The sequence below is a fragment of the Sinohyriopsis cumingii genome, chromosome 5 (assembly GCF_028554795.1).
Source record: "Sinohyriopsis cumingii isolate HCF-2022 chromosome 5, ASM2855479v2, whole genome shotgun sequence".
Lineage (NCBI taxonomy): Eukaryota > Metazoa > Mollusca > Bivalvia > Unionida > Unionidae > Sinohyriopsis > Sinohyriopsis cumingii.
The window spans coordinates 21,635,081-21,753,030 of record NC_142965.1 but is presented as its reverse complement, the minus strand read 5'-3'; the positions used below and the strand labels follow the sequence as shown (position 1 = coordinate 21,753,030).

General features: G+C 37.3%; 1 protein-coding gene across 2 annotated transcripts; it reads right to left on the bottom strand.

Annotated features, from left to right (window-relative positions):
* Window positions 1-12,344: 12,344 nt before the first annotated feature.
* LOC149798762 (uncharacterized) lies at window positions 12,345-76,828 on the bottom strand. 2 transcript variants are annotated; one of them, XM_089957636.1, is made up of 7 exons: window positions 75,699-76,828; window positions 42,093-42,221; window positions 37,369-37,534; window positions 35,607-35,918; window positions 34,415-34,610; window positions 33,220-33,341; window positions 12,345-15,795 (listed from the first exon to the last, which is right to left on the bottom strand). In XM_089957636.1, the coding sequence occupies exons 1-7, from the start codon at window positions 75,764-75,766 to the stop codon at window positions 15,535-15,537; spliced, it is 1,254 nt and encodes a 417-aa protein (XP_089813762.1). In that variant the 5' UTR covers window positions 75,767-76,828; the 3' UTR covers window positions 12,345-15,534. The 2 variants fall into 2 exon arrangements, with proteins under 2 accessions (XP_089813762.1, XP_089813763.1); XM_089957637.1 differs by lacking the exon at window positions 75,699-76,828 and adding an exon at window positions 55,691-55,813.
* Window positions 76,829-117,950: the final 41,122 nt, after the last annotated feature.

Below are 117,950 nucleotides of genomic sequence, written 5' to 3'. Positions count from 1 at the left end.
TCTAGATAATAGTCATTACATTAAAGAATATGAGGAAAATTACCCAATCCATAATTTTCCATAAAATAATAAATGAATGAATATTTAAGAATCATCAAATTTTAAATAGGTTGGAGCCCAAAGAATTCTATTTTCAAATTCACTCTGGAAATTTATGTTGGTGATGAGATCTTTTCATTATGCAGGTTATAGAGTTCACCAATTTACCACTACAGAAAACAAGTGCAGCCTATTTTGTTTATAGCAGGTCGTACGTCACTCAAGAGTTCTCAATGTCTCGTATACCTTTTGTTTACTTTATTGCATGCTTTCACAGAATCGTTAATCACTTATTACAATTTATAAGTATTATTCTGTCTGATTATTTAAGTACAGAGACACAAGTTGAAACCATGTGGTTTGTTGAGCACACTTTGGTGGGAAGCGATTTATAATGGGTTTAAGTTATGCTTTTTCATTCATATTATATTTATCGCTCCGGTGGCCTAGTCGTTCAAGCGTCCGCCTTGGATGCGGGAGGTCGCGTGTTTGAAGCCCGGCCGAGTCATACCAGAGACTTGTAAAAATGGTACTAGCAGCTGCTTCGCTTGGCGCCCAGTAATAAGAGGTTAGTGTTTTGACTGGTCGGCTTGGTGTCAGGATAATGTGACTGGATTATGCTACATGTCTGCGGCATAATGCCCCAGTGCTAGTTAGCGATATTACTGAAAAATTGATAAAGCCACGTTAAAAAATCCAAAACACATACACACACCATATTTACTTAATCCCATAATAGATTCCCATCATAATTGATATGAACCAATGTGAAACTAAGACAACACAGTTCTAGAATATTCTTCATCCAGAGTTGTTTAATAAAATTTGGCCATAATGTTTAATAAATGTATGCAACATTTCAAAGTGTCAGCTTGAGGGGCAGATTCTTTCTCAAAAAATATGTTGCATGTTAGAGTTCTATACATTTATTAGACCCGTCAGCTGTAACAATAAAGTGCTTAAGTATGCTTTGTCGTACTCAGCTAGACGCCCTCTGCGCCCTAACCGCTAAATAAGCGACTCCTTCTGGCGATTTACTAGCCAGTTTTGGATATTATCCCTACGCCGACCAACTCTGAGGTCACGTATGTCTAAAGAGCATCAAATTAGTTCCAGACAGGTGGCCTCATTACACTTTGTTAATTTTTATTACTTACTGAGGTCAATCGAACACATGAAAGTAATTTGAAACTAAGCACAATTCTTTTTTTTTTTTTTTAAGTATATTCATATCTGTTGGGATTTTTTTTGAAAAGCGTAAAATTACCGATGCTTATTGGAACACTTCCTTTGTCAAATCTTTATTTTTGGAAGTGCGTAGTTTTGCGCGTTGTAAAGGTCTTCATTTTCGTAGGTAAGTAAATCTTGCTTGTTGTGCGTAATCCCTAAATGCATGCATAGAAACGATCGTATAAAAAAAGGAACTTGTGAAGTTTGCAACCAGAAGCTAACCTTACTCCAAGAGATCTATGCACTCTGCACCATGTCCACCAAGTAAGCGCCATTTCTGTCTGGCGATATACTATCATATTGTAGTTACTTGTACAACCAAAACCTTCCTTGATCCAATCTTTGTAAGTAGTGGTACAAATATTATTCACACAGACATCTTAAAAATTGACAGAATTTAGCGATCATGATGCTCCTAATATATCAACCAGCGTTAACGTGCACCTCCAAGCGGCCTACATCCGTCGTGTTTGGATTTACAACCAAGCTGGTTTTAACAAATTGAACGCTCTGATAACAGGAACTAACTGGACAGATATGTTGCTAACACCAAGCGATATTGATGTGGTAACTGATATAGTCACAACCAAACTATTAGAATTCTCAACTTTGTGTATTTCTTGTAAAACTAACAATTCGCCCAACCAATACATGGTTTGACTGCCAATTAAGAAAAGTGATAAGGAAAAGGGATAGAACACGCAAATCTGCTTTCAATCGTGATAGGACAATCCACTGGACAAATTCAAATAAATCTGGAATAAAGTAAACAAACATGAAATGGTATGCTAAAAAGCAATATATGGATAATATTGAGACGTTTCTTTCTTACTTTGAAAGAAATTCTCCTAAAACATTTTGGAAGATTACAAAATCCTTTCCTAATGAGATCTATCCTTCATATTCTATTCCCCCACTTATTGATACAAGAAATAATGACTCGGTTTGCGTCTATGATAAAAAAGAAAAGGCTTACTTATTAAATGATTATTTTACCTCAGTATCAACTATAGACGATGGTACTGTTCCTCTCCGTACTTTTCAGAAAAGATGCTCCGATACTCTACACGAAATCGCTATTACTGAAAAAAAATTAAAGATACTATTAATTCCATTTCTGTTAATAAAGCCACTGGGCCTGATGGTGTTAAGTCGTAGAATGCTTAAACGCTTTAGTGAAACAATAGCGGAACAACTAGCAATGCATTTTAATAGATCAATGAAAAAAAAAATTAAGATAAATGGAAACTTGCGCACATTCTTCCTATTCCTAAAAAGGTGATCCACACAAGGCTGCCAATTATAAACCAACCTATCTACTTAGCTGTAGATGCATTTTTAAACATGTATATACTTACTTTCATACAAACCGTCTTTTTTATAAGTATCAATCAGGATTCCTTCCTGGTCACTCCACTGTTTTTCAAGTTATTAAAATATGCCATAGTATTTGCAGTTCATTAGAACAGTCATAACTTTCTTGTATTTTTGTGATCTATCAAAAGCTTTCGATACGGTCTGGCACGGGGGGTTATTATTTAAATTGAAGGAATACAGAATTTCAAGTAATCTGATAAAATGGTTTGAAAGTTATTTAAGTAATAATAAAATAAGCGGTGGTTTAGCATGATACATATTTACGGGAAATGATTATAAATGATTTTGTGTCGCAAGGATCCGTGCTTGGGCCACGCCTATTTTTAATCTATGTAAACGATGGTGCAATCTCTCTCACTCGTCCTTTTGCAGATCACTCATCTCTGCATTATTCATCCCGTTATTGTGCTGAGATAGAGCTTGTCATGAATAATGACTAACAAAACTGCATAACTGGTCTAAGAAATGACTCTTAAAGTTTAATCCTGAAAAAAAAAACACAAAAATAAAGAAAACAAGTGGCTATGTTTTTCACAAACAGAAACATTACAATTTTATAATATCGAACTTTAGTATGTGGATTCTCATCGTCATCTAGGATTAATATCTTTATCAAATACCAAATGAACTTGACACATTGATAGTATTTTAAAAACTGCATCATGTCAAATTTTATCAAAACTGTATGTATCTTATATCAGGCCTGTTTTGGAATATGCCAGTATAGTCTGGGACTAATTGATCGATTCAGAAAAATTGGAAAAACTACAGGTCATGAAAGTGGCCTAGAAGTATTCCAAAATTTTCTCCACTGTACATGTAGCCATTGCCAACTTCTCATTATACCAGTCTCTTTCTTAAAAGTACATAATAGCGAAAGCGGAACCTAAATGGCAGTCATCAGTTTTGAAAAACAGCGGAACTTGTGACGTCTGGACATTTATAAGGATCTATCAGTCACACGAGAGGTCTGATTGAATGAGACAAGAGAATGCTGTCTTTCGTTTCAGAACTGGTTTGATTATGAGGCCAGTATATAATACATGTGAAAATCAAGAGTTTGATGTTGTCAAATAGGGCATTGAGATTTACTATCGCGCTGAATAACAGACAAGATGTTCATAAAAGAGACCAAGGTCTGCACAAGGGATTATATTCGTGTGTCAGCTGTGTGTGTGTGTGTGTGTGTGTGTGTGATTTGGATATTTAACGTAGCTTTAACAATTTTTCAGTCATATCGCGATGATGTCTGCAATGTGGCAGTTTATATAGTTTATGCTAGGTTTACACTCAGTTATTTCGTCACAGTACATATATCAGCTTATTTAGTTCGCGTTTACCGCTTGGGTGGCCTAGCGGTTAGAGCGTTCGAACCCTGGCCGAGCCATACCAAATTCTTTAAAAAAATGGTACTAACAGCTGCCTAGCTAGGCGCTCAGCATTAAGAAGTTAGTGTTAGGACTGGTCGGCTTGGTGTCAGGATAATGTGACTGGGTGGGACATGATGCTACTTGTCTGCGGCATGATACCCCAGTGCTAGACATCTATAAATTGCCACAGTGCTGACATCGTAGCGATATGACTGATTTTTTTTAAAGCTACGTTAAAAATCCAAATCACACACACACACACACACACACAGAGTTCGCGTTTATATGAACCGCATTCTTCGAATACTTACCTGTCGGCTATTTCTTTCATCTATCGATCCTTCATTTCACTCATTTCAAATTCTGTTTCACCTTACAGTCACTGTAAAGATGGTCTCGGCTTATCTCACGCAGACATAATAATGCAAATATACTTTATCGAAAGCAAGTTTTGACAAATAGGAAATATATGTTAATATTTTAACTTGTCAGTTTGAATTGAATTAAAATAGTTGTATGTAATTAGCTAAGTCAGTTACTTGATTATTACATGAGACAGATACATACATGACTGTTCGGCAAATAATGAAATGATTGAAAATAAGTTCTCCAATAATTATCAGAAGATTCCTTTGATGCGTTTTGCCAATTTTAACGTGGAAAATGTTTACGTTGAGGCAGAAGCAGCCATGAGAGTGAACACAATACTCGGGGTGAGGTGGGATGGAACAAAACTAAAGTCAAATCATTGATATTGAAATATTTCAGTGAAGTACTCATCTTTACCTGGACTGGATGTACTACTTAATTTACTTATGTGTATTTAAACAAATTCTTTGTCTGTTAGTTTTAAAATAATTTATTCCATTACATGTTAATGTACATGTAATGTAATAGTGTTTACTGGACTTAATTTTTTTTTATATAGAATTAAGTTCATTTGTCTTTGACCTGGTTGATATTTTTTTAAATTTATTTTATTGATGTAAATACCTAATAGAAACATTGTATCTAGTTGCTGACCTTAAAATCATTGACAGTTTTGGTAAACAACTTTTTTAAAAATTCTTTCTCAGAGTAGGAATCATGAAGTTGTATCAAGGTCATACATAGACTACGTGATGTGAGGCACGTGTTAATTCGTAAGCATACTTTTTCTTCCAGAAGGACGAACTCTTGACCCTTATCCGGGAATCTGTTTTGCGTTTTAGTTAGTCTCATAATTGATGTTATGATAAGAATTCTATCAGTCGTACCTTAACACTTGAGACATCAAGTTGTTTTATGTTATGTCCCGTTTGGGGCTGAATTTTTATTTTCTTCAAATTGTTGAATTCAAGTGATTATCGTCCCTGGAAATACAAAAGTGATCTAAATTAATTCTTGGACAAAGACATTTACCGGAATTTATAAGGAATTCAAAATCTGGAATAATATCTTTTGTGATTTAACAAGAAACTGTTGACAAATCAGTACAACGCTGACTGTTGCATACGTCATATCCTTCCTTCTTGGATTTTCATCGGGGTTTTAACTATCTGTGATTCACTTAGAACTTTTCAATGATAGGACTTGTGTTTTAATTCTTGGATTACAATTTGGATTTAATTCGCAATACTGTAAGTTCTTTTTTCTTATTCTTTCTACATTGTAGTCTAGGAAAATAAATTATTTGTTAAATTTTACTTTACGCGGGGAAAAAATGCTGTATTACAACATGATTACGGTGGTCGAATTAGTGGCTGACCGGTCGACCCTTGTCCTATGTGCTTTGAGAAGAGCCGGTTACTCCTTACTACACAAAGTCCATGGGGTCAGTTAAATTTTAGAAATCATTAGTCCTTTTTAATTAGGAGGGCCAGTTTATTTTCTGTACGGCCAGTTGATTTCCACGTGAGCTGACTCAACTCGCCAATGGAAAAAGATCCGGATTAAATAAAGATAAGACGGTTCTGTTCTTGGCTGCGTATTTTCTTTCAGTTGAAAGTATCTCTGTCTCTCTCTCTCTCTCAAATATAACCCTTATCTACCTATCCATTTATCTCTCGGCTTTTATGTACTGATATGTCCCTTTGGTCTATATTTGCATCCAAATCCCTCCTTTCCTTGTTTACATATGTGTAGCTTTTTATGAACGGCATATTGCTGTGAGGATCAAGCAAATACGAACATCGAAAACTAAACTTCTGTATTTGTAAAATAGATATAACATAATTTCCTTGAGCCATCCTATATTTGTGTACCGTATTATTGTATACTTTAGTTGTGATATTTTGTCACATTTTCGGGCAAGCTCAATTACCCCTCCCCCCCCCCCCCACCCCGCGGGGCAAATTCAAATTCCCAGGTAGTTTGCACTAGGAAAGGTGGTTTTCATTATTAAAAAAATTGTAAAGCCCTGATAAAACTAATTCAGTTTCATTTATTGATATTTCCTAGAACACATGACCGCTTTTCTTTATACTTGGAATGTTTCATTATAAGGGTACGACAATTTATTCCGCAGAATGCCCTCGTTCTTTTTTTATCTTGAGGTCCAATTCATGGTCGTATAAATTTGTTATAAAGTTTTAGGTAAAACATTTTCATGTGCTTCTAATTCCTTTACCCATTGGTAGATTTTCTTCATGCTTGTAACGTATGCTTATGAAGCTAGTGCTAATCAATCTGCAGCATGCTTACTAAAGATGTTGACCGAAAATGGCGTTAGGTTAATAAATCGCTGAAGTGATCATAGAACATTCTTCCTCGCTGATACGAGTTTTGCCGTTTTTTACTTTGAAGGTGTGAATTGGCGTGCTTTCTTTTTATTATCAAACTGAATTAGCATTAGAAACGCGTGCGTGCCGTGTAGTCTCATTTTCTTTCATTTCGTTTTGTAATATCCACTTGTTCGTATGCTACCTCTTTCATTTTCTGCAAAGAAAACTCGTGTTCTTTGCCATTTACATCTGCCATGTATTCTAAGTAGCAATTGGGTCAAATAAGTAGGCCTAACCTATTGATTTCGACACAAAAGGTCAAAGGTCAAGATATCCGTGACTGAAAGAAGCAAAACTGTCTCCACATTATAACTTGACACACATACATGTTACCTTGACGAGCCGTCATAAGTGACCAAGACAGGGTCTGAATAAATGGACGGACATAATCATGAAATGATAACGCTCCGCCTTAAGGAGAGAGTGAATAAAAGAACAAAAATTGTAATTGACGCACGTGGAGAATATTTGTTTTGTTTCCAGCAAGTTTGCAGATATAAAAAAGTACAGTCGATTTATTGTGGGATGAAAGGCTTCTATTTCCAGCGCCATGTCATTTTAATGGAAATATGTTCTTCGTAAATCGAACCTGATATTTGTCCGCCAGAAACTTAACAGTTTGGGAAATATCGACAAGTACTTCTGAATCTCATTTAGAAAACGGACTCGCTTCGGTAAGAGATGAGGATGTTCAGATCGAGTAACGAGAGACAATACAGCTCATTTAAGTAAACATTGCATGCACAAACCGTAGGACAGTTGTTGTTGTTGTAGGGTTTAACGCCATTTTTCAGCACAAGATAGGCTATACATGGCGGCCAGTATAAGTGGTGGAAGATGAACCTAGGAAAACCCCGGAAAGAACCACCGACCCACGAGAAGCTACCGGCAAGCTTTCTTACATACCCACATTGGCCGAACCCGAGACTCGAACCCACGCAGACAGAGGTGAGATGGCAATGATCGGTGACAGTGAGCGCTTTAGTCCAGTCGGCCACTCGGGGCCCCAAACCATAGGACAGACAACGAGAACAGTCTCGTTTTGAGTTATCTCAGACATTTCTCCATTTTAATTTTGGCTAAGAGAAAGACGATAATTTCATAACTTGGTTGAGTTGCCGGCTCAAGGCTATTTTTGTTATTTGTTGCGAATCTATTGAGAAACGAGTAAAAACAATAGCATGTGTTTTTGCAAGAAAATGGCAGAAATCAAAATTGTGCGTTTCGACAGAAGTGAAAGTGACCCCATCCCCATGTCTGGGGAGCAATTTGAATACGTGGTGTCGTATTGATCGCGTTATCACGTAATAGTCACGTTTTTCGAGTTGCATAGTGAAGCTTTGATTCTACAAAAGTCGAACATCCCCAGTGCGACAGTTTCTCATAAATTTCACCATTTTCCTAGTCTAATTCAAGTTTGGAAGGAATGAAATGATTTTGTAATTAAAAAAATCGGACATTACCCGTTTTTTGACATAATCAAGATGTAAGGTTTAAACGACGTTCAAATATTCAGTTTAAACCGAAGTCGATAGTAATTCCTTTCTCTTTCGGGAATCCCCCAAACATAGTGATGTCATGCATTCAAGAAATTCCGCTAGTGACTAATCTAATAACAACAACATTGGCACATGGCGGACAAATTCATTGGAGAAGGAAGAAAGAGAGGTAGGGACGTTTTTAAAAGCGGTTCTGAGAAGTTTGAAAATAAATAATAGTGTAGACATGTCGTAAACAATATGCTCCACTTTTTTCCCTTCATTTCATATACAATTTCAGACATGTCTACTGTACCTCATTTTGCGCATAAATTCTGCAAAATGCTCAAATTTGCCTTAGCGTCCCGCAAATAAACTTTTAGCATTGAAAATCCGCAAAAGTGGAGATAAAAAATGCGCATGTCATAAATTATGCTATCATCAACAGGAAAGTATCAACCCTGCGAATGCGCGATGGTTTAAAAAGCCGCTGCAAACACGTCTCTGTTCCGAGGTGGTTCCACTCTATATGACTAGATTCACTGATTCTTCTTTTAAATTCTATTTTTCAATGTATTGTTTTCATTCTGGACCCAAAAAATCATGGCTTCTAAAAAACTGGATATCGATGAAAGTGATTCAAACCCTATATAAAAAGGTCACGATGTTTTTGTAAAGAATACACTTATGAGATGAATTCATAAAGCCATGAAAAAACTGCAAACGCTTTCTGCAACATCTGTGATTGTGAATTTTCCATAAAGTCTGGAGCAATGTATGATATACGCAGACACGTTTCAGGAAAGGCATTCCGACCTTGATAAAGGAGCTAAACGCTCTAAGAAGATTGTTGGATTTTTTCCCCTCATATGCTGGATTTAGCGCAACTGCCTAAATCATATGTAATTAGTGCCGAAGTCATGTTAGTAGATATTATTACTGAACTTAGTCTGCCTATGACGCACTTGATTCATTTTCAAAGGCTTTTAAATTTATTTTGGAGTGACTCTATCATTGCTAAACATTTTCAGTGTGGTAGATTAAGAGGAACTGCTATCGTTAACAAAATAGCGGCCAATACTGCATTAAAATTAGCTGAAAGAATGGGGAATTGCACATTCACTGTTTCTACAGATGGAAGCAATGATCAAGGAAACGTAAAGATCTTTCCTCTTGTTATCAGAACTGTTGATCCAGTATCATCATCAATAACATAAGACATTTTCTCAATTCATGGTTGTGAAGCCTCTGCAACAGGTGAAGAAATATTCTGTCTGATACAAAAAGATAGTTACTGAGCAACAGGACCTGAACAGTAATTACTACAGGTCCCTTAGAACGAATTGATTAGTCATGGACTTGATTTTTGTATATTTTTATATATTGTAAATAAGTGTATACTGGGTTTTATATCTAAATATCTATTGTAAGCATGTATTACCTGTATTTATTGACGTTTTTAAAGAATTTGTTTTGTTTATTCGCGTTAATGCACTTGTGTTCCTGATTTTCATGTTCTGTCCCGTATGTTTGGTGGTGGCGTCCCTCAAAAATATTTCTGGGGTAGGCATGTCTGCACTTTATTTATATTTGAAACAAAGTAATCTAAAATAATATCACATAAGGATCACCTACCGTATCCGACATAGTGTGGTGTTGACTTCTTTCGTTTACAACGGTGACGCAATAAAAAATCTTGTGTTCCAGCTTTCGATGGAAACAGTTTTCTCAGGAATGTCGCCGATGAACATCGGATTAATTCGTATGTGAAAAATGACTGCGTATTTCATTTTGAGGGAGAACTTGCATGGCCCCTAATATAATGAATCGCCGATATTATTTAGTTTTAAAGTCACTCAGTGATGTTTAGGGCCAAAAATATTATTTAGTTTTAAAGTCACTCAGTGATGTTTAGGGCCAAAATTATTATTTAGTTTTAAAGTCACTCAGTGATGTTTAGGGCCAAACATGTTATTTAGTTTTACAGTCACTCAGTGATGTTTAGGGCCAAACATGTTATTTAGTTTTACAGTCACTCAGTGATGTTTAGGGCCAAAAATATTATTTAAAGTCACTCAGTGATGTTTAGGGCCAAAAATATTATTTAGTTTTAAATCACTCAGTGATGTTTAGGGCCAAACATGTTATTTAGTTTTACAGTCACTCAGTGATGTTTAGGGCCAAAATTATTATTTAGTTTTAAAGTCACTCAGTGATGTTTAGGGCCAAACATGTTATTTAGTTTTACAGTCACTCAGTGATGTTTAGGGCCAAAAATATTATTTAGATTTAAAGTCACTCAGTGATGTTTAGGGCCAAAAATATTATTTAGATTTAAAATCACTCAGTGATGTTTAGGGCCAAAAATATTATTTAGTTTTAAAGTCACTCAGTGATGTTTAGGGACAAAAATGTTACTTAGTTTTAAAGTTACTCAGTGATGTTTAGGGACAAAAATATTATTTAGTTTTAAAGTCACTCAGTGATGTTTAGGGACAAAAAATGTTATTTAGTTTTAAAGTCACCCAGTGATCTTTATGGTCAAAAATATTATTTAGTTTTAAAGTCACTCAGTGATGTTTAGGGCCAAAAATATTATTTAGTTTTAAAGCAACTCAGCGATCTTTGGGGCCAAAATTATTAGTTTGTTTTAAAGTCACTCAGTGATGTTTAAGGCCAAAATTATTATTTAGTTTTAAAGTCACTCAGTGATGTTTAGGGCCAAAAATGTTATTTAGTTTTAAAGTCACCCAGTGATGTTTAGGGCCAAAAATGTTATTTAGTTTTAAAGTCACTCAGTGATCTTTAGGGCCAAAAATATTATTTAGTTTTAAAGTCACTCAGTGATGTTTAGGGCCAAAAATATTATTTAGTTTTAAAGCAACTCAGCAATCTTTACGGCCAATATTATTATTTAGTTTTAAAGTCACTCAGTGATGTTTAGGGCCAAAAATATTATTTAGCTGTAAAGCAACTCAGCGATCTTTAGGGCCAAAAATATTATTTAGTTTTAAAGTCACTCAGTGATCTTTAGGGCCAAAAATATTATTTAGGGCCAAAAATATTATTTAGTTTTAAAGTCACTCATTGATAATTAGGGCCAAAAATATTGTTTAGTTTTAAAGTCACTCAGTGATGTTTAGGGCCAAAAATATTATTTAGTTTGAAAGTCACCCAACGATGTTTAGGGCCAAAAATATTATTTAGTTTTAAAGTCACCCAACGATCTTTAGGGCCAAAATATTATTTAGTTTTAAAGTCACCCAACGATGTTTTAGGGCCAAAAATATTATCTAGTTTTTAAGTCACCGAATGATGTTAGTGCAAAAAATATTTGTTAGTTGTAAAAGTCACCCAACGATGTTTAGGGCCAATAACATTATTTAGTTCTAATATCAAGAGTTATAGTGAAAACGGCCGTAGATCTTATGGCAACAAGTCACTAAAATTGTCGCCCATTATGAAACACCAATTGGCTAGTTAACCTTATGCAAAAGAGCTCACAGTAAGTATGATACTGTGTGGAAAACATCAGGTTGACAGACGGACAGACATATAAAGAAAGACAAACTGCCAAGAGAAATGTCGCTGACATGTTTTGTACCTTGGCCTTGAAAACTATATTTTGAAACATATCACTCTTTATTTGGTTCTGTCAGTGTTGCATCTGTTAGGTTTCCAGTTGCATCTGTTAGGTTTCCAATTATTTGAAACATATCACTCTTTATTTGGTTCCGTCAGCGTTGCAGCTGTTATGTTTCCAGTTGCATCTATTTTGTTTCCAGTTGCATCTGTTAGGTTCCCAGTTGACATTTTATAGTTTGGTTTCATTAAATATCTTCAATTTTCTTCCTCAGATTAATATTTACACATATTTGTTTCTTGGTATGAATTTATGTTTTTTCTGAACATTAAGCACGGGTTGAGTATTGAAATACAGTCATAGTATCATACGTTTTCGTGAAATTATTTGTGTCCTATCTCTGAAGCAAAAGTGGAAATTCATGAATTTGAGAATTCCTCAACTCATTTGTACTTAAATAATAAAAGGTCTCCCATATGAACGGCTAAATAAGACAAAACATTGCTCTATTTCAAATAAGGTTTTAATACTGTTACAAGAGAAAACATTAGTTAATTGGTGAATTTGACAAGTAAATATGATCTAGCATATGAAATATCTCAATCCCTCGATCAGTAGCTCAAGTACTGCGAAAATATGAAATCTATATATGTACTTTCATTCTACACATGCATGTCAATGTCAATATAGCTTAATAATTATAACATTTTTATTATATATACACGAAGACACCAATTGGTCTCACCTGTAGATTATTTTACCACGAAGTCTTCAATTATTATTACCTATAAATTTTGTTACCATGAAGCCTTCGGTAGTTCTTACCTGTAAATTTTGTTACCAATCAGCATTCGAATCTGTTCTTCTTTGGATAGCATCTTCAGCATTTTTGTTTCAATGTGGATGGCAGAGCATGGTGTAAACCTGTCTTTATGCAAAGAGATATAAGTTTGGCTGATTTTAGCTCAGGTATATCATAAATGCATCGATGATTTGCTTAAACTTATTATGGGATGTAAACTCAGATCGCTCTTACATTTATTAATTTCCTTCACCATCGTATGGGATGTAAGCGTCTTTGATTCGAGCTGAGAATGATCTCATTTGCATCAGTTTGTGTTGTGTGAATTTGAATCGAACTCAGACCAGACTTAAATGCATCAATATGCTTCACCATCTTACGCTTAAGCATCATCCTACATATCTAAGGGGTTCAACAATGGTAGGCTTACTTGCGAATAGGTGAGCACAACCTTAGTCATACAGTTACGCTCTTGCATATGAAAACTGTGTCCTCATACACAATAGCCGGGTTACAAGTTTTCTAAATGCGTTTAGTACTTTGTATGTGCTCGTCAACTTAGGAGCGATGCTGAACTAAAGAACTGAAAGGGTACAAGGGTAGTTTCGCGCATCCGGGAATTTTAAGATTTGGTTAGTCCATTTGAATTTTGGGGCAAGCGGTCAACTAACAAAAAAAAAATGTGTAATAAACACGTTAACTCTGTGTGTGTTATTGTAGGTAAAGTGTTGAGGGGAAATACTACTTAATTCCAGTGTTTCTCATTAGACCGAATGCTAAATTATTACTTGACCAACTAGATAGTCATGTTAACTAACCTGGACTCCCTACCCTTGTTGACATGAATTACTGTACTTTTTAACGTCGGTCATAATACCGCCGTGAACTTGTACGATAGAAAATGGCCAAGCTAATTCACAAGCGTATCGATAGTGACAACATGTGTCAGCCAGTCACAGCTGAGGTGTTTGAAGCAATCATAGTCACATAAGACATAAAAACACAGCTGAAATAGATAGGTGCAAATTTTGCGTGTCTTTGGTGCGCGCCATCATTTTCACCAAGCATAAAGGCATGAGCAAAATCCTGCTTCTAATCGGACGTCGCCGCCATGAAAAAGATATTCATTCGAGGTAAAACGTTTGCCTTTAATACTGCTATGTGCGAAAACGATGTAGCGCACCATAAAGTACCAGCTGTTAATCGCAACTGGGTTTCTTATCTAACCAGCTCTGATTGTTTTCAAAGACATCTCTTGTGTTTTAAACAGCTGAGATTTAGATATAATGCAGAAAATAACGAGTGGCCTAAATTCCATGTGATGTAGGATTGTGCGATTGGACAATAATAATGCTGGGTATCATTTGATTATTTTGTATCACAAATAACCGTATTTACTCGCATTATAAGTCGATTCAAACTGCAAGCAAGAAAGATTTTGATCTGCCGTAAAATAATGCGCCTGCAAATCAGGGTCTATATTATTGGTTCTCCTGATTACTCCAAACAAACTGTACTGACTTCTCAGTTTGCAGTTGGATTTGTCTTATAATCGTGTACATATGGTGAAAATCATTCTTGAACACGTATTTTGAATCACGAATAAATTGACTTATTTTAGAAAACTGAAGTCGAAAACTGCGCAAAAGGAATTTGTATTTCTGTATATATAAATAGTTTATGTGCATTATATACATGGTCCGACATATCTCAAGGCATATCATCTATAATGCCTTCATGTACAAAAAAAATATAACGGGTCCGTTTTATAAGTTGAGAGGCAATTTCCATTCTACATTTTTAATATATCGGCTTTCAAATGTCAATGGAAAGGATTATAAAATGATTATATTAAATTATCTTAATCCTCTTAATTTATAGTTGCATATTTAATAATTTATTAACACGTTTACAGAGATTCTGCTAAGTATTCATATTAGATGAAAGGGTTCTTTTTTGTGATAGTTTTGACAAATAAAACATCATAATGCAATGAGATTAATCAGTTTAAAATGAAAATGATACACTGGATATAAGAATATTGTCTCAAAAAATAAAATATGCTCGTTTTGTTACATAAGCTGCTGGTTAAGAAAAGAGCCCTAAGGAATTTAAGGTTTTTGAGAATCATTTGGATTCCACAATTGTTACGCATTTACTATTGGTTCACCTAACAGTAAAAAGCGTGATTTGATACGGATTGATAAAAAGTCATCGTTGACCTAAAGTTACAATTTTTCACATGTAGTAGTGGAAACAAAAGTAAGTGTGGCTCGGGCCGGCCCAAGAGTTTTTGGAGCCCCAAGCGAACTTTGAATTTTCCCCCTCCCCCTTCCAGGAAAAAAGTCACTTCCGTCTAATTAAAGCCTGGTTCCCCAGACGACCATTTAGTTTGTCCATATGGTCGGGTCGACCCTGAGTACAGCGACCTTTTTAAGAAAAATATTCAGTTGCGTTTAAGCAACAAATTACAGTTTTAAGAACAATTTTATATATTATCCATACACGAAACTTTATAGGCTGTTTAGTTGTGAAGAGATTTACTATTCAAAGGCAATATACAATTGATTTTTATAATGGTCGTTTTGTAGCTTGGCTCCCCTACACCATCAGTAGCCAAAACGCAGCCAAAGAAATGTCGAAGGTCCCCTTCCAACGTCGGCGGCAAGATGCACTTACAGTTGACTAATTGCCAAACAGAGTTCGAAAGAACCTTGTGGCTTCCTTTCAAGCTCTCTTCTCCATATGTATGTAATTTTACCTCATTAAGTCTATTAACCAGCAAAACTGTATATTTGCAGCATTAATTGCTAGATTTGTATAGGTCAACTGACTTCTGCTGATAACACATGCTAAATGTTGTGTTTTCTGAATGTCAATAAGTCTTGCTTTTTTAGCCATTAGCGATCCTTCTTATTCTCTCTTTTATTGCTGTAGCTTTCTGAATTTTCTTGAAATATTTCTGAAGTTCTTTCTGTACATATGCTATCCTATCTTCCAGACTGTAGGCCGTGGTGAACTGCATGTTGGAATCAAGCTTGTGCCAGCGCCCTCTCCGCGCGTGCAACATCGTGGCGTAGTGCTTGATGTCCTTGAGATGACGAATCACTTCGTTGCAATTCACAGTCCGGTTTTCCACATTCGTTACCCTGCACTGAAATAAAAGTATACACGTATATATATATATATATATATATATATATATATATATATATATATATATATATATATATATATATATATATATATATATATATATATTTAATGATACTTTTTCAAAGGCAAATACAAAACGTAGACAAGACAAACAAATACAACAGAAAAACGGTTATGTTTGCGAAACTTTACATAGCTGTTTCTACAGGAATTCAACCTTATCACTTTATTATGTTTCAACTAGTTTATTTCAGCTTGCTGCTGATACTGGAAATTATATTTGTGTTGACCTAGAAATTGATGAACCATAACGACATCTGTTATTTTATGTAAATTTATGTAAGCGCAAATTATATCCCGGATATTTCATTGTTATAGTAGTGTGTGTGTGTGTGTGTGTGTGTGTGTGTGTGTGTGTGTGTGTGTGTGTGTGATTAGATGTTTTAACGTAGCTTTAACAATTTTTCAGTCATATCGCTACGATGTCTGCAGTGTGGCAGTTTATAGTGATGTCTAGCACTGGGGCATCATGCCGCAGACAATCCTAACACTAACCTCTTAGTGCTGAGCGCCAAGCGAGGCAGCTGTTAGTACCATTTTTTGTAAGTCTTTGGTATGACTCGGCCGGGGATCGAACCCACAACCTCCCGCTTCCGAGGCGGACGCTCTAACCACTAGGCCAGCGGAACGGTTTGTTATAATAGTTATATAGGCTATTAATCAAATTTAGAGAATTCTTTTAAAAAAATGTGTCGGCTGCAAAAGATAATTTTTTGTGTGCATGGTTGTCTTTTTCTAGTCTTTTTGGTTTAAACCGCTTGGTTGCAATGTTCTAAGGCGGCGTATCCTGGTTTGCGGACTCCAGTCGGGGTTGTGAGCAATTGCAATAAGTGTTATATCCCTGAAAGTGTGGCCAGGGAAGGAGAAGTGTTCTGCGACCGGGCTTCTGTACAGCTTCTTTGTCATCCAATCAGATCTATGACGGTTGATCCTTTTGTGTCGCTGTTCAGTTTCTCCGACATACTGAAGGCTACATATCTTACATGTGATGAGATAAATGACAGGCTCTGTTTTGCACGTTTTGTTTGGATCATGTATGTTTAATTTTTCTCTAGTCACTGTGTTAGAAAATGTCCTGGTCTCATTCATATGCTGACAGGTTTTGCACCTTTTATCGCTACAGGGGTCAGATTGACTAAGGTGGTCTTGATTAGTGATTGGCGCTAGCTTCGTCCTCACTAGGATGTCCTTGAGGTTTTTTGGTCTACAGGTTTGTTAGGGAGGATTAACTTTAGTGCGTCCAACGATTCCACGATGGCCCAGTGTTTTCCGATGATTTTATCTACTTTGGGGTTGTCTGGATGGTAGGTCAGGATAAATGGTATCCTTTCAGCCTTTTCCCTCTTTCCATATTTAAGTAGGTCGTCGCGGTTTGTTTGTTTAGCCCTTTGGGTTGCCTCCTCAACCTTCATAGAACTGATTGGATGTCAAAGAAGCTATACAGAAGCCCGGTCGCAGAACACTTCTCCTCCCCTGGCCAAACTTTCAGTGATATAACACTTATTGCAATTGCTTACAAACCCAACTTGCGTCCCTAAACCAGGAACGAAAAGGAATCTTACTGGATAGTTAAAAAGTTAAAAGGTTGAATTCCTGTAGAAATAACCATGCAAAGTTTCGCAAACATAACCGGTTTTTTTTTTTGTTTTATTTGTTTGTCCTGTCTATGTTTTGTATTTGCCGTTGAAAAAGACTCATTAAGGAGTCTAAAGGGCTCAGGCTAGCTAGATACTAATTTCGCACTGTTCGTTGTCAGTTTATTTTATTTATCTTAATCAATCCCTGACACACGTGATCCCTTGCTGGATCCAATGCACTTGAAATGATTGTTATTCGCCATACGATTTTTATTCTTTATATATATATATATATATATATATATATATATATATATATATATATATATATATATATATAACCATTTTTAGAACTCGTCTTATTGAAGACACTCATTCACGCGCTACGTAACATATTCACTTGACTTATCATTTAATCTGACCCAGGATGGCATAGTGTCATAGACTCATTGTGTACAATATACATTATTGCTTAAACGAATCAAATACAACGGACGTTTACAGTTTTCTTTTCGACTGAAATAATGCTTACATTTTTTATTTGACAACATGACAGCTAAAATATATTCTGGGTTTAGTTATTGGGCTTAAATGATCAATGTTCTTTACATTTCCCATGCTGTATAGTTAAAGCTACGATTACGAGATTTCGGGATTATTTTCATGAGTTATGACAGGACAATACACGTTGCATTCTCATATATTAGAACCAAACAGGCAATGTGATTACAGCACTAGACACGTTGGGACCAATTAGCCTATAACTATAGGACTAAATACATTAATTCTTAGACGCTAGGACCAAACAAACTACTGTATTGTAGAAATGCACAAACTGCATTCTCAGACACTAGGACAAAACAGACTATCGTATTATAGGACTAAACACATTACATTCACAGATACTAGGACCAAACATACTATGGTATTATAGGACTACACACAATGGGATTAAATAGCCAATAGTATTGTACAATATTGGGACCAAACAACCAGTAGAATTATATGACTTTACAAAATTAATATTCAGAAACTAAGACCAAACAGTCAATATTATGACAGGACAAGACACCTTAGGACCAAGTAGCCTATAGTACAATAGGACAACACACATTACGTTCTCCAACACTAGGACCAAACAGTCTCTTTACTAGCTGAATTCTTTCAATAAATTTGTTCAGGTAACAAATGTCGATATACAAGTGCTCGATGCTTCTGAGTCACTATATATGCACTCTATCTAAGTCAATGTACATGTGAACAATTTCGTATTCGAAAGGTTTAACCAAATTTTAGTTTGATTAGTAAGTACCTTTAAGTTATAGAGCACAGCTTAGTAGCTCTCAACTTTATTTTAAGAATGAAAGTGTTTATTATAAGATTATTCGGAGCATAACTTACGGTGGTATTCCCATGTGCAATGTAGTCGAAACAGTTTTAAAGCTGAAAAATTCTCCGAAATCAATAAAAAAAGAAAAGGGATAAAAACATCTTAACGTTAAGTTTAGATCATGCCCGCAATCACATATCTTTTAACTTTACTTCAGCATTCGGAAATAATTTTTACAAAATATCAAAAATATTTTTATTGTGTTGAAATGAAATATTTGGGATTCACATGTGGCATCTTTTTTGACAGATTTTCACTGAAATGTGCTTTTGTCTACAAAGCTACAATAATTGATGTTTGAACAAGAAACTCATTCAGCGGGTATTGAGAAGTAATTTTATGTTCTTGGCGTTGTTATTGTTTTATACATTGCTTTTTGTGTTTGTTTTTTTTTAATTAAGAGGAAATGAAGCCGTATTCACAAGTAGATTAGCTTATCCGCACAGGCTTGAAAGCCCGAAGTTCCAAAATGAAAGATTTTTTAAAAAAATTACAAACTGAAAGAAATCAATGCCTGAATGTTGTCTTTAGATGGTGTTTGCCCTTTTGTTTTTAAGGTATAGTCATTCATGTATGAAAGCAAAACGGCTTATATTGGATAAATTATAAACATAAATCATTTATTTAAAAACTGATCAAGCAGCTTTTGACAAGTTAAAAGAAACTACTTGAAAAGTAACAGTGACCAAACATGTTGCCTGACTGGCATAATTTGGACAATATTAGGGTCGGGGTATCAAATGTTGTATGTACTTATGATATTAGTTTATAACTTTCACTAATTAAGTTATCTTATAAATTAGAATAATAATTTGACTAATATCACAAAAATAAGTTTACTAATTAATTTAAAAAGAACAGGCATTAAGAAATTTTTTTCAATACATTATGATTTCTTATTTATAGAATATTTATTTATATTATTGTAACTATTGTGCAGATCATAATTTATATTATATAATTTGAGTCCTGATGGAATATTGAACAATCCTTAATAGTATATCAAGGTATAATGTATTAAAAATAATACATTATACATCATAAAACAAATAATACAACTTTTTTATTCATAAAGTTCTGATATAATAATCAGTAGAGATATATGCATATTTAAGATCCAGTTTTATGTATTCTTATGTATTAAAATGTCATTTAGCCATACTATATAAGCATTTTTCCATGTCAATTATTTGTTAAAGATAAAAACAAATACGTATGGTAACAATTTAAGCCTTGATGTCAACTTGTTTATGTCATGATGTTTTTACCATTTATTACTTAGAAACTGAATGTATTTAATGACGTAAACAATGATATTGAGTTCAGTTTAAATTCAGTTTGATAAAGCAAAAAGGTGAAACCGGTCACACATTCTACGCGTTGGTGTTGTTTATTTTTGTTTATATATATATATATATATATATATATATATATATATATATATATATATATATATATATATATATCGAATGTAGGGTTACAAACCCAGGGTCATTATTTTTGTTTTATGCAAACTGCACCGCCAGTATCAGACGTGTATGAGAATAAAAGGGGGTAAATACACTTTAATGGCATGTATGAAAATACTTGGCGTATAACTTAAACAGCTATTCGACCGCTCCAAGGAAGCGGTTTACATATTCTGTGTCTGAAATGCACAATGTAATTGGTTGTTCAACACGTTCAGAATCTGTATTACTGAACAACCAAATTTATTTACATGCAACTGTGTATGTATTTATCTATAAAAACCAACATTTCAGCATCAAAATTAAACTGCTGACGGCGCTAAAGATGTACAGTTATTTGATTATGAGATAGTGCGTATCTCAGTTGTATGCCGGTCTTGTTAAAACACATTTACTAGGCTAGAAACTTCAAAGATGAGTGTAAGATATGATTTTCGACGAAAATAATTCACAATTTCAGCAGGTTACATAGACATTAATGTTCAGCCTTAACAGAGAGCCTTTTTCTGCTTGTTTGTCCCTTTACAGTAAAGCCCTACGTGTTCCAAGTGAGTTAATTTGGAGACCATGTACTCCATATGGAGGTTTCGGGGCATCGTTATGGATCTTATTTCGTAAACACTCACTTGACATCTGCCCCATTTTGAAAAATGATACAGTTGTGGAAGTAAAGGCTGTCTTGAGATAGTCATGTTTATTCAAAAGTGCCTCTTAATGAACCATTCGCAGTGACATACAATACATCTTATTTGCTGGCATACGTTCTAACACTAGGCAGGTGCGTGATCTTTATCAACATATAACGTAATTCGACATGGGATCTGTTCAGTCTGATTTCTTAATTTGAATCTTGTGCTTTTTAGTAAATAATGACATTTCTTAGTTAAAACTATGTAAATAATACCTCCCAGTGCTACTGAAATATCTTCAAGCAATGGTAGAGAAGATAAAGTCATTATATATTTAGAATCACGATGAAACATTCCATACGCGTGAAATATTCAGGATAAGTCGTGTTAGTGAAAACAAGGTAATATGAAATGGGATGGTTTCCTTTGGATTAGACAGATAGGTCTTTCTTTCTGGCTTGAAATTTATAGGACATGTAAACATTCATCCTTGTTATAAAATATTTCTTTCTTCTTAAAATTCGATAACAGTTTAACCTTGCAAAAATATGCCCCAAACATACATACCTAAGGTAAACATAAGATGTATTTTAGGAATTCCGCAAAAACAAAAACGTGTAGAAATATTATATTTAAGAAAATCTCCACCAGGTCTTTGATTTTCCAGATTTCTTTGCAGGAACAGAAACCATGGTAATCCTTTACATGTACAAGCCTATAGTATGTACCGTGTATCTGGATTACTATGCTACGACTGAAGCTGTTCTCTGATGACGAATTTACTGACGGCGAATGAACACACACACACACACACACACACACACACATAAGTAAGACATCAGGGCCTAATATTTCGCGCTAATCAAACTATTCATCTAGAAAATGAACAACCTACGTCCACTAAACAACAACACTGCCGAATTATTTTCTTATGTGAATGGCATGGGGATATGCAAACAACAGTTAAAATTATGGGAAAAGGAAAGAAGAGAATGAAAAAGTTCTTAACTCATGTAAACTACCTGTCGAGATTTTGTTGTTGTCAGGCTTGCAAAGTACTGTTTATATATATATATATATATATATATATATATATATATATATATATATATATATATATATATATATATATATATATATATAAGAATCAGAAAAGGGGCGATCTTTGTAATTACATGTTGTTCGCACAGAGAAGCGAATCGTTTTGGCCTGGCTACATCATATATGTAAGTGGTGCATGAAATTGTACTGCACTCTATCGTATCGTTTTTTAAAACACTTCCTGTTTTTGAGTGTGTGAGAATGTATTTCAACGTGTATTCTAGTACAGTGCATGTTATTGGTTTTTCATGCATAGTTATATAAGCTCTGTGAAAGCTAGTTTATTTTTGTTTTTGTTTTTTAATAATACATCGTAAAATAAACTCTGTGAAAGATTTTATAATACAAAGTTATATAAGATCTGTGAAAGTTTTAGTCCAAATTGAATTTGACATTAGATACCCAGATTAAAATTATGTCAGTGAAGGTTAGAGGTATACACATGTCAAATTTCAAAATATATTTTTCATTGGGTCAAACAAAATAATACTTCAATAATATATTTAAAAGATACACATTGCAGAGTTGAGGTTGCATGGTATTGTGAGGATGAAGATCAGATAATGAATGCGTTTAGCAATAAATCTAACAATATTGTCGGTGCTGTTATCCTGTTTAAAACAATGTTTACATCTTTAGTCATAGATACCGAAATAACTGCCAGGGCAGTTGCATTCTCTTGGAGGTATCAGTTAATGGAGAGAGACTTACGTTTGTGAATTTTTACGGTCATAATGATGTTGACATTTTGTTTAGACATTTGAAAGATAATAGAATAAAATTGATTAATGCCTCTGTTATCAGTTGTTATGTCCGTAATGTTGTTCAGGACACAGAACTTGACTCATGTGATATTGTACAGGATGAACACTCCATGGCTCTAACATGCGTCCTGGACATAACAAATTAGCTTGATTTACTAGGTCCGTGGAGAACAGTCAATCCTGTCAGTAGTTTATTTAGCTAAGGACGCGTTTTTAAATTCAATAGACTCATTATATGTAACACGTGTCATTCAGGTATAGACTCATTGACTATAACATGTGCCATTCAGTAATGGACTCACTGGGCTATAATACATGCCATTCAGGTATGGACTCATTGGGCTATAACACGTGCCATTCGTAATGGATTCATTGGGCACGTGGTATTTAGTAATAAGATTCAAATGGTCGATATATGCATGATTTAGGTTTTGGTAACGGAAGTTCAATTCCAGATTATTAAAAATAAAACGAATATATTCATTTCGTAAAGGAAAATGGATGACCAACACTGTTGAAGAATACTCTTATAAAGGTGATAAAAGCAACCCACTTCCGTTGAAGCCAACTCAGTTAATTATTGATTATTTGTTTGAAATTCTTAAAATAGTTATAAGATCAGGACCAGTAGGTATTCGCAAACTAATACAAAACAGGAGAAACAAAAGTTCAGGACACTTCAAGGAAAAATACAAAACTTACCAAACAACAGTGAATCAAAGAATGACTCTACTATTATGGGAGTACTGAACAAAACTCGACCAGATTTAGAAGAATTGTGGTAGCCACGGCATGGAAGTTGTGTTGTTCAAATCATAGGCAAGGTAGTATCAATTTGGAGAAATATTCAAAATAAGTTCTTAATCTTTAAAAGAGAAATTACATTAAACAATAATATATTTTATTTGTTGAAGACGGAACAAGAGTAAGAAACCAAAAACTGTATTGGATCATAAGAAATATTTTCACGAAAATTATACAAAAGCATAAACAAAATTAATTTGCAAAGTCATAATCGTTTTTTTAACTATGATCAAAAACTTAGAGATTGAAAGGAACTCGCATGAGCGTAAGTTAACACAGGAGGAATGCATTTCAGCGCTGAAAAACACGAAATGATGAAACTAGTCCCGGACGTTTTGAATTTACAACTGAATTTTACAAAGTCACCCGGAACGATGTAGGGATTTTTGCCTCTGTGTCTTTAGACTCTGGATACAATATGAAGTATCTGTGAGAATGTCACTCCCATGGAATCATAACTTGAATTCCAGAAGAAAAGAAAAACACAAAATTTGAAATACATTTTTGAAAATGTAGATCCTATCTCAGTCGTAATGTAGATTACAAGACTGCTGACGCATCTAGTGTTAATAATTATCAGCTGCAGTCAAAGTGGTTTCATGAATTGGAGATGTGTTTGGTCAAAATACAAGAATTTTGTATGACCTGATATACTATTTTGTCCCATATTGAGAGAGTTTGAAAATGCATGGGACTCTATTGAACTGGACTTTGCGAGAATGTTCTGATATCTTGTAACTATTGAAAATCCATTTGTCGGTGATTCAGGGTATTTTGAAATAAATAAAGTAGTTATATTAATAATAATAGACATTTATATCCACCTTTTTAATTTAGAGAGAGGCTGTCGTCATGGAGATTCTTTTGTACTCAACTTATTAATAATAACAATTGAATTTCTTGCAATGGGTCTTAAAAAGTATGTAAATATTCATGCACATTCTATGATGAAAAGGAGTTCAAATTAGAGCGGTTTTGTGATGATACCTTTATACTTTTAGATGGTTCTTCGTTGCCCTTTCAGACAACCGTGCAGATTTTTAATGACTCTATATTGGCGTCAGGTCTGCGGTGTCATATTTTTAAAACAAAAAGCTATCTGAATAGAAGATAATTGAATTGAAAACAAAGCATGTATAGAAATTGATAATATCTTGTTATTGTGCGTTGTAAGATTACTAGGAGTGGAGTTTTCTTTAAACTTGGATGATACAGCAAAAATTAATAATTCAAAGAGTCGAAGGAAGAACAGGATTTGCTTGCCTGAGCTGGAGGATCAGAAGAAATTGGAAAACTTATTTTGATAAAATTATTGATTTTGTATAAATCCGTTAATCGTTTTTTCATTTTAACAAAATTTTCCACCCTTTATAGAAAACGAACCGAATAAATCACAGTTTCAGTTTATTTTTGGTAGTAAAATTGAGATGGTTAAAAAGGATACCTTTATAACTTCTTTAAGGAAGAGAGATTAAATATGATTCACTTACCCCCATTTACTTGTTATACAAACACTTCGTGGATCAGGCGTGTTTTGGTAAACGAATATGGTGACACAAATTGGTCTCTGAACAGTATTTGAAACATTTGGATGTACATAGTTATTTAAACTAGGAAAAGGAATTTGAAAAAGATTTTTAAATCCATTAAAATACGTTTACATTGTACGATATTGTTTATGTTTTAACACTGTGGAAAGATGAACCATCTACTTTTCATGAATACGTGTTTGTGTTTTAACACTGTGGAAAGATGAACCATCCACTTTTCATGTTATACTTGTTTGAGTTTGTGTTCATGAATACTAATTTTTGTTTTAACCCTGTGGAAAGATGAACCATCTACTTTTAATGAATACTTGTTTGTGTTTTAACACTGTGAAAAGATGAACCATCTACTTTTCATGTTATACTTGTTTGTGTTTGTATTCATGAATACTTGTTTATGTTTCAACACTGTGGAAAGATGAACCATCTACTTTTGATGAATACTGGTTTGTGTTTTAACACTGTAGAAAGATGAACCATATACTTTTGATGAATACTTGTTTGTGTTTTAACACTGTGAATATATGAATCATTTACTTCTCATGTTATACGTGTTTGTGTTTGTGTTCATGAATACTTGTTTATGTTTTAACACTGTGGAAAGATGAACCATCTACTTTTGATGAATACTTGTCTGTGTTTTAACACTGTGGAAAGATGAACCATCTACTTTTGATGAATACTTGTTTGTGTTTTAACACTGTGGAAAGATGAACCATCTACTTTTGATGAAATACTTGTTTATGTTTTAACACGGTGAAAATATGAACCATTTACTTTTGATGAAATACTTGTTTGTGTTTGTGTTCATGAATACTTGTTTATGTTTTAATACTGCGGAAAGATGAACCATCTCCTTTTGATGAAATAGTTGTTTGTGTTTGTGTTCATGAATACTTGTTTATGTTTTAACACTGGAAAGATGAACTATCTACTTTTGATGAATACTTGTTTGTGTTTTAACACTGTGAAAATATGAACCATCTACTTTTCATGTCATACTTGTTTGTGTTTGTGTTCATGAATACTTGTTTATGTTTTATCACTGTGGAAAGATGAATCATCTACTTTTGATGAATATTTGTTTATGTTTTAACACTGAAAAGATGAACCATCTAGTTTTGGTGAATATGTGTTTGTGTTTTAACACTGGAAAGATGAACCATCTACTTTTGGTGAATACTTGTTTGTATTTTAACACTGTGGAAAGATGAACTATCTACTTTTGGTGAATACTTGTTTGTTTTTTAACACTGTGAAAAGATGAACCATCTACTTTTGGTGAATACTTGTTTGTGTTTTAACACTGTGGAAAGATGAACCATCTACTTTTGATGAATACTTGTTTGTGTTTTCACACTGTGGAAAGATGAACTATCTACTTTTGGTGAATACTTGTTTGTGTTTTAACACTGTGAAAAGATGAACCGTCTACTTTTGATGAATACTTGTTTGTGTTTTAACACTGTGGAAAGATGAACCATCCACTTTTGATGAATACTTGTTTGTGTTTTCACACTGTGGAAAGATGAACTATCTACTTTTGGTGAATACTTGTTTGTGTTTTAACACTGTGGAAAGATGAACCATCTACTTTTGATGAATACTTGTTTCAAGGTATTTTAAACTTAGATAATAGTTTATTTCAAATCATACTCAAGATGGAGAACAACGTGTTTTGTGCTTATTCAAAATCTTTATGGAACGCAATGATTTTTATTTAACTTTAATGACGGGCATCCACGCTCCCCCCCCCCCCCCCGAAAAAAAGAAACTTTCCTCAAATCAATAATTTTGTACATTAATTTGCTCTTCTCCCAAAGATATCAGCAAAGTTGGAAAGAAAATTAGACATGTTTTTGAAAGTCGAAATATTTTTCAGGCAGATGTCGACAAAACTTCACTCATTAGTGTTAGAGAAGAGTATATTTATTTATTCATTCCCGTTGATTGGACCAGAGACATAAAAAGCATTTTGAGTATTATCCCATGTTGATATGACATTCCATTCAGGACGAGTAGCGATAAGATGACTGCCGTGTCGGCCATATTGGACCATTTTCACATAGGACATAGTACACATCATGAGAAGTCTTTTAGTAAAATGTTGATATGACCATCCGTTTAGAAGGCGTAGCGATAACAATAAACTTAAGATGACCCTCTTGTTGGCCGTATTGGACATTAGATCGACACCATGTTCATTTAGGACCAGTTATGCGTCATAACAAGTCTTTTAATCAATGTCCCATGTTGATATAAACATTGATGTCACCAATAGGCTGTGGACGGAAACCATGTTTGGCGATATCAGCGCCACCTTTGACCGGATATTACAATATGTACTAGATGTAATATCTCCCTGGAAACTTATTCGTGGAGGAGATTTTAAAGGAAATACGTCATGAGAATGTTCTATCGGGATAATGAAGAGAAATAATAATGACAGTAATAATAATTCATATAAAGAGTATTTTAATATTTACTTCGGATACATATTGTCGGTACAATTGCGAACGGGCAGTAGATGCAAAAGGCATTTGCACCATGTGACTTAGCGGGTTAGTCCCAGGCACCACCCCCACCCCAGGGTTGAGGCCATCTGTAACATTTAAAGTACTGTCTTGCTCCAGCCAGCCTACCATATTAAGCCACTCGCTTTTATCATACAGGTGTATAATGCACTAGCCTTATACTGATAGTATTAACGTAAATCCATTTAACTTTACAAGCAGAACTGCCGGTTTGTAATGATATAGGTTATCTAAATGCAAGTCTTCTGTACATGCTGTGAGTTTCATCCGGTAATTGCTGCTTTCTCTGTCTGTCAGAAGTTTAACCGCAACTCCATTTTATTAGTGCTTGTTGATAGATCGCTTACCGAACTAAGTTTGTGGCGTTGTAACAATTTTAACAGTTTTTGGCCTGCTAACTTTGGAGTGAAATTGTGTTTTTAAAGAAGAATGGGATAAAGGTAAAATACTTCAAGTAGACATGGCGATGCAAGACAAACAGAGGTGGGCTTGACCGAAACTAGGTAGTAAAGCACTCTGTGGGAAAAGCTGTTGGTGAGTATTGTGGCATGCATAAGACAGAGTTTACCAGATGAATTAGAATATACTCATGTTTAAAATGTGTCACTGGAACATGGACCAATTATAGGATATGTGTGAGTTGCGTTGGTAATCATGAGACAGGAAGAGAGCAGAATGCAGAGCAAGGAAACAGTTTGCTAATGCTATCCGTGAGCTACAGTCAACGTTAAAAAAAAGCAACCCTGTCTCCCAAATTAGAAAATCAGGATTCTAGGTGTACAGCTTAAAGTAAGCACCACCAAAAACGCCTTTTAGTTAATAGGGTTACACTTTGGAGCTAACTGAGAGGAGAGAAAACATAAGATACATAAGACGAATTGTTTGCGATATCTGCAAGCGGTACTCTATAACCAGTTCCGACCCCCAGACGGCGAGCGCGACAAGCGCTTGATACGTGTTTCACACCATCGAATGGGCAATGGGTGCCTCAACCTGAACCACCGATTGACTCGAGACCAGAACAACAGCAGATCGAGCTTCGCGATGACGTTCTAAGAATAATTCTCGAAACGTATTCATTTTCCCAGCTGTCGACACTCATTCCAGCACCCCGCGTAAGTTGCAAGCGACGTGTGCAAGCTAGGCAACGGAAACTGCCATACTGTGTAGAGCGACAGGGTAGAGTCAACGCGTTTGTAAAAGACTATCGCGCCACTGTGCCTGAAAAATACGAGCTAGAAGACACCTTGACATTATTTAATATTATATTGCTTTGGGTACACATTATCTTCTCGAGCGGCTCAGGAACCTTGATGACCATACGTTTAGCTCCATTCTAATTGCACAGCCAAAGAAAGCCATGCCTTGCGTAGCAAACGTTTACGATAGAGAAACTAAGATGACAACCACAAAGGTGATGACTTGGTTTAGTAGCGACGCTGTAATCGTACTTGGTAGCGATGAGATCGAACAGATGGTTGCCCACATTAATTACCTCACACTTAGAAACATCAAAAGTACATGTCTGAGGGGTCTGCATGGGTATTTGCCTGTTGCAAAGTGCTTGACCTTAGAGTGTTAAGGCATCGTCCGTTTTGTGGTTGAAGCTACATTCCAACGACAAACTATATACCGTGACGGTCACTTTGTAATGTAAAAACAATACAATAAGTTTTTGGTGTGGGCTATTCTGTCGGCTCTATACCCAGAAAACGATAGACATGTTGGCCAACCAGGTAAGTACCGACATCAACTGCATGACTTGATAGGCATTTACGTTCCTGTCTAGGTTATGATATTACAAAGTTTGAGACCTGCGACGAAACTAACGCGGTTAATGTATTTGGTTGGGAAAATGGGCTCTACCACTCTCTGTGGTCCGGCTGCTGTTTGCCAAAACGGCAGGCACCGAAGGAGAATCCGCAGTGGAAAGCTATTCTCTCATGATGAAAAACCTAAGCCGTATTGTACGCAACCACAGCCAAACGGAGTACAGAATGCACGTTTGCCGCTTGTACCGACACATTTTCAGCCTGTTTGACTTACGGGAAACCTACACTAAAGATTGGGGCAGTATATGTGAAAAACCATATAGCGTGACTTTACCAGAGCTAGTGAGAAACATTTGAGTCTCTCAGAAAAACCAGCGAAAGTTGCGTGTCCCATACACCGTCTATGGGGATTTTGAGGCAATGAACGTGTCAAAAAAAGGCCCTACCGGCAATCGACACAAAAACGACACGCACAAAATCGCTGACCAGGTTCAATATAGCTTCTGTAAAGCGATTGTCCGCTGCAACGAAATATGTAAAGACCCATTATTATACCTGGGTGAAGTCGGTGTGGCGAATTGTATTAGGTACCTGGAGGCGGAATTTGAAGCGAAAAGAGAGGCTGTTTGAAATTGGGCTGGGATGATGCATAACGAAGACGACTGGAAGAATTGTCAGGAAGCCGAAGACTGTCATACATGTGACGGATAGCTGTGGGTGCACAGGTTGAAAGGCCACTGCCAGATTACCGGAAAATATCGCGGATCTGCAAATTATGCATGTATTCTCAAGCTGCTCACCTGCCCAGAAACAAATTGCCTATTGTGATCCATAGTCAGCTCGGCTACGATGGACATCTGACCTCGGAGGTCATATAATAGCATTGACGGAAAGATTAGCGCAAATACGTTATTTGAATGGGCCTCAACCCTTACGAATAAATCGGCAGCTGGTAGAGGCTTGATGAAACACAGCGTCCACCGATGGAGGTCTTTTAAATCCAGCACCCTCAAGATTGGCTCCAAGCGGAAGAATGCGAGCACACGCAAAGCGCGTGGAAGGTATTCAGCTGCCAAAACACTTGATATTAGAACGATCTATACCGAAGACCGATTTGCTTGTTTGAGGCATTTCGGAACACTTCATTGAAAATTACGGTTTCGACCCAGTCCATTACTACATATTTCCGTTCATGGCCGAGGTTACTCTAATGAAAAGACTGGTGCCAAGCTCGAACAGTTTACAGACTTCGACATTCACCTGTTTATTGAGAATGGCACCCGTAATGTCAATTTTAATGGTGAGCAGAAGCACAGCGGAAGCGAATAACCCGATATATAGCGACAACGATAGTGAAAATTACCCAACAAACTATGGCTGGGCCATGATGAAGAGTCTGCCAACTGGTGTTTTAAATTCGTCGACTCATCAGGCGTTAGCGAGAGCATGGATGATTCAATAAAGGGTTACATTCGTCTGGTTGAGCTCGAATACCCAAAGGAGTTTCTTGCCGCGCATTACTACCCGACTCACTGCGCGTTCAAGAAAGCTGGCACAGTAACTAGTGGAGTGGCTCGATGAATAAACTTGGGAAGGGGTGGTAAGTTTAGTGAGTGTATGAAACTATTCCTTAGTCTGCAAAACCAAAGATGAGTTATGTATTCCATTAATTGTACCAAAGCTTGTGCAGGGCGCCTTGCATCCATCTCAACACTGATATCAGGACCAAAGCAAAGACTGAATTAAAAAAGTACTTTTCATACTCATAAACAATCCGCGAAAGTAGATCCGGTGGACCTCCACATACGCAAGTCATGTTAGGCTAGGAATTTAAGCACGTATTCCACAACCTCCTTGGCAGGACCAACCGGTAGCAGTTTGGGTCAGGTGAGGTGTCCGGTTATGGATACGTTGGCGTCGTTGGCAAAGGGTTCTGTCTTCTTGAAACGACTGGTTGATATACAACCGAGGCTGGCGCATACTTGTGCGTGTTCGCCTAACCTTCTCACGCAAACAAGTCGGCCTGGTACACCTAGTTAGTGTCTGCAACATCAAACCTCAGCTGTGAAAAGTTGCGCGCTACGGGTAGATAAATCTACCGCATGGCCTGTTTTTGGAGCCATTCCTCATTAACATCTTTTGAGACTTTGGCGGTTTCTTCCGTCTGTTTGGTAGGTGCTACACCATTCCAGTAACATAGTGGGCTGCAATATATTGTAATAAACTAAGGTATGAGTTATTTGAATTCATGTCTGTTTATAGTTTTGTTATATGTTAACAATTATTTGTTGATTACAGGGAGTCGCTGCTACAAAGATATTTCTCAACCCGAGTAGTTAGCCAATTTCTAGAGCAGGCGTCATGATGTATAACATTCACGAGACTTTATGACAGCGTGGATTATTTTCATAAGATGGACCATCCCTACTTTCTTAACATAAGGAATAGTCTAGATAGATCTAGGTGTACGTGTTTGGTATTTTGAGATGTGAATAACTGCTTGCGTTTGGTGTTTGAGTCGTGTTTTGTATTGCTTAACGTGAAGTACTAATATTCAGCTTAGAAAGTCTTACTGGTGAATCATACAAACGTGACGCAAGACAAAACAAGGCAAGTGAGAAACTATTAGAAAACCATGCAAGTGGCAACTATTAGAAAACCATGCAAGTGAGAAACTATTAGAAAACCATGCAAGTGAGAAATTATTAGAAAACCATGCAAGTGAGAAACTATTAGAGTTTCATGATGAATGGTCATTTGGTTATGTGAGGAAAACTAGTAGTAGTAGTTGCGCTTTTAAGAACCTTTCAGTTCACTAGGAGGCTTGAGATCCTTGGAAGCAGGGGAAACAATCGGACTCAAGTCAGACTCATGCAGGTGCTGATTCGCTTGGTAGGGAGACAGATGTGTGACACAACTTTAGCGTGCTCAAGCGTTAGGTAAAGACTACGTTTCTTACGAAACCGGTCGTCTGAAAATGGTCTGTTTGCCTTAGTAATATAGTCACGAGTATTCACGATAACAACACAGGACTCATTGTCTAATGGCTATATGGTAATTTCCTCCCTTCTCGCAGTTTATTTCAGTGACTGTCTTTCCTTTCAGGCAAACTATCCTTTATGCTTAGGTACTGTTTCGATTTTAAATGCAATTTTCCTCTGAGGACAGAAATGCCTCTGGAATTGGAACTCTATTGGAGGCTAAAACTTATACGCTTTTTGGATAAAATCTAAGGGACTGATCGTTAATGGAATTGTATATATGTTTATGGTGTGCATCAGGGTAGGTTATCGTTTGACCCTTTCGTGACGTAAAAAAGGAAAACCTAAAAGAAACAAACTCGCGAGAAAATTTAATAATTCGCTATAGTCAAATGAAACCAGCTTTCAATCCTGCTTAGAAATTTTTCTGCACTTACTATGAGTAATGATTTTATCAAAAATGTTGTGATGCTAAGGTTTCTTCGTGTAGGCTCTGGAATGGCCTATTTATTTTGCAACCCTTTAGTAATCGGGTTGGCCAACGTAAATAGAAGCACATAAGTTAATTTACTGTAATAACGATTCCACTACTTTAATCATGTTTATTTTGGTTATTCGGGAAACTTGAATTATATGGTTTACGCTAGACAAAAGATAAATTAAAAATATAGCAAGAAAAAAATGCGGGAAAAAGTTAATAAATCAGACCGACATAGAGACAAATCAGAAAGAAAGTAAAAAAAAGATAGACAAATAAACAATGAAAATAAACATGGTTTCTAGTCATTACTTACATATGACAGAAGTCTGCGGTGTTTCATATATATTCGTGTAGAATCAATTTCCAGAAGGGCTGATTTTTCCCAGTTGCTCATAACATCTGATGCTTCATCTATCTGACGTCCTTTTAATTCGGCTGAAAGTTATGAGAAATTATACGGGATGAGGAAGAGGAGGGTGGCAACAATGACGATGATGATGTTAGTGGTGGGTGTCATCATGATGATGAATGCGCTACTGATAATAAGGATGATTATGAGGGCGGTTTTGATGACGACAATAATGATGGAAATGATAACGATTAAGATATCAATAGCGGTGGTGATAACAATAATATAATTAGAATGAGGAGGGGAAGAATAATAAAGACAATGTGATGATAATGATAATGTGAATAAAAAGTATCATTTGCCAATATTTTCTCTTTCTTATGAGAAAATATAAAAAATTTTATATTTTTTTATAATCGATATGGATATCAAATAGAAAATAATTTGAATCCATTTCTTGTTTCTAAACATTTTTTGCTCTAAATCATACTTCATGCTGGTAAATATTATATGAATACTTTCAGGCTCAACATTGCAACGTTCAAAATTATTTATTTATTTATTTATCTATTTATTTACTTATTTATTTATTTTTTTATCATTATTTATATTATTATTATTATTATTATTATTATTATTATTATTATTATTGATAGTAGTAGTAATAGATTTACTTATTTTTATTTATTGATTAATTTTTTTATACATAGACAGGGTATCTACTTAAGCAACCTAGTAACAAAGTGATTAGAGTGAAGTAATCCTTGGTATCCAACCCAGAGAAAACCACAACCATCGGGTGTGCTGGGGCAGAGGATTGGGGTCCAGAACGTCAGAGGCGCAAAGCAAATATATCCTATTTTGCTATGATAACCAATAAATGTAAATAATTCAAGAATGAGCTGTTTTTCTGCAACCAGAGAAACGTGCCAAACACAGACAATGTTTCAATGGCGCCAAATATAGTCTAGTCATCTTGCCTATGCCCGTAAACATGTTTATCAAATTTCGCATGGAAAAAAGATATGTCCTAATATAGATGGATAAGGGGCAGAAATTACCAAATCAATAACATACCACCTGGGTTCACAGCATGGGCATTGCAGTGAACAATTGCTAGAACACGGAGAATTGTACATGAAAAAAGTGGCGATTGTACCTGCAGATGGTGCGTTTAAGAACGGTACTAGTCCATAATAGAGATGTGGTTTGGTAATCCCTTTAGAAATATGCTGTACCAGTCTGTCAGTCTCTCCTTCGTAAACCTGCACTAACTTCACCGCGTCCTTGAGACCGCTGCTGCCTTTAAACATCCTCATGAAGAAAACCTTGTTTGCCGTGGATAAACGAATTACCTGCAAATTAGACAGTAGTTTTACAACGGAAATGTCTTAGATCTTCTGCAAACACACGCAGGTGAATGTATCTGATTACAAAACAATGCCTTAACTCTGTTTCGGACTTGCATGCTGCGATCCATTAATGTAAACGTAGCTGCAAAGCACAAGATCTCTATCTAATGGAAAGAAATTACATACGTGTTGTTTTGTTGTTTCCATCCGCCATCCGTATCATGTTTTAGTTTTGATCGCCATTGTGACGACAGAGAAAATCTCTTGTTCAAAATCTCCATTCACGGGTTGTTTCTTTTGGAAAATGCATTAAATTGAAAAGCATCAATTAAATAAAACCAACATTTTTTTCTTCAAATCAACTATTTATGCACATATGCATCACTGTGTCAGTCATTGTGATTGCATATTTATGTGAGAGATTTATTATTTTTATGCATTTTTATGCTTCTAAGGTTTTTCGTATAAAATAATGTCTCCAATCTTTCCAAGTACACAGTTTGAAAATATGTTCTATATTGCTAATGGAAACGAATTTAAACTGATAAAACAAAAGTATGTGAATTGTTGGCCAGTTTATGGTCGTTGATTCTCCTTGAATTTTATTAATGTACGACATATCGACAAATTTTAAATTTCGTGTTATACTGAATTATCAATTTTCAATCGAGTAATATTTCTATTTAGTAGTATATTGAATTATCAATTTTCTTTCGTACGTACATCTTCATAAGGAGTTTTAATGTTTCCTGGAACGCATTTTGTTGACTACAACAATTCATCAAAAACAAACTATGTTGAATAGATAAACACTTGCTCAATCTAGATAAATGAAATTTGACGGGAAAATACACTCAACCCTCCAACCCACCACCTTAAAATGAATATTATTTGGCTCGGTCGCCAATATCTTTATGAACGAATTTGGTCGTTTTTTTTAATCGCAGTCCACAAAAATGTCTCGAAATAGATGTTTCAATTAAAATAGTTTCTTGTCACCTTAATTTTCTTAGGAACAGCAACATTGTCTGCAATGTCGTCTGCTATTTGTGAGATGAGGCTGCGCGTGATAGGACACTTTCGTGCTTTTTCCGCCACGGATCGACTCGAGAACTGCATTTCCAAAACAATGACATCCTGAGTACCATAAGACAAATCCTTGAGATAATATGAGCCTCGGAAGTATTCGCTGAAGTGCTGGGGAATACCCTCTGCGTCTTCTACCAGTCTAGTTATTTCCGGTCGGAACAGCTTGATGAAAACTAATGTCACATGCTTTCTCGTGAACAAAATTCTTCTCGCGATTTCTGCCTGTAATACAATATATGCCATGTATAGTGTTAGTTTGTATGAAGTAAAAAATAAAATTAAAAAAATAAATTGTCCTTAAAAACTGGGGCGATTGTTGCTGTAAAGATAACAGAAGAACATAGAGTAAAAAAAATCAACAATCATTTGATCTGTCAAATATGTTTCATAACAAATGCAGGGGATAAACACAGACATAAACGAATAGCTCTGACAATAACTGGGACACAAAAGGAATTTGTGTGAAAAGGTATAATCTTTTTCGTCGTTCAATGCCTGATGCTAAAGTGTGGGCATATTCTGTTACGTATAACTGACGCTTAACTTGTTCAAAGTTACCCCGCATTCCTTCTTTTACAAGATCGTTGACAAGATCGTTTACAAGATCGTCTACATGATCGTTTACAAGATCGTTTACAGAGAGCATATTTGCTTTCATTTTAATCGCTTCAATATTAACTGATAAGGCTATAGAAATAAATATTATGCATCATGACTCTATGATCTTAAACTAAGTAACAGAAAAGAACAAAAAACTTGCAAGTTTTGTAAAATTCAACAAATACCTTTTCCTTAGAATACCAACTGAAAATTTAAAAAGAACTTGCAGTATTGTGAATTAAATCACAAATAGGCTTAAACGTTTTATCACAAGTCCAAATGTATAATGTTCCAGCTGAATTCCACTAGTATCCCACATATATTCCAATACTGAATGTGTTGATGTGCCAGTAGTATCGAACGTGGTAATTTGCCAATGGCCTGAAGTGTCATGATGTACTAGCAGTCTTTGATATATCACAATAATATAGCCCAAAAATGTCCTTGTCTGAATTTACCAAATTAATGTTTGTGTTCAAGAATATTCTTGATCAGCATTTTGTAATTCCAGTGAATAGTAATTTGAATAAATAATTCCACCCAAGTGAAAATCTGAACACAACACTCAGACTGATTGTGCATAGAGATGTTAAGGCAAGAATGAGCATCTCCTCAAATACACAACATCATATAAACAGCTAAGACACAAATAAAGAAGCAGAATGAGTCAGAAGTTCACTTCTAGAACATTCTAAGTTGTCAACAAGATAAGGTCTGTTACCAAAATTATAATAAAGAAAATGGCAAACATCAAGTACATCGGGTTTTCCATCGAGTAATACCAATATCCTAGACTCAGATTAAGATAAACATGTTTACTTCCTTCATTTTTAATTTATACTCAGAGAAAAATATTAGCTATTTAATATGTTGCTTACAAAATAAATGTCACTGGTCAGGTACACTGTGCACTTGATTTTGGGTCATGGCTAAATACAAAATTCAATTATACATAACGTATAATCACGGAGGAAAAGCCAAAAGATAGTACAAATTAAATACACCTAACGTAAGAAAATTTCATATAGTAGGCCGACCAGAAGGACGTTTGAAAAAGGCTAAGAAGGCATACCGAAATACAGTCCTGTTGGTTATTGAGAAGTCCCAAATAAGACGCTGCCCTTCCATCACATAGCCCTATTACATTCATAAGCTGTGTGGCATTCTGGATAAACTCTAAGCGGGTGTCATTCAAAAATTTTCTGGATGCTGACTCATTCCCTTTTCTCCTCAGCGTGCTGAAAATTAAGAAAAATATAACTTACGTAATGGTACGGAATGTGTTACTCGTTCGTATTAATATGGTGGTACTTAAGTAAATTCTAAATAATGCAATTTTTTTAAACCATCAGACCTTTAATTTAATGTAATCTGTTGCTTACAATTTTGTTTCATTTAAGAAGTAGTGAAAGACAAATTTGCACAAGTTTAGCATAGCGTTTGCATAGTGATTAGCATAGCGTTTGCATAGTGATTAGCATAGCGTTTGCATAGTGATAAGGAGTGGTTTTTTTCTCCTCCAATACAATTAACGATGGTGCAATACATATCTAAGAAATAAAAATTTATAAAACCCGCTTGGTCAAGTAACCATGTTAGCATTGTCGAAAGAAATGACCACTTATAAAACCCGCTTGGTCAAGTAACCATGTTAGCATTGTCGAAAGAAATGACCACTTATAAAACCCGCTTGGTCAAGTAACCATGTTAGCATTGTCGAAAGAAATGACCACTTATAAAACCCGCACGGATAAGTAACTATTTTGGTATTATCGAAAGCAATAACCACTTATAAAACCCATACGGCCAGGTAACTATTCTGGCAATATCAAAAGAAATGACAACATATAAAACCCGCATGGTCTAGTAACTATTCTGTCGAAATACGAATATTAAAATTATAACAAATAAATACCGATATCTATTGTTGATCAGCAGTTTAAAAGATAGCTATACATTGCCAAAATTTTCAGACTGTCCTTAAAAGTGATGATCAAACTTATGTATTTCTTTATTACATGGGCTAAAGATTTTGTTTATAAATTAAAACAATCCAATATAACCATCGTCGAGTGGTTTACAAATTAAAACAAACCATTACAGTCATCGTTCTGTGGTTTATAAATTGAACAATCCACTATTTTCATCGTCGTGTGGTTTACAAATTAAAACAATCCACTATAGTCATCGTTGGGTGTTTTATAAATTAAAACGCAACAATATAGTCATTGTTGTGTGGTTGATAAATCAAAACAATTCACTATTACCATATTTGTCATGTTTATAAATTAAAACAATTCACTATAACCATCGTTGTGTGGTTTAAAAATTAAAACAATTCACTACAACTATCGTTGTGCGTTTTATAAATTTAAAAAATTCACTATAACCATTGTTGTATGGTTTATAAATTAAAACCATTCACTATAACCGTCCTTGTCTGGTTTATAAATTAAAGCCATTCACTATAACCGTCTTTGTCTGGTTTATAAATTAGAACAATTCACCATAACCATCGTTTTGTAGATAATAAATTAAAACAAACCACTGTAACCGTCGTTGTTTGAACAAAAGCAAACCACCATCACCATCGTTGTGTGGTATAATAGATGTGTACCAGATACAGTTACGGAATCTATTACCAGACCATTTGTATTGCTTCAAACCTTGAAGAACAGATTACGTAAAATACTAGTAATGCCCTTAGTTCCTTTCTCCGGTCTCCATATGAGTAGTAGTCAAATAGACAAAAGAAGAAATGTTGATCTAAATCATCCAAATTACAAATTATTGAATATGGGGCTTTGCCACGGAGCCAGCTGCATGAAGGATAAATCCGGGGCTTTACCACCAAGCTATCTGCATGGGGAATACATATGTTCCTTTACCACCAAGCTATCTGCATGGAGCACAGATCTGTGTCTTTACCAAGTAGCTATCTGCAAGGGGAACATATATGTGGTTTTACTACAGAACTATCTGCATTGTGAATAAAACCGGGGCTTTACCACGGAGCCGTCTGTTAGGGTAATAAATCTGGGGTTTTCTCGGGCAGCTATCTGCATAGAGAATAAATATGTGGCTTTACCACGGAGCTATCTGCGTGGCGAATAACCGGGGGCATTTACCACGGAGCTAAATGCATGAGGGATAAATCTGGGGCTTTATCACGAAGCTATCTGCATGGGGAATAAATATGTTTATTTACCACGAAGCTATCTGCATGATAGATAAATCGGGGGTGGGTGGGGTGGATTTACCACGGAACTATCTGCATGGGGAATAAGTCTGGGTCTTTACCACGGAGCTATAGCACGGCCAATAAATCGGGCTGTACTACGGAGCTATATACATGGAAAATAAATATGGGGCTTTACCAAGGAGACATCTGCATACTAATAAATCTAGGGCGTGCTTAATAAATCTGGGGTTTTTACCACGAAACAATCTGTGGATTTGCTATGAAGCTATCAGCATGGTAAATTAACGTGGGGCTTTACAACCGAGCTGTCTGCATGGTAAATTAATCTGGGGCTTCATCATGGAGCTATCGGCATCGGGAATAAATCTGCAGCTTTACCACGGAAAGATCTGCATGGAAGATAAATCTTTAGCTTTATTACGCAGCTATCTGCATGAGAGATAAATTTGGGGCTTTAAGAGCTCTTTGCAAGGGGAATATATTTAGGGGCTTTAATTAGGAACTATCTGCATGGTGACGAGTCCAACGGTTTTAACGAAGAACTATCTGCATGGGGAATAAATCTGGCTGGGAATGGCATAATCCAGGCTGTGTAGTGTTGCGAAGTCAATAGGCTCCAATACGATTTTTGTATATTCGCGATATTGGTTCGGGTGCGGGAAGCATTTCAAGAAACTGTCAATCCAGGGAAGTTATGCCTCTGTAAACAAATATGCTTCAAGACGTGACATTTATACAAATTTAAAATGCCCCAACTTGAAAGTTTAGTAATTTGATAATTTTGGACTTGCATTATTGACCGACAAGCATTAGGGGATTTACTCGAGCGAATCTGATGAACTGATCGAGAAGCTTTAACGGATCTATATGAGCGAATCTGATTAAACATATGATATAATTTGGACTGGTTATGTTAACAGCTGAAAATAAACAGCGTGTATTTGTGTGCTACACATCTGCACCCATTTCTTTTGGCAGTAAAGTGGGGGAGAAACGGATTTGCTATTGAGCATAACAGGCATGCAAAATTTACTTATTGCAAAATTTTAATCACTTAAATTAAAATGTAGAAATGATAATCATGGTATATTCATATAAAATGCAGTGGACACGTAACAGCTTAACAGTCATGTTCATGTAAACGTTAATAAAATTGCAAAAACATTTCGTTTTGGAATATGTCTGTGCGTATGTATGGAAATGATTTCAGACAATAAGATAAAGTTCGTTTCAGATTTAATTTAAGTCAAACAAATCCGGTCTTGCTATTAGAAAACAGAAAGTATGACTTGGGATCGCAGATTATCTGATATTGATGATATCTGAATTTAGACATGCACAGACAAAAAGAATCCCCCATGATGCAAAGTGACATGATTTCTCTTTGTTTTCGTATTTATTAATTTTATAGGAGGAGACAGATTTTTAGAAGATGCCTGCAAAAGAAGAGAGATTGGTATTTGCTAATGTCTTTTGTTGGAAACAATTGATTATAAGGTGATTTAAACAACTGATTATAAAGTGATTAAAAAAATTGATGACAAAGTGATTTATGAAACTCTTATAAGGTTATTTAATCAATTGATTATAAAGTGATTTAAACAACTGATTATAAAGTGATTTAAAAAATTGATGATAAAGTGATTTATGCAACTGATTATAAGGTTATTTAAACAATTGATTATAAAGTGAATTAAACAATTGATTATAATGTGATTTAATAAGGTGATTTAAACTATTGATTATAAAGTGATTGAATCAATTGATTTTAAAGCGATTTAACCAAATGAGTATAAGTTGATTTAAACAATGGTTTATAGGGTGATTTAACAATTGATTATAAGGTAATTAAAACAACTGATTATAATGTGATTTAAACAATTGATTATAAGGTGATTTAATAAGGTGATTTAAAGATTCGATTATAATGTGATTTAATAAGGTGATTTAAACAATCGATTATAAAGTGATTTAAGCAATTGATTAATAACGTGATTTAAAGATTTGATTATTATGTGATTTAAACAATTGATTATAAGGTGATTTAAACAACTGATTATAAGGTGATTTAACAATTGATTATAAAGTGATTTCAAACAAATGATTATAAAGTGATTTAAAGATTTGATTGTAATGTGATTAATTCAATTGATTCTAAGGTGATTTAATTAACTGATTATAAGGTGATTTAACAACTGATTATAAAGTGATTTAACAATTGATTATAAAATGATTTATACAACTGATTATAAGGTTATTTAACAATTATTACAAAGTGATTTAACAATTGATTATAAAGTGATTTATACAAATGATTTTAACGTGATTTAACAATTGATTATAAAATGATTTATACAAATGATTATTAGGTAATTGAAAATGTTATAGTATATTGAATTCTAACACCATGCTTCTTTGTTAATGTAAAAATGTGCAAACATGTCATCTGATCAGCAATGTGATTTTGATAAAGACTTGGCTGTATTCATCATGAGCAAACTCTGACACTGGCATTTGTCTATCAGATTACAAATTAAATAATATATGCTAAATACATATGCTTATATGTATTAAGATTCAACATAATTACGTACCACATTTCCGTAATAATACTCCCATCAGGATAATGCACAGACCTTCTAGGGCACTCTCCCAGCTGTAGGCTGGAGTGGAATCTACGAATATACTCAAAGGCAGAGAGATCCAATCTGTCATCGCAGGACCTGTCATTTAGAAAAATCAAAAGAGAATTAGATCGTACCTGCAATAATAATTGCAAATAATCTAAGAGAACTATTTTTGGTAACTTATCTTAATCACATATCTAATCTCATATTATAGTGCGCAATAGATATATAAAATAATTACACATTTTGTTTAGCGTTCTACCAGCACATTTTTAGACATATTTCTACGAACACATTTTTGGACGTAATTCTATCAACACATTTTGGACATATTTCTACCAAGACATTTTTTGACGTGTTTGTTGTCTGTAATATTTTATATGCACTCTTAAATAAAAAGGTGTTCATAATTAATGGTCTTTAATGCTCAGTAAAAGAGCGATACGTCATTGGGATAAAATAACTAAGTGCCACAAAACTGATTAAATTCCTTTGAAGGAGTCGTCTCCTTAAACGTCTTGCAAACGATATACTTTACCTATAGAAAAGGGCCGCTCCAGTGGCCTAGTGATCTGAGTGTCCGCCTCGGATGTGGGAGATCGCAGGTTCGAACCCCAGCCACCAAAGACTAATAAAAATGGTACTAAAAGCTGCCTCGCTTGGCGCTCAGCATTAAGATGTTAGTGTTAGGACTGGTCAGGCTGGTGTCAGGATAATGTGACTGGGTGGGACAACATGTTACATGTTTGCGGCGTGATGCCCCAGTGCAAAACATCACTATAAACTACCGCACTGCAGACATAGTAGCGATATGACTGAAAATTGTTAAAGGCTACGTTAAAAATACACACACACACACACACACACACACACACACACACCTATAGAAAGCAGTGATCTCTCCAGAAGATGGCAACTTAAATTCTTAAAAGGCATTGCAATATGATAAAAAATTAATCTTTTAAAAAATCGTTTTACAGATAGAGAAGATCGATGGGATTTAACAAGAAATTTGACCTTGTTCAACTTCAATAATTTGCATGATTCTGAAAAGAATGCGAATCCATTTTATTTAGAAGGGGTGCAAGTAACTGTTTTAAGCAAACATGAGGTTCATGACAGGGAACTATATTCGGAGGTTGAGAATTTCTCCTCTTTGAAGACATTACACACTGTATGCACATAATTAATAAAAAACCATTCCACAATCTTCGCTTCTAAAATTCTTTCTAGGTTTGTATTCATTCTACATCATGTCCAGGTAAACAGGCTATCTAAAAAGAGGAGGACCCCCCCCCCCCCCAGAATAAACATTGTCTTATTTCTTGAAATTATGACAATAACATTAAAAAATGTCAAGAATGATACAACGAGATCGTCAGGACCGGCATACCAAGAACGATAGAACGAGATTATTTTGCCAGCATGTCATGAATGATAGAACGAGAGGACCAGGGCTGGTATGTCCAGTACACGCTATAAGCATTGCTGAAAAACTTTAACCGAAACTTTAACAAAGTGTTCACGACAAAAACGAGGACAAAAGATGACCAGAGCCGGCATGTCCAGATCGATATAACAAAATAGCCAGGACTGGCATGTCAAGTCCACATAAACGTTGCTGAAAAACGTAAACAGAAACGTTTTGTTTTAGCAAAGTATTTACGACAAATACGACTGCACGAGAGCAGCGACTGCTATGTATCGCTTGTCACTAATTTGGGGTCGACAAAAATGTACGCTTATAAGTTTGTTGCTACTCAGGTTTGAAGGACATTGTCTAACCGTTTTCAAAAGAAAAGAATTGTAAATTTATTATTTTGAAGTTTGATATCGATAACTGAACATTAACATTAAAATATTGTTATTCCGTTTTATTTAAAAAGTATGTTAATACGATAGCAAACTGTTTTTTTCTTGGGAAGCAAGCAAAGTCTTTCGATAGTTTGTTTTGTTATGGAATTGTTAAAAAACGTACAAACATCATACAACATACTAGGTTTATTTTTCAATTAGTTCTGATGACACAGCAAAATATCGAGACCTTGAATCTCATTTTGCTATGAAGATCTCTGATATTATTTCTTGCATATGCATTTCCTCCAGATCAACCAACAGAGTAAACGATGTTAAAAAAGCAGACTAATTTCAAGTAAGATTTTTGCCAGACTGTTATACACCATTAAAACTCGGTTCTCAACAAAATCAACGTTTTACTGGTTTAATTTGATTCTTATTCGCTCCGTTCTGCTCCTTCCAGGAAAACCCATTGACGTACGTTTAGGTAAGATTGCAACTGTCATTCAAAATATGACCTTTTTATTCGTTTTTCTACAGTGACTGTTTGTTGTTTCATTGCTCTGCCAACCTAACTTACACACCACGTTGCTCCCAAAAACTGTAAAACACGAGCTGGGAAGAATCAAAGTAAGTTGTTGCAACTCAATGGGGTCCACATGGAGATTTGAACGATACTATAAAAATAAATGCATTATTTTATTATTAGAATTATTTGTCTGTTTGTCTCCTACACTGTCTTTGTATATCTATTGCTCTTTCTGTCTTTTTCACTCTCAAAATTAGCTGTAATGTAGCAATATTGTCAAATTTACGGGCTTCAAGAACACCTGGGATAACGCTTCGAGTGAGAATACAATGACTATGCACGGAATATGCTCGAGTTACGGGTTAAATGAGAGAGAGAGAGAGAGAGAGAGAGAGAGAGAGAGAGAGAGAGAGAGAGAATAATAAATATACACCAGACAGAACGGAAAGTGCTATCCCTGGATTATATAAGAGAATACTTGATAATAGAAGGCAGAATTAATATTTAATATTTGAATTCGTACTCTACGGAGTAACTGTGTAGATAGATGAGAATTAATTACTAGGTCGTCATGCGAGTGTGTCTGCTACACACGAGTGCATATAACATCGACTCGGTAGCATCATTTTTTGGTAATGTGTGCTTAGTCGTGATGGCAGACCTGCCAACCCCAACAAGAGTTCTCGAGGGAGATTTTGAAAAAGATTCAGGGAGATTTCAATTATTTCAGGGGGGATTTCATCAAGGGAGAAACATGTTGAACACGTTTACAAAAAGTGAATGATTTCGAAATAAACATATACTAATTCAGTTCTAAAATGGTCTATTTTTAGGTAATAAACAACAATATATAAATAACAGACTGAACAAAACTTAACAGTGAAACCCAGTAAAAAGTGCTTCAGCTTTGGTCACAGCTTCTTCAAGGGATGAATCCACAAGTTTGAAAAAATGTGACACATCATAGGTGTTTCTCTTTGTCTGTGCAGATGTTAAGTGCTTGTGAAATAAAGTACATGAAATTTAAAATACTGACTCAGGAACAAAAGACAACACAATATAAATTGCATTCATTCGCAAAAATGAATTGCATTTAATGTTTCTTACTTTTTATTTAAACTTCAGGCACAATTAAGTATTTGTTTCTCTTCCCAATCTTACTATATATCTTAGGCAAGTAGATGTTCTCAGGAAAGAGCTGATAAATCTAAATTGTAAAAGTAAATTTTCTGGGCCATCCATTTAGTATGTACTCAAAAATCTGGCGAATCTTGGCCCCTCCCCCCCCCCCCCCGTACACATGCATACTTTTTTATCCACCCACCCTGCGTACGTACGCTTGACACCCCAACCCCGAGTTCTATAGAACGGCCTATATTTAATTATTTAATCCACACAGAAACGATCAAGGATTAATAATATTAACGTGTTTAATAAAGCATATAGTCCACCTACGATGAATGTACGGCTGCATCAAAGAAATAAGCTGCGTAACTTTAAAAAGTTTGTCTAGTGTCCGCTAAATTTCAAACGTCGACTAACCCAGTCGAACAGGTTACGTATTATACAAATTATTATCGAGGTTCCCCCCTCCGGTCCCCCGTTTATGCGTACGTACATTACCAGTAGACACACACCATACGTAAGCGTATGCATTTGGGTTACCCCCTCCATGCGTACGTACTAAATGGACGGCCCCTTACGGCTAAATAATAATAATAATAATAATAATAATAATAATAATAATAATAATAATAATAACAATAATAATAATAATAATAATAATAATGAAGTCTTAGTATTTGTATTATCTGCAGATGTATCGATTCAGTTGCAGCATGCAATTAAGGTCATAAAAATAAACAGAAAAATTAAAAACTTACTTTTGTGACTGGAGATGTCGACGACAATCAACACTGAAACATGAATTGCACGTCTTGCAAAACGCTGTATGTTTATCACTACCACGAATCAGGCATGGAAATTACAGGCTATAAGAAGCTTGGAAAGAAGTTTTGTATTTGTTTGACTTTCCAACTTCATCCTAATCTCCCTTTCTTTTAGACATTGTAGAAGAGATCACCAAACATATGGATATACGTTTGCGCGCTTTTCAAAGAACTTCTGCACACTTCCGGTCTTACAAACTGGGGAATTTCCAAAACATTTTTCGTTAAACAAAACGATTTTTCCCCGATTTTCTTTGACGAAAAGAACTTTTTCCAGGGAAAAAAATAATAATGCGGGAGTGCTGGAGGTGCGGTTGAATTCATGGAGTCTCCCGCATAAAAACGGGAGGGTTGGCATGTCTGGTGATGGAATATGGACCGGTGTGTGCAGGCAAGGCGATGGGTGTCGTTTACCCGCGGACCTGGCTTCGAATAACCGTAGAGTACGAATTAAAACTTTTCTAACTTGTATAATAGTATTAATTGTATTATATATTAATTCTGCCTGGTGTATATTTATAATTCTTTATAATTAATCCTATATACCTTGATTTCTTTCATTGGAATCCGGAATGACTGTGTAGATAGATGAGAATTAATCACTAGGTCATCAGGCGATATATATATATATATATATATATATATATATATATATATATATATATATATATATATATATATATATATATATATATATATATATATATATATATATATATATATATATATATATGTAATGCGTGTTTGTGGGCAAAGTTTTCCACTACTCTAGACATATTTTATCGCAAACAATGCTCAGATCATTTCTCCCAAAAAATCAAAGATGAGGCAGGCATGTGGCACGTGGATTGGTTTCCATGTCCTTTGTTGTTGTTGTTGTTGTAGGGTTTAACGCCATTAACATAGGCTATACATGGCGGCCATTATAAATGGTGGAGGAAGAACCCGGGGAAACCCCGGTAAGAACCACCGACCCAGCAGAAGCTACTGGCAAGCTTTCTCACGTACCCACATTGGCGAGCCCGAGGCTCGAACCCACGCAGACAGAGATGAAACGGCAGTGATTCGTAACGGTGAGCGCTTTAGACCACTCGGTCACTCGGGGCCATATGACCTTTGTAGTTTTCGTTCTCCGAACCTACATAGTCACCACTAGTTCTTTTACGTGCTTTATCTTATCATAAATGGGTACAGTATGGTACTTATGTGCCTTATTACAACTGTATAAGTGGCTGAGTGGTCTAAAGTGCTCTCCGTTACGGATCACTGCCATCTCACCTCTGTCTGCGTGGGTTAGAATCTCGGATTCAGCCAATGTGGATATGTGAGAAAGCTTGCCAGTAGCTTCTCGTGGGTCGGTGGTTCTTTCCGGGGTTTTTCCGGGTTCTTCCTCCACCATTAATACTGGCGGCCATGAATAGCCTATCGTGTACTGAAAAATGGCGTAAAAGCCTACAACAACAACAACAATGACTGTATAACGTTGTCGACACATTATTTACCATGGAGTTTGTTTTCGACTAGAAAACCTCGTTTTATATTTTACGGTGATTCCAATGTCCTCATTATCGGAAAATTCACGGTTTTGTTCTGCTCGACAATACTAAGTTTTCTAATGCAGATAGTGTGGAAGATGTGAGGAAATAATGGAAGCATTCGTATGATGATTAGAAGCGAGTTTTGTAACCTGGCATAACCATTACAACTGAGTTCGGCGTGAAGTTCCGCCTTTAAATATTTTCCATTCATACACCTTCCCTGTTTAGTTCTCTTTGTCTTTTGGTGAGTTTTATTCGCATAAAATTGTGAGACAGGGCGATCATGATGTAAAGAATATTCAGTTAACGGGTTCTTCTTTTATTTTTGTACTCAATGAAATAAGCAGCTATAGGAACTGGAGAAACAGAAGATAGCGTAGATACTGATTTTGGCATAGCAAACTCATTTGGAGCACCTTTTAGTTATTTTATTTCACTTCATATTTCACTTCATGTCTTTACTTATTTTTTTATTATGCACAAGTAATTATTTGTGCATGCGTAAAGTTTATTCGATAGAAGTCGAAATGATGACCAAATTAATCTCGATATAGCGGGGTTTCAATTACGTCAATGCGACCCCTCCACACGCCAGGATCAAAACCAACAATTTACGAGAAATTATTTTTTATAATAAACTAAATCTCATTAATTCTAAAATAAATACCACGAATAATCTATCTTATTGCAAAATCATTTTGACCCTCTCATAATCCTATCAGCTGAAGTATGTGTTATTAATTTCTTGAAATACGATCTAAATGAAATTCAAATATCTGGCACTGAACAGATGGACGTACAGTTGTGGTGTTACTGCAGGTTTTAAGTCTACAAGCACATTTCATGCAATATGTGTTTCCAATAATAGTAGGAAATCAATCACACTTAATCTTCAGTACTGAAGCAGCTTTTGGTTAAAATTAAATATTAAAAAATCCTTGAATGTATAATCTGAAGCGAAGCCGCATGTTTCTAAGCTTCCCTAAGTTATTAAGTTATTAATACACCTCTCTCTCTCTCTCTCTCTCTCAGAGGCCTATCATTGTACCTCAATGACCGACCATTTAATAATCTTTTTTCCTCCAGTTTTTGCGGAGAGGCGGCTGTAGTGCTAGGATGTTTCTGAGAAAATATGGACACCAAGATGTTTGAGAAAAAAACTATTCTGCTGGTTTGTATAAAAGAATAATTCTATCCATGGCATGTGTTGCAAGAAAATGATTTTCAAATAAGTGAAAACAATATCAAAATATTTAGCACATTTGTAAATAGCAACAAAAATATTCCAAAGTTTGAAATCTTTTTCTTAAACATTGTAGAGGTAGTTGCTTGACATTAAGCAGGCACTCACATACACTGACAGGCAGGCACCGACAGACGCAAACAGGTAGGCACTCACAGACACTGACAGGCAGGCATTCACAGACGCGAACAGGTAGGCACTCACACTCGGAGGCAGGCACACACAGACGCTAACAGGCAGGCACTCACATACACTGACAGGCGGGCATTCACAGATGCTAACAGGAAGGGACCCACATGGGCTAACAGGTAGGCACTCACATACACTGACAGACAGGCACTCACAGACGCTAACAGGTAGGCACTCACAGACACTGACAGGCAGGCACTCATACTGACAGGCAGGCACCCATAGACGCTAACAGGCAGACACCTCAAAACGCTGACATGTAGGCACTCATATACACTGACCGGCCGGCACCTACAGAAGCTGACAGGTAGGCACTCACATGCACTGACAGGCAGGCACTCACAGACACTGAGAGTCAGACATTCACACTGACAGGCAGGCACTCACAGACACTTGTAGGCAACCGGTCACATACACTGGCAGGCATGCACTCAAAGACACTGACAGTCAGACATGCACATACACTGATAGGCAGGCACTCAGATAGTGAGAGGAACTCACATACACTAATAGGCAGACACACACACTGATAGGCAGGCACTAACATACACTAACAGGCAGGCACTCACATACACTGACAGGTAGGAACTCACATACACTAACAGGCACTAACATACACTGATAGGCAAGCACTCACATAACCTGACAGGCAGGTACTCACATGCACTGATAGGCAGGTACTCACATACACTAACAAACAGGCACTCACACAGACTGACAGGCAGGCACACACATACACTAACAGGCAGGCACTCACATACACTGACAGACTGGTACTCATATGCACTGACAGGCAGGCACTCACATGCACTGATAGACAGGCATTAACAGACGCTGACAGGTAGGCAGTGACATACTCTGATATGGAATATTTAATACGGTCTCCATGTTAAAAGAACAAAGCTATAAACGTCAAATTTTTTCATGTTTCATGGAGAGGTTACAAAGGATTACATTCTAGTGACAAAACATACGCATGCAACATAGTTTTGTTCAATGTAGATAGTGTCCTTTAGAAGGGATCGATACTCAACGCAAAACCTGAAGGTATTTTTTATCAAACGGCCGGAAATGTGGTCCGTCACCAGAAGTCTTTGTACAAGAAAGCCGTTACATATGGTCTACAGCATTGAAGATAAACGAGATTGCCTAATTTAATCTGTGTGTCAGCAGTTGTGCAGAACAGAACAATACATTATTGGAACAAAATCATACTTAGGCAACACATATATGGCATATGCGTCGCATACAGTCAAACGTCTGTTATACAAGAAGTTATCATTGTGTAATATGGCATATGTGTCGAGTTCAATCAAAATTGTATTATACGAGAAGTCATCAAGGTGTAATATGGCATGTGTGTCAAGTACAAAGTTCTATTATAGAAGAAGTCATCATGGTGTAATATAAGTACGAATAATGGTATGTGTATTTAACTTTTGACTGTTTGTTCGTTATGTTCTTTAAAAAAAAATTACTTCGTTATATGCTGTGAATAAACAACATTGTATCTAGTTACTCACCTTGTCCAAAACCAGTGACACATTTGTAAACAACTTTCTTTTTCTTTGAGTGAGGATGATTATCTTACGCTGAGTCAATGACATTGTACTTTGTATATAGTTATACTTGGACTACGTGATTTCGGTTACGTACTTTATGGTAACAAACTTTCTAATCCTTCTTGAAAAAATGAACTTTTGATCCTCATCCAGGGTTTTGTTTTGCATCTTAGTATGTCATATAACTGATGCTTTTTCTGAAAATCTGTTATTCGTGCTTTAAGAGCATGGCAGAATCCATTCTTGTTGTTGTGTCCTTAAATTTATTTGGGCTGGAATTTATTTATTCAAACTATTTAATTTCAATGATTCTTTGAAAATACAAAGTGCTTTTCAAAAATAACTTTTTTTTTGTAAATAAGGACTTGAATTTATAGTGAAATTTCAAATAAGAATATATTCTTGGATTGTTTTATTGTGATTCAGCAAAATACTGTTGGCACATCAGTATTATAAAGGGCCAACACAGATAGATCAACACTTTCAGCCTTGGATTTAATTTGGATTTCCACTAAAGTTTATTCAGACCTTTAATTATCAGGACTTGTGTATTTAATTCTAAATTATATGGAATTTAATTCGCAATACCGTAAGTTCTTTGTTTAATATACATTTTCACGTTGTATTTAAGGAAAATAAATTATTTGTTGAATTTTTCAAAGCTTGTTGCTTTTCACTCTTTTCTGTTACGTATTTTAAGAGCATAGACTCGCAACAGTAAAAGGAGAGATAATATCAAGAGACGGAAACTAAGAGGGGGAGGGACAAGGGTTACATGAACATTACAAGTCAAATGCGGGATGTAAAGAAAAGTAAACTGTCAGTTATTTAAATGAAAACGTTTTTGATAATTTCACATAATATATAAAAGTCTCAATAGGCTCACATGAGAAACAGCATATGTAGCTATCGAGATATCTATTCAGTTTCTAATTCGTCCGTAATTTTCCTAACAGACCTGTTTTATTATTATTATTATTATTATTATTATTATTATTATTATTATTATTATTTATTATTATTATTATTATTGCAATTATTATTATTATTATTATTATTATTATTATTATTATTATTATTATTATTATTATTATTGATGTTGTTGCTGTTTATGTTTTTGTCATTAAATATAAAAATTTCAAAGTATTTGGTCGTATTTAATATTTCTTAATAAAAATCAGTCTAGCCTCCCTGAAGAATTTACATTCGAAGAGGTGATAATATTCGTCACCCAAAACATTATTCTGACATTTAGTATATTTTCTTTCTTCATATGCAATTATTCCAGTAATCAATTACTGAATTCCGAGACAGTTAAGTACACTTTATTTAGGACATCGTTGCTTTCCTATAAGGTCATGCATGTTCTTTTCTCCGGTTACTAAAGAACCTCTTGCTAGGAATATCTTATCTTTTCGAGACGTAGATCAATGCTTATTATTAGGCGTTGTACGCACTGCAATAAACGTTAATTTTTGTCGTAATTTCTCCTTTGTTTTTGTTTTTTTTTATATATATATTTCAACTGAAATCGCAAAGAATCAGCTGAAAGAGCTGAAAGTCCATTACTTGCACATCCTGTCCTTCGGTGATGGAAGCTAGGCTGACACGACACAATAAAAATTCCGTTTAATATTGTATCAGGAAACTACGATGGCTGATAGCATATCACCTACACAACAATTATGAATAGACACAAGTTTAAAAAAAAAATTACGATTCTAATGCTTCAAAGCCTAGTCTTTGAAACTATCTTAATTTTTAAAATTTAACAGAAACAAAAAATGTTAAGACTTTTGTTTAAAGAATTAGTCTGATTCTGTGAGGAGTACCTTACTATTTGAAGATTTAGTAGGGTGTGCCTTAAGATTAAGTGAGGAGTGCCTTATTATTTGAAGATTTAGTAGGGTGTGCCTTAAGATTAAGTGAGGAGTGCCTTATTATTTGACGATTTAGTAGGGTGTGCCTTAAGATTACGTGAGGAGTGCCTTATTATTTGACGATTAAGTGAGGTGTGCCTTACTATTTGACGAGTAAGTGAGAAGTGCCTTACTATTTGACGAATAGGTGAAGAGTGCCTTACTATTTGACGATTAAGTGGTGAGTACCTTGCTGTTTGACAGTTAAGTGGTGAGTGTCTTACTATTTGACGATTTAGTAGGGAAACAATTCTATGTCATTAAACCAACACGATTTTGACCAATCAGCTGCTGCCTCTAGATCCTCTGCTTTATAAATAGATTACAATCTCATGCATTTTCTGAACGTCGGAGAGAATCGTCTGAGACACTTAAAATACTCATTTCGAGTGTAATTTGAGAAGATGTTTCTTGTGCAAAGTAATTTCATGCTTATAAAAATTATTTGCTGTCACCTTAGCATTACAATCTAAAAGAAATAACATTCTTGAAAAGACCGGTGACTTGCGGCAACTCTAACATTGCCCAACCATATTAAAATCCACACAAATTTGGACATTCTTTGTCTCTTAACTTCGCAAAGGTCTAACTCATTCATTTTAAGACATCTCTTTGAAAGAAAATATTTCTCCAGATCAAAATGATGCCTACATTATCGATAAGTGTCAGTAAATGCAAAACACCGTTAAATGCAAAACACAGTGAAATGCAAAATACCGTTAAAAAAATCGAGGCTACAATAAACCCTCACCCAAAACAACAACAAAGCAAAAGAAGAAAAAAAAAAAAAAAACCACCCCAAAACCCAAACACTCAACCACAAAAACGAACCAACAATATGGAAACTAGAATGCGTGAACCAACAGATCTCGCACAGTTATTATTACTAATCATTGTTTGTTTTCTTCGAAAATCAAATCAATTAGGGCAACAAGTGGCCGAGTGGTCTAAAGCGTTCACCATTACCGATCACTACGTCTAACATATGTCCGCGTGGGTTTGCGTCTCAGGTTTGGTCAGTATGTGTGCGTGAGAAAGCTCGCCAGTTGCTTGCCAGGGCTGGAACAGGCGCTTCAAACATGTAGTGGTCAGCTAAAAATTTTTTTTTACGGATGTAGTCAAAAACGTGTTAAACTTTGAAGGCGGGGGGCCCAGTGCCACCACCACTGTCCCTATGTGCGGGCGCCCATGCGATCAGGGGTATCTGGGGCTTCCGGACCCCCTCAGGCTAAAAAATAAAATGTACACTCACAAACGTACAACCAACTGTCACATGAAATTTGATCATCATTTTGTCTTGCGTACGTATATTGGGTATTATGCACACTTTGAGTAACTAGATACATATACGTTTGCGTAGGTAAATTTTGGAAACTTACCCCACTCCCAACCCTACAAACAGAACTTGATCTTATCCGGCCTTGCTTCCCGTAGTTCTGAAGATCTTACCTGGTTTTTACCGGGTTCAATCTCGACCAGCTAATACCGGTCACTCTGTATAGTCTATTATGCGCTGAGAAATGGCGTGACATCCAAAACAACTACAACAATAGCAACATCAAGAACAAAATCTATGTATAAATGGACCGTCCAGTCGGCTAAGTGGTTACAGCGTCTGCCTCGGATGCTGGAGGTTGCGGATTTGAACCCAGGCCGGGTCATACCAAAGACTTATAAAAATGGTACTAGCAGATGCCTCGCTTGGCGCACATCATTAAGAGGTTAGTGTTTTATATATATATATATATATATATATATATATATATATATATATATATATATATATATATATATATATATATATATATATATATATATATATATATATGTGTGTGTGTGTGTGTGTGTGTGTGTATTGACCGACACTATTCAAAATGAGGCTGACTGTGTGGCTAATTGATCTGTGCAGAGAGTGGCATAGTTTGCAGGTTGGACAACCATCACCTGTCATATTTGTTCATGCAGTCAGACCAATTCACTGCGCTACCCTTCTCTTTTGCGTTTAGATGCACCATCATCACGTGTCCCTCTCATTGTATCTTATGCATGTCTTGTTCTCGTATTGTCTGCCCCAATCAGTAGCGTCACTAAGGGGTGCGGTGGGTGCGAACCGCATCGGGTGACACCATCAGAGGGGGTGACACCAAAATGACATTACTAAGGATTCTGTATGGTCTATTACGGAAGGAGGTCCATGGGGGGTGACACCATGAGTTACCGCACTGGGTGTAACCAACTCTAGAGACTCCACTGGCCCCATTTTCCTGCGTATCGACCATTATCGTCAGTTAAGATCTCTCTGACGTCATTCTTTACATATCAAATTCATACGGAGCTGTCATATATGTATGGACCAAATATTCTTACTGCTCTTTCACAAAATATAGTTAATCAAAATGTTGCTTAAAACGACTTCACAATATTGCACTTGTGCTCTTTTAACGTCATGAGTTTTCCTACCATGAACAGGAAACGTCTTAGACAAATCAACGTTTGATTCAGTACGAAGGAGGAAACTACTGTAGGTTTATGAAAGTGTCGATACCAACATGCCAACTATCAAAAGTATGAAAAGAAAAGAAAAACAAAACTGCAAAGAGCGAAAAATGATGACTGGTGTCGTACAAAGATTCGCATAGTCGTTTTTAAAATAACACTTCGATAGTTTCTCTCCCACTGATGTAACTACCATTTCTGCTATGAAGAAAAAAGTATATAGGTAAATGATATTACAGACTGATAGGCAATCCTAGCGTTTGCCTGGATCATGACCACTTGCTCGTGCTTAGCACGCGCTGACCCATAACAGATGTTGTATCTTCTCCCCAGTTGGTCTTACCTATAGATCCGAGTTTGATAGGACGAATGCCAAATCCAAGGGCAGCATCTCTATCTCCGACAGTAGCAGTGAAATCATTAGTGTGGAATGATTTACGATTAATATACTTAGAGTTAGGTCACCGAATAAGGTGTACGAAACCCAGACTGAAGCAATCTAGACTGCTTGGAGAGCATAACTTACCATTAGGATGCAAGGAAATACTTTATGGACCGGTCTGAAGTTAATTATTTTCGAATTACCGTCAACAACTTTTAAGTTTGTTGCTAAAAGGAAATTCATATGATCTAAATTAAATGAACGTCTGATACAGAAATAACGCAACATAATTTTGAACATTTCTGTCTAATCATTAATCTGTCATTAGTTTGCGTAATATAGGTAAGAAATTAGGACAAGGGAAACCTTGCTTTTTCATTATTGTAGAAATTTAAGCAGGTTAGATTATTTACTGGTAGTTAGATTTCAGTTCTTTTCCGTCTTTTGACATATTATTATATTACTTAAACTCGTCTACGTATATATGCAAGTGCGTGCGTGTGTATGTATGTGTGTGTTTGAGAGCGCGACCAACTTTTAGATATCTTTACTCCACATACAGCTAAAGCTTACTTTGAAGGGCAAACTGTTGGAGACTAATGACTGAAATACGTTGAGCATATTCATCAGCATATTGTAAGAATGTAATAACATTGATTGAACCAAGTGTTGAACGTATCCATCGGCAAGCTGTAATAATGTAAAACAAAAATTAATGGAACTGCGTATTGCTCGTATTCAGCGGCAAGTTGTAAAGAATGTATTAAAAATTAAGTGGAACTAAGTCTGCGCGTATGCATCGGCTTGCTTTAAAAATGTAATACAATTCAATGGAACTGCGCGCTGAGCGTATTCATCTGCAAGCTGTGAGAATGTAGTAAAATTCAATGGAACTACATGTTGCGCGTATTCATCGGCTTACTTTCAGAATGCAATAAAATTCACTCGAACGATATGTTGGGGGTACTCATAAAGAAACTGTAAGAATGTAATAAAACGGAACTACGTGCTGCCCGTATTCATCTGCAAGCTGTGAAAATGTAAAAACATTCAGTAGAACTGCATGTTGTGCAAATTCATCAGGAAGCTTTAATGAAGGTATCAGATTTAGTATCGTATGGGGGATCCGAATGGCCGAGTGGTCCAAACCGCTCACCATTATAGATCACTGCCATCTCACCTCTGTCTGCGTGGGTTCGAGTCTGGGGCTCTGCCAATGTGGGTACGTGAGAAAGCTTGTCAGTAGCTTCTCGTGGGTCGGTGGTGCTTTCCGGAGTTTTCCCTGGTTCTTCCTTCACCATATATACTGGCCGCCATGTATAGCCTATCTCGTGCTGAAAAATGGCGTTAAACCCTACAACAACAACAGCAAGACTAAGGATTGTGCACGTGTCGGTAAGTGAACAATTACCCCGGATTTTATACGGATTTGTATATAATCAGACCAAGGATTGTGCACGTATCGATATGTATACAAAGACTAAGGATTCTGCACGTATCGGTACGTACACACAAACCAAGGATTGTGTATGTATTGGTAAGTGCACACATACAAAGGATTGTGCACATATCGGGAAGTACACACAAAGGACTGTACATACATCAGTAAGTACATAAACCAAAGTTTGTACACTATCGGTAAGTACACAGGCCAAAGACTGTGCACGTATCGGTAAGTATACATTTGCCACGGATTGTGCACGTATTAGCAAGTACACACAGACCAAGAGTTATTCACGTATCAGTAAGCACACACATACCAAGAGTTATTCACGTATCGGTAAGTTCACACAGGCCAAGAGTTATTCACGTATCAGTAAGTATACACAGACTAAGAGCTATTCACGTGTCGGTAAGTACACACGTGTAAAAAGCTCTATATAAGTCGATCAAGCTGCTTGTTTTATAATTCTACTACAGTGACATTGTTGGCTTTAGAGATATTATGTATCCAATACATCATGTACATATGTGTTGCTGTGATTTGTATATCAATTTTACGACAAATCTTTTATGAAGGCAATATATCATTTTAAGGTGAAAAGAATGACAGAACTTGAGTAAAACGGAAACATGAGGCAATTATGGAGTTTTTGAGTCCCTCGATCGATTGAAGTAAAACTCAGTTTTGATAGTTATTGTAGTTTATGATATTAATAAAGCAACAGAGAAAACACATATAACTACGTCCCGATAATTAGGACATAACACCGATAACCACGTACTGATCACTAGCACATAATAACGATAACCATGTGATACTAAGTAACAGAACATCGATAACCACCTCCTGATCATTGGCACAGAACAATGATAATCACGCCCTGATCATTTCCACAGAACAACGATAGCCAAGTCCTGATCACTAGCACATAATAAACGACAAATATGTCATTTGCACAGAACAACAATAACCTCGTTCTAATCATTAGAAACAGAATAGTTATAACCAAGTCCTGATTATTAGCACAGAACAACGATAAATCACGTCCTGATCACTAGCATAGAAAAACGGTAATCACGTCCAGCTCTTTTTCACAGAACAACGATAACCATGTCCTGACCATTGGCACAAAACAACGACAACCCAGTTCTGATCACTGGCACAGTACAACGAGAATCACGTCCTGATCACTAACACAATACAACGACAACCAAGCCCTGATCATTAGCACATAACAACGATAACTACGTTCTGATCATTAGAGACAGAACAACGATAGCCAAGCCCTGATCGTTAGCACAGAACAACGACAATCACGTCCTGATCACCAGCACAGAACAACGATAACCAATCCCTGATCATTAGCGCAGAACAAAGATGATCACGTCCTGATCACTTGCACAGAACAACGATAACCAAGTCCTGATAATTAGCACAAAACAATGATAACCACGTTCGGATCATTAGAGACAGAACAACGATAACCAGGTCCTGATAATTAGCACAAAACAACGATAACCACATTCTAATCTAACATTAGAGACAGAACAACGTTAACCAAGTCATGATCACTAACACAGAAGAACGATAACCACGTCTGTTTATTAACACATAACATTTTATAAAATTACAACATGTTAACATATAACCTAAGAGAAATAATGTTGATTAAAAGTAAATGAATAAACGTTACAAATGGTTCTAGTTATGAAGATTGGGATTTGTATATGATGTATAATGGCAGTCAAATATATGACGGATATATGTTCCCAGTCAGCCTGTAAATCTCGCCATGCTGACACCGTTGCCCGCAACAGTACTGATCTGCAGTCCATAAGAAGTGACATTTGTTAGTGTCTGAGTGACGTACGGCGATACGTTCATTCGCGATAATGATCGTATACACCGCTAACATAATAACTATGTAAGTAATATAAACCACATTTTAACAAATGCATCGTGCCGATGACCAGTTGGTTAAAGTTTATATAATTTACTAGCTAAGTTCAAAAGATTGCTTCTTTACATTAAAATCGCAGTAAGGACAACATAAATAACTGAATCTTTTTACATCGTTGAATGTCGCAGACCTTAGTAAGTATAAAGCAAAAAGTGGTCATGGGTTGTGGGCACCGAACTACAGTTTCGTTTGATTGTATAGATCATGCCTCGAATGTTGGCTGATAGTTGCCTTTAGATGCCGTTCAGATCACCTCGGTTATTTACGAAACAAGGATTGATCAAGAAGTTGCGGATGCATGGAACTAAGATTTCTTTCGCAACTTTTCGGTAAATTCAACGGTCAATTCAACCGTAGAAATGCACGAGGTGGTCCAGATATATTGCGGTTTCTTTTCTACGAAGAACTTTGAGGCGAATGTTTGAATTTTCTGTAAATTACTGCGCCTGCATAGATCTAATGCATATTCTGTCTCGCAGTTAACAGCCGAGGTGGTCCGAATCACCAAGGCCCTTTCTTAAAACTAAGTTACCTCTCATACCCGCTACTGGCGCAGTGAGTGGTCATTATTACCGGAAAGTGTGATAAGGAATCAGTATACAATTCTTTCCTTATCTAGTCTCCACGTGTTCCCAGTACATAACTATCCAGTGTGTCCTAATCAAAATAAATCATATTAAAAGTACTCTAAAAATAGATATGATCTACATTCGTGACAACTGAGAGTTGAGTCCTATCAGGGAAGAACTTTTAATCGGAATAGAAAAGGTTTTTTATCTGTGATGAAACGCATGTGCCTAAAGTAGTTTTGCTTAAAACATGTTTCAACGAATTTAATAGATAAAGGCTTTATTTCAGACACCGTTGTTTTCAAACAGCAACGAAGTTCAAATTAGCCGTCCATCTAAAATTCAAGAAAATTTAAAGTTTATTATGAATTTGATATTTAAAATAAACACTTAAAAACAGTCAATAGTTTTTATTAGCAAGCAAATCAAAATACTATAAATCAGACAATCGGAGGTACAGAACAACTAAGGCCTCATTCTAAATTTAAATATTGGTAGAGATCTCGGACCGAACAATTATGTTCTTCCAATTTTAAAGCAAATACTCCAGCGTGGAAACACACACACACACACACACACACACACACACACACACACACACATATATATACATGTGTGGAGAGATTAAAATTAAGGAGTTGCTATTGCGACCTATTTAGCTGTAGTTGTATTCTAAAAGACCGTTTCTATAGTTAACACACAGACAATTATATATGTTTTACTGAGATGATGCTTGCTTTATTCATTCCTAAACAGCTACATACCGATATATAGCAAAATGGATAAAATTCTTGTTTAGATACAACCTTGTTTGGAAGTATCATTACATATGTTTATTACAGAAATTCATCAATATGCACGAGATAACATCTATACGGCGTTAAACTTTGTGCCCGATCCTTGTAGTTCAGACATTTGCCAATCTGTTAGCTGAATTTTGATTTAAATTCTTCTTCTTCTTCTTCTTCTTCTTCTTCTTCTTATTATTATTATTATTATTATTAAAACTGACGGAATAGAGTATAACAGTGTTGTCCTTTAGCGATTTTCCCCGCTTATGTGCCATAGCGAGGACACTTCCAGGAAGTAGATGATCATGCACGCCAACGCGCAATTTGCTAGTTAGGGATCGCTGAATAAGGGAAGGCAACTGATGTTGTGGGGAAGACCTATAGCATCCCACTCCCACCCTGCCTTATTACACAGATTTAGAGGGTTTTCATACATGTACTGTCATAACACGTTTTGCAACCAAAAAAGTAAAGTGGTAAGGTCTGTAAAAAATAGGATTGGTGAGACATATATATATATATATATATATATATATATATATATATATATATATATATATATATATATATATATATATCCAATACAAGCATGACAATTCTACAATACAAGGCTTTTGTTCCAACCAATTAAAAATAAACGGCTTTACAAATGAAATTGAAATCAGACAAATTTTGGAAATATACTATTTTGTTCAGTTTATCACCTCGTAGATTCTAATTTAATAGTCAATGTCTTTTTCATTCAGACATTTGAAAAGACTGATCTTAAATTTAGCGGAAACCATAGTATGGAATATTATCAATCCTGCATGAAATATTCAGTGCTGGTTACTTTTCTCCAATATAGTCCCTGCCATAAATCAGCCACCCACATCCCCAGCTAAACCGCTACTTAAGCGACACTAATATTCTAACTGTTAATTTTATATTCAGGTCAGATTTCGTTTTCAACTAATTTGTTTTTAAAGAATTCGAGGTCATGGTCAAACTGTTGCTGCCAACAAATGGTCCGGCGATAAATTTTCAGGAGAATTATTAAGTGTCAGCTTAAACACGCAGGGTGGTTCTTATCGTTAGTGGACACAGGTGTGTTATACCTTCACAAGGACTATTCGATCCACAGGTGTGTCCACTTATAACCTCCTGGCGTATAATGCTATGAATGAATTCCTCTCACGAATCTACTCTTCAGGCGTGGGTAAATACCATCCCTTCCACCATAGTAGAATGAACATTTTAGGAAGGAAAACTCGTAACGTACCATTGTTTATTTCGCACAGAGGCTAATTTCGTCCTGATCCATGGTTTATCCACATGTCACAGTAAAATATACTTGACTGCGTTTTTGTTTAATTTCAACACAAAGTTAAGAATGTATGAGACACAACAAATCACCTACTGAGTGCAGATAACAGATCGTATTCTTGGCACGATCTGATATCATACAATAACGCGACTTAGGATACAGTGTGGGGGGATTACTGAATCTACCTCATTAAATGGGGATCAGTTGAATTGGCTTGCACTGTTCTAGCATATTTCGTTTTTGTCTTGGTTTTTGACGTAAACGAATGAAAATAAGAATTACATATTTTGCATTTCGTACACGTGCAAAATACACAACAACAACAACTGAGTTCTGCACGATTCAGGATTTTGTTTACGTATATATGTTTGCTCTGAAAGAAGTCTGCTGCTTCATCTTTTCTGTGTAAACCTATAATGCTACATGCTATATTGCACATTTTAATTTGCAGGTTTATGTCTGTACATGTCTGTCAAGGTCATAGACCTAGATATGACAATTTAATTTTCATCTTTGATAATCGAATTGCTGGTTATGTGGAAAAAAAGTCATCGAACACAAATTATAATCTGTCTGTATTTATTCGCACTCACATTGCTCTACCTGAGGGACAACTGAATTCATCGCGCATACCCTTGACCCTCAACGTAATCTTTGGATATGTCCTCTTAGTCGTTGGATATAAGTTTTCGACACGCTGGCTCTGTTTGATTAAAATAGAGATCTACGTACACGTAAACCGGACAGGTACAGATGACGGCTCATGTTCTCATAACCTTTGGAACTATCGCTCCACTTATTTTTCGTAAAATGTCAATTAAGGCCTTGCATTTTGTGTTAGGGAAAGTTATTGTTAGAGATGATATGTTTTGAATTAAGTTTTCCATTTCATATGAACGTTATAATTTTATTGATTAATCAAAAGGTCAACATAACATGACCTGGTATAGGTGTCAGTCAGATCTCCATTATGTCAGAGATCTCAGTTTAATCCGAATAGACTATGCAATGTATAAAACATTGTCTCAAAAATTGGATGATATACGTCTATTCCGAAACAGCCAACATATGTAGCAAGTTTTACTGGTTTACACCCTAAATATTCCATGTAGTCATCGTCAACTGAAACATGACCTCTTGTCCTTAAAATCTATGTATCGTAGATAAGCGTATTACTACAAGGTTTTAATCTTGTGACAATAGTTCTAGGCTTCATAATGTAAGAGGTCATAATTTCAAAGCAGCCCCTGTAATTGTACACACGCAGAGAAAGAAACCATTCATGCAAATGTTGGTAAACGACATTGGGATCAATAAAAAGAAAAGAAAGAAAAGAAAAGCACACACCGAGCTTCAAAGCAGTGGAAAGATTGCGTGCCTTGGCGTATCGATTGTGGCAAGATAAGCTGAATACTATAGGGGTCAACCACTTTCAAAAGTGGCGTTAAGTATGCCAGATTGTTATTGGTTTGGCTAGTTAGGCTAATTAGGCAATTCGAGGGGGTATCCTCCGTCAAAAAGATCAGATTTACACTTAAGAGAGAGCGTGTATTACAGTCACATTACGCTATACCTCACCCAAGTAAATGTCTTTGAAAGTAAACATATATTTTAATAATTAGTGTAATCGTCAGGTTCAAGTGGGTACGTAATTGCGGTACGGAAGCGGTGGGATGGTAATAAATGGGCATTGGTTGGTCCATTACTCATTTGTATATTTTTATTTTTATTTATTTTGCTCTGCTTTTAATTAACTTAATTTTAATACTAGCCTAACAGGCCCATACTCACACTATCCCATCAGGCCATACTCCTACTAAACCAACAGGCCATACTCATAGTATCCCATCAGGCCATACTCCTACTATCCCATCAGGCCATACTCTTACTAACCCGACAAGCCATACTCCTACTATCCCATCAGGCCATACTCCTACTATCCCAACAGGCCATACTCCTACTATCCCATCAGACCATACTTTTATTATCCCATCAGGCCATACTTCTATTATCCCAACAGGCCATACTCATACTATCCCATCAGGCCATACTCTTATTATCCCATCAGGCCATACTCCTATTATCCCGTCAGACCATACTCCTATTATACCATCCGGCCATACTCCTATTATACCATCAGACCATACTCATATTATTCCATCAAGCCATACTCCAACCAACCCATCAGGCCATACTTCTACTATCCCAAAATGCTATACTCCTATTATCCCATCAGGCCATACTCCTATTATCCCAATAGACCATACTCCTATTATACCATCAGGCCATACTCCCCATCAGACCACACTCCTACTAACCGAACAGGCGATGCTCCTATTATTCCATCAGGCCACACTCCTACTAGACCATTAGACCACACTCCTACTAGCCCATTAGACCACACTCCTACTTGCACTTCAGACCACGCTCTTACTAGCACATCAGACTACACTCCTACTGGCCCATCAGGCCACACTCCTACTAGACCATAAGACCACGCTCTTACTAGCACATCAGACCACAGTCCTACTAGCCCATCAGGCCACACTCCTACTAGATCATAAGACCACGCTCTTACTAGCACATCAGACCACACTCCTACTGGCCCATTAGACCACACTCCTACTAGCCCATCAGGCCACACTCCTACTAGCACATTAGATCACACTCCTACTGAGCCCATCAAATCATACTCCTACTAATCAATCAGGCCACACTCCTACTAGCCATCAAGACTACACTCCTATTAACCGAAGATGCCACCCTCCTAATAGTCCATCAGACTATCATTAAACTAGTACAAGAGGCCACCCCTCTACTAACCCATCAGGCTACATTTCTACTAAGCCCATCAGGCCATACTCCTACTAATCAATCAGGCCACACTGCTACTAGCCATTAAGGCTACGCTCCTACTCAGCCCATCAGACCAAACTCATTCTAAGACCATCAGGCTACACTCCTACAAGCCCATAAGGCTACATTCATAGAAGGCCATCAGGCCACACTAGTAATGAGCCCATCAGGCCAAGGTTTACTAGCCATTCAGGCTACACTCCTACGAGCCTGACTTCTATTAGCCAATCAGACCACACTCATACTAGACCAACTGTATCATAGTTTCATTTGACTGTTTGAAACTGGTAGTGTTCTTAGAGTTTGTATCATAGATTCTTTGCACTGTTGAAACTGGTAGCTATCTTCGAATTTGTATCATAGTTTCATTAGGCTGTTTGAAACTGGCAGTGCTCACATAGTATGTATCATAGATTCTTTAGACTGTTTGAAACTGGTAGCGACCTTCGAGTTGTATCATAGTTTCATTAGACAGTTTTACATTGTAATTTATTGTGTGATTTATTCATGATCAAACGCAAAAGGTGTACAGACATATAGATTCAGACATTGTTTTAATGGTAATGCGTACTAAAGAAGCAAGTGTTTGATATCCGACACTAGGTTGAAATAAAAATTGTCTGTTTCTGTAGTTTGTCATGCCATACGACTAGATTGGAATGCTAGAAATGCCATCGATTTAAATCAAGCGTAATAAAAAAAACTGACGTTAATATAACTTCAGATTATCGCAAGGGAGAAAATGGGAGAGAACGCTTGATTAAATGTCTACCATTTACATATAACTCTAACAGATGACCAATGGGCACATTATGCTATAGTGACAGAGAAAACAGGATGGCGAATATTCCCCCTTTATTTTTGGAAGTGCATAGCTAGACTGAGTTATTTTAGAGCTTCTCAGTCACGTCATCATTCTACGATGAATGCATGTAGCCTCTGTTAAAAATCTTACAATTTCCGCTTCCATCTATATTTGCTTTATATATCAGTGTAGCTTTTGTTTTCGTCTATTTATTGACTGGCCTTTTATGTTCATTTTTGGAACTTTTAAATGCTAATGATATGATTTTCGATATTTGGCCTTCATCAATAGGGATAATCATGTTGTAAACATTATGTTAAAATCTGCCAGCATCAAGCAATGCAATCATTAAAAATGTATTGGCAACTTCGAGGTTAGTCCTACGAATTGTGCCTCCAATGCATGCCGATAGTTGCCTTCAAGGTCAGTCCTACGAATCGTGCCTCCAATGCATGCCGATTGTTGCCTTCGAGGTCAGTCCTACGAATCGTGCCTCCAATGCATGCCGATAGTTGCCTTCAAGGTCAGTCCTACGAATCGTGCCTCCAATGCATGCCGATAGTTGCCTTCAAGGTCAGTCCTACGAATCGTGCCTCCAATGCATGCCGATAGTTGCCTTCAAGGTCAGTCCTACGAATCGTGCCTTCAATGCATGTCGATAGTTGTCTTTGAGACCATGATGGCTATTTACTAAATAAGAATTGACTGAGATACTGTGAATGCATCGAACTATTTTTTCGTTGACAAATTGTCAATCAGTTCAACAGTCAATACAATCGTAGAAACATACGACGTGGTTTTAACACAATGTATGACTTTACTAACACAGTCGAAATGTCCTCAGCCTTTTTCATCGCATTATATAACGAAATATCGCCGGTAAATGGTAACTATATTGAATTGCCCTCAAGCCGATGCCATTCGGACCAAAAAGCATTGATTGTATGGCAGCATCATAATTTGCAAAATGTTTGTATATTTTGTTCGCCGGAAATTTCTCTGCCATAAACGGAAACCTTGGTCTATTCGGACCAGCGCAGCTATTTACACGACTGGATTAACAGTATGACTGAGTGAGATGTTGCGAATGAAAAGATATATTGATGGTTAGTCCAAATGCTTCGGAGTGGCAGCTATCTGAATTCTGTTCATGAATGAAGTCCATGATTGCTATTACGTCATAGTATCTTCATTGACATCACAACAATTCGACGACGTGTCATCACTGACAGGAACATAAACAATAGTTTAGTGCTACTGGAGCAACATTTTCTTCAAGTTTTGTTATACATCAAAATGTTGCTGTAATAATATAACAAATTAAATATCCATATTTTGATGATGTTAGAAAGGTTGAAGAATGTCATTTGCAACACCTATCATTAAATAAGGATCTATTCTTCGCATATTCAACTCGATGTTTGTCCGCCAAACACTCGCCAGTAATATGTATCACTATGATTACCTCCTAATCTCTTACAGGGAGTCCAAGTTATCTGATTCGAATTAGACTGAGATGTTCCGAATGATATCACTGTGACATAAAACCTAGCAATAGCAAGAACACATAGCTGCGTTACCAAGCAACACAACGTTTTCACGGAATCTCAAAAACACGAGCATGCATTGTAATAAAACATTGTTCAAACCAGATTATGGTACTAGTAGCTGCCTCGCTTGGCGCTCAGCATTAAGAGGTTATTGGTAGGTCTGGTCGACCTGGTGTCAGGATAATGTGACTGGGTGGGACATGATGCTACACATCTGCGGCAGGATGACCCAGTGCTAGACGTTACTATAAACTGCCACACTGCAAATATTTTAGAGATATGACTGAAAAACTGTTAAAACAACGTTCAAAATCCAAATCGCGCGCACGCACACATACACCAGATTATAGATCAAATTGAACTTTTGCAAGAACCTCTGTTCACACTGTCATTACCAGATGTTACTCTAAACACGTGGAAAATTCCTTCCATTAGTGCAGTCTAGCTGGCAGATAACTCGACGCCAAGTTTTGAAACTCATTTAATTGCTACGAAATAGTCATAATCCAACAAAGAGTGGCATATTTTAACAGACGGCCACAAAACTAATTTGATCTACCAAACAACCCCCCCCCCCATATATATATATATATATATATATATATATATATATATATATATATATATATATATATATATATATATATATATATATATATATATATATATATATATATATATATATATTTGTGTTAAAATCCTAATTATGACCAGAGCTGTGTGTACTTTATTTTGGCCATTATTTCTTTGTCTGTCAGTCGGATTGCTGACTAGGCCCTAATTAAACGTGGAGTGTAACCTATGACCCATCACATATCTTAATGACTTTATTACATAGATAGACTACACTTTAGCTAATACTACACTCAATAAATGGAGGTCTTAGTTTTCTGCGTAAAACAGAAATAAACTACTTTTCTTAAAATTGCTAATTAACAAGAATTAGTAGTACTTATTAAAACCTGCCTCACTTAATCTTACTCTGTATTTATCTTAACTCGCCTCACTTAATCTTACTCTGTATTTATCTTAACTCGCCTCACTTAATCTTACTCTGTATTTATCTTAACTCGCCTCACTTAATCTTACTCTGTATTTATCTTAACTCGCCTCACTTAATCTTACTATGTATTTATCTTAACTCGCCTCACTTAATCTTACTCTGTATTTATCTTAACTCGCCTCACTTAATCTTACTCTGTATTTATCTCAACTCGCCTCACTTAATTTCAGTTTGAATTTATCCCACCCTGCCTCACTTCTGTATTTATCCCACCCTGCCTGACTTCTGTATTTATCCCAACCTGTTTCACTAAATTTTACTCTGTATTTATCCCAACCTGCCTGACTTCTGTATTTATCCCAACCTGTTTTACTAAATTTTACTCTGTATTTATCCCAACCAACCTCACTTCTGTATGCATCCCACCCTGCCTGCTTCACTTTTGTATTTATCCCAACCAGCTTCACTTTTGTATTTATCCCAACCTGCTTCACTAAAGCTTACTCTGTATTTATCCCAACCTGCCTCACTTCTGTATTTATCCCAACCTGCATCACTAAATCTTACTCTGTATTTATCCCATCCTGCTTCACTAAAGCTTACTCTGTATTTATCCCAACCTGCCTCACTTCTGTATTCGTCCCAACCTGCCTCACTTATATATTTATCCCAACCCGCTTCACTTTTGTATTTATCCCAGCCTGCTTCGCTACATCTTGCTCTGTATTTTCCCAACCGGCTTCATTTCTGTATTTATGCCAACCTGCCTCACTTTTGTATTTATCCCAACCTGCTTCACTAAATCTTACTCTATCATCATCTGAAGCTGTATTCCCTTCAATGAATAAGTAGTACTCTATCATCATCTGAAGTTGTATTCCCTTCAGTGAGTAAGTAGTACTCTATCATCATCTGAAGTTGTATTCCCTTCAATGAGTAAGTGGTACTCTATCATCATCTGAAGTTGTATTCCCTTCAATGAGTAAGTAGTACTCTATCATCATCTGAAGTTGTATTCCCTTCAATGAGTAAGTGGTACTCTATCATCATCTGAAGTTGTATTCCCTTCAATGAGTAAGTAGTACTCTATCATCATCTGAAGTTGTATTCCCTTCAATGAGTAAGTAGTACTCTATCATCATCTAACTTTGTATTCCCTTCAGTGAGCAATACTATATGATCATCTGACGTATTCCCTTCAATGAGTAGTACTCTATGATCATCTGGCATTGAATTCCCTTCTATGAGTAAGTATTACTCTATCATCATCTGAAATTGTATTCCCTCAAATGAGTAAATAGTACTCTATGATCGTTTGACGTTATATTCCCATCAATGAGTAAGTAGTACTCTATGAACATATGGCGTTGTATTCCCTTCAATGCGTAGTACTATGTGATCATCTAACGTTGTATTCACTTCAATGAGTAGTACTCTATGATCATCTGACGTTGTATTCCCTTCAATGAGTAAGTAGTACTCTATGATCATCTGGCGTTGTATTCCCTTCCATGAGTAGTACTCTATCATCATCTGGCGTTGTAATCTGTTGAATGAGTAGTACTCTATGCTCATCTGGCGTTGTATTCCCTTCAATGAGTAAGTAGTACTCTATGCTCATCTTGCGTTGTATTCCCTTCAATGAGTAAGTAGCACTCTATGATCATCTGGTTTTGTATTTCCTTCTATGAGAAACTAGTACTCTATGATCATCTTGCGTTGTAATCTTTTGAATGAGTAGTATTATTAGCATAATCTGATATTGTATTCCCTTCAAACATTGTTTTCGACCGCTCCGATGGCCTAAGTAGTGTCCGCCTCTGATTCTGGAGGTAGCGGGTTTGAATCTCGGCAGTGATTCCAAAGACTTATAAATATGGTACTAACAGCTGTCTCGCTTGGAGCTCAGCATTATGAGGTTATTGTAAGGACTGGTCGGTCTGGTGTCAGGATAATGTGACTCAGTGGGACATCATGCTACATGTCTGCGGCATGTCCACCCTGTGCTAGGCATCACTATAAGCTGCCACAGCAGCGATATGGCTAAAACTGTTGCTGTTAGAATTCAATCCGATGAGAGAGTTTAACTATTGCGCCTAATTCAATATATTTTATAACATTGCCTGTAATTTTCTCCACAATGTGTTTAAACGTAATGTCTTATAATTAGAAAAAAAACTTGCTTAATTTACTTGTATTTTTTAAAATTATCATCATTAAATATCTAATTCGACATATAACAACAACACTAATGATAATAATAATAATAATAATAATAATAACTTATTACCAAAAAATAAATAAATAAATAAATAAATAAATAAATAAAATGAAAGGTGCCAAAAGGAACGAAAAAGATCTGATCCAAGCAAAACATTTTTTCCCCAAGGTTACTTGTTAGCGGATACTATACATGCTAGGAAATTACTATTAGTAAATTAGCAAGTATAAGTATTTGGACATTACTAATAGTAATTTAGCAAGTGTAAGTAGTTGGAAATTACTAACAGTAAATTAGCAAGTGTAAGTATTTGGAAATTACTAATAGTAATTTAGCAAGTGTAAGTAGTTGGAAATCACCAACAGTAAATTAGCAAGTGTAAGTATTTGGAAATTACTAATAGTAATTTAGCAAGTGTAAGTAGTTGAAAATTACTAACAGTAAATTAGCAAGTGTAAGTATTTGGAAATTACTAATAGTAATTTAGCAAGTGTAATTAGTTGGATATTACTAATAGAAATTAGCAAGTGTAATTAGTTGGAAATTACTAAAAGTAAATTAGCAAGGGTAAGTAGTTGGACATTACTAATAGTAAATTAGCACGTGTAATTATTTGGAAATGACTAATAGTGAAATTAGAAAGTGTAAGTAGTTGGACATTATTAATAGTAAATTAGCAAGTGTAATTAGTTGGAAATTAATGCTATTAAATTAGCAAGTGTACTTAGTTGGTCATTACTATTAGTATGTTAGCAAGTGTAATTAGTTGGAAATTGCTAATAGTAAATTAGCAAGTGTAGTACTTGGACATTACTATTAGTAAATTAGCAAGTGTAATTAGTTGGACATTACTAATAGTAAATTAGCAAGTGTAAGTATTTGGACATTGCTAATAATAAATTTGCAAGTGTAAGTATTTGGACATTATTGGCAGCAAATTAGCAAGTATAAGTATTTCGACATTATTAGCAGTAAATTAGCAAGTGTAATTAGTTGGACATTACTGATAGTAAATTAGCAAGTGTAATTAGTTGGACATTACTAACAGTAAATTATCAAGTGTAAGTAGTTGGACATTACTAATAGTAAATTAGCAAGTGTAAGTATTTGGACATTACTAACAGTAAATTAACAATTGCAATTAGTTGGAAATTACTAATAGTAGATTAGCAAGTGTAAGTATTTAGAAATTACTAATAGTAAATTAGTAACTGTAAGTATGTGGACATTACTAACAGTAAATTATCAAGTGTAAGTAGTTGGAAATTACTAATAGTAAATTAGTAACTGTAAGTATTTGGACATTACTTACAGTAAATTAGCAAGTGTAATTAGTTGGACATTACTAATAGTAAGTGAGAAAGTATAATTAGTTTGACATTACTAACAGTAAATTAGCAAGTGTAATTAGTTGGACATTACTAATAGTAAATTAGCAAATATAATTAGTTGGCAATCAATGAGAGTAAATTAGCAAGTGTAAGTATTTGGACATTACTAATAGTAAATTAGCAAGTGTAAGTATTTGGAAATTACTAATAGAATATTAGCAAGTGTAATTAGTTGGAAATTACTAATAGTAGATTGGCAAGTGTAATTAGTTGGACATTACTGAGAGCAGATTAGAAAGTGTAATTAGTTGGAAATTAGTAATCGAAAATTAGCAAGTGTAATTAGTTGGAAATGACTAATAGTAAATGAGCAAGTGTAATTAGTTGGACATTACTAATAGTAAATTAGCAAGTGTAACTAAGGTGGAAATTACTAATAGTAAATGAGCAAGTGTGATTAGTTTGACATTACTAATAGTAAATTAGCAAGTGCAATTAGTTGGACATTACTGATAGTAAATTAGCAAGTGTAATTAGTTGGAAATTACTATTTGTAAATTATCAAGTGGAAGTAGTTGAAAATTAATAATAGTAAATTACCAAGTTTAATAAGTTGGACATTACTATGAGCAAATTATGAAGTGTAATTAGTTGGAAATTGGTATGATTAAATTATAATGTAATTTACGTATATGGAAATTACTAAGAGTAAATTATCAACTGTAATTTCAGTGAGTTAGAAGAAAGTATATTTTTAGATCATTATATAATTTTCTTCTTTATTTCTTTGCTTTAATTATATTTGGGATCATACAGCTGAAAACTGTGTTTAAGTAATTAAGCGATAAAGGTCTGCTTTGACGCGGTTGATCAACTGGTGATATACAACTATGATCGATCGATTTACTAGTATTACTGTCCTCCCTCGTCACGCCCTCTTGAAAACATACTACTGCACGAAATTCTTTTAATAGTGTGCTAAATCATCTCATACGTTCCTCAGTTTTGATATTTCACATCACCTCATAATAAAACTCATAATTGTTTCTACTAGGTTACACGTTAATTAGTAATAATAATTTGGGCATGTCCTTTTCATCTTATTTTAGGTCCTTTCGTTCATTTTCAGTTGCAATTCGTTCAACTCGGGCTCTTCCCAATTCCTATTTTTAGGCAATTTCATCCATTTACATTCATTTTCAATCCCGTTTGGTTGATTAGGCATGTCTTACCCCAGCCTTTGTTTACCGTTTAGTAACCCCGACCTCAGCCGCCAACGCTAAAGTCACTATCTTGACTACAAAATCGAGAGTACATTGTGGAAATATAATGCATGCGAGAGTCAAAAAATTTCTAAAATAGCTTTTCTTTTGTCTGCCTTGGTTTATTGTGTTTGAAAAATAATGCGTTGACACTGACTCCTTGTAAAACCCGTTTTAAAGTAACAACGGCACTACTGACTGAATATACACCCACGTTTATTTGTATTCCCCCAACCAAATTAAAAAAGAAAAGCATTAATGAGATAAAAGAAAAGCACAACATACAGTTCCTTCACTGATTTATAATTTCAAACCTGATTATGACCATGTGCGCCCTAACACCGTTATCGTCTGCGCGTTCGATGTCATGCGGAAGTTTTTAGTGTAAAAAGACGACCTTGCTTGCTTGTTATTTCCAGTTCCTGGACAAGTCCATTTTTAGCAAAAGGGTAGGTACACATCTACACATGTATGTACATAAAAGGTAAATACTATGTCGTCTGCTTCCGATATTTACAATGTGGAAACAAAGGAAAAGAATGACAACTACAAATTTGCCTTTCACTTGGATTTTACAAGCGGTGTAATTTCTATGTACATGTGTACAAAGGTTTATAACTCAGCTTTCAGCCTTATGGTAGGTTTAAAATTATATTCAGTGAATGAAATGGCTAAGTTCTGTGCATTCTCATCACGTTAAAGGATTTCGTTATTGAAAACGGTAGACTGGTGGTTTACAAACAAATGGGGATTTATGCAAAACCATACAATGTGTTGACACTGCCCATTGTAACCCCGTTTTAAAGTAACAACTGCACTACCAATAATGGCAGCAGGTATTCAGTAAATAATAGTTTGGTTTGGTTTGATGGGATTTAACGCCATTTTTCGGCGCATGATAGGCTATCCATGGCGGCCAGTGTATTTGGTAGTGGAAGAACTCGGAAAGAACCACTGACCGACTGGAAGCTACTAGCAAACTTTTTCACATACCCACATTCATTGAGCCGAGACTCGAACTCACGCAGAGTGATCTGCTAACGGCACGCACCTGAAACAACTAGGCCACCCGGGACAAACGGTAAATTACAGACGAGCAATAAAAAAAACCAAAACAAATAGTATAGCAAAAAGTGTTTTGGGTTTTAACTGGGTCGATTGGACAAGTTTTAAGTGGCATTGTTTCAGGTGTCACACGACTATTATGAATACATTCAACAGTGACATTAGACAACCATAATTCATGTACGCACTTTGCACGTCGCTATGCCAACCCTTTGAAACGATTTTTTTACAGAAGCATTTGCCACGCTTACCATATTTGCATCGTGGTACACATGCGTGAATAGCGATGTATTGGAATTCTTAGCTTATTTACATGATAAATCGTTTGCCCGACGAATAGGGGTCCTCTAATTTACACTGGTGTAAAATGTTCAGTTCTCTTTACCTCTGAGAGAAAATGTTCTTAAAGTTAACTTTTCAATTCACACCCGTAATTTATCCGACCGTCCAATGCTTTACGAAAAACTCGTGTTAAGCACACATTAAATAACAATCAATTCGCCTTAAATTATGTAATTTTCCAGACGAAGTTGTTCGCTATATTTTGTGCCACTGCTACCGATGATATTCGTATGAAACGTTCTGTCAAATCCTATACAGGTTACATTTTTTCTATATGTCTACATTCCCATACCATCTGGACTTTATATTCATGTTCCATTCGCTTAGCCGTCTTATACCTGAAACCGTCGTATACCTTTGGTAAAATAGTCTAAGAATTAGGATAGTATTCCATTTACCTGTACTGATCGTCCACGAGACCAGCGGATCGAGAAATAAACACCTGCAAAGCAATATCAAAGTGTACAATTGTTACCTGCCGATAAATCCAACAGGTGTGCAAATAGTCAAACAAACATAAGTCTGAAGTATTGGGAATGACAATTGTACGTGTTATTTATCACCCTCAATCAAAGACGAGTATAAATGCCGATATAAACGGTCGCTACTACTACTACTACTACTACCACACCAAAACTAGAGCTTGTGATGGCTTAAACAATATTACTTTTGTTGTTTTTTCTTCTCCATATTGGTAACATCCGAAACATCGATGTAAAATCTGATATTCCAGTAGTAATTCTTTATCGTAGATGTTAAATAATAAAATTTGTTTATTCTGTATTTTTCAGCTAGCCTTCCTTTTCAATTAGTACGTTTCTGCTAAAGAGAAAACTTCCATGCAAATGCATCAACACGTGGAAGACAAATCCGGAAATTGACCTTCGCACATTTAAAATAGAAGTAAGAACTGTGCGGTCGAAGGTACTTGTATTAGTATGCGCGGCATATGCCACAAAACTCAAATATCCTTGAAGAATGAGCGATTTTAAACCGTGGGATATCGTTTGCTGATAGAAGTGTTACAGATACCTGCCCTTCCCATGTTCCCCATGAGTGGACAGTCAGAATGGTTTGACTGTCGGCTAGATGAGAAGGACAGCCGTTAAGAAAGCTTACAGAATACTGTCTGTCACTGTCAAAATAGTTTTTGTTGTTAGCTGTAGCAGCAGTAGTAGTTGTGATGAAGACTGCAACAACTAAAAAAGTGGTGGCAGTAATATCGTTCGCAGCTAAAGCAAAGACAAATCTCCCACTAAAATCACGCAAACAAAAGAAGAAAAGAAAAACATTGGTTGTGGTGGTGGTTGCTGTACTTCTAGTAACAGTACTATTTGCTTTAGTAGTATACATAAAATAAGTCATATTGGCAGTAACAGTAAAAGTAGCAGAGTATTAGTAAACGCAGTAAGGAAAACTATCTGCTAAAGTAGTGTTGAGTACAATGTTACAAAAATAGCTTACCTTTCAGATACAAACAGCAGTATTAAGAAACACAGTGCCTTGAAATCGTTCCAAAGAAAACGCCCCATAATCCTTCTAGCGCACAGACTATCTAGAAATAATTTGCACAAAAATCTGCAGAAATAAGCGTGTGTAGTAAAGAAACTATATCAGTGGAAATAATGGTGTAATAAAGTTCTCTAGAAATGAAGATATCATCAGACTATAAACTTGTCTAATACTTGGCAGTAAAATGTCACATCCAATACTGCCAGGTTTTTGACAAACACCAGTGCTCCCTCTTTCTTGTTGACATGTCAACTTTAATTGGACCTTGCCAGGAAGTTCTTGATATGTCAAATCCGCGGGAATTACTCGCCTTCCATTCAGTAGTGCCTCCTGTATGTAGAAAGAGAACTACTAATAAACCTTATTTCCCATTCTACAACTCACGATAGAGGTAGTCTGTGACTAAGGAAGTGTTCACTTTGTATATAAATCCATATAAATTGGAAATACGTTTGAGGCAACCACTCGCAACTCTTTCGGTGTCTTTCAGTGGATCGAATAATTCAAAACAAAAGACGTCTACTTCACGATTAGCATTATTTATCAGTCATGGACGGCAAACAAGTCCTTAAACCGAAATGAAAGATGAATTCTTGCACGAGAATCGTTCAGGTCTCATTCATTACAAACAGTCTGTAAAATACAAATGCAATTAGGCATATTTCGTCCCCTCGTTACTTACGGAGTATTAGTTATATTGGGTCAATAGGTCAAACATATACATTACGTACACAATGATGCAATTTGAACTATCAAATCTCATCTCCGGTATCACAAGTGATAAGTATTCTCAGGGTTTTACAGTAAGAAGGTCCCCACAAGAAGGTGCGTTCCACTTATCTATTTGAGTCTCTGTGGTGTACACTCGCTCACCTGACATGAACATTGGTTCCTCCCACTAAGTGTACCAAGAAGCCTAAATCCTCCCGCAATGCCATTGAGAAAGATAATTCTGGTTCTGGGGAATTTCTATGTACGTGTTACTGTTAGTGTACGTCAGCTGCTGGCAGATTAAATTAAGACGAAGATGACTTTATCAGAGCATCAGCAGACACTCAGATGGTTAAGCTAATTCGCTTAAAGGTGCTAGCGCAAAGCAGTCTCTATAGACAGAGACCAACTAAAGGCAATAAAAAACTTGAAATGGTTTTGATTTTTTCTACGAGCTCAGTTGTAGTGTAACCTGAAACTGTACGAATCTCGCCTGTTCTCAAGCTAATAGAACTCGAAAGGTACCTTGTTGACACTGCGCGTGACAGCTCAACAGGTTCGATATGGAAACTTTGTCTTAAAGAGATATGGAATGTTGTTATTTTTTATTACAGTTACACTCAAAACCATGATGTAGTGAATGAATGCCACTTTAAGTAAATCATTACATTTCACCCTAAAAGCAAGTGGAATAACGATTATCTCCGTCTGTTCCAGATATTATGCACTTAGTTTGCACTATCATTAGACCGACTTTCTATCTAATGACAGAATGAAAAGAAATGGACATTATATAGGTTGATATGCTTGATTTAAACAGGAATCGTCTCCGGTTCGATACGTATCGTCTTTTTCAAAGATCAGGACCATCATTTTATAATCACAGTTTTGTTGAAGCATAATATTAGTAAATTCGTTGTTGAATTTTATTAGAGTGTGTGTGTGTGTGTGATTTGGATTTTTAACGTAGCTTTAACAAAATTTCAATCATATCTCTACGATGTCTGTAGTGTGGCAGTTTACAGTTATGTCTAGCACTGGGATATCATGCCGCAGACATGTAGCATGATGTCCCACCAAGTCACATTATCCAGACACCAGGCCGACCAGTCCTAACACTAACCTCTTAATGCTGAGCGCCAAGCGAGGCATCTGTTAGTACCATTTTTTGTAAGTCTTTTGGTATGACTCGGCCGATTAACAGCAACGCAGATGGTTTTGTTTAAGCATACAATTAGCAAATTCGTTGTTGAATTTTATTAGTCGATTAACAACAATGCAGATGGTTTTGTTAATTGCTTTAAAATGTGCCAGGGCTTAGTCAAATTGTACACTGGGTTGATGATAAACTGATGTGATCTCATGTTATCAAAAGTTGTAAGCCGTGACTACTAAATTCGCTCCTTTCCAAAGGATGGTGCTTTCCAAAAGAGACGTTGTAGATATTGCCACGTGATGGGCTATCGGGTCTGATCGGGAACGGTTTTGACTCTGGGAAAGATGGAATTTGATTAGGTTTCTTATAGGTGTATTCACGTTACGCAGATGGCAAGAATGCCACTGTGTAAGTCGCTACTCTCTCACCCCCTCCCACTCCCGTCAACACGGTTATACCGCTACTCATGTTATTTTGTTGGTAATAATAATAATACTACTAATAAGCTTCCACACTTAATAAATAAACAGTTATTATCTATTTGTGTGCGCGTGTCTGTTATGTACGTAGACATTTGAAACGGTATATTGTAAAGTTGCTGACATATTTGTAGAAATATACATTAAGCTAGCCAAAAGTGCATATGTGCATTTGCTTACATATTAAATGCTCGAATCAATGTAGAATATGCCGAAATAATAGGAATTTATGAACTGATATGTTCTTCCTAACTTGGGTTTCAGCAAAAGGGTATTGAAACTTGGTATCAGTGGATTAAATAGCAGATAAGGCAAGTGCGTTCTATATTAAATCACAGATTCCAGTTTTACCCTAGAATATCAGTGTATGAAAAGAGGATGTAAAGAATGCGATTTGAAGTTTATTTTGACATTTTCTTTAGTAGTTATTTATTTATTGGAAGGGGGTTTTAGGAGATGGGGCGGTTGTTTTTTGTTTTGTTTTGTGTTGATATTGTTTTTATTTTTGGAGGGTACATGGGGTATAAACTTCCTAGCGGTGTTAATATTTATTTTTATGTCGATACATGTTTACATACTTGCATACATGCTTAAAGCAGAGAAAGGTTTGATATTAGCCAATAAGAGAGAGAGAGAGAGAGAGAGAGAGAGAGAGAGAGAGAGAAATGGCCACGGTATACAGGATGTATAGACACATACTGATAATATTTTGCGGGTATATACGACATAACTGCCCCACCTGTCAGCAATCAAATACAGTGGGTGTTTCCACTTCATTGTTATGCACGCTATGTATTTTTTTGACTCGCTACTGCGACTCTAACAAAGTAAACGTTGTAATTGTACATCAAACAGTTCCCATACATAATACCGATTTACAGATTCAGCGACCCTAAATATGATAATTACAGAGAGCGCAAGATGTATGTATATTTCACTAACCTCCCCGAGTAGCGAGACACAATCAAATCAGGGCCTAACAGGTGCACACATTTATTATGTTTCTATGACTTGTTAGCTCCCGCTTAAAAATCCACCTCCCAACCTAACCCGTTCTACCCACCCACCAACCCCCGACATTGTAGCAACCGCGGTAGTTAAATCACTTCATTTGTATCTTGTCTTATACTCAGAAGATCGCGCTTGTTTGGCATGGTTAAATATCTATGGATGTATGTTGGTTTGTAGACAGCGATAAAGAATAAATATAAAGGAAGATAGGTTTAGTCCAAAGTATTCTTCTGTCGAGTGCTTCGCTCCTCTTTGCAGAGTTTTATTTTTAAACATCAACGACAACAACAACAAAAACTTTATAAAAATACTTATCCAATTGATAAGCACTCAAATGCTAGAATCTGAAGTAATCTGATCGATATATCATAAACCAGATGCTGTACATGCCATTTTTAGAGACCAATATAACACGTCTTGACCCGAGGAAATGATACCGAAGACAAGAAATGGAATTTAAAGGTTGAATGTAAACTAGAATACACGAACTTAGAAATCCCTCTGACATCATGGATAGAAGTTATCGCGTCATTTTCCCCCTAATAAACACTTTAGAGATCGAATTACATGAGCGGTCTTTGACGGAATCGACATTCCAAGAAGTTAAATTGCGTTGCATTTGAAAAGAAAGGGACACTGTGTTAAATAGACAATTTCATTGTTTTAAATGCGGTACACAAATAGCCTCTTTGGTTGTTTCAGATGAGGTACATTAATAGACTCTTTGGTTGTTTCAAATGAGGTACATTGACTCTGGTTGTTTCAGATGAGGTACACAAATAAACTCTTTGGTTGTTTCAAATGAGGTACATAAATATACTCTTTGGTTGTTTCAAATGAGGTACATAGACTCTGGTTGTTTCAGATGAGGTACACAAATAGACTCTTTGATTGTTTCAGATGAGGTACTCAAAATAGACTCTTTGATTGTTTCAGATGAAGTACACAAATAGACTCTTTGATTGTTTCAGATGAGGTACACAAATAGACTCTTTGGTTGTTTCAAATGAGGTACATAAATAGACTCTGTAGTTGTTTCAAATAAGGTACATAAATAGACTCTTTAGTTGTTTTAAATGAGGTACGCGCATAAACAGATTAGTTATTTTAAATGACGTAAAATGGACAATTGTATGACAACATTAACATCGCTCTAACAAATGAAATTGTATCGCATGGCCTTCCAACAAGTGCATCTGGCAAATTTGGCATATGCTAAAATCCTAAACGTGGAAAACTGAGCATTTGTAATGTTCCTAAACGTGGAAAATAATGTGCACAAACTTTAGCCAATATTTGCCTGTATAGATGAGTAAGTTCGATAGCTTTTCACCTCTAACAGCATTTGACACATCCTTCTTCACCTCTACCAGTTCTGACATTAGGCACATCGTTTTTCACCTCTACCAGTTCTGACATTAGGCACATCGTTTGTCACTTGCAACAGCTTTGACATTAGGCATATCGTTTTTCACTTACAAGAGCTCTTGCATTCGGCACAACGTTTTCACCCTCAATAATTCTAACATTAGGTACATCAATTTTCACCCTCAATAGTTCTAACATTAGGTACATCAATTTTCACCCTCAATAGTTCTAACATTAGGTACATCAATTTTCACCCTCAATAGTTCTAACATTAGGTACATCAATTTTCACCCTCAATAGTTCTAACATTAGGTACATCAATTTTCACCCTCAATAGTTCTAACATCAGGTACATAATTTTCACCCTCAATAGTTCTAACATTAGGTACATCAATTTTCACCCTCAATAGTTCTAACATTAGGTACATCAATTTTCACCCTCAATAGTTCTAACATCAGGTACATAATTTTCACCCTCAATAGTTCTAACATTAGGTACATCAATTTTCACCCTCAATAGTTCTAACATTAGGTACATCAATTTTCACCCTCAATAGTTCTAACATTAGGTACATCAATTTTCACCCTCAATAATTCTAACATTAGGTACATCAATTTTCACCCTCAATAGTTCTAACATTAGGTACATCAATTTTCACCCTCAATAGTTCTAACATTAGGTACATCAATTTTCACCCTCAATAGTTCTAACATTAGGTACATCAATTTTCACCCTCAATAATTCTAACATCAGGTACATAATTTTTCACCTCTAACAGCTCTGACACTCACCAGATCGTTTATCACATGTAACAGACCTGACATCGTGGTTCCCATCTAACAGCACTCACATTCGGCACATCGTTTTTCACCTATAACAGCTCTGATTTAAAACCCCGGAAGCGAAAATATGCATGGTTCTGTACTTAGGTCAAACTCATTTTGTTGCTAACAAACTATACCCAGTCAAGAACAATCTATACCTGGTATGGAACAAAATTAACCCCCAGTCTAGAACATCTTAGCTAGCCAAGGTTCCGACAACCCTATCTACATCTTGACATATCGAGCTGATATTTCTGAGCTTAGGGTCTGTGAATTTCATTGGATGCGACGGCAAGCCACCGCATCCAATCAAAATTAAGTTGCTCAAATTTGAACACTGTTCCTACGTATTGAGACAAGGGGGGGGGGGGGGGCACACAATTTACATGAAATGATAAACAAGCGAATTTCCAGTGTCCGTCCGTGTTTGCACACACACCTTTCACTCAAATAGACCTGTAATGGCTTCTTTCTGGTACATAGTCATACTTTCGATGTTAAACTTACAAAGTAACCTTTTTGGGTCGATTGCAATTAATTTCGGTGGATATACAATGCACCACGCTATTGGTTAGTTGACATTATATACTAAGGGAGGCAACACATGAAATCCAATAAAAGTCGCTAGGAAAATGCACCAATATAGCTGTTCGATCCGCCAAGGTGTAGATATGGTTATAGGAACCTTGACAAGCGAAGATGAGTCTAGAACAAACTAGACTTAGTCTTACGTAATGTGTGTGTGTGTGTGTGTGTGTGATTTATAATGTGTGCTTGACGTTTGTGCTTTATTGAAGGTTGTGGTTAGAATTTTTGTCTTTTGACTTTTGTCATGACTGTAAGTGGCAAAGATGTTTAGTAGATGTATTACTGTGCTCAAACCAGATATTACATCCCGTATATGTACTGACTATTGAAAAGTCAATAGTGTCAGCAAAACGGATTAATTTCCAAAGCCAAGAATACAAATCAGCATTGGAAACAAACGGAAATGCAAAATATGTCAACAAGTTATACCTCTGAAAAGGATTCTGGTAAATTCTGCTACAGAAAAGAGCAAAAGAAATTTCGGTATTTGGAACTCTAAATGGATCTTACAAAAAAATAAAAATAAAGATGCCGTTTGGTATGAAACATTCTCTCTCAACATTCCGGCATTTCAACAACACAATAACTTTTTATCTAGATAATTGTGACGCATACACCAACAACGTTGTGATCTACGATGATGCTAGGAAAGATCACTTGGAAACTTACGGAAATTCTTTTATCGACTCGGTGATGAAAATCTGCCAATTAATTTAGGTGAATGTGAGTTTTGTCGTGCGTGTGTTACAATTATGACATATTGTGGGACACGGTCAAGGTAAACCAGTAAAATATAAGGTCAAGGCTATCTTTTAATACCCGGTGGCTAGATATTATCGGAAATTTGTTCACAGTTCACACTGTTCCATCACTGACAGTTTGATAAGTGAGAAATGCAAGTTTCGTTAATCCGAAAAATACTTTTGATAAACTAAAGGCGATACTTAAGAGTGAACCAGTTCTTCCAGAATCAAATTCAGTTAATTATTTAAAATGCCTGTTGATGCAAGTGATGTGGGGTTTAGTGGATCATTGATTCAAGAAGATTAAAAGGGTGTGGATTATCCAGTGTGGTATTTTCTAAGAAACTAAACAAGCGACAGAGAAATTATCCCACAATCGAGAAGTGATGTTTGGCTTTAAAACTGGCTTTGCAACACATTGAAGTGTGTATTATTTCAGCGCCTTCTCCACTTATTATATCCAGTGATCACAGGACACTAATGTATACATTTTCGTGACTGCTATATTCAGTGATACTAGTCCATGAAACTCCTTTGGCTGGTCATTTAAGAGTTAAGAAGACTTATAACATGATCTTGCATCATTTGCATTGACCTAAACTTAATAGTGGTTACAGCTATTTTCATCGACAATTTTTTAACTTTGAAAACTTTTCTAGACTTTTCTCACCACATATTCAAACATTATCACTGTTACGTTAGTAAATTTCGACTTTTAATCCAATTCCTGAAACCCTAGATCAGGTAGCAGATAATAAGATCTCACATGAATATGGTTTTAGCGTACGGATAGCACAATATCAAGCGTGGTGAAATTCCATATGGCAACGGACAGACGAACGGACGGACAAGTTGAAGTTATTGTAATGTATCATCTGGCACCATTTAAAACAAGAGGATATTAAATATACACTCGTTCACATTTTGTCCGTATCATAGAGACGGATGTAATTAATTTAAATATGGTTTGATTTTTACCCCTATACGTGGTAGATACGATAGGATATGCAAACCTACACACACATACACACACACTCACACATGTCCACACATACAGACATGAATGCATACATACATACATACATACATACAGACAGACAGACATAGGTACATACATACATACATACATACATACATACATACAAGCATACATACATACATATATACATACATACAGACAGACAGACATATGTACATATACAAATAGATATAGACAGACAGACAGATACATACATGCATACATGAATACATACATACAGACAGTCACATACATACATACATACATACATACATACATACATACATACATACATACATACATACGTACGTACGTACGTACGTACGTACATACAGACAGACAGACAGACATGCCAAAATTAATAAGATGGAAATCAATATAATGAGGAAAATTTATACTAAAGATAAGGATTTGTCTCAAGTAGTGGCCGACTTAGTATATCTTTCCTTTATGAGAGCTTAAATCCGACATGGCGACCACACCCATCGTAAGTGCCCATCAACAGCAATTGGTCACATGACTTCCATGCTGTTCTGCTTTTTGATTAATTTGTCACCATGTAGGCAGAAAAGTAGAATATTTCATAATAATTTGCTAAATATCGTCATATTCCCATTGCAAAATACAAGAGGAAGGACAAAACGTTCTTTAACAGTATAACTATAATGGTATGCTTATATCTCATGTAAATTGAAAAGGATGATCAGAAAACTCAAGTGTCATAAAACCTTTGATCATTGCATGAATTATTCAAGCTGAGATATATGTGGACATTGAAATCACGCGATGTTATAACGACTAGAGATGATTTATCACTCTAAAACCATTTACTTTTACGGGATACTTTTGACTGAGTAACTCTGCATCAGTCAGACCATTACATGCGTTATTTTGCAAATAGAATTTAAAGATTTTACGAGTTACCTCAAGATTAAAATAAGAAAACAAATAACGTTAATTTTAATTAAATTATTCTTTCACTATATATATATATATATATATATATATATATATATATATATATATATATATATATATATATATATATATATATATATATATATATATATATATATATATATATATATAACAGGATCACAATAGCTGCCAGTCATGTGATTTTTTCCCTTTAATACTACGTGTCATCTTAGATATTAAGGGTTTGTGTGTATGCATTTGTATATATATAAATGGTGGTGAATTGTATAGACAACATACTCCATTCTGCATATATAAAAATGGTGGTGAATTGTATAGACAACTTACTCCATTCTGCATATATAAAAATGGTGGTGAATTGTATAGACAACATACCCAATTCCGCATATATAAAAATGGTGGTGAATTCTAAAATGTATTGTACATTTACTCTGTTTTATATATCTTAAAATGGTGTTGAATTGTTTAAATAATGTACTCTATCCCGGAAATTTGGATAGAGTCTGGAATACAAAAGTTAAACATATGCTTCTGGTAGAATTGTCGCATGAGTGAGCAAAAGCAATAGCCAGGATTAGATTGTGATAACAAATGCGATAAACAAAATTTCTGCTGACAGAATTGCGAACCATACAGGCAAGGATTAAAAGGGGAATAATCCAGTCATTCCTAAACGTCACGTACGTACACTTGCTAAAGTAGTATATCTTGAACAAGCCGATAATAATAATAATAATGAGGACTTTTTATTGCGCCTAATCTTTAGAAGCTCTAAGCGCCTTACAACATTAGATGTTATCTATAACACAAAAAACATATATAATGATATTATTACAAAAAAAAAAAACACCACGAAATTAGGAAACATAAAAAAATGCTGAAAATGTTTAAGGTAGGGAACATTATTAGGTCTTTAAGTTTGTTCTTGCAGTCGAAATAAGTGAGTTTTAAGAGCACTCTTGAATGGGATCACTGTGTCTTTGTGTCTAAGTTCAGTGGGCAATTCATTCTACGTTGCTGGGCCCTGGTATTCAAGCACAGTCATTACTGAGAAGCAAAGTAGTGAGATTTTTAAATACTTGCATTTACTCAAAATCTTGCCATGGCACGAACAAAACAGATGGCAAGGACAAAGCAAGGTTGAGTGAGAATTTTGGTGAGACGTTTATACATACTAACACCTTTTTGTATATTTCATATTGTATTTAACCATACATTTTACTTAGACTCTGTTTACTGCAAGTATTAATCTCGGCTGTGATTAGCATACAGTCGGCAGGATTGAGATATATACTTACCTCTTGGTTCAAACCTTTTGCTTTAAGCAACCAAAATAGAACCAAAGAAACAACAAATGTTGACTTTAATATATTCACAAAGACCTAATTTTGAGAGATATTGACCGCCTTAATTTTTCTTCAAAACAAGATATTTCTTAGCATAGGATATAATAGTAGTGTGCGACCTGTAAGCCTTGACTACAGCTCAATCGCATACCTGGAAAACATGGAAGGAGGTACGATGCCAGTTAGGTCAGATCCGCGGGGGTCTAGACTTAAACATTATTTCCAAACCATGATTGAGGACACGAGACTCATTGTTTGCCACCCCGAGGGAGTACAAACACTGGACTTTGGGAAAACACAAACCATGCCGAGGCAAAGTGAAGTACTAACAGCGCTAAACACCCTAGGAATCGACATAGGGAAAATAGATGAACTGCAAAATGGAGGGCTCAACAAACTAGTGCTATATCCAAAACAGAGAATCCCCCTAATAGAGAAGGATACCCTACAGATAAAAGGAATGCTGGTTACGGTCACCAAAACACCACCATTTATAAGAGAAATAGAGCCCAAAGCAACCGAAATACATATTATGAGCCTCCCACTCGAAGTTGATAACACAGAACTGGTGCAGAAAATTGAGAAAAAAATTCGGGACCAAAGTCACCACACACAAGATGGCTACTGTGTGGGGTTTTGCCCCCATCAAATCTGGGATACGATTTATCTACGTGAAAAGAGAAGAGGCAAAGAGGATCCCTATATATTTCTATGCATTAGGTTTCAGACTAAAGAGCTGGTATAAGGGCTGTGAAAAAGACAGAGCGTGCCCCTTATGCCATCAAACAGGGCATGGCCCCAGAGAATGCCCAGGAACAAAAGCAACAACAGAGACAAATGCAAATTGAACAACTTATGCAAGCAAAGTCATCGAAAACAAACAGAGTGATCAGCAACAACAACAACAACAAAAAGAACAGGGGGAACAAATACTCAATTTAATCCGACAGATAAGAGAAGAAAAGCAAGCAGAGAAGATACCATACGCTCACTACCGGAAATTGATATTACAAATATTGGAGATGGCCAAAAAAACCCAGAATGGGAAGAAATCTTGAGCCCGAACAGAACTGGAAAGAGCCACACACCCGCAAGGGAGAGAAATATACTCTCTAAAAATAGATTTGAAGGACTGGAAATAGAAACAACACAAGAAGAAGCAGAAAATGAAATGGTGGGGATTAAACCTTTGACGTCGACACCCTTACCCAGAAGAAACAGACAAAAAAGAAAAGCGGACTTCGTATCACCACAAGAGAAAAATACAACACCCTTGAAAGAACCAAACGAGATGAGAAAAAGCATACCCAAAAAGATAAAGTTAGATAAAGATACAGAGGAGGATGAAATGGGAACCAAAAGTGAGAGCGAAAAGGAAAAAGACATGACTAGCGAAGAAGAAGAATTAACAGAATTTGAAACAGAAACAGAAACCGAATAGGACAGCAAAGAAGAAACGAGAGAGACTGTAATAACAAGCGAACCAGATAGCACACTACAAGAAACTAATAATACAATGATAACAGAAAGTGAAACCTCGCCCAACTCTTTTGAAGGGGGTGGGGAAACCAGTGCCCCTATCTAAACCAAACCAAAAAAAAAAAAAAGAAAAAAAAAAGAAAAAAAAAATTTTAAGACGGTAAAACCATCAATGCGACTCCCTGGTAAGAGACAGGAATGGAAGGAACGAACTTACGGATCCTGTCTATAAATATTAATGAAATAAATAAAGATAAGTAACTTAAATTTCCAAAGGATATAAATTATGATATAATGTTTATCCAAGAAACTCATAATGGCTTTAATAATGAAAATAAAGCAATGTATGAAAGTGTTTTAGACGGTATACTTTTAAATAACGATTATGAAGGAAATGATGTAAAGGGGGGGGGGGTTAGCAACATTGATTAAAAATAAAAGAGGACTAATATGGGAAAGAATAGATGAAGGGAAATTTTTTAAAGGAAGGCTTCTACACATAACCATTGAAAAGACCCATCTAATTAATATATATATGCCAGCCAACAGAAACCCCAAAAAATTATTTTTAGAGAAACTTACGAAATACCTTGAAAAATATACCATGGAAAATGTCATTATAGGGGGAGATTTTTATTGGGTAGGTGAAAATATTGATAGGGAAGGGGATTTAACATCGAACGACGTAAGAATTAAACCGGAAATGGAATTGTTTTAAAAGAAACATGAATTTGTTGACATATATAGAAGGCTAAATATATTAAGGAAGGAATATACATACGAATACAAGGAAAATAAATGAAGTAGACTAGATAAATTTCTGTGTACAAATTACGATGAAAATATACATAAAGAAGCAGGGATATCAAACTTAAAAATATCAGATCATAAACTTATATACATGACTCTGGAAATTAAAACAAAAAAAAAAATGATGGGGTAAGGGGAGATGGATGTTTAATAATTCACTTTTAAAAGATATTAATTTTATAAATGAAATAAAAAAAGAAATAGAGGATTTTAAACAAAGAGGGAATTTAGATATCATTTTAGAATGGGAAACTTTAAAAAAGAAATTCAAAGAAATAACGATTACATTCTCCAATATAAAAAGCATGAAAAGGAAAATGGAAAAAGAAGCAATACAATTTCAACTTCAAGAAACAAATAATAATGACCTAGAAGCCAAATAAAAAAAGAGATTAGAGGCGATTATTGAGGAAGAAATGAGAAGGAGAGAAATTAGAGCTGGAAAATACACTCAAATTTATAAAACAGCAGAAGGATTGTACAAAGGAGAAGAGAGAAGGAAGGGGGGGGGGGGGAAATATTAGATAAATTAAAAATTGCCGACAATAAATTAGCAACAGAACAGGGGGAAATTATGAACTATATTGAAGAATTTTATTCCAATCTATTCAAAACGCAAAGCATTTCAGAGAAAACAATCGATGAATATTTGCAAGATATCCCTTGCGAGGTGATATCCTCAGAACATAAAGACTTATGTGAGGATTCATCTCGCAAGAAGAAATAAAGGAAAGTATCCAAACATCGAATAAAGGGAAAGCACCAGGAGGAGATGGACTCTGCGCAGATTTCTGTATGAAATTCTGTGGAGAGTTGTCGCCCATACTTGAATGGTTATGCAATAATATATTACTTAGTAACAATAAAATGCCTGAAAGTATGAGGGAGGGTATTATAATTTTAATATATAAAGAAAAAGTAGAAAGAGAAGACCTAAAAAATTGGAGGCCCATCTCCCTCTTAAATATGGACTACAAAATTATAAGCAAAATACACTGGTCAACAGTGAAATCATTACTGACTTGAAAAGGCCCTAATCTGTAGTATTTTGGTGTGCCGAACACGAATATAACCGTGAAAAATTTGTATTGGCTCTCGTTTTGAAGATATTCATATACCTCATTTTCTATGTTTCACTGTGTAAATTTCTCCAGTAGGACTGCAGCAACATCCGGAATAATGATGTAACATTGCATAATACCATCATGCTCACATCATCCACAGTTGATTGCATCATTTTCTGATGCAATGCAATACTAATGCCATGCGGCTGCTGAAGTAAGTTGACGTCAGCAGTGTACTATACATGTGTAGGCCTATTATACTAATGCCAGGCGGCTGCTGAAGCTGACGTAAGCAGTGTACTATATAAAGTCCAATCAGATAGGTTCAGCATTTAAAATATTTTAGACGTTGTGCGAGACAGTTCAAGCTACTGTTACATAAAACTTATTATTTTATCCATTTACGTACAATAAAGAACAGTAATGCCTCGAAAGTGTGTTAATACCGCGGACAATTTTTGCTATATTTGTGGGGAAGTGACATTTGCCAACCAGAAGAAAAGTATCAATTCTCAAGTGAAGAAGGCATATCATCTTTACTTCGGATGCAAGGTTGGTGACCAAGACAAGCCTTGGGCTCCGCATATATGCTGTGCTACATGTACAACACAGCTTTCACAGTGGTTGAATTGCAAAAGGTCATCAATGCCGTTTGCAGTCCCAATGGTGTGGAGAGAGCCAAGCAACCACCTAAATGACTGTTACTTCTGCTTGGTTCCTCCTCTTTCCGGCGGAATAACGAAGCGAAAGAAGTCGAGAATAGTCTACCCAAACATTCCGTCTGCATTGAGACCAGTTCCACATGGTGAGGGACTTCCTATTCCAGAACCTCCAGCAGAATATTCTCTTGATTCATCTGACGAAGACAAAGGTGAGTCGACCTGTTCTTCTCCTGGTCCATCAGCATGCAGTGATCCAGATTTTCACTGTGGTGCATCATCAACCCCACACAGAATAACACAGGAAGAACTAAATGACCTGATTCGTGATTTGGACTTATCAAAGAACAAGGCAGAATTGCTAGGATCAAGACTCCAACAATGGAATCTTCTAGAAGAAGATGTCACAATTACTGCATATCGAAAGCGCCACCAGCAATTGGAGCCTTTCTTCAGAAAGGAAAGTAATCTGATATTCTGTTCCGATATTGAGGGCCTCATGAATGCTTTAAAAATCACTCATGACCCACAAGAATGGAGACTATTTGTGGACTCTTCGAAACTGAGTCTCAAGGCTGTGCTTTTGCACAATGGAAACATTCTTCCATCTATTCCAGTAGCGTATGCTGTCCACATGAAAGAGACATACGATAACTTAAGGCAGCTACTGAATTCCATTGAGTATAACAAGTACAGCTGGCACCTCTGTGGTGATTTGAAGGTAGTTGCCCTTTTAATGGGACTGCAGCAAGGATATACAAAATACATGTGTTTCTTATGCGAGTGGGATAGCCGAGCAAGGGAAATGCACTACATGAGGAAGGAATGGACTCACAGGCAGAATGTAGCCATTGGAGAGAAGAATATCCAACACCCAGCTCTGGTTGAGGCTCAGAAAATCTTGCTACCACCCCTTCACATCAAACTAGGTTTGATGAAGAACTTCGTGAAAGCCATTGACCGGACTTTGCCAGCATTCCGATACCTGCATGAAAAATTCCCTCGACTCAGCAAAGCAAAGATTAAAGAGGGAGTTTTTGTGGGTCCTCAGATTCGAGAGCTTTTCAAAGATGACCGGTTCAACAACTTGCTGGAAGGTGACGCGAAACAAGCATGGAATGCTTTTCGCCTAGTTTCTACAAACTTCCTCGGAAATGTTAGGGCAGAAAACTATAAGGAACTAGTAGAAGACATGTTGATGAAGTATAAGAAACTTGGCTGCAATATGTCTCTAAAGATTCACTTCCTTCATTCCCATTTGGATTTCTTTCCTAGCAACTGTGGTATTGTTAGTGATGAACACGGCGAACGTTTTCATCAAGATATCGCAACAATGGAACAAAGATAGCAGGGAAAATGGTCCACTACAATGCTGGCTGACTACTGCTGGACACTCCTCAGAGATGCTCCCGAACAGCTGTACAAGAGACAGGCGAAGAAATCTAAGATGTAGTCAATGACTTGATTTTTTATAGGTAGGCTATTACAGTTGACCTTTTACTATTGGAATGCATTTCGTTATGTAAACATTAATTTCTTGCAGATTACAAAAAAACTAGAGCCAATTTTGCAATTTGACTGTCATATTCGTGTTCAGCACATAAAAATTGATAAGAATTGACTAATTTTATTTCAGTAACATGACTTTTGTAAAAATTTGTTGTCCAGTGATATTAGCAAACAGATTAAAAAAGGTATGGACCAAATGATCAGTGTATATCAGACATGTGGACCCAAAAGAACAGATATACAAAATAACATACTTAATATAAAAACAATTATAGACTACTTACATGAAAACAAAAAAAAAGCTGCTATGGTACTTTGTGACCTAGAAAAAGCCTTCGATAGATTAGAACTTAACTAAACACAAACAGTTCTAAAAAATTCGGTTTCCGAGATGATTTCCGAAAATGGACTGAAATACTGTACAACAATATAACCTCTAGAGTACAGGTCAATGGAGCCATGACAGAAAGATTTGAAATCCAAAGATCAGTGAGGCAAGGATGCCCACTATCTGTGCTATTATATATAAAAGCAATTGAAATGCTGAGTATTAGCATAAAACTCAACAAAGAAATAGTGGGTATAAAAGTTCCAAATATAAAAGATGATGTGAAAATGCTACAGCATGCTGATGATTGCACAAACTTTCTAGAAGATCCAAAATCCTTTAAACACTTAAAGGGCAAAAGAAAAAGGAGGAATAGGAATCCCTAGCCCTATACTTCTCAAAATAACAAATACACTAAATAGATTCAAAAGATTGAATTCAGCCCCTAAACTACCGTGGGAGGGAATATATATTTACTGGTTTGGTTTTACCCTTAGAAATAGAATTGACATATATAAAAAATAATAGTCTTACAAAATTACTTGTAATACCTAGGAAATTTAGAAGTACCAAAGAATTATTACTTAAATATAGAGATAAAAAGGAATTGTGGGAAATTGACGAAAAACTGACATATAACTGGATAAGGGAGGAAATCACAGGGAAAATAACATGTAAAGTAGAAAAAGAACATATGTATATAAACTGGAAAAAAGCATGGGGGCACTGGTCAAAACTAGGCTCCCTAAAAATCCAAAGCCTCTGCTTCAAATACATGCATGATGCATGGTTGACGGGAGAGGCTGCAGTGAGACGGCATATGGTCAACCAAAATGTCCACCGTGTAAGAAAGGCCCTTTTACTAAAACACACACAATACTACAATGCATACAAACCAAAAACAATAGGGAACATAATAGAAATACAAAAAAATGAGACATTCAAACCACAAAACCTATGTACCTTGATGGAAATTTTAACAAAAACACACTATACAAAATAACAAATTACATTGTAACAAGCATGAAAGCTTGTGGACAGGTGATAACAATAGATAAGAGATGATAATATCCCCGATGAGGAAAGTACAGACAAGGATGCCATGGGGCTATGTCACATGGCGCTACGCGAAGTGAACAGGCCCATGGAAGAGTCTGGAAAAGAAACCCTTATGGAAGGGATAATAAAAATATAGAAATGAGACATCCTTAACAATATAATTACATCACCCTATTTTTTTTCCTTAATCTTTAAATACTAACCATAGTACAGCTCCATACTGTACTAAAAAGACAAAATATGATAAAAAATATTTTTGAAACTTTGGCATAAACTTAAATAAAAGAGAACCTGTTCGAGATGGGAGACGTACAAATAATAAAGAAAGTACAGACCCCACCTCGAGCACAGTTCAATCTTTCTCAGTATACGAGAGCGACATATAGTGCACACATATAAACCAATAGGGCTTTAAAGTTATATACATAACGCTACTCGCAGAAAATTCCAAATTAAAAGAACACTCCCGGTATATTAGAAACACGGGAGAAAGTAAGACAACTGGGAATAGATTTGACACAATATGCTGTCCCCACAAGAAAACAAATAATAGCAATCACAACACATAGCACACTCATATAGCAAACATGGGACATAGGCGACCCTAGCAAGGTCGACAAATTTACTAGGGAAGGAATCCCGAGAGGATAATAGAAATCATTCTCGGATGAACAACCCTATAGACACACTAGGGAAACTTTGAAATACCCCATTCCAAATTGTTAAATCAAAAGTTTCGAAAATCTATTTAAAAACAACACAAACAACACACCTTCGGGGGTAACAAATACACATAAAACTATTTAAAAGCTTTGGCTAAGTTGGTGGTGGTGGTGGTGGGGCATCTGTCTGGTGCTCCCCACCCCCCAAAAAAATCAAAAGAACGTTGTCCATATGACTTCGTTTTCGTAGTGGGAATAATGAGTATACGATTGTCAGAAGAGGAGCGTAAGTATCTTGCTGGTGTGTACACATGAGTGAGGTCGGATAGGTATGTTATGTTGGACTGGAGTCCGTCAATGAAACGTAGTGCAGAGCACCAATTTTGTGTTTGATTCTGGATCGAATGGATAGCAAGTGTAGGGTACAGAGCAGCGGGAGGTGTGATCTGATCGTGGTACTCTAAGTATGATCCGAGCAGATGTGTTTTGAACTTTTTGAAGTTTCTGAAGTAGATATTGAGATGAACCAGACATAACTGAGTTACGAGAGTCCAGTCTTGAAAGTTACTAATGAACATACAAGTGTTCTAGTGGCATCAACTGAATGATATTTGCGAATGGAGCTGATGCGTCTCAGCTCAAGATATGCAGCCTTGCATATGTTCATGACATGTTGGTGCAACGTGAGAGTACTATCCAGAGTAACACCTAGATATCGTACTGACTGTGTGAATTTAATGTTGGTGTTACTGATATTTATTGTTTGAGGTAAAGGATGTGACTGAGAAATTCTTTGTGTTGTGATCATAGTGGCCTCAATTTTATCATCATCCATCTGCAGCTTGTTACATGTCATCCATGATTTCACATCAGAAATGCACCTCTCAACACCTTGGATGGTAGCATCAACTTCAGTTGGGTGGCTAGATTTGTATATTTGGGTGTAGTCAGCGTACAATTGATGAGACACTGGATGATGATATATGAGACTTGAGAGCGGCTGAGTGTATAGAATGAAGAGAACAGGTCCAAGAACATACCCATGTGGAACTCCACAACATAGATTAACTGGGCTGGAGTGTATTCCATTTGCAGACACAATTCGTGTCCTGTTGACCAAGCAGGACTTGAACCACAGTAAGGCTGTATCATGAATGCCAGATACATACTGGAGACGGTGAAGTAATATATCATGATCTATTGTGTCAAATGCTGCAGACAAATCAAGGAGTGTGAGGACTGTAATCATTCCGCTATCCAAAGCAGAGAGAATGTCATTAATTTTAGAAGAGTAGTTTCAGTACTGTGGCAAGGGCGATATGCAGATTGTACATGGCTAGAAAGACTGTTTGAATTTAGATGAGATACAAGCTGGGATAGAACAACCTTTTCTAAGATTTTTTATATGAATGGGAGATTAGAAACTGGGCGGTAGTTCTTTAAATCGTTATGGTCGAGTGTTGGTTTCTTCAGCAGAGGCTTTACAATGGCAGTTTTGAAAAATGATGAGAATTCCCCGGATGAGAGAGGTATTAATAACACCAGTTAGTGAAGGCAATACTGGATCTAAGCACTCAAGCAACAGTGATGATGGAACTGGATCAAGTTCACATGAATTTGGTGCACTCTTCATCACGATTGTAAATCCAGAGAGACAGGTTAAAATGCTGCTAATGGTTGCCGCTGAAATTCTGTATCCGAACTGTATGTGTTGTGTTGTCAAGCTTATCTCTAATGGTTTGTACTTTGTCACGTAAGAAATTTGCAAACAGGTCCGGAAGGCCGACTAGAGAGAAGGTAATTGGAAGTGGTGGACATTTGTTCCTTGACATTAGCTTGTTAGTAATCTCGAAGAGCTATTTGCAGCTGGAACTTTCCATGATGTTAGAACTGCAGTGGGCTGATTTTGCTGCATGGACTATGTTTGTTATGTTTTTCTTAACGGTTTCATAGATTTGCTTGTGAATGGTTAGTCTGGTGGAAAGCCAAACCCTCTCAGCTTTACGGCGGTCTCTTTTAGCAGTGCGAAGCTGGTCCCTAACACTGCTATACCATGGAGAACACTTTTGAATTGATACTCTGCACTTGGTGGCTGGGGCATGTTTGTCGAGCACTGAACTCAGGCAGTTATCGAGTTGTTCTGCTGTAGGAGGTAGGCAAGTTGTTAGGTTTGCTTGTATGTCATGCATTAGTTTGGTTCGATGAATGGGGAAGGAAGGCGGATCCGTGGACTTTGTGCTGTGGCAAGCAGCCCACTCACCCACCCAAGCATATAAGTGAAATTGAAATAGCCAGAATGTTTCATACGGTAAGTTTTCTTTTCAGGTAGATTATTACGACTCATAGGTCTTAAAATAAGTAATAAAAAAGACCGGACACCTAGACAGTTTTGAAGCATTGAACAAGTAATCTTTTTCCCTAAAATACAAAATGAAAAATGTATAAAAAAACATTACGGTATTGCAAATTAAATCCCAAATAATCATATAATTACTAACACAACTCCAAATGAATAAAGTTCTAAATAACTTGTATTCCAAACAATTTCCAACGCTTAAGCTATTGATTTGCCTGTAGTGGCATGTAATCTGTATTTTACAAATGCACCAATGTCCTGAATTGTTATGATGTGCCAATAATCTTTTGTCGAATCACAATAATGAAATCCAAAATTTCCTTGTTTGAATTTACTATCATTTCGAGTCAACGTCTCTTTCCAAGAATAATATAGACGAACATTTGTTTAATTTCAGCGAGGAATAATTTGAAATAAATAAGTTAGCCCATATAAAAACTGAACGTCGATTCTGCCTCAAGATCTTATAGCACGAATGACTAATTTTCCAGTAAACTAGACGTACATAGGACACAAACAAATAACCCGAATAAGGGTCAAAAGTTCTTTCCTAGAAAGATCTAACTTATAATTAGAAGATCTGTTACTAAAATTATAAGAAAGAACACGGTGAAGACAATATCCTTGACTCAGACCAAGTTAATATTTATCCTTGACTCAGGTAAAACTTAATGTTATTTACAAAACTGTTACTGATGTTAGAGATGGTCAGATACTAAATAGAGATGGTCAGATACTAAATAGAGATGGTCAGATACTAAATATAGCTTAAGATTACCCATATTAAAATAAAAAAATAAAAAAATAACAATGCAAATTGAATAAATATAACAGATTGTTAAAAATAGGATATTTTAAAAGTTGAAATGAGGGCCTCCATTGTAGATTCTAGTGCACATAATTATTGACTACTAGTTTCCGCCCTTGCACGCAGAAAGTACTTATTGTTTCATTACAAATCGAAGTTAGATTGATTATAACACTTTGTTTATTGATTGTGACCATGTAACTGCATGGGAGAGAGCAAGGTAGAAATTGTCCATTGCTCAATTTATTGTACCCATATAACTAACTTGGGAAGGGCACTGTATAAATTATTTATGACACCTTATCCTTTGGCCATATGACCTACTTCGGAAGTGCACAGTATATATTATTCATTTACACAATTTTGTTTTCACCCATGCAACTGACTTCGGAAGGGCACAGGACATTATTCATTACAACATTTACTGTGGCCATGTAGCTTACTCGGGAAGAGTAGAGTAGAAATTATTACACTATTTATTGCGATCATACGAACGACTTCAGAAGAACACACTATAAAGTATTAATTACACTATTTATTGTCATCATACGACTGACGTCGAAAGGGCACAATATAATATAATAATTACACTATTTATTGTGATCATACGACCGACTTCGGAAGAGCACACTATACATTATTAATTACAAGAATTACTGTGGTCAAACGACTAACTATGGAAGAGCCCAGTATAAATGTTTACTCCGTTTATTATGTAGCTGACTTGGGAAGAGACCAGTAGACACTATTCATTGTAACTGATCTTAACTAGTGGTACGGTCTTCATTGTAGACAAAGGTAACATGCCACCACAACATTTTTTGTTTTGTTAGTTTCTAAAACTGAATCAGATACTGAAAAAATCCAAAAAATATCTACATACACGTTGAATTGATAACATAAACATAACGTCAGTGACAGTTACTCAGTATCATCACTCAATCTGCACCATGGCATGTAACAAAGCGCATCTGCTGCTATCTGTCGATTTGCTATATTTGCATATTATCCCTACGTCAACCAGCTCCGTAGAGTATGTTATGAGAAGCAAAATCATTCCGAACACTAGACTGTTTTACTTGTTAATGTCAGTCTAATCTATGTATTAACTGAAAGTTTAAGTGAGTAAAAACTTCATAGAGACTGTGTTTTTGTACAATGTAAAATTGCCAATGCTTACTAGAGCTCTTCCGATGTCAGACCTTCAGTTACGGAAGTGTGTAGTTTTACACCTTTCTAGCCTGATAAACCAGCCTTCCATGACCACGCCACTCTGCGCCAAACTGATCATTTTTACAGCAGACAACAATTTCTCCTCTCGGTCTGTCAAATAACGAGTTTAATTTGTATGGCTTTAATTACTGGAATGATATCATATTGTTATATGTGCGCAATCTTTGTATCAGTTATATGAGTGCACGTAGTCTTTGCGCCATCAATACTTACTGGACTATACTCAGTCTTTGCACCGTCGATACTTTTAAGGCTGTACGTAGCCTTTGCACTATCGATACTAATAAGATTGTACGCAGTCTTGCACCATCAAAACTAAAAAGATGTACGCAGTCTTTGCACAGTCATTACTACTAAGACTGACGTAGTCTTTACGCCGTCAATAATAATAAGACTATACGTAGTCTTTACACCGTCAATATTAATAAGACTGTGCGCAGTCTTTGTGCCATCAATGCTAAAAGATGTATGCAGTCTTTGTGCCATCATTTACTAATAAGATTGGAAGCTGCGGTAGCTCAGTTGGCAGAGCGTCATATTCGTAATCCAAGAGTAATGAGTTCGATACCCGCCAATGCCAGCCCTTACTGTGTCCTTGGCAAAACTCAGCAGCCCAAAAAAGCCCAAAAGCAAAACTAAAAACAAAACAAAACAAAAAAGAAAAAAGAATACACCGCAATCGGAACGTCATATGCTATTTCTGCGGGACGATATTAGTAGTGAAAGGGGTCACCCTACGTACAATGGGAATTAGCATTACAGGGACCCCTGGGTCACTCTACGTACAATGGAAATTTAACATGGCGAAAAATCGTGGGTCACTCTACGTACAAGGGAATTTAACATGGCAATAAATCGTGGGTCACTCTACGTACAAGGGGAATTTAACATGGGATTTTTTTTTTTTAAATTTTAAAAATTTTTTTTTTAAAAAAAGGGGTAGGCAATGGAAAGGCTATCTCTTTTCGAGATATATGGGGGCCCTGAAAAGGGCCTTTGGGTTTTCTTCTGCTTCTAATTTCTTCTTTTCCTCCACCAACTTCTTATTTTATCTCCAACACTCTTTCTCTTCTTTTTATTCTCCTCCTCTTCTTTCTTCTCTTCCTCCTCTTCTTTCTTCCTCTTCTCATTTTCTTCTTCTTTTTCAATTTTTTCGTTCCATGTTCGTATTCTTATCTTTTCCTCTTAATCCTCCTTCTCCTCCTTTATTTCCTTCATCACACCACTAATCTTGTCCTTTGCTTTTCTTAAGTTGTTAATTTCCATCTTTACACGATGGGGACTATAGGAATAATGGTCTTCAACCAGTCTTATTAGCATCTGTTCCATTATTCCTAAGTTGTCTAAAACGTCTTGCAAGGTTTGTATTTTGTCCATTTGGTTTGACGCCATCTTCTTTTTATTCTTTGCAGAATGGTTTGAACGACGAACACTGTGGGTTCTTATACTTAAAGCGCGTACGTGAAGGAAAACATCCCCCTAAAAACATAAAATGGATCTTACCTAGATCATGACCAAACAACGCGCGGACGTGAAGGAAAACATCCCCTACTTTTTCATTTCATATAATATAACCCAAACTATACTCTCCACATTTGCTAAGAAACAATAAAGAAACCCATAATCTACTATTCGCACAAACATACCTTTACTCATACAAACACAAACACACAAACACATACCCTCACATTTTTTTAAAAAAGAGTTAGTGTTTATATACACACTACTCTACCTACACACATTGGCAAATTAATAGTTATTTCTTTTCTAGAGTATTGGGTAGCCCTGAAAAGGGCTGTTTTGTTTGGAACTTCATGGGCACCTGGTTAATGGTGGCACCTTCCAGGCCTGGCGCCACATACGCATCTTATCCCCCAGTTACTTTTTACCTTTTGGGGGGAGAGAGCAGAGGCAGGATATGTCGCTTCAGAATCCCAATTTTCGCTCTCTGGGATTTTGAAATTTTTTCTTCTCTCCTTTTCCTCCTCCTCTTCTTTGTTTCTTCTTTCCTCTTTATATCTTCTTTCTTCTTCTTCTTTATATCTTCTCTCCTCCTCTTCTTTGTTTCTTCTTTCCTCCTCTCTTATCCTTCCCTCCTCGACAATGGCTTCCGCGGCCAGTTCATTTAATATGCGCCTGGCATATTCCAGATGCACATGAAGCTCCAACAGTTTCTCAAGTCTCGTGTTCATTTTTTTTTGGTGTTGATCAATCAACAAGGGTAGCTGGACTGCCGAACGAGTTTCAATTTATACTGAAAGCGCGGACGTGATGGAAAACATCCCCCTAATAACATAAAATTGATCTTACCTAGATCATGACCAAAAAACAACAACGCGCGGACCTAAAAGAAACACTCGCTCACTTTTTTTATGCTACCCATCACTTCAATGGACTATCCACATACGCAAAGCAATCCAATCTAACCCCAAATCTACACCTCAAACAACCCAAAACAAAAAAAAAACAGACATCATTTTAATCCACTATCCACACCAACCTACTTTATCACTTACAAACACAAACACATACCCTCACATTTTTTAAAAAAGAGTTAGTGTTTATATTCACACTACTCTACCTTCACACATTGGCAAATTAATAGTTATTTCTTTTCTAGAGTATTGGGTAGCCCTGAAAAGGGCTGTTTTTTTTTGTTTTGCTATGGCATTCTTTTTTAGTTTCTAAGAATGCGATGTCCTCTGAGGATAGACTTTCTGGCGATAGGTCTGCTTCTTCGGAAAGAGAAGAAGAATTCTTTGGTGTCGATACGACAATCGACAAAGCCTCTGTCAGCTTCAGGTTGCTGCTGCTGCTGCTGTTGCTGTTGTTGTTGTTGCTGTTGCTGCTGTCCCTGAAGTCTGTACTTCTCTGTCCATTCTTCTTTCTCCCTGTTCATTTCTTCTCTGAAGAGCTCTTCTATCAGGTCTTCAGTGATTTTTAACATTCTCACATTCTCTATTTCTTCTGGCTTCGGTATCAGACTGTGTCTGACCCTATGCAAATTCACGTAGGCTTCGTTGAGCTTAGCTAGTTTGGAGCACATCTTCGTAGGAGGATGAGTCGACAATGGATGGTTAGACTTGAAACAACCCCCGGTTCTTAAAGTCAAAGCGCGGACGTGAAGGAAAACATCTCCACACGGTTTTCGAGCCGCAACGTTTAGTGAGTGTCATGAGAGGGATAGTAAGAAATGAAAGAGCATCAATCCAATATTCTTATAGCTAAACAAAAGACAAAGGCATTTTTTCCAAACACAACATTTTTTTATTCAAAAATCACTTAACACTAAACAACAACATTTCTAACATTTTTAACAATAATCCAACACTATAACATCAAACAATTTTTTTCAAATCACAAACATTTTTTCTCAATCTACAATTTACTTTGAACAGGGCTGACAACGTTGTGAATGAAATTGTGATTTCCATTGTTGGAAATCATTAGGCCATTGATGGACACTACGTTTCCTAGCTTGAGACAAAAGATAAGCATAATGGTCACAAAACCATCGATCTACTTTCACATCGTTTCTAGCAGAAGAACGAGGATCGAAATGAGTCACTAAATGTTCTAAGGAATAGCCCAGGCTGCGATGATGCAGAAAATACACACAGTACTGTCCACACACCAAGGAATCTGTGCCTTGTAATTTCACATTATTGAATCGGGTGGTTTGAGCATTTCTTCTCATAAAGTCGATGATATCGTCTTCCAAAGGGGGCAATCCGTACGAATCGAAATATTCCACACATCCTTCTTGAGGAAAGTAGACGGCTACCCAGTGGGTTCCTGGGAGATGACTGTCGTCCGTGTTGATCACGTAAGCTTGATGGTCTTTAGGTTTGCGATGAGGGAGTTCATCTTTAGCACAGACGACAGGATTCCAAGAAGCCGTATACGAACTGTGGTTCAAAAGGTAATAAAGTTCCCAGGTATCCATTTGTGTTTGTTTTCTTCTTCTTCTTCACAGGTAATAATACGTCGTCAATTCGATCCTGACTTTTTGCTTGAAAATGTCTGACGAATAAACGGTTATTCGTTCTGTTTCCTCACTCTGATTCAGGAGAGCTTCGATACGATGGATCTCTTGAGTGGTTAATGGTGGACAAGAATGTTCACGCAAGTCTTTATACCACTGGTGCAACACGTCTTTGTTCGAGATGAGACTCCAAGCTTCGTCCAGATACTCGTCCAATTTTTCTTCTTGACTTAACATCAGGCATTTATCGTGTTGAATTTGACTGGGATGATCGTTTTGACATCCATAGCAATTTTTCTTGATCAATTCCGTCATTTTGTCAACCAAGTGTTTGGCAAAACAGGAGACTAAATGGGCTTCTTGTTCTGGCCATCTCGACTTCATCATGATCACTTCTTCTTCCACAGTCTCCTCACATTTCATGTCCAAAGTTTCTCCACTAGGTAAAGAGGGATAACAGTCTTCCATGGCTTCTAATAATCTAGGATGACTTCTCTCAAACTGTTGATTTCTATGGTATTATCGAATTCTGCATACAGGATGACGTTCACTGTCTGTTTCAGTGCTTCTGCAAACTGAAGTTCCACACGAATCTGGCCGGATTTTATAGGGTGGAAATGTCCCTCGTCGCTGCCTTGGTCTGGAGTGAAATCGAAAGCCCACAAAGCATAGCCTCCTGCATAATCGTCGTACTCAATGCCGTGACTGGTGTTGGTTCCTAACTGGCCGGTGGCTTCGTACAGGGACAAGTATGATCTCAAGTAATTCATCTTCGTGGGACTAAAGTCAGGTTCGAAAGGTCGGGTACACAAGGTCTTGCCATCGCGACTGACTTCGACTTTCTTCACTAAAAAGTGTTGAAAGTTGAAAGGATTTTCTTTGAAGGCTCCGTTGAAGGCTGAATTCAGGACCATACCAAGGATTAAACGCTTGGGTAGCTGTCCTTGAAACAGATGATCTTCGATCATAGATTGCTGTCGAGCAGGAATGGTGAACGTTTTCACTTCCACACGTCGTATGGGATACTTGGCGGTCGTTCTGCTCAACGTTTGACTGATGTCGTTACCCACTTTGGGTAACACTTCCACGCGTCGTACGTAGAGTTTGGCCTCCTGGATTATGCTTTTAGGAGCCTTAGCAGGATCAGCAGCCTGCAAATGGAAAGCGGCACTGCTGAGATTCAGTCTCAAGCGGACATTCACCCCGTTCAGCAAATATTTCTCTTGCAACCACATGTCCAAATGCAAACGATCCATCAGTTCTAAACTTTTCTTGTTTAAGATTTTGTCTTCTCTTGCCTCAAAGCCGGAATTGCTTCCATCTATTGTGTCGAACTTGCCCGCTACGTCAGGTACCCACAGCACACAGGCATTGAGATGACTATCCTTGGCATCTGTTCCGTACGTCAAGAGATTTTCCAAGTAGGCACGGTAAGGGTATGTATCCATGCTGCTGCTGACTAGTTTGTTATTCAAGTACAAATCCACTGAGCTGAACAAGGAATGCATGAAATTGTTGACGGGAGCTATTTCGTCAGCGTCATCTACTCCACTATCATCTTTTTCTAGAACTTGGACTTTCAAGTACAAGTAACTGCTATTCAGATCGATGTAATCTTCGGGCTGTCCCTTGATTTCAAACTCGATGGGAGCGGAATCGGTCAGTGAGGAGACGGGATGAAATTCCACCCACTGAGATTCTTGCATGGTCATCATGGTGGGGGGCATGGCAAACAGATCCAGTTCCGTCTTGGAACAGGCGCAAGACTCTCGGTGCATCATTTTTTGTTGTTGCTGTGTCTCAATAATCGAAAACGTCTAAGTCTCGAACGGTTCTTCTTTTCTTGGCCTTTCTAGCTTGAAGTCTGGTGAAAGGGTGTTTTCTTCGTCGTCTCTTTCTGCCTTGTCCTTGCTGAATGCTTGACTCGGTAGCGTGCAGGGCATTTATAGGTGTCTCTCGTCGGCCCAAAATGTCTTTTCCCGTTTGCAGCAAGACATTTTTGCCTGCCCTCATGAAGGCTTCTTTAGGGTTTTGTTTGTCGATGATGACATTTTGGAGAAATTCTTTGCCTTGTGTCAGTGCCGCATCTTTCAAGGCGTGCAATCCTCGTGTCACCATCGGTTTCAACACTGGGGCCACCGAACGAAAGGCCGATTTTAACATGTCTCCTAAACCGTGTCCTCGTTGTCGAGCCACCCCTTGGTACACTGGATACATGACTTACTTACGAGTCGTGAGAGAACCGTTTTCGAAAATGGAGTTTCACCGTGACTTTTCCTTTGGTGAATGGAATATTTTGTCCCAAATCTCCTTTTATAGTAATGTTGACCGTGTCCAAATACGACTTGCTGACAGGTAAATAGTGAGGATGGACAAATTCGCGGTGGACGTGATAAGTGTTTCCACCTTCCTCGTCAGCGTTTGTGGCAGAATCCACTTTGAAAGGAATGACACGCAGTAACGGCACGGAGGTGTGTCCCACCACGTTGTATTCCACCACATCGGAGTACACGAAGATCAAATTCAGTCCTTGGTTCAGTTCTACCGGGAAACGAAAATACTTGGCAAAAGAGTCGTTGTCATAAATGACTGGTAATTCGGGGCTTTTTTTTTGTTCTCCTATCTTCCTCAGCTCCGTGTCACCGCCCAATATGTCAAACAATTCGGGACAAAATAAGAAAGACATGAATTTTTTGGACCCCTCAGAAAATTTCATCAGAAAGCGACGAGCTATTTTGTGGTATTCCAGGGTGACACTTTTTTGGACATTCCCCAAAGCTTTATGGAACACGCCATTAAACTTGGAGGCTATGGCGCTGACCAAATGATGACCACTGAAATAATAGCCTGGGGGAATCAACAAGTTGTAGGTCCACGTTTTAGTTTTCTCATCATAGGTTTTATTGCTATATGTGCCAATCTTATCCAACTCATCTTGCAATTGTTTGTCATGAACTTCTACCTTAAAATAATTTTGATTGGGAATGACATTGTGGACTTGGGTTGGGTGAATCATTTCCACTAAAGCCACTTCCCAATGGGCTTCGTGATCTAAGGGGATGGCTTGAGGTAATTTGGCCGTGTAACAGCACAACGTGTTGTTGGGAAACACCTCCATGGAACTGTCACTGGGTAAGGTTAAGTAAAATTGATTTTGGTGACTCATAATTCCAGAGTTCTGTGGCTGTCCGAGGGAATATTAGTGGATGTCAGAGGTGTGTCTCCGCCCAAAATGGGGTTCTGGTTGTGGTTGTTGTTGTTGTTGGAGTGGTGACTGGCACTGGCACTGGACACAACGTTCCCGTTCGAGGAGAATTTCAGGGAGGGATTGGGAAGCAGGTAACCGATGCAACTGTTCAATAAAATGGTCCACAATTGTTTGTCTCCTTGTTGCAAACTCAAATTGGCAATGGCTGCCCCGATGACACAATACACCACGAAGATTTGGCAGAAAAAGACGATTTGCGTTTTAGGCACACGTTCTCCGCACCACACCCACAAGGGTTGTTTTTGTAAATCTTGCACAGAAGAACTAGGGGAAGAAGGAGTGGTCGACGTAGCTGCGTCTGATGTGTGAAAGGGCATGATGGTCACTTCTTCTTTTTATAGTCGATGACTTGCGAAGCGTCGATCCAAGAATCGAAACTGGGTGGATATCCTTTCCAACGTACTTTGACTTCTTTGACACGTCGTTTGCCCACTTTACGGGTTCTGCGTTCGAGAATGCTTTCGATGTCGTACACGTCGTCTTCTTTTTTGGTGACACGTTGTAACTCGGGCAAATAAAACGTTCCTTTGAGCACTTCTCCGTTCATGTCTTCCAATTTATAGACGGCAGGATGACGGCCATGCACTCGTCCAGTGACGCGAAACAATTCGGTCGTCCAGTTAGGTAAGTAACCTTTGTCGAAAGTGCGTTTGGTTTTGCCAATGCGCACCCAATCTCCTACGGTCAACTCTCCACTTTTCTCGGGGACAGCCCTCGTCGGGGACGTACCGAACAGACGCTCAAACACCAGCACTTCGTTGTCGGGAGTCACGTCTTGCGGGGCACGTCCGATGCTTCGATGGTAAGATTGGTTGTACGCTTGCACCAGGTGCGGTAAGATGTCGATGTACTTCAGAGTGTGGTGATGCGTAAAATATTTCCACATGCGTTCTTTCAAAGTACGTTGAAAACGTTCCACGATGCTGGCTTTGGTTTCGGGATTCTCGGTGGTAAAAAAATGAATGTCACGTTTCTTTAATTCTTTTTGGAAAGCTTGGTTCAGAAATTCGGTGCCTTTGTCCGTTTGCCATCGAAGAGGGTGACGACCGCTTTGTTTCAACACCCGTTGTAGGGCTCGCACTAACTCGCTGCTCGATTTGGAAGTCAAGGGCACGACCCAGGCAAATTTGGAAAAGACGTCGATGACACAAAACAAATATTTGTAGCCACGATTGTAGCTGGCCAAATGAGAGACATCGGCTAAATCGGCTTGCCATTGATGATCGATGCCTTCCACTCGGGTGCGACTTCTGGCAAACTTGCGTCGAATGGGTTTGTGTAAAGTGTAGGTAGCTTGTTCTTGTAACCATCGTTGCACTTGAGGTAAACGGAGACTTTTCAGTCGAGTTTTGGCAGCACGATACAATTTTTGAACTCCTGCGTAACCTGCAGGATGCGAGGGATCGTAGTAAATGCTGGCTAAGACTTTTTCCATTTTTTTTGTGTGTTGGTTGGTGTGTTAATAAGGCACCCACTCTTGGAAGAGGCTACTCTTTTTCTCTTGGGGTATTTTCTTGGATTGCAATGCTTTGCGTGTGCGACCAGCAATAGGTGTCGAAGAGGAGGAGGATGTCTGAGCGGGGGATATCGGTTCTTGTTTCACTTCTGTCTTCACTTCTGTCTTCACTTTCTTTTTCTCTTGTGAGGAAGAAGGGGTGGCCATCATCTTTTTAATCCATCCAATTCTGGAGGTAGGTGGTGTTGTTAACTTGCGTACTTTTTCTGGTGGAGTTTGAAACCCTTCCTCTTCTTCTCCTTTTTCTGTCTTGACCACTGGTACTGGTACTGGTACTGGTGATGGTGCTGGACTTTTCATCAAGGTCTTAAAATCTTTCAGAGTGGGTAGAGCTGTTTCGTCTAAAGCTTTCTGGTGAAAGAGTTGCAGTCGTTGCAAGAGTTGACCGTACTTTTGCGATTTTTCTGTTTCGGACAAATCTTGGCGATTCATCAAGGACTGCAATTCGTGTTGTAACTGGGACATCTCGCTCAAATTGGGATTGGGAGGTAAATGCGGGGTGCGTTGTTCTTGCCACCGATGGTATTCCATCCATCGTTTGTAAGGCACTAAAGCTAGTTTTCGTCCTTCCATGGGGTTGTCAGGGGTCGATTCTGAGATCTTGGGACTTTCGAGGGCCTTTTTATCTTGCTCCTACCAGTCCTCCCAACATGGTTCCCAAGACTCCTTTCAGTATGGGACCTAACAAGAGAGGCAAAATGCCTCCACGTTGGACCAACATCTTCTTTTTTTGACGAATGGGAATTTTCTTTTGAACCATTTGGCGAAGAACGTGACGATGTTTGCCTAAGCATTGTTTCTGATGTTTGGACAAAGGGATCGTGCCTTTCAAAACGTTCAAACAACATTCGCACACGGTATCGATGACCTCTTTGGAGGCCGTTTGAATGAGTTTTTTTCGTAGGGGTGGAGAAGCTTTGGACAGGACAGATAACAGGTCCCCATGTTTGGCTAAACGTGGTGGCAGTCCTTTCCTTTTCTTTCCTTGGGGTTTTCTGGAGGGTGACATCTTTGAGTCTTTAGGAGCACCTAAAAACACTGATACCCTACTCGGTCACAGGCCTTTTTTATACTGGAACACGTCGCCACTGATTGTCTTTACGTCGTATCAGTTTGAGGACAGGCATGACACGTCGTGCAGGGGTACGTAACGGACTAAATCGAGCCAGTTCTTGCTTGGACAAATCCAGTAAACTTTGTAACATGCCCGATCTTTCATGGACTTTGATTTTGGGAGAAGGTACTTTGTGAGCAGCAGCCACTGCCGCTAAATTGGAGGGTCCTGCTACTGGGAAAGTTCTTTTGGGGGTCATCAACGGAGAAGTTCTTGGTGTGATCAACGTCTCCAAGTACTCTTCAGTTCTGGGTGTCATTAACGGAGAAGTGGACAAATGTGAGGCTGCCGGAGACGCAGTCACCGCTGTGGCAGGTCGTGGTTTGCGAGTGTAAGGTTGCGTCCTGGCCGAAGTGCCTCTCTTGCGACTAGTTTTCTTCTGTGGACTTTTCTTTTTCTGAGGACTTTTTCTCTGTTTCTTTTTCTGGGGGCTTCTTTTCTTTTTCCGGGGTGGTGGTGTCTGGTAAGAGGAGGGTCCTGCAACTGGAGAAGTTATTTTTCTTGGGGACCTGGTCTTTTTCTTTTTCTTCTTGGGGCTTCGTTGGACTTTTGTCTTGGGGATAACTTTGGGGGCATTAGGATCCCATCTTAAGAGTGAGCGAATGATGACCCCTCCTAGAGTACCGCTCCCTCCAGGTTTCAAAATGATTTGTTTTTTGGTTTGAGTGTCAATGCGGGGATCGGCCAGTTGGACCAAAGCGACTTTGTTTCGATCGAAAAAGCGTTTGGTTTGATGAGGAATCTAAATGATTCCTTGGAGTAATTGACGTGCCGTCACCGTGAACCATCGTAAGACTTCTTTGAGACTAGCTTCTAAGACACGGGCTCGTGTTTGTGGATTTTTTTCTCGACTGATGCCATACAAGGCACGAATCAATTTGACGGGAAGATGCGACTGAAGGGACGTCATGTTCACACTGTGTGAGACAGACGAAAAAGGGTCTGAGGTTTTTATAGATTTTTTTCATGGGGAGTGAAATGAAGTCGAGGACGGAGACGTGTACAGGACAGGCCCTCCGTCTTGGCACCAGTGGTGAAACAAGTGGGTACGAAATCGCAAATCCTCGGGAGTCGTAGGTTTCAAATCGACGAGTAAATAGGCGTGTGGCGTTTGAGTGGCATCGTCGTACGCCTGAGTCAGCCAAGGCGTTCCTAACTGTTTGGCTAAGACTTGCACTTGCGATTTATCTCGAGGGCTTTTAAACAAGACCACGTAATGCGCATTGAGACTGATGGTGCGATGGGCTTTACTTTGTTGAAACAAATTTTGGGTGATGTAAATGACACTGGCATTACGGTGATGCCCTTTGCGCGTGAACCACAATTTAATTTCTTCTTCGTCTTCTCCTAACATGTCGTCGAAAATGACCAAATGGGTTTGACGGGAGTCAGAGACGATGCCGTCGTCTTCTTTAGGAATGCCTTCCATAAACACGATGGAATCGCCTTGACTTTCTCGCAAGAGGCTGTACGCCGATTGCCACTCTTTGTAACACCACACGATCCGTTGAGGGGGCCGATCGATCAAATGATGTTTATGTTCGATCAAACGTTTGACGAATTCGGTTTTGCCTGAACCGCTAGGTCCAGCAATGAGCATGTTAAAGGGATGGCGAAGATACAAAGCCTCCCAACTGGCACGATCTAAGTGTTCGTCGATGACTTTGACAGTAGAGGAAGAGGGAGCAGAGACAGCAGAGGTAGCCATGGTATGAGAAATGTCATTTGTGACACGAAAAAACAAACAAGACAAGAGTTTATATACTTTTTCAGAACACGTTTATTGAATGTTTCAAATATGAACACGAAAGACAAAAATACATACAACCCAAATAGTGATGTACAGGAATATAAAACACAGCAAAGCGATCAAAGTGGAATATAAACAAGTGTCTGTACAACATGTTTTGGGTAACCAAGATGTCCTAGGGACGGTGTGTAATGTTCTTACAGTCTCTACATGAGGTATTGTCACACAAGTGTCCTCCCGGAATGACCTTTCAGGAATGTCCATGACAGTCCTGTCCTGAAGCGAGTGGTTGTTCTCGGTGACGGGTTCTTCTGGCACCGTCACTAACACAGGTTGAAAAGTAACTTTTTTCCTTGAACAACTCTTGTGCATACTGGGCCACTTCTTGGGTCCAAGCCTCAAAACCCCCCTTTTTCCAGTCACGAACATCTGTCCAATGAGGGTGTAAGTCACAAGCTACACACACATCGTCATACACGTCCTGGGTAGCTAAAAGTTGACGAATCTTTTTTTCCTGTTGAGGTCGAGAAGTATCCAGATGAAACCGCAAGGCTTTGAGCAAAAGGAGTTTTTCGTGACCATTTAAGGCCATGGAGGTGGTAAGTACTGATCGTAAAGAGTCCACAAAGAATCGGCTGGTAAACGAAATCCCAGAAAACAAGTCACTAAGACACACACCACTTGTCGTCCCAAATTGAATGGATAAAGTTCTTGTAATAATCGATGGTAATGATCCACGGTTTGAATATGGTCATTGAGTTCCTTCCACGGAATCTGTTGGATTACATACGACATAAGTCGTGGCATAGCTGCCTGTTTTTATAGTCTCTTTGTTTCGAAAAGAATACACGTACTTTCTAGCCAGTGATCTTCGTTCTCCAGTGGGGAATGTAAATCTTGCATACTGTAACCGAAACGTCAGAGTTCGATTAGAAGTTTCCTCTTCCGCTAAGTAGATTCCACGTAACAAATGTTGGTAATCCTTTACCTCGTCTTCCTCAATGGGTTGCTCTAGGTGAATCTCGAAGTAACCAAAATGATCAACACGTGAATCATCGGGGGCCTGGAAGTATTGAACAAGGTCTGACCACTGAAACAATTTCTGACGAATCAGTTCTCTTATACCCTTCAGGTACCAGTGGTTAAAGATCTGGTGACGTAACGGATGCAGTTGTTCTTTACGTTTCACTTGTATTTTCACCAGCTCTCGGTAAATGCGTTCTCTCAACTCCACAGGCAAAGCACGAATGTTCTCTAGCAAAGTATCCATGAATAGGTCATACTAAATCCTCTTTGGTCTGACACAAGAAATGTACTCTTTGCACAAACATGGTTTCACTTCAGTGTCGAATTTAAATCGTTGAGTCACTAATCTACACATTACAATTCGTTCAGAAGTTTCCTCTTTCACTAAGTTGACATTGTGTTCAAGATGTTGGTAATTCGTTAACTCTTCCTCTGGAATTCGATGCAGTACGTTTACAATGATGTAACTACAATCGTCCATACCAAACCAATCCTTTTTAAAACTAGAGGATCGTTGATCAATGTCTGTCCGATGGAACACTTTCAATTGAATCAATCCTTGTATAGCCTTCAGGTACCAGTGGTTCAAACACCGGTGACGTAACGGATGCAATTGTTCTTTACGTTTCACTTGTATTTTGACCAGTTCTCGATAAATGCGTTCTCTCAACTCCACAGGCAAAGCACAAATGTTCTCTTGTAAAGTATCCATGAACAGATTATTATGGTAAGAAGTTACTTCAATGTCTCGGTCCCACTAAGGGTAAGTAATGACAATTCGGTGACCATCGAGCATGTTCTACGTAGGCCGAATCTTGCGGTTCCCAGTGGTGAAGTGACACACCGCAACTGAAGCACTTGACTTTATCTCCTTCGCCCAAGTAGAAAAATCCGGCTCTGGCTAATTCTTCGGGGGTCGGTCCTCCCAGATACTTTGGCCATTTTCCTTTGAACGATTGAAGACGATTTTCAAAGTCGCAGTATTCCGACAAACGCACAGGAAACGAATATTCGTTTTTCACAGGTTCGTTTCGATGAGGGTTGGGTGACATGAACAGGAGTTTGCTCAGGGCTGGATGACATCCGTAGGGAGGTAAACGTGAAGGTCGACATTCCCCTTTAAACCCGGTAAAATGTCTAAGAGGACGAGCGGCATCGCTTTCGCATCCCTCAGGTTTGACACGCACAGCATCACTTTCCATGATAGGGGCAGTGAGAACAAAGTTCCCATGATGCTTTACGGCATCGCTCAGGTCACAAGGTACAGCATCGTATCCATCGCAAGGCTCACAATCGCACTCGTCTGCAAACTCCGTTACGCAATTACAATGGTAACCACATGGACAATCGCAGTTTCCTTCCGGACATTTTCCGTCGCAATGCCTGGGTCTTATCCATCCAATATTAGTCACACTAGAGGAAGATACAACTTTTTTACAATCCCCAAACTGGAACGATGCCTCTTTCAAAGTATTCATCTTGTTCGCTCGGTCTTGGTAGTCACAATGAACTATCGATCTTGCCTAGGGTTCCTTTTTTATATACAGACCAATACCGACGTGACCGTACGGTAAGGTGAAATGATTGGGAAGTCGAACTCGCTTCTGGTATACAATTTGATAGACTTTTTCCAAGGGTCGACTGACGATGTGGTGAGTGGGTAAACGTACAATCTTGTTCGGTTGATAGGTGGTCACTTTAAAGTTTCCATCCTGTCCCGATTGCAAGGCTTCTTTCAATACCCCAAAGTTGACCACTCGACTGGTACGATAATTCAGAGTCAGTCCTTTCACTTTGCACGTCGTGTGCACTTCTCCTTGTTTGTCCCGGTATTCGTAGCCGTAATTTTTGGGACCGCCACTGACGAAACTTAGAATCTTGTCGTCGGGATGCTCGTCTGTCCAGGCTCCTAAACGGTCTCCTTCGATGTTAGGGTGATGTTGAATCGGGTGATGGATGTAAATGCAGCTGTCCGTGTCAAAGTACAGGACGCGTTCCCCTAACAGTTCTAAAGCTTCGTACAATTTTAAGCGAGCATGGGCTGTCACGTAAGCCGCAATGATGACATTTCCAAAAGGGTCGTCTTGTACAAAGTCCAGATCTTCTTCGTAATTGACCAAGATCAAATTCTCTCGAACGACGTCCACGTGTTTCATGTATTTGGTTTTGTCGTGAATCATCTGGAAGTAGCGGGAAGGTTCAGTCAAATATTCCGTCTTGGGTAAACATGGTCGTTGTGCCATTTTACCCCACAAGCAATTTAACATCACTTTGGCAAACGATCGCCTGCCTTCGTTTTTCTCGATGTGGTCTAAAGTGATGCCTTCTTGTTCGTAGTATTTCTCTTTGAATTGTATTTGGTCTTCGGGAGTGTGACACCAGGAAGGATAGCCGCTGGCTTCTTGCTTCAGTTTCAAAAAGGCATCCACGTAGTCGGCGAAAATGCCTTTCTGACTGGGGTCACCCTTGCGGTATTGTTGTGTCTTGGGAAAGTGGCAAATTTCGTACACTTCTAACAGTTGATATCCCATGTCCAGAGCTTTGAACAATTCTACGCTGACCCAGGTTCCCGTCAAGGCCCGTTCTTCTTGGGTGTGCTGACAAGGCTGGTCTTGGTTGCACGTTTCGGCACAAGTACGGCACAAGGGAAACATTAGTTTGCCTTGACAATGGTGAGGTAAGACGGGATGGTATAGGTTCGTGGGAGGCAAAACTTTACACTTGATCAAGCCTTCGTATTGTCGAATGTTTTTCAGGTCGATGTGTTCAGTTAACAATTGTGGGTGCCCTACAGGAAAGCGACAATATTTGCACACGTAGGGATACAGCGAACACACGTCCAAGTATTTGATTTCTTCTCCTTTCTCTTCGTCGGCTTGGTACAGCAAACAGGTGGCATTGGTCCTTCCTCCGTACAAACTATCCCTCGGGTTCAGCGGGTCCATGAACTGGTAACTTTCCACGAGGCGTTTAAACTCGGGATCGGTTTTCATACGGTGATCGTACTCGTGTTCCCACATTTCCACCACTTGGTATCCTTGCTGTTCTAACTTTAGGCGTCGCTGACAAGTGTCCTGGTACAAGTCTTCCATGGTTCGTTGCAAAAACTGATTTTTAGTGCCACGGTCAGGGTAACAGACAGGACATCCGTGAAATAAGCAACCGTTAAACTCGTACACGATCTTGGGGTTTTCTAAGTCCCAGCCATCGACCGAATGCGTTCCGATGGTCTTTTCGCCCCCTCCGTTGCGGGCATGCTGAATCCACTTGTCTTCCTTGTCGCACAAGTAATGTAACCAGCGTAGGGCTTTGACCGAGTATTGACGCTTGACATAGTGGGTCGTTTGAGGGCTGATGACAGCCACGGTCTTTTCAGGCATGAATCGTTGTCGATACACTAAGGAACACGCTTTGGCAATGGTGCAAGCTTCTTTCAAAGGATCGACCCCTCCGTGTTCCATGAACAGTTCTCGAAATTTTCCACAGCAACGCCGTAAAATGTCCACGTCGGAACGACAATACTTTAGCATTTCTTCCTGAAAGTCGAAAGGGTCCGAGGCGTGAATCTGGTACCAAGTGTAGAAAGCTTCTCGTTGTTCGGTACGCATGTTGTCGGGTCGTAATAGTGAGCCTCGGGCAAATGGGGTAGAACGGCGTGTTGATTGGCTTCCGTATTGAAAAAGTGTGGAAAATACCCTTTAGCCATTTCTGTCATTCCAAACGTTTTAGGCATTCGACTCAAAGGCATGGCCAAATAGCTCATCGAATCTTTAAACTGCACTTGTCCCACTTGCATGAAAATGATTTTGGCTCCGTTCAAAGTCACTTTAGGACGTTCGGTGCCATGTTCCGTATAGTATCTGAGAAGAAACTGTCCATCGTATCCGGAGAAATTGTGAGCCATCACCGTGGCATGACGATGACAATCTCCGTAACGTTCGATGTCCTCTTGGCTCCACGTCTTGTCGACGGGGTCTAAGACCCATTGGGCAAAATCGGCTAACGTGTTTGGTCCCCGAAAGATTTTTTCACGCCCTCCGGGAATCTTGCTGCAGTGAGGGCAATGACTGAAGATAGGTTCTTGAATGCACTTTTCGCACGCTCGATGAGCCACGCAGAAATTAGGAATGTGAATGCCAGTCTCTTGCATGCATTCGAAATCGAAAAACATGAAATTGCCTTTCTTCTTGTGACCGTCTTCTTTCTCTGGTGGGGGTTGGTATTTTTGCACGTAACATTCGTGTTCCAAGTCCACGATGTGGTGACAAATGTGACATTTTTTCTTTCCTGAACATACGTGTGCCTTGGTATTATTGGTACGTATGACTTGTCCACACGCGGGGCACAATCTCAGCAGTTGACAAGCGCATTTCTTCTGTGAACCTTGCGTCTTCAAATGTTGTTGGTAACAGGTAGGGCTGACAAACGTGCGCAGACAAGTGGAACAAGGCACTGGTTCTTCGCTCAGACAGGGTGGAGAGGCCAAACATCCTGAGCATTTCCATCCACAATGTTTGTGTTGCTCTCGATTATTATAACCATAGTCACATTTCTCACAATAATAAACATATCCCAGGAATCCAGTGATACTGGTAATGGTATCGAAATGGTCATCGTGATGATAAAGGTGAATGTATTTTCCGTCCTTAAAATCTTGGCCTCGAAACAATAGAGGCCCGCGCATTTCTTGAGGGTGCACTTTCAAGGTGTATCGTGGAGCTAGGACATCTTGCAATTTTTGCATCTCGGGAATGCCACAGGGTGTGTCTTTGGGCAGTCCGGCTTGTTGTAACAGGAGTTCTGCTTCGTTTCGTTGTTTGGCTCGGTCGGAACGTTGAATAGTGTTCCAGGTTCTTTTCCATTCTACCGTGTCGTTCTTGTTGGCATAGGTTCGTCCCACCACGATGGCACGGGCTAAACACATCTGGTCATGAGGGTGGTTAATTCGGACGAGACTCGTTTTGGTGTTGCGAAGGTCGTCCACCAATAACATCTTTTTGCGTCCTGTCCCTTGAGGAGGAGAGACGTGGGTCATGTCCAGTGTGGCTTTACCATCGGTGATGTCAAACTGATCATTAGATTGTTGTACGTGTTGAATCTTGTCCATGACTTTGGAAGCAGTCAATTCTGCAGGGGTGCTAAACTCGATCCAAACAGGGGATTTCAAACCGTCGTGTTGTATGGAAAGTCTCAAGCGATCGTCTTCTTTGGGTTGACATTGTCGCTTGAGTGCAGTGAGCAAAGAATCCCACACCTCAGTGATGAACACTTCTGCTTTCTCTAACGGCACTTCAGCCTTGAAATCTTTAAACTTCACCGTGTATTTGTAAGCCGTGGTTCTAAATTTTCTAGAGGAGCGCTTTTCCGTCTCTCGAATGGAATAGTACTTTTCAGGGTTGACAAAGGGTGGTGAACTTGGTTTAGAGGGTTCGGATTCTGGTTCACTCATGTCCTCTTCAAAATCACTGGCATGAATTTGTGCCAAGATTTCAGCCCTGGTACGAGGCGATAGATCACGTTTCTGCCTCTTACTTTCTTCTTCTTTCTTCTCGAATGAATGGGATCGTTTCATCTTGAAAGCAAAAAGTCAAATGACTCAAGTTCAAACACCATAAACTACTTTATAGTCATAGCAGACCAGCGTATATAAAAGGGTGTGTGTCTTGTCCTTTCACTATTCATTTCACTCTCAAGCCGAGCACAACGATGGAAGAGACTAACCAGATGGAACGTTTCGTCAGAGCTTTGCGAGGGGTCATTAGAAAATTCTCTTCAGACCAGCCTACGGACTACTCTCCTTCCTTTAGAGATAAAAGTCAAGATACTTGCTATATCTGTCAGAAGAAAGGGCATTGGTCTTCAGAGTGTCCAGACCGTCAAAAAAGAACAAAAACAGGGGCTAAGAAAGACAAAAGTCAAGATACCTGTTATTATTGTAAAGAAAAAGGACATTGGTCTCCAGATTGCCCAAAAAAGAAACAAGAGGAATCAGAAGAAAAGAGGAATTCTTCAGAAGAAGAGAGGGATTCTTCAGAGGAAGAGAGGGATTCTTCTGAGGAAGAAAGAAGACAGGTGAAGAAAAAGAAACAGGAGAAAAAAAGAAAGAGGGAAGAAAGCGAGGAGGAAGAAGAAGAGGAAAAGAGTGTGACGGTGAAAAAATTCAAAAAACAGAGAGACTAAACAAGGAGACAGAAGAAGACAATGAACTTTTAAATTAAAGTGCTGTGTTGTGAATTGTGAATTGGATTGTAAAAAATGGAGAAAAGAATAAATGAATGATATAAGGTAAGAGTCATTGAGTTTTGATTTTAAAATAAGAAGCTACACTCACGCACTCATACACAGACACGTACTATAAGGGTAAAATGGGTGAGTTTTTTTTTTTGAGTTATTGGCAAATTGAAATTGTATTTCTTTTCGAGAAATGTGGGTGGCCCTGAAAAGGGCCTTTTTTCTTCATGGTGTAGGGGTGAGTTTAAGCAATCAATTTTAACTGCCTTAAGCCTTTGCCACGGCCAAGGCCTACTTCTGGACTGCGTAATGTTGATGATGATTGGGTTGAAATCACTAAGGGTGGTACGGTAGGCTTAGTCACAGGGTTGACATGTTTGGCTCGGGAAGGTCGTATTCTCTTCGGTCGTGATAAAGAAGTCTGATACATTTGTTTCAGACTTCTTAACTCCGCTAAAATGTCCAACAGTACCGTGACCGTTTGATTTTCACCCTCTTGTTTCTTTGCTGCTACTTCTTCTTGCTGTTGTCTTTTTCTTACCTCTTCTTCTTGTTGCTGTTGCTGTAGGAGAAAAGCCTGTTCCGCTTCCTTTTGTCGTTGTATAAATTTCTCCAATTCTTCTTTCTGTCTCTGTCTAAAATTTTCCACCTGCGGTAATGAAGAAGGTAACGAAGGTTCCGGAACAAATTCTTGCGAGGAGAGAAAATCCACAAAATCCCAATTCACCTCTTCTGAAAGTAAGTCCGGGTTCCCTTGGGCGGTCTCCCCTGTTTGTGCACCCCATTGGATCGTTTTCTGAGTTTCCGTCATGTTGAATCACTGTCGCATAGATTGACTGCACACAAGCGCTAGCGAATCTATATAGACTACGTGACGTCACAGACTGCTCTCTTCGGATTGGATGCGGGCTGACTGAATTCTGTAACGCGTGTTCGGATTGGTGAATGAACTCAATCCGTTTCAATCCTTTCTGTCCCTAAAAATAAGCGCCGTTCACTGCATTGATTCACCTATTCTCGGAGCCTCAACATGTGGACCGACGTTGAATCTTCAACCCTTGTGTCAACAATGATGTTCAGGACGGACATGCTCATGTATGTCCGATTCAAGTGGACCGTTGTCCACAGGACCAACAGCAGCCTGTGGATAAGAAGAGTCTATA

Excerpts from the sequence above, each read along its gene's own strand:
- LOC149798762 (XM_089957636.1), bottom strand. The coding sequence starts at position 75,766 with ATGGGGCGTTTTCTTTGGAACGATTTCAAGGCACTGTGTTTCTTAATA. Across the intron at positions 35,919-37,368 it reads ACCAACAGGACTGTATTTCG|GCAGAAATCGCGAGAAGAAT; the intron begins GTATGCCTTCTT and ends ATTGTATTACAG. Across the intron at positions 33,342-34,414 it reads CTTAAACGCACCATCTGCAG|CCGAATTAAAAGGACGTCAG; the intron begins GTACAATCGCCA and ends CATAACTTTCAG.